Source organism: Dermacentor silvarum, chromosome 10, assembly GCF_013339745.2.
Source record: "Dermacentor silvarum isolate Dsil-2018 chromosome 10, BIME_Dsil_1.4, whole genome shotgun sequence".
Classification (NCBI taxonomy): Eukaryota; Metazoa; Arthropoda; class Arachnida; order Ixodida; family Ixodidae; genus Dermacentor; species Dermacentor silvarum.
Genome location: NC_051163.1, coordinates 96,530,665 through 96,674,843, shown reverse-complemented (window position 1 = coordinate 96,674,843; position 144,179 = coordinate 96,530,665). Strand labels below are relative to the sequence as shown.

The following is a 144,179-nucleotide window of genomic DNA, read 5'->3' as shown; positions in this document are numbered from 1 at the left end:
AACAAATCAGCGAAAGGCGGTGAGAATTAGCTCGGGCCCCCTTACACCGTGGAATTAACTCCTCGCAATCAGCTGTGGATCAGAGAGCAAATTGGGATAGCCGATATTCTAGTTGACATTAAAAGGAAAAAAATGGAGCTGGACAGGCCGTGTAATGCGTAGGACGGATAACCGGTGGATCATTAGAGTTACAGAATGGGTACCAAGAGAATGGAAGCGCAGTCGAGGACGGCAGAAAACTAGGTCGGGTGATAAAGTTAAGAAATTTGCAGGCCCCCTTTGTAATCAGATAGCGCGAAAGACAGGAGTAATCGGAGATCGCAGGGAGAGGCCTTCGTCCTGCAGTTGACATAAATTTAGGCTGACGAGGATTATGAATCAGTTGTATACGTTTACGGCGTGCAACCCTCTGACCTCTCGTTCCCATAATGAGGTTGAAAATCTCCGCATACGCTTTATGGGTCGAATGAGCCCAGAACGCGTCGCGTCGCCACATAAGGGCGATCCATTCACGTCCTGCGCACAATGAATTCACAAAAAAAACAAAGAAAAAGAAAGCAAATGTCATTCGGGCTGGTGTTGTAAAGCGCAACCCGTCACGCCGACAATGCGCTGCGCGCGCACACACACACACACACTTGCATGTGAGGGGCGGCTTCGGCGACGGCGGCAGCGGTGTACGCGTTGCACAATGTGCCGTCGGCTGCGTACGCGCGAAGCCGCCGACGCAGCAGCAGCTACTGCCTGCCGGTCTTTGTGGTTGCGCAAAAGGAACAGGGTGGAGGGGGGGGGGGGGGGGGGGCTTCTTTTTAAACGCCTTCCTCGACGACCATAGCTGTAGCGTACGGCGCGGCGCAAGGATAAGATACGCCGGGCACGAGCGACGGCTGTGCAATCCTGGGCGCGAACAGGAAGGCGAGCGGCAGCAATAGAAAATAGGCGGGTTGGTCCGTCGTTCAGTGTGCCGCTTTCAAACGGCGCTTTGGCTGTACGTGCGTTTAACTGTGCACGTGCAGCTGTGCTTGCATGTGCGTTCGTAATGTGTCCGGCAGCCGCTTTCCAACTTCTGTGTGTGTGCTTTTGTTTGTGTGTGTTTGCGCGTGTGTGTGCGCGCTCACACCTCCGCGTGTATACGTGTTTGTGCGCGCGCGCTCTGCTTCACGTGGCTTCATTTCAGCCGCACACCTGCCAGCACTCGCCCGGGACACTCTTAAGAAAGAAAAAAGCACTTCGGGCGGAGACACGTTACGCGGCGACGAGCAACTTGGCAAAAAGGGAAACGCCCATAACCGCCCATCGAACGTTATCGCCAGATGGTTCGCAAACGACCGCCGGAAGGAAACGGTATGTGCACGCAGAAGCACGTCACGCTCGCTAAATGAACCTATAGATTGTCGATGACGAAACGGCGGGAATCTTCTAAGAGAGAGAAAAGTGTCTCCTTATGACTCAAAGTGGTGGTTGTGAAAGGTGTGTGCGAAGCCGGCTGTGAAAGCCGCCACGCAATGTGGCGTGAAATGAGGCAGAGGCGCTGACGGCGATGTGTGTATGCTCGATTGTATCCGACTCGCATGGCTACGTAGTGTGCAACGTAACTGCATGCACTCGCTCTCGTCTCAGTAATTGGTTGCGGCGTTGTGAAAGCATGCCAGCACGTGACAGTGTTCGTTGACTCGTGTCCGAACCTTAAAGTATAGTGCCAAGGGTCGGCAGAATGGTGAACAGTGCCCGCTGGTGAATTGAGTGTCATTTTTTTTAAGGAGAAAGAAAAAGGCCACCTTCGATAGCCTATATGATCGAATCCCGGCCGCGGCGGCGGCATTTCGATGGGGACGAACTGCAAAGACGCCAGTGTCCCGTGTATTGGGGGTACGTTGAATATCACCAGCTGGTCAAAGTTAATCCGGAGTCCCTCACTACGGCGTGCCTCAAATTAAGATCGTGGTTTTGGCACCGAAAACCCCAGAAATTAGCGATAACCTCTCGAAAACAACAAGTACAATATATATGTATAACTCAGACTAGCGGACTTTCAGACATATTCCGCCGGGACGACATATTTCGTTAGTTAATACGCTGTTCCTATAGGACTATATTGCAAGATTGCTGTCTTCTTTACGCCCGAATCAATCTGGTAAACGTCGGAAGAGATTTGCAATTTACAGGTAATTTTTTTCCTGGTCGGTTTGTAAGCGCAATTTGTTTTCATAGCGATAGCAATTATTTGGACACTCCAGGCGCATTTCTGCCGTCTCCGTGAGGTTCCGTATAAAGTCCAAGGGCGATAAAATCGTCGCCGCGCGCCGTATGCTGTATGTGCGAGTGAAAGCGTGCGAGTTTTCCCTTTCATTGTGAGAATTACGTGTATAGGCACACTGACGCGAGTTGCCGTATTCAAATTTCGTGCCAACGTCTCGTGCTTCAAAGGCACCGAGCGTGCACGTTCTGCCAGACGCGGCCTCGCCATCGTGCAACACTCGTATTAGGACGGCGCGCGCGTCCGCGTGACTGGCCGTGCGTGGTGTGGCTAACTGTCCGTCGTTTTGCGCTGGGCGTGCACATAAGTGCGCGCTTTCGCGCTACTCGATCACCCCATAAAAATGACATTCGTGCCACTCGGGCTGTGGATGCAGTGGCAGTCAGGATATTCACAATAACTAACGACTAAAAGAAGGGTGTCTGCGCCGCATCTTGATCGTGCTGTACTGTGCTTCTTATAGCGAATATAATGGCCTCTTTCGGTCGTTTTTGCGGTTCATCGGTGATCGAACTTGAAGAGGAGAACGTTTGTTCTCTCGCTCTCGTTCACCTGTTCGTCTGCTCGCTCTCACTTTTTCGTCTGTTCGTTCGTCTGTTCGTTCGTTTGGGCTAATGGCTTACATTGACTCATCGTAAATGGTTTCTGCAGACTGTTTTTCTTCGGCTTTCTGTATTGCTATTTCGCGCATAATAAACGTTTCCCTCTGGCTTGTTTTGAGGATATCGCGTTTTACTTTCGTATATTGTACTTATATGAACTACGTTTTGTCGAACAGAATTTTATTTACCGGTAAGCGATCGTAGTTCTGTCAGCTTCGTCTGTCGCGTTTGTCGCGCTGCCCATTTCGTGATAAAGCTGACAAACGACGCGTTGCCATACCTTACAACCCCATATAAATAAGTTGTCTAATGCTGCCCCACTCACATACTCATTCAATCAAGGGGGAAAAATGATCCGCTGATCCCACAGATGCGTATGATGCTTACCAGAACGTCTTAATTTCTTCTTCATTGCTGTATGTTGGGCATGTTGGTACTTCAACCTGGATGACATATTTTAGCGCCAGCGGACGAAGACAGAAATGAAGACGTTGACAACACAAATGCGCGAACTTGAACAACTTCTCAGAAAAGCTCACCTTTATACGACATGCCCAGTAGCGCCACACCGATCAATACGTCAAAACTGAGCTTCCCCCCAAAAAAAAAAACAAAAAACAAAAAACAAGGGCCGTTTCTTTATCTAACACCCCGAGATGTTAGACCTGTCGACCTGTTAGATAAAGAAACGGCCTTTTTGGAAAGCTCAGTTTTGACGTATTGATCGGGTGTGGCGCTACTGGGCATGGCGCGTATAACGGTCAGCTTTTCTCAGAACAAATTGTTCAAGTTTGCGCATTGTGTTGTCGACGTCTCCCTTTATGTCCTCGTCTGCTGGCGCCCAAAAAGGTTATCATTCTTCACCTTTATTTCTATGTAGCTGGACGCTCGTCGCTCAATGCGCATTCTGGTCCCATTTTGTTCACTTGTAGCTTGTTTCTCCACACTCGGCTGCTCCTGTTTCCGACTTCTTCACCTCTTGCCCCTTGTTCTGGGTGTCTATTCCGTTACCTGCGCAGTGTCACGTGGCCAGCTTCACCTACCCAGTGTGCTAAGTTGTGTATTTGGCCACATACCGAGTGGTCAAGTCTTGTACGCATACTCGGCACGGTAGCAGCAAGCACCCTCAAAGTGGGAGGGAGTGGCAAATGAAGCTGCATTTTAAATTAAATCGACCAGTTAATCGGAATTGATCAATCTATCGCGCAGTGGGCATATTTGCAAGACCGTTAGCTCTAACAGGCACCAGCTTTTCTGCCTTGTCACGAAAATAAACTCTCCAGTGCTCCCGGTTTTGCTGGGGCCAGCTCCTGCGTTACCTGAGAGGCGCGGACTGAGAGGCGCATAGCACAATCTAGTTGCGTGTAGGAACATCGTCAACGCTTTGATATAGATTTAGGTACAATCGACCCCCGAGACCAGGGTGCCGTGCAAATTCGCTCTGTCTGAGGTGGATCGTCAAGTCGTCTTACGCCAGCACGGACAGTCGGAGCGTGGAAGGAACGACTACCATCGGCAATGACTAAATAAGCATTGACGAAGGCTATACGACAAGTCTCAAGCGACACGATAAAGTGTCTTCTCATCGCGAGAGCGCAGGTCGCGGCAGTGCTGCCCAGCGAGCCCCGAGCGGGAGTTGTTAGTCAGGTGAACTCCATCATTGCAAAGCGACGCGATTAGCGAGCGAGCGTAGTGGCCGTGAAGCGTCCCTCCTTGATAATAAGCTACAGGCATACACGACCAGTAAATAAGCGGCGACGTGCTGCAATACACCCGACCTTGACCCCGCCTCGGGACGGCCTCTCCACTGAGCACTTAAATGTCCGCGCCAAGCGCAGCGCCTTCCTATACAGTGGCCGAGTGTATACATCCGACGCGTCGTGGCTATATGGAGGCAGGAAACATGGGCAGTCAAGTCGAAGGTTTCGTTCGCACTTCGTCATACATTGCACCACATTATACGCCTGCAGTTGCGTGCCAACCCTGTGGCTGTAGGCTACGCTCTCCAGTTAACACTTAACCCCCCCCCTATCTCTCTCTGTTTTCTGCTCTGTCTCTCTCTCCCGAGAGGCGGATCGCGTGAGAAGTTACCTCTTTTTCCTGCCGCTGTTGAACCATGGCCTCTGAGATTTGCGCGCGCCGTCTGATCCGCCCGCGCGTGCAAATCTTGGAGGCCATGATTGAACGCTTGGCTTGTCATTCGAGCGGCGGTGGTACCGCGTTCCACACGGGACACTCACGAGAGAGAGGGAGCTGGATCATAGGCAACGATGTACAGCGGAGGTGTTTGTTTGATTTTCGCGCGCGCGCTGTGTTATCACACAGACCTCGGTAGCTCGGCTGAGCCGCAGCAGTTCTCGGTATTGCACGCCGTCCTGCGACTTTGGGGACCTTGACACCGCTGCGACTACAGAAGTGGCACATCCAATCCGTTGCACGCACTGAACGCTGCGCGTACGAGTGGTCTCGCCGCAACCGCCGCTTGCACGGTGTTCAGACAGATGGCTCCCTTCAACGTTAGCAGTACCTCCATCCTTCCAAGACAGTTATTAATGCGAAAGCATTGTGGTGTCCCATGAGTAGGGCTCCGTGTTTTCGGAGTTTATTTTACTTGAAGTTCCGAGGGTGTTTTTCGGGAGTTGATTTTCTGGCGGAAATTCGGAGTTTATCGGAGCTGATTTCTCGTAAATCCCCAATTCTCCGAAATTCAGAGTTAAATTTTGCATTATGCTGAATACTCCAAAATCTTAGATGTAATGATATCTGAACACGAAAACGCCAGAACACACGAAGCGTATTTTTGTTGTCTGGAAGGTTTGAACGCACAAACACATATACACACGAGCACAAATACTTGAGTACAAAACACCTACGTTTTTGCGCATTACAACCTTAAAGCTTGTTGTAATTGATGCAATCATACTTTATTACGAGGTTGCTGTCACTTATGGAAGCACGCTCCTTTCGAGTGATGATTCTCAGCTTTGAAAATTCCCTTTCAACGTTTGCGCTAGAAGACTCAGCGCGCATCGAAAAATCACTGGCCACTGGACAGTGTGAAGTCTCTAAAGCGACAGCAGTTCAACAATGTTACTAATTAATTAGTTCTGATAGTTCGCAAAATCACTCATGAATTGGCTCATGTCGTCAGTTTCAAGAAACACTAACTTAAATATCGGCGCATAGGTTTCGAACGCGCGGGGCAACTCTTGCTTCACATTTAGATTCACAGTTTGAACACTATACCAAAACGATTCGCTGCTGTACTGGAGTGCATCGAAAAGGTTCCTCTCAACTGTCTCCACTTTTCTGCGACAGCAGCGTAGTATCCATGAAGGTCTGCAACAGTCGTTGAGCGGTCATACGTCTCTCGCCCCGTGCGCGACAAGCCCATTGTTAAATGTGCGATGGGTGTAGTGTACGAGATATGTTGACGTGAAGTAAAGTTTATATCGGCCATACCGGCCGATGTATCAATGACTGCGTAGAACATGCCCTTTCGATACAGAACGAAACAGGGTCATATTGGCTGTTAAAATCGGAGTTTATCGCATAAATCCGAATTGTAAAAAATTTTACTGGCGAGTGCTTATCGGATTTTTTTTCGGATTTATCCGAAAACATGGCGCCATGAGTGAGAAAAGCCGGCGTTGTTGTCAGCAACGAGTGGTACCAAAATTCAATATGATGTCATCAGCGACTATTGTGATACAGAAGATAGTGAATCGTATAACAACGTTAATTAGCGGTAATTATGGGTAATTAATGTGAAATAAGTGAATTAGAATGAAGTAAAGTGAACTAAAGTTAGAACAAGTTACAGTAAGGAGACTTAAGGTGGAGTAAAGTGAATGAAGGTGAAATAAAGTGGATTAAGGTTCCTACAAATTAGCGCAACGTGGATTAAAGTGGATTGAGGTGAATTAAGGTTGGTACAAATTAGGGCAAAGTGGATTCAAGCAGATTGAGGTTGAGGTGTGAAGGACACGCGACAGTGTATGACGTCGCATATCATGGACGTAACCAGTGAATTAGAGAAGTCATAATGGTTTCGCGTTCAAATCAGGTAAGGATACTTAAGTGACTGTCAATTTTAGCTGAATGCTTTATTCGGCCGGGCCGCGCTCTGAAGAGGATGACGCTGGCGATGATGATGATGATGAGTATGTGATGAGGAAGAAGATAAATGTTGAGTGTAATGCTCGCAATAGCAATAACGTACGCGGGTTTACGTTCTAAACCTACGCGTTTTTGAGCACAGCTGCAAGTTGTGAGAGATGCCATAGTGGACACTGCAGTGATTTAATTACGGCCATTCGTGGTTTATTCCGTGTATACCAATGTCTTGGTGCATGAGCGCCTCTCTCTCTCTCTCTCTCTCTCTCTCTCTCTCTATATATATATATATATATATATATATATATATATAACCACATAAAGCCAACATATAATGAAGCGAAGGAAAGCATCGGGGAAATTAAGTGGGCTTTAAATTGGAATCACGTGTTACCTGGCGCCATCGGACTAAAAAGGATGTTCGACATCCGCCCACCATGGTTCTGAGTAGCGCTGGCTAACACACCTAGGACTAGATCTAGTAAACATAAATACACAAGATAGTGGACGAATTGATGGCCGTCGCCGTAGCACAATGGGTAGTGCAACGCATGCGTAATGCGGAGGTTGCGGGTTCGGCTCCCGCCGGCCACAAGTTATCTTTTCGTCCACTTTCGTTTTCTTTTTCTTCATTACTTTGTACATTCCAACTACAACCACACTTAATTTCCCCGATGCTTTCATCGCTTCATTGTCTGTTGCCTTTATGTGGTTGTGATTAACAAAAGCGAGCCCCGCGGTTCCCCTTCTTCCGTTTATATATATATATATATATATATATATATATATATATATTCACAGTCTGCCTTCGCCCTTAACGCAGCAATCGCATCCGCACACCGAACACGCTATTCCGTGTTGAGCAGTGCGGCGCCGTCTCAACAAATGAGACCCTCCGTAATATACTACATGACATTATACCGTACTACATGCCACACTATACCACCTTTCACCACTCCGTACCATAGCTTACTGTGAATGAATAACGGCCAAAACTGTGGCGAAAGATATGTTTTGATGTCCCAAGAGACAGAATGTGTCCACGTGATTGCTCCTTTTAAAGTTGTCGCTTTCTTGTTGTGTTGATATCCCACGCATTGATGCCACAGTTGGAAACAATAAATGACCACTTGAAAGTTAGCGTCTTCTTACCACTTTATTTTTCTAACTTTTTGTTGTTGTTGTTTGGTTTTGTGCGTTTCGTATTCCGAAAGATGAGCCGGTTCTGCTGTGTCGATATTGTTTTTTTTTTGTCAGGAGTCGAAGGAACGCCGATGAAAAGAAGTAGAAGAAGATAAATATATAAAAAAGGAAGACGAATAGTTAAAAAAACACTGCAGTACGAGAAGGGAAGGCTCGATCCCTCTGCCCTTCAGTCCTCGTTAACTGTAATTCTGACAGCAACACTCACGCGTTCTACAACGACAGATTCAGGCCAAACAACGCAGTTTTCGAAATTTTCAGACACATTGAGCGCGACTTTACCTATACTGTCGGGCGTAGTACCCCACTATACGGTACAAATGTCCATGCCCGAAAGCTCCGTAGGTTGAAACGGACAATTCTGACAACTTTACCGAATTTGGCGCTCAACTGGTATCCTCAAATTATATTCTGGCAACCAACTGCTGCAGCTCAGCCCTCCATGTTGAGGACAAGGCTATGGCACTTGTAATGTGGTCATCGTCTCTGCCCTTTCTGAAGCTACACGGCGTGTGTCTAGAAGGAGGAGGAATAAACTTTTATTGTGGAACCAGCACTTTAAGATGGCCGGGCTAAGCTTCCCATGAGGGGACGTCGAGGGCTTGCCTCACCGCTGCCTCACGGGCGTGGTGGGTCGCCCAGGTTTGGTCGTCGAGGGCGGAGCTCCGCAGAGCCTCACGCAACCTCGACGAGGGGGTCGTGGTGTTATTAGAGAGTTTTAGATTAGGGGGACGCAAGCGCTAGGGGGCCCCTACGCTTGCGTCCCCCTAATCTAAACCTCTCTAATGTGTGTGTACTGTGCTGGGCACTCCCACAGCATATGCGGAAGCGTAGCCGGGTGAGTGCCACAGCAGCGGCAGTTTGGGGTACTGTAAACTTCAGGGAATATAAGTTGGAGGCGGGCGGATGAAGGGTACGTATTTGTTTGTAGCAGACGCAGGGTGGTAGCCTGCGCCCGGCTGAACTTGGGGTGAGGTGGGGGGAATGTTCGGCGACTAAGGTAAAATGCCTTAACGAGATCGTTATAAGTAGCCAGATTGTCCCTGGTGTCCAACTCGTCTCCAGTGTCTCCGGCGCGGTTGACTAGGCCTCGCGAGAGGTGTCTAGAATGAATTACGTTTTATTTTATTCCGGCACTATAGACCAATCTTTCGTAACATTTTGTGCGCCATATCCACTTTTCCGTTCACATTTCCCATCACAGACTCATCAATATCATACGCCAAAGTTATCTCGGGCCGCGATTTCGTAGCGATGCCTTTTCCGATGCTATTCCTTCTTGCTTTTTGCGCTGCGTCAGTGGTCAGGAGACCGACGCTCGGCCCGCGTTATCAATGAGATCAACCGATCGTGAACTGCGGATGATAAGAGCGGGCATAGAATCGAGCGGAAGGCATCGCTACACAATCGCTGCCGTGATTTTGAGTTTTTAAACACCGCAACTGATTTTTATTCAGACATAGGACTGGTTTCGTGAACTCTAAAAGAAGCCTGCGCTCAGCTAATTCCAGAGCCTTGGCTCTTTATGACCACTTTTGTCTTTGCGCACATTAAAAACTCCTGACAGAACAATTACTGAGTATCTGAATGATATGCGCGTTGGAGTAGCATTGCAACACGTTTCGGCAACGTATCGCGCATACTTTTCACAAGCACTTTATAGGTCGAGGCCGCTGCGTCCCTATAACGGTGAGCTCTCACGTGCTTCCGTGTCTTTGACCATCGCGATACTCTCAGAGAACCGACGCGGTTCTTTTGTTCGCACGTGTTGCGATTACGGTTGTAATAGCTACTCTCGTGTCAGTGATATAGAATGAGATACTGGGCCAGCCCATGTGTGTTCCGGTTCTTAGACCCGCTCGTTTATCGAATGGGCTGAAACTCTCGAAAACTGGCCTGCGTCTCGCCGCACGTGTTTGCGAAGGGTTACGGCCCCGAGTTCATAAACCTGTTTGCTCACAAATTGAACAGTACTGAACGCAAATGGGAAATACCCCCTTAAGGCGCGCCACTTCGTTCTGTCTATTGAAGATCGAGTTTTAACCACATTTCTTGCATCACAATCAGCTGCAGAACGGATTGGGAATTTCGAATTATTCAGCGAGATTTATCAAGTTTGCACAATGCGGACTGCATACGAGGACTTTATGGTGAAGTGGAACACATGAAAATGTGAACTGTTTCATATCTAGCATACTTGTACAGCGCATATTCGGCCACTTAAAAAAAAAGCACGCCTGATTTAAAACAGTGACATATAAAGAAAGGAGTGAACCCGCTTGTATGACGACATATAGTGACACCCAGCGCAAACACCTAGCCGTCTGTACCTTCGAACTCGTTCAGTAAAACACTTTACGCGTATATTTATTCAAATTGGCAGCAGAGATCGAATCGGAAGAGATCATCAGTATCCGTGTTCAATTAGGTGTGATGAATGAAAGAGAACGGCTGACCAAGAACTGAAAAACATTTAGTGAAAAATTATAAGGATGTTTCGGCTCCCGGGCGGGAGAACGAAACAAATTTAATATTAAACATTCATAAATCTCATTTAGATATTAAATATTTAGCGTGAAATATTTAAATAATAAATCAATATTGAAGGTTAATATTTAAATATCAATATCTTCATCGGTGTTTCCTTTTTTTTTTTGCTTTCGATGCAGCATCCTGAGGTCCAGCATCTGGGCCGCAAACTAGCGCAACGCTAGAGCAGAATGCTAACCTAGTATCGGAAGTCTAAATGCGTCGCCTTCAAAAACGATAGAAGGTCTGTGTGAGCTTATTGTTCTGGCGCCCGACCAGCGGGGAAATAGAATATCGTACATCGTCGCACGGGGTGTCAGCCCACGTGAATGGCTATAATCACTGCATATTACAGTATAGGCTGCGTATACTGTACGAAGGACAGTCCTCGATTACACGACGAAGTGTTTCTGCTGCACCACAGGACGCACAGGATTCACCGAGTACCACGCGCTCTTCCGATGGCGAAAACTAAAGGAAAACAAGCAACATCGTCAATTGCCCACTCAAACAGGTGCGTGGCAATGATGACCCAGATGCAAACGTGATTGTACGTATGTATGATACCGAGGGAAAGATGACAGCGACGAATATCGAGCGGCTCTTCCTGGCGAAAACCTTCGTGGTATACTCTTGGAAACCAAGATTACCGGGATCACGCGAAGCTATGACACGACACGACGTGAGAAAAAAAAAAACATCGCGAAAAGACACACGAAGAGATGTATGCCGACATAATATTGTAACGTTATCAGACGTGCACCTCATAACGTGCGCTTCCTATAGGTGCCAAGCAGAAATCGGGCGCGTCTAATGCACATTGCGACTTTTTGGCCGTCGCATCGGAGCGCACCGGCGTGGTTAAAGCTTTTTATAATATCCTCTGTATATACTTGCGACGATATCTGTAGTTGCGCCCGCAGAACACCATTTCCCACTGCGCAATCATCGCGTTCTCAAAGTAGTCCGTGTACAAGGCCATCCACTTCTTGTGAAAACAACTCATTAATATACGAAAACATTGCAACTACAGCACGTCTTTTTTTCTTTCTCTTTTTCTGCGGTATGGCAAAACAGCATCGAGAAATACGCCGTGCCCCGACACGTATTATATAAACTCCTTTTTATAATTTACAACGAGGGACGTCATTTGTAGTTTGACAAGAACGCTTGTGTTTTATGGACCGCTCAAGAATATCTGTCTTTTGCGTACTTATGCGCTTGTGTGTACGTAAAATCTCAAATTGTCATAATACTATATTTCTCTATCCTCTGTGTAAATCATTTTTTTTTCATCGTTTGGCCGCACCTGCGATATATTAAGAGCGAATGAATAGCCAGCGCCGTCTAGAGCCACGATCTTCTCGAACAGACATAACAATTAAAGATACTCTGTTATTTAATTATTATTGAAATGGTTATTAGGAGCGGCTTTTATGGCGGCAACGGCTTGTCATTTAGCGAACGAAAGAAATATTCAAAAAAAAAGAGTGAGTAATGTCACAAAATATGGCACTCAATAGAACACCAGATGTATGGACACAATACAGTCCAACAGTACATGAATCACAAAGTTTTGTACATGAGTTCAGTACACATGGGCATGCATAAAGTCAAATGTTTTGGATGGCCAAAACACAGAACACAAGTAACTACACTGCAAAACACAGAACACAAGCAGTTACGCATAGCGTTAAAAAGCACGATCTCCACATAGCGTTTTGAATGGCCAAAACGCAAATCACAAGTAATCACACGTAAAAAAACGCGAGCATCAAATAAATCAATTTCGACATGTTTTCCGTTACGCGGAACTTCATTTACCCTAATAAAGATGTTTATTATCTTCTGGGCCTTACGGCCTGCGCTGGAATACTGACGAGACAATTCCCACGGCACGCCGAACTGATTCCGTCTATACGCTGGTGTGTGAACAATGCTCGCGAATGTCGACGTGCCACCATATACACGATGACTTCACTCCGTTTCGAACCTTTCACTCACGGACCGAACACACGTCGTCTGGACACCAACCTCGTGCGTGGCGGGCAAGTCACGCGCAAAACTGACAAGTCTGACACGCGCATTCAACGAACGCAGTTCAAAACAGCTCGACGCCATCTACAACCACTCGCGACTGTCACGTGAAACGGCGTGCCGCGTGTACCCGTTTTGCGAGGAACTTGCCTAACCGGCGGCAAAAAAAAAACGTGCCCGACACGCATGAAGAATTAAGCTCGCCACCGTTCATCACGAGGTGCTTTCGTGGTTCCTCGCAGAAACGTTTACATAGAACCGTTTCGTTGGCTCGTAGTTGGTGACAACGGCTGCTGAGAAGCGAGATATTGAGAGAGGTTAGTGGGTGGGCAAGGTGTTGGCCTAATTTGGATAGTTGGTTAGTGGTATGCAAAAATTCACCAAGCAGGTTTTTTTTCGGGCATCTAACTATAGCCCTATCCACGTTCTCGCAAGTATAGAGTTGTTGAAAGTGAGACACACGTTTTGAAAGCTTGGACGGTGGGGGTAAAGGATGGCGACAGGAATTATTCATGTCACCGGCTCGCATGTTGACACCTTCATTACAATTCTAGCCCGAGGTCCGCCATGTGGGTTAGGTCAGGCTAGGTGTGCCGAGAAGTGCACGTGCAGGTTTCTTCGAACCGTCCCGGTCGTAATATATGTGACACTAAGCAAACTTTGACGCGCCCGTTGTGCGAATGTCAATCATACGAAAGTCAAACACCTGCCCCCATCGGACTGTTTTATGGAAAATAGGTGGCAGGACGTTTTTTTTTCTTTTTTTTTTACAGTATATCCTGGGAACCATCTACAAACCCGTGTACAAACCCGTGTACACATCCGGTGCCGTGTACAACAGCCACGAAAGCGCTGCTGCGTTTTTTTTATATCCACCGGCTTGTATGACCGCTTGTAATTCACTGACTGATGAACGCTTGTGCGTGTGTGCGGCTGTCGACTCTCCTTTTCCCTTTCTGGTCATCATTTAGCCTCCTTCCCTTTTACCCGGTGCAGGGTAGCCAACCGCGTTAAACCTGCTTAGCCCCCCTGCTGCCTTTCACGTATCTCTCTCTCTCTTCACTAACCAGACTTGGCGAGCTTGTCGTACATATTTGGGGCGTGAAAAACGCTAACAAGGACCATACACAGAGCAGGACCAACAGCGTATAGAGTATAGTCTGTTTTCAATATCGTACTCAAACTGGCGCGACGACAAAGCAGACGATAGCAGCGCCTGCGTCGTCTGCTTGGTCGTCCCTGCCCCTCGCGCTATTTCCCGTAAGGAGTGAGTGCCGACGCGTGGCTAGAAAGATGTCCACAAACAAGTTACGCGCAATGAAGAAAGAAGGAGAGAGGGAGGGGGATATTGTATAAGATCAGGCGCACGTGTCCACGGCTGCCTGTGTCGCCAACTGGTTGAGCGACCTCGGCGGCGCGATCCACGGCCCCCGATCTCGAACGGCCTCCGTGCAATCCTTATAGCCTGCACGGTCGCCCATAGTTCGGCTAGGGGGGGGAGATGATAACTGCAGAGGGGGTCGAGAGGGGGAAGCAAGGAACGGCCGCGCGGCACGTGCATAGTCAGCGTGCTTACGTAACGAGGGTAATTGCAGGCGGCCCTGCAGTGCATGTCACGGCTAGCGATGCAAGGTATATATGTGATGCCTGCGGCAGACGATGCCGCCACCACGGGAAGGCGTGGTTTGGTGCGGTGAACGTGGTAGCGTGAATGTGAGCATATTCTCTTCTACACTTCCTTAATTTTTTTTTCTGTGACGCGACAGTGTTAAGGGTACCGTGTCGCAAAAAAAGTCCACTGCCGGCGCCGAACGTCAAGAGCATAAAATCGTTGCGAACCACAACCGCGCATGCCCTCCGTAGGCACTAAATTCTTATTTTACCACTAAAGTTGCTCACACTTAGTATTAAACTCTTTACCAAGTTATTCCTCGGAATTTCGAAAACGACAGGCCACAAACAAATGTCATGCAACAAAACACAGACAGCGCATGCCTTTTATGTTAAATCTTCTCAGAAAGATATATTAAAAGTGTGAAACAAGAACTGAAGATCGGCGCACGCAAGAGGCCGCGTTTCTATATACCAGAAAGCGTGCTCTCGTGCATAACGTTCACCGCCAGCGTTTTACGTAAGCTGCAGTTGCCGGGAAGCGTGAGAAGCAGTCAAGGATCTTTGAATGCTATCGCGTTCCACTCTTAAAGGTGAAGCTTAGGCGTCCTTCAACTTTTAACAGCGAAGCTGTCTTAGCCAGCCGTAATTTCTGGTGAGTATCAAGACACTACCAAGACAGAAAATAAAATCAAATAAGCACACGTACTCCCGGCTCCAAAGCGAGCGTCGTAACCACTAGGCTATACCGCCACGCCTGCAGCGCATGCCGATGATGATATGATGATGATATCCTCAGCACATGGCTCGTACCCACTCTGGGGGATTGGCCAAGAATTGGGCACATGCATTTATGCGAACCGTATGGTTGCGTTCGAGCGTCGTCGTCTTCGTCCACAGCTGGCGCGTACGTACGCTCGTGCTCTGCGAGGTGAAGAGATTCCGCGCGCTATGAGAGCGAGAGAGAGAGAGAGAGATACCCATTCACGGAGCGGGTCTCCTGAAACAGCATTGGAACGCGGTGTCGGTGTTGCAAGCTGCGCTATGCAACGCACAGTGACGGCCGTAAGTCCGAGACGTGCAAAAAGAAATTATCATCATCACGAGTAATAAGATGAAAAATTGGCGCGCACTTCCGGAAAATGCTGGGCTACGATCGCCCAGCTTCGCTGTTTCAAGCGTTGCGCGGCTGAGTGCAAGGTTAAGCGTTTTTTTTTCCTTTCTGTGAGCGTCGTGGCGGAATTAATATTTCCGGTTCTTATAATTCGTTTCATTCGTTAAAGCTTTGGTCTTAGCCCTTAGCTTTGATATTAGAGGTGTGTCGGAGTTCCTGTGACTTATTATGTTCTCATTCATTCTTTAGACGTCACCAGTTCAATAATGGACATCTTGTAAAAAGGGATTCAGAATAATTGAACACAGAAACGCGTACACAGAAAAAGAAATAAAAATAATTGTTATACAATATGTACTATTCACAATAGCCAACACGAGCACACAAACGCCAAAACAATCAGCCTGAAAGAAAGAGCGTATTTAATGAACGGATTCAAATAAAATTCGAGAGTCTTAAATAAAGTAAACAGCAGAACAATGCCACAGTGAAAACGTACCTCAGTTAAGTATAATACTTTCATCTGTTTTCGTGAAGTATACTACTTTGCTTCCTTTAGCTATGTCCCATAATGTATATGTAGTCTAGGTTCTTGATGGCTTTTCTTACACACTGCACAAACAGTCCACGGACGACCGATGCTTGGGTCTCTTCATGTGCTGCCACTCGACGCCCAATGTATAAGACAACCGAGCCAGCCGGATAGTATGTTAAGACGTCACTAGGTCCCGCTCTCACGTGACACACCTTCTGCGCTGTGACGTCCTGACAAAGGCTGCTCCTGGGAAAGGAAACCGAAACTGGCTGTAAAAAAGCTAATATATTAAATTATTCGGGGCGCGCTGAGGTTTGCCAGTACCTTTTTTTCTAGTGTCTTGAGGTCTAGGACCTTAATTTACTGCAACAAAAATGAAGAGTTGAATGTCACTACTCCTCTAAGATGTTTTTGGGGAAGGGTGTCAACGTTGCCGGTCAAGATTCGTTGCCATGCGTGTTAGCGTGAAGGAAAGAAATAAAAACTATAGGAGAGAGCATTATAGGTCACACAGCCAGCGTTGGCAAGCGAACTCTCCGTGAAGCCATTCCTTTCGTTTTTTTCCCTCGTTGTAACACGTGACCTTCGAGCGACAGCGTATTAGCCGGGAACGTTTGGTTCCCGGTATTGTTTAATCCACGCGCACTTGTTCGGCTGTACTGCCGTATCTCTGCCTGCAATGTGGGAGCACTAAATCCTACCGCGGCCGCTCTGACGTGGCGATCACGTGTTCGGCCAGTACGTTCGGCTTCAATGGTATCGCGCGATGCCTCTATCTTAATTATTTCCTTCCTGCGTGCATGCTAGCTTAGCTCCGCAGCTGACGACATGCCGGTGACGCGCTCGCAGCGACTGAAGCATTTTCAACGGAGTGTACCAAACTGAAACCGACATTTATTGTACCTGGACCCAGCACGTGCAGCAAGCACAAGAAATGGACGATTCGGCGCTGCCGTTTTATGACCCGCCTCGACCGTTTGCTGAATGCTAACTAACGTGGGTGCCGCGTCGGTAGCCAGGCCAACTGTATATTATAGCCCCTCCAAAATCGGAAATTAATCTGGACATGATTTACAAAGAGGAAAGCAATAACAAGGTCATAAAAAGAGAAAACGCGTACAGACATTCTGCGCTTGAAAAGCAAGTTCACATACACGCGAATGACTCGGTTACGACGGCTGCAGGCCCCAATGCCTGCACCCAGTAAGAAGGCAAGGCCAGCTTATCAAGGCAGCGAATAACTACGACTACAGAAAATTTGCGACGGCCGACGCAAACGGCGTACTTCAATGACTGCGTCCAATTTTAATACTTCTGTAAGCAGCAGCTCAGAGATGCATGCTTACAGCCGTTTATCGAAACAAAAGTTGCTTGACTCGGGCTAAAATTGAGTAGGGGGATTATTTGTTGGAGTGGAAGTTTGCTGGTAAGCACCACGGCGGTGGTACTTTTCCACTGCTGCAGGCACCGTATGCCGCTATACGTTACCATCCATATAATTCGTAGAAGGTTTGGCTAGGACGTGTATAGCCGTTCCCTGAAAACATCTCTTCGTATCAATGCGATAACGTATCAATGCAATGTGCTGCGGTAACGACAGCGTTTCGGATACATCAATGGGTGATGTTGCACGTCCTGCGTTGAAAAAGTCGCCCTCGCCTCACGCAAAAAATAACTGGCGCATCGTATCCACACCGTAAAATAATTTACACCCGCAAAGTGACAAAGGGTGTAAATGTGTCTATAAAGAACACCCCAACACCCTTTTGGGCGTTGGGGTGTTATAGACACATTTTAGACACACTTAAATGCACATTTACACCCTATTTCACTTTTAAGGGTGTAAATTATTTTACTTTGGGTGTCGGGGTACTATAGTTATAGACACATTTACACCCTTTTCCACGTTTGAGGGTGTAACTTATTTTACAGTGCACGGCCATTCACGAAGCCCGTTTAGATTTGTAGGCACAAGACAGATTCGGTCGTAGGAAGCCTTTGTCCCACAATGGACTCGATTCGATTGATAGTGACGGTATAGGGGGCGGTGATCCTCTAGGCCCGCGAGGATCACCGCCTCAAAAATTCCGCAGGGGTATCTGAAGAGGGTACTTCCGCTCCACGAGAATGGTCCTCCGCGTAACTCCTCGCATCCGCTCCGGGCCGGTGCCCTTGGCAGTGCGCGGCCGAGTGGCCGAGGGAACAGGTTTGCCGTAAACGGCGCTGCAGCAGATGCGTGCGTGGTATTCCTCGTGGTCGTCGTCGTCATCGCCTGGCAGATGTCCAGTCCTCACCCTCTTTACCCTCCGAGGAGTCGCTACATCTCTCTATAGAACGCTGCCTCTCGTAAGCCTGCTGTGTCTTGCATGCGAGCGAGTGGAGGTCAAGCGTTAAGCTTTACGTCGTCGAGGCGTTCGCTTATCACGTTATAGCCGCACTCTCCCACGCGATCGCTAGCCAGGGGCCTGCCGTCTTTTCACTCGACTTCTTGCATACACTATACACGCATGTGTGTACTATAGCGCCAACTTTCGGGGTCCGTAATTAGTCAGGGTCGTGTCCGCACTCCACCTTTCGTTGGTTAACCTTGCCGCCGGCTCTGAAGAAGGCTGCAGCCGCAAGGACTCCCACTCTTTTTATCCCCTCTAAATCCGTTCAGCATTGGGGAAGCTGCGGGGCGTATCCAGGGGGAGATATTCTGGAAGGGCCCACCTCGTGGACAAGTCCATTTCGTCTGCTGCTGAAGCGCTGATTGGCGGGGGGCGGCTGTCTCCTAATGCGTCCCCAGCCCAGCCAATCAGAACTTCAGCAGCAGACGAAATGGACATGTCCACTAGGTGGACACTTACAGAATACACACCCAGACCCAGGTTGTCGTCACTGCGCGAAAGAAAACAGTGCTACCACGTGTATTCGCATTCGATGGGAACATTCGTCCCCCCATCAGTACTGCACACGCCCACTGAAACGCTCGGAATACCACGCCGTGCGTCGCAAGTGCCTTCTGCTCGTCGTTTTCGGCAGCAGACGACGCGTCAGGTTAGGTCGCTTCGATTTGTGGTCCCGGACTGCCTATAGGAGGTACGGAGGCGCTGGACCAGGCATGACCTCCGAGATCGTGCGCGCTAATCTTGGAGGCTATGGCTGGACTTAGCCAATGGGTGTCGGTGCACGCAGTTTTGTGGACAATCCCGTGGGTACTCTAGACAGCTCGAAGAGATCGAGTGACGTACGGGTATTTGCACTTGACTGCGGCTAACGAGCTCCGCCGATATTCACAATACTGCACCGTATCACTGAAACGGGGTTACGCAGTGTTGCCTTCGGCACAGACCCGCGAAATTATTCGGCGTGCATTGCAGGTGCGGTAAACCACGACGTGCGTGTCCGCTACGAAGGTTCCATGCGAGGACGCGCGTGAGGTGCACGTTCCCTCCAGCGCCTCAGCCTCTACTCTTGCGATGAGCGAAGGGAAGCTGTGTGAAGGTAGCGGCAGGCCTGAGGGAGTTGGCTGGCGGAGACTGGCACCTTTATTATTTTTTTTGACGGTGAGCTGTCGGTTTGCACAAGCTGAAATGACACTGAAGAACAGTTCCCCGTTAAGCCAATGCCCCCAAGCTAGGATGCCATCATTACGTCGACTGGCGTTCGCCTAGGACGATCTCGTACATTGTGTTTCATTAATGCCGTCTTCATTTTCTTCTTCTTTTACAGCGAATTTGTTAATGTGATTAAAAGTGCGGTATATATTCCTGTTTGACAGCTACCAGAAAAAAAAGAAAGAAAAAAGAAAGCTACGTGACGAAAGAAGTTTATATTTCGAGGAAATGTGAGGAATTTAAGAGGCCATATGTAAAGGAAATTTGAAGTGTATACAGTGGAACCCGGATATATCGAATCTGAAGGGGATCACAAAATGTTCGATATATAGGTAATTCGATATATGAAATAAAAAAGCTAATACAAAAAATTTCAACGTTTTTTTTTTTCTGGTGTTCGTGATACGCAATCATTCGTTATATGTGGACTCGATATATATGGGTTTGACTGTATCCGAATTGTGGGTTTCACTATTGGATGTGTGTTCCACTGTTGGGTACCACTATCGAACGCACTATATGTGCGTTCGATATATCCGAATTAGGGGTTAAATTAGAATTGTTAAACCATCGTTTTCGTCCCGTTCAGAGGCGCTATACGAAACGCTTACAAAGTTTCCCCGCTTACCTAGGAGGACCAAACACCCGGCACCGATTTCATATTTTCAGCACACGGAGGTCACTGTATGGGTGACATTTACCGGAAGTTTGAGGCGTGTAGGCTAATTCCGGGCTTTGAAAAATAATTACTGAGTATTTGTTTTCCCCCAATTTCTACGCGTTACACGAGGCGTGTGGTTAGTTTTGCTGGTCTCCTCGGGGAACCAAGCGGGGCGCGCTGCTTATATTTGGTTGACGTAGGAAGCATCTTGTGAGTGACGACATATTTCTGCCCTCATGCCCCGTGTACGCTCATGACCGGTGCGCGCATGGAGTGGTAGAAGCAGCAGCTGTACGCAGAGCACACCGTAATTCCATATTTAAGCATTTTTGTCGGGGGGTTGAAGAACGCCACTGATTTCCATTCGGTCTGATCTAATCGTGTAACACCATCGAGATGCGCTGCGTGCAACTTTCTGAGACACGTTATAAGCACGACGCTGGAGCTAGCTACAGCGTTTTTAAAGCTTCGCCTTCGGGCGAATCTGGCAAGTTTCAACAGCGGAGCTGTTTAAGGCCGAGGTTGTTGAGCCGTGTCAACCATTTTTCAGTAATGAAAGCAGAGCGTAGGAGGAGAGGAGGTGCAGAGAGAGAAAGAAAGAGAGACAGAGAGAGAGAGAGAAATAAATGAAACCAAAGAAACTTTCTTGGCGAGGCGGGATTCGAATCCGGGTACCCACGCCACGGTCCGAAGGCGAGCGTCATAACCACTGCAAGGTCGATCCACATAGGTCGCGAAGCTTCGGGCGAAAAGCGGTTCAGAACCAATTGTCACCGACATCAACAAGGGTGGTTATGGGAGCAGCGATTGAAGCGCGACTATGTTTGGAGGGAATAAACACTGGGAAAGAAAAAAAAAGCGTTTTTAAATTAAAGCGAGACGCAGTTAGATTCATTCAACGAAAATAATATTCCTAATTCATTTTACATACGCATAGCGAGAAAGGATACAATTGTATTTTACTAGATCATTATCAATAAATACATTTTTTCAGGGCCCACCGTGAGAGCGCCCATCGATAGCGGCGGGCGTTGACGCCGCTATCACTTGCAATGCCATGCAACTCTTGGAGTGCGTGGAAAGGGGCACTCGTAAAGTTCACCTGTTACAATACGCCCCCGTCACATTTGTTGTGTGGCATGTCGACGTTTGTCTGAATTAGATGACGCGGGTTGTTTTATTGTTTTTTAACCTGTGCAGTCAAAAGTAGCCAGTTGCGACCATCAGATACTTGTTTACTTTAGTTGTTTTCGTGCAACAGCGCTGGGCGACGGGCTTGGCGTCCGACGAAAGGACGAGCACTCTACGCAATCTACGCCCAAAGCGTCCGTCGGCCTTCAAAGAAAGTATGTTCTGCGCAGAGATGCGATTTCGACACCCGTACGGCTTTTCCGGCGTCGCTTTTCGCGCTGAAAACTCGGAACGCCCATGAAGTCGAATGGCGGGGCATTTGAATATACAGCTGTAATGGCAGGCCTTCGAAAATAAATTTCGCGCCTATGAGAACAAAATGACGTCACTTCTTTTTTTAACGGATATGACGTCAAATTATTTTTTCTTCCGCCGGAAGTGTTCCCTCCTCACACAGATGGCGCTAAGCCCCATGAACCGCCGGTAAGCAACCATGTTTTGAATGTATGGGCTTCTATGGAAGCTTCGCTACCAGGTATATTTACCTTGACCACTGCGCCATACACCTACGCTTGCAGAACATGCATTTGTGGGAACCATAGGATTCCGTTGTCCCAACGATTGCAACACAACTTGCTATGGGCGAGAGAGAAAGAGAAAATGAGAGCGAGAGAGACAGATAGAGAGAGAGAGAGAAAAGAAAGCGAGAAAGAAAGAGATAGAAATAATAAAAAAAATGTGATTGATCCCTCTTATATAGGAATCGGTATAGAACACGAAAGTGAAACGTGTCTTCACAGAAGTAGTGTAATGTTTATTGCACATTGATATATAATGTCTATTGGTGTTTTGTGGCTAAAGCGCCCTTAGGCGTTGATGCACCCACGCTGACGCCTGGTGGCACGTCTCCTCCATCACGACTACCAACGTCGATGACCATGAGCAACCGTCGTGCATATGGAAGCTGCACTACGCTGCACACGCTAGCACAACGCGAAAGACGAAGCACGTAACTGACACACTAATACAACGCGCAAGACAAAGCACGTAACTGAATGAATCGTCATCCGAGGCAAATCAGCGCGTACAGCGCGTCGTAATTGCAGCCTCCGCGATCAACTTCAGAAACATTTTCAGAGCTAATTGCGGAGGCCACGCTCCGGCTGTGCTGCGTACGGTGAACGCCACTACCAACGCCACCTAGGTGGCGTTGGTAGTGCTTCTTGATGCCATCGTCCCTTTCGAATGCTGGCATCGAGGCGTCGTAGTGCTGAGACCACCGAAGCATTCACTGTCGGTGCGCGTTAGTGTCATAATGCAGTACTTCTCTTTTCTGCTCGTAGGCGGCGGCACCGCCCCGAGCAAGAGCGCGGGTACACGGAGGAGTGTTAGATATATTAGGCGCGTCTGTGTAGCTCTCTGCAAATGCGTTTGTGGCGCAATGGGTTAAACGCTCGGCGATCTATCGTCGCGGACCGAGAGGTCGTGGGTTCGATTCCCAAATTTTGCATGTTTGTGGAACTTTTTCTTCTGGTTTCTTTCTTTGTATTATGTTCTATGACGTATTTCCGTGACGGAAATACGTCAGTGAAGTCTTGGTGGACCCCGGCATAAAACACTTTCGTGTTAAAATATGATTTCTGAACACTTTACAGGCCTTCAGGAAGGCATTGGGTAAGCATCATCATCATCATCATCATCAGCCTACATTTATGTCCATAAACGCAGACAATAAAAGAAATCTCGCCCTGCGGCCAAGCCGTCACTAGTAATATTTTAGGACAAGCTTGAAGTATTAGCGAAACCACCATTGTTTTGTTTAACTCCCTCAGCAATTTGGCCACTACGGACGCCTTTCTTACTGTTTTAGTTTTTATTAGTTATCACAGTTAGCACGAGTTAAGTCGTAGGCTCGGTTTGAGCGGTGAATTAAATTTTATGCGTAAGTGTCAAATGGCGCATTGTGCGAAATGCAGCTGCACCAACGTGAAACCTGGGGAGGTGCGAAGCATGCCGCGATGCACCGCTAATGTGCTCATACTGCCTTAAACAATGGCCCATAACCCCGTAAACGCGGCCTCCCCATTACGATGACAGAAGAGAAGTGAAATTCTACGCTGGAATGATGAGCGGCAACGCAGCGAGCTGTGGAAGCAGACGACCGACGCGGGAGCAGTGGCACGAGCGCGTGCCGAGCGCGAGCACGAGCCGCTTGCTTTACCATGACGAAGACGACAGAAGACGCCGACAGCCCGAGCGCATAAGGTGCTTCGAAAACATAAACTTTCTTGGTGAGGCGGGATTTGAACCCGGTACATACACCCACGCTTGCAGAGATCCGCTGTTTCATCAAATTTCACAAGTGTGGAACTGGCGTAATGTTTTTTTTTTTCATTGCCTTCTGGATCTATCATAGACGCACGAGTGTGATGGACATGGTGCCCAGAGTGGGGCCACCTACGCAGAGTTAAAAGATTCTTGAATCGCCCGTATAGGCACATAAATATAGGCTCATGATGATGATGAAGATAATAGGCACACGGACAAATGTGGTACGCATACCTATACCGGTGCATATGCAATCGTTCAACGCATCGTGCATAAATTGGAAGACATAAACCGATCAGGTTGAATAAACCGAACGGGAAGCCGTGTTTTCAACTGCCACTTAAAGAACACTATACTACAGTGTACATTCAAAAACCTTGTTTCACGAATTCACGAATTACACCTGGGTCACCCACAAAGTCGTCGCTGAGACCGACAGAAGTTTTGGGTATCACATTGCCCCGAGAGACGGTTAGGTACTGCGTAGACCAGCGGCGAAGAAATTCGCTTTCACCTGCATTCTAAACAGCTGTTCTTCCAGATGGCCCAGTATACTATCACCCGCAGTTAGAGCGCTTAGGGGTACATCACTTTGACTTGCCCGCGATCACTCCGCGGTGTTGTGTAGGCGCCACAAAATACGTAGTCAGCCCTGTAGTACACGAGACTCGCAAACCGATTTCGGCAGCGCGGTGGGCGCCCGATGGATACTAAGAACGAACTACGGTGACGCTGAAGAACAAGACTGTTTCAAATGTCCTCGGTACCAATGCATTTTTGGCGGGCGCGTGCACTACAAATATTAGAGGCACCTTCGAAGATCTGGATATCAACGCTGCTTAACGAACGGTTTTATCAAGAATTACGGCAACACTGTTCCCGAAGCAGCAATTGAGAGCGCACTTTGAGCAGAGCATTCACTCTTTAGGCGAGCATACCTAACAAAGACAGATTTAGCGTAAATATTGGCATTTCTGCTCCTAATTGCGTACACCTGCCATTATAACCTGCGCTTTAAGACCGACTCTACGAAGCATGCGAGGCTAAGCATGGTGGAATGATATGTGGGTGGCCAAATGAGGTTTAAAAAAAACAAGAAAACAAACAAAAACGTTGTCGCAGTTTCACCTGAAAGGCGAAGCATCAATTGCGATAGCAAATTTGAAGAGAGCTATAGGGAGTAATGATAGCAGCTTTATCAGCTGTATAAACTGGACATGCAGCAGCACCGGCAACAACACGCAGAATTGTTGTCCGACGCCGCCGGCGTTTTGGCCCGCGTTCGCTCAAAATTGCGTGCGGCGTTGGTGACTGTTGCCGGAGCCTCTCATATAAATACGCACTTGGTGCAGGCAACTAAACGTCGCCCTCCTTCCCTTCCGGCCCCCCCTCCCCCACAGCCGTGTCGCGCGTCGGAACAGAAGGTACGTTACTCTACATTATGAGTGATGGGAAGGAGGGGAAAGAGACCTCCTACTTCTGCAGCCCTTAGGTAGCACAGGCAAGAGACGCTACTTCTGCAGCCCTTAAGGAGCACAGCGCAGAACGGGCGTTTGTTCTCCGCCGTGCGTTCACTCCCCGTGAAAGCGCGCGTCCTCGCGCCCTTTCACTCGCACATACAGCGTTCAGCGGCGCGCGGCGACGATTTCATCTCCATTGACGTCATACGGAACCTCACGGCGACGGCGACGCCGACGGCAGAAATCTGCCTTTGAGTGTCCATATAATTGCTATCGCAATAAAAAAGCTTGTGGTGGCCAAAGGAGGTTTAAAAAAAAGATTTTTTTTAACCTCCTTGGGGTGGCCCAACCTTTTTTAACGATCTCCTTGGGGTATCCAAGGGTCAGGAGAAAAAATAACTAATACAGAAACCATCACACATCATTATAAAACTGTAAGCGAATGACCGAAATCTTCCAGAAGCTAATCAATTTATCATGTAGAATTGACGCGCTTGCAGGCGTGCATTTGTCGCAGTGATGATATTTAGACCGTAGGGAACAGGGCTGGTAGCCAGCACATCTTTAGTGGTGCAATATGACATGTGGATATATATATATATATATATATATATATATATATATAGACAGGGTGTTTCAGCTAACCTTAGCCAAGTATTAAAAGTACAAAAGTTGTAGCGCTTGTTCAGAAACATCGGATTATTTCATCTTTACTAAGATAACTGCCCTGATTAATTTTCTCCAGCGTTTCTTTAGAGTGTGCGACATTAAAAAAAAATACCACGTTTCTGACGGCTATGTAAGTTGAACGAATTAGCAAAGGCTGCTCCGCGAACAGAGTTCGATTGCACACGCTGTCGGTGACTGCGATCATGGTTTCTATCTCGGTCGTTCATCACACTGTCACCTTCTCCCCCTCCATCGTGTTTCTTCGTTGGTCCGAAAAGAAAAAAAAAATGCCTGCGTTGCGTCAAATGCTGCCTCCGGTCCCGTATCGCATTCGAACCTGGCGGCCGCTTTTTTCGTTGAGTTTTTATTTTCTTAAAACGGTACGCCCCTTTTGTCACTTAACGTCCACCGCAGTCACCGACAGCCTGAGCAATCGGCCTCTGTGAGCGGAGCAGCCATTGCTAATTCGTTCAACTTACATTTGAGGGCACTAAAAGCGCGGCGCGTTTAGTTTTTTTTAGGGACTTTAGGCGCGTTAGCCGGCAGTCACGTGGTATTTTTTTTTAAATTTCGCGCACTTTAAAGAAAGGCTGGAAAAACATTAAACATTAAACAGATGAAATAATCCGATGATTGTGAACAAGCGCTACAACTTTTCTATTGAGGAGTTGTCGCTAGAGTTAATTTTTTTTATTTCGAAAGTTAATTAAGTAACCTTTGTTAATTACGCAGCTTGACGGATTGAAAAGAATATCACGACGTGCTCCACACGGCTCAGAACAATACTGCGCCAGGACAACACGCGTAGCCTATGTTTGTATTTTTAATACTTGGCTAAAGTTAGCTGAAACTCCCTGTATATACACACACATACATATAAGCCGATTCGTCAAATGTGTGTTGTGTCCAGTGGCGCCAGCAGGGCTGGCGTGGCAGGTGGCTGCAATCCATTATTAATTTATTCAGCTATCATAAATTGAAAATATTGGAAAGAAGCCCATCATCATCATCATAAAAACTTTATTATATAGACTGGGGAGTTTGGAGCACGCAGGCTCCAGGGCCCCCGCACGACCCCACGGCACTCAAGCGTTTATGTTAGTCCGGTCCATAACGCTGGCAGCCCGGTCAGTGGCAATGGTCTGCACGACCGGGTCTCCGGAGCGGAGCAGGGTCTCCCAGTCCTCCCAAGTCTTCAGGTGCTCTAGGCCCCGCGGGAGAGGATCCGCCGGGCAATGAGAAAGGAGATGGAGAGCAGAAGCGCGAGGTTCCGGACAGAGAGTACAGGCTGAAGTGAGGAAAAGTGGGTGATAGTGAGAAAGAATGAGAGGAGAGGGGAGAGTGTGTAATTGGCGCCAAAAGGTAGCTTGTCGATTGCTAAGGGATTCGTGTGGTGGAGGGTACAGCTGGCGCGCCGCCTTGGAGGCATGCGTCAGCTCGTTGAAAGCGTGCGCGCGCTCCTTCGTGAATCCCGGATTGGAGGCCGCAAGAGCCCGGTTTAAAGAACCTCGGGCTAAGAGGTCTGCGGCCTCGTTTCCAGGATTCCCGCAGTGCGCGGGCACCCAAATCAGCTCCACATGACGGGGCGGGGGCACGGCGGGCGAGTCCAGTATGCAAAAAGCAGGAACGTGGACTCGGCCTCGTGCGAAATTTAGGATTGCAGTTTTGGAATCTGATAAAACATACCGGGCTTCTGTGTTGACGATGGCCAGGGCAATGGCAGCTTCCTCTGCAGCTTCGGGAGAGGTGTCTGGGGGGAGTGTGTGTGTTCCGATGGGGAGAGAGTGTTATCCACCACCGCAGCGACCGCTTCATCGCCCGTGCAGGCTGTGTCCACCCATACGGCGTCCGGCTCCGAGCCGTAATATCGGTGGAGGGCTGCAGCGCGAGCTCTGCGGCGCTTATGGTGGTGGTCGGGGTGCATGTTACGGGGAAGTGGCTTAATGAGAAGTTCGCGGTTTAAGTGTCTTGATATGGGGCGTAATGTCGGATCGTTGGCCGGTATCCGGATTCCAAGGGAATGCAGGATTCACCGGCCAGTGTCGGTTTGTGTGAGGCGAAGGTATTGTGCTTGGCGGTGTGCGTCTACAAGTTCCCCGATTGTGTTGTGGAGGCCGAGTTGTAAGAGTCGGTCAGTAGGTGTATTTATGGGAAGGTGGAGGGCGACTTTGTATGCTCGACGAATGAGAGCACCCATGGCGTCAGTTTCACGGCGAGAGAGCTGGAGGTAGGGGGTGGAGTAGAGCACACGGCTGAGCCCAAAGGCGTCAACAAGGCGGCATAGGTCACGCTCCCTCATGCCCCTGTGGTGGCCCGAGGCCCGGCGGATGAGGTGCGAGATCGCCCCCACCACTTACTTGAGTCTGCGGAGTGTAGTAGTGTTCTTCCCGTCACTCTGGATAAGCATACCCAATATCCGGAGAGTTTTCACCTCTGGCACCGGTCTGCCCTCCAGTTCGATGACGATGGGGGAGCAGGGTGAGTTGCGGTTCTTGGGACGGATGCAGAGCATCTCGGACTTCTCTGGGGAACAAGAAAGTCCTACGCTAACTGCATAGTTTTGGGTCAGATTGGCGGCTGCTTGGATAGTGTCCTGTATGGTGCCATCACTGCCATGGGTAGTCCATAGCGTGATGTCGTCAGCGTATAGAGTATGTTTCAGGTGAGGAACGGTTGTCAATTGTCGTGCTAGGAGCCCCATATACTCGTATATCGTCGGCTCGTCACGTTTGTTATCGAGGATGAGTCGACACTTTGACGCCAAGAGCCACACAGCCCGTGATTGCATCGCCGATTGGCTGAGATCAGCTGTTTATTGCTTATAGCTACCTCAGAACTAAACTAATGAGGGAATCTGAGCTCGTTATGCAGATTTACAGGGAAACAGCGCTAAGGGACGAGAAAAGCGAAGAGCAATACAGCGCTCAGTGTGCTTGTGCTGCTTCTCGATTGTTGCGTCCTCTAGCGCCGTTTCCGGTAAACCCGATTCTACTTCTGAACCACATTCTTGTGTGACACAGAGTACAAACTGTGACATCAATGCCCAAAGAAAGACATGCAGGCACATGCTCTACGCGTATATATATATATATATATATATATATATATATATATATATAGACTGGATGTGAGCAGAGCTCTTCTTGTCCCAGTTTGATGTTCGGTTTGAAAATCGAGGTGAATGAAGCGAAGCCCCCCGAACTCCTACGTGGATGCCTACGTCATTTGTGTCGACATATCGACGTCACGTTGGCAACGAGGCATCCCCAACAGCTGCGGAATGTAGTTGATAGATGATCTCCACTTCAATGGCGGAAGCACTTCTGCCAGAGGAAAAAAAAAAAAAAAAGACTTCTATCGCCCCGGGCTTGCCGACGTTTCTTGTGCTCAAAGCGACTTTCGATGCGTTGCTGAACGTCTCCCTTGCTCTCCCCCCCCCCCCCTCCCTCCCCGCTTTTTTCCGTGTCGGAAGAAAAAGTAAGAGCTCTTCTTGAAGGTGGCTGCTATCTTACCGCCTGTATTGACAACAGTGCGATAGCGTGCGGCTCGGCTGCGACAGTATTGTCCGCACCGGTTATCTCTCGTGCTGTGTATATAGTTGCGTACTCGGTGGACACTGGCTTATACGAAGACAGCCTGGGTGTCTCTGGCGTAAAGCATTGCTCACTCACTCACTCACTCACTCACTCACTCACTCACTCACTCACTCACTCACTCACTCACTCACTCACTCACTCACTCACTCACTCACTCACTCACTCACTCACTCACTCACTCACTCACTCACTCACTCACTCACTCACTCACTCACTCACTCACACTACTCAGTCAATCAGTCAGTCAGTCGGTCAATCGGTCAATAAATAAATAAATAAATAAATAAATAAATAAATAAATAAATAAATAAATAAATAAATAAATAAATAAATAAATAAATAAATCAATCTGATGAGCTGAAGGAACCGAGTTCGAAACCAACTTGGGTCACTGGTGTTGTCACACTGAACCTATTTTTCAACTAGATTGGGGCACTGAGTATGTGCGACCCTTCATAATAACCAACATAACCTGTACAACGTATACATCACCAAATGCACACCCATCACAAGATTGATTGCTAATCGCATTAACGACGCCTATCATCTCCTATTTCTTTTCTTTTTCTTTACTGTCTGATGCGAACGCAACGTGTTTCTCGTAGTGAACGTGCGTCTATTACCAGTAGACACCCAGACTTCGAAATAATTAGGTTGGAAATGAACGGTTCCTGTTTACTCGTTCTAACCTCGGTCCACGCATTCAAATTAGCGCTCGATCTCCACTTCAGAGCACGAACCGACAAGTCCAACAACAAGTAATCTTTAGATATACAGTCCAACCCGGATGCATCGAACCCACATATAACGAATGATTGTGTATACCGAACAGCAGAAAAATCCCCATAAACATTAAAAAAATATATATATCGAATTACCCATACATCGAAATTTCTTGTGATCCCCTTCAGATTCGATATATTCGGGTTTGACTGCAGGTCTAAGATCACACGAGCCCCGTCGTACGTTCTCTCGCATTCTAACTGATATGCCGGACGCTTAAAATAAGACACCGTGAGCTTAACAAAGGTACATGTAACTGACGGCTGAGCGCGATATAAACCGCGCATTCCGCAACGGAGTTGCGCCAACCTTGGACAGAAAACTTGCATACGAGTCCGTGGAGAGCGGAGAGACGATTCGTCACTTCGCCGCGAATATCACCGACCACCGGAGGCTCGACGCAGCAGAGAGCCGAGAGCTATAGGCGGAAGTTCTCAGTTGCAAGCAGCCGAAGCAAGGTTGCGACTGGACTCTCGCAGATCTTGTGTCAACGGCAGCGTCGTGTTCCCCCCTGCTCGGAGTCTCGCTTCATGCCGACATCACGCGGTGCCCGACGTTCGCTCAAAATAAACCGATACCGGAGGCCTGTTCGAACGCGCGCGGATCATTGTATCATTGATCCGTTCCGCGTCGCTGACGCAGTGGCATCACTCGCGTGGTTCAAAGCCAGGAAGCGACGGCCGCGGTCGTTTGCACGGAGCATTTTATATTACCCGCCCGTGAGGGGATTTTCCTGGGCTTATCGATTGATCGATGATTTGATCGGTTGGTTGATTGATTAATTGAGAAACGGTTCAGAAGCAAAGCAAAATGCCATAGCCACCGGGTCACCACTGCGGGTTGCACCTGCAACGGCTTCGCTCGGGAAACAGTAAGTTGCCACGCAGTCAGCTGTCGAGCGACGCGTACTTACGTGATACCTCTTACAGATATCTATCTATCTATCTATCTATCTATCTATCTATCTATCTATCTATCTATCTATCTATCTATCTATCTATCTATCTATCTATCTATCTATCTATCTATCTATCTATCTATCTATCTATCTATCTATCTATCTATCTGTTTTATTGATGTGCTGTAGATTGTAGCCTGGCTTGCTACTCCAGGAGCTGGATGATAATTACGGCATACACAGTGATCGCGTAAACACGTAAGCAGCACATACATTCACACACACACATACACAATAGGGATATTTACACAGTCTCGTTAGGAGCACCAGCAGCGCTGTCGTGGCGCGCAGTGTATGGTGGTGTTGCTTTGCCACGAGCTGAGAACAGACTGCTTCAATGCGCACCTACGGGTAAGAGTAATGCGGTAACGATATTGTAATGCTCCCCCATATATAAATGCGGCCGACGCTGCTGAGGATCGAACATACAACCTCGTGGGCAGCAGCGGAACACCACAGCCACTGAGCCGGCCCTGTGGGTTTTGTATAGATTAACGGTATGTCGGCGTTTTTTTTTTTTCGCGTATCTGGTACCGTTTTCATGTTTACAAACAGAGTTACCGGGAGGCTTCTGAAACAACACAAGTTACAATAACTTATATATTGCGAGAACTCTCCAGCTGGCACCAGTTCTGCTGTAGAGTTGGAGTTTCCGACAAGTGAATTTTTATTGTTAGGTACATCATCAACAACAAGAAAAGCCCATACATGAGCTCGACGCATGGCGTACGTTCTTTATATGTGAACGCACCAAGAATACGTGCCTGCAGTATACTATGCGAAAAAATACATCTTCTTTCTTGACTAACTTGGGTGTCAAAAATGCAGGACAGGAAGGCTTCTAGGGTCCTCAACACACCGCGTCCACAGAGCGGTGAAAAAGGGTCTTAGTTCAAGTCGCGAGGCGTGCATTCCAAATACAGCCGCCGTGTATAGTTCTGCTTTTACTAATTAAAACCCCGTAGCTCTGTGCTCCTCCATTTGCGGTTTCTCGTTTATGTCGGGCCATGCACTCTGTTTAGTATGCGCACTGTTCGCGCTCCAATTCGGCGATCAGGCCCTTCCTGCGAGCCTGCTATAGAAGGGCCCCTGCGCGCATACATTAACGGCCCCATATACGAGGACGCGGATACGGGCCGCGCATGCGTCGGATATAGCGTCCACTCCTCCTCGTCACGTGACTTCCTCCTCGGAGAGCGTAGTATGTATGCTATTCGCTTCCTGCTCGCCCGAGGAAGTTGATGCGGAACACGATATAGAAATAACGTTCACGCGGTGCGGGTGAGAGTGAAAGTGCCGGAACGAGACTATTCGAGTGGACGGCTTTATAACGCTGTCGTGGGAGAGAGAGACAGTACGTTGTAGGTACTATACAGGCTGTAGCTCCTTAAGGCGCCGCTGCCTTTGGCTGTCGTTAATTCCCGATCACGAAGCCAGTCGAGCGTGTTTCCGCGTAGGCGCACTTGAACGTTCGAACGAAGCCTGCTGGCAGGCGGTCACGTTTATCTCGAGGAAGCGTGCTTTGTCGGTGAATCGGGGGCGGAAAGGCGTAAGCCCGCCGCATCGTGTCACCTTGGCATTCAGCACCGGTACGGGTCGCTTCGCGAAGGTTGCGGCAAGGAAAATAAAAAAATAAAAAGGACGATTGTTGAAACCGGGTTGATTAACCTTTTTCGATTTCACAGTGCGGTATATAAGGTGAGAGAGAGAGAAGAGTAGGTAGCAAACTTTATTGACGTCCTGAATTAGGCACCCCTCGTTTTCATGGAGGGAGGACCGCGGAGTTCAAAAAAAAAATGAAAGTGGAGAAAGAACGAAGCTATAGTCGGTGCCAACCTAAGAATTCAGTACAAGCTCTATACCCTCCCCCCCCCCCCCAAAAAAAAAAAAACACACAAGAAAAGCACTTGGTCCTCATTTATGAAAGATAGCCGAGCCGTCTGCTCACAGGTAAACGCCATATTGCTCTGTTACCCTTAATTCTAGCTTGACGGGAAAGTAAAAGCTCGTTGTTTCAAGCTGAAATACCACCTTTGTCTGAGCGCTGATATCAGGATCACCCCAAAAAATTTGCCAGGACGTTCACATTTGATTCCAATACCAGTGACACAAATACAAATCGGTACGGTAAAAACAGTCGCCTTAAACACGCAAGATTGCTTGACGTCACAGAAATAAGTGAACGTAAGTGACTGGCGTCATCTATCCAATTGTGTTTGTGTTCGACAGCGAGCTTATAACGTTTTAAAGACGATAGTCTTTCTTAGCCTACCTAAATGCGAAAAACTTATTCTTTCTGTCGTTCTGCCTGTAATTCGATTCAACCGCCCGGCCAAAACCGATTCAACCGCCCAGCCAAAACCAACCAAGCTACTACCACTCTTGACACAGGGTCATACACGTCAACATTATACAGCGCAAAGGAAACCTCAGGCCTATTTGAGGAAAATATATGTACATAACCGTGATCCCCAGCGTTCATTTAATTAAGAATACACATTGGACTGGTCTTCACATTAGTAAATGAAAAATGAACGCGCTAGAAATGGTGTCGAACGCGTTAGAAAGGGCGTGGAGGAGATGCAACGCGTTAAAAACAAGCCGAGTGAAGCCGCAGCTCTGTAGCCGGCTTTAAGCCAACAGTAATAAAAGGTCCCAACAGATGGCGCGAGAGCACGGCGAACGCGGCAAAACTCGAATTCAGCAACACCTCCATTGAATCCATCATGGGAGGAGCGAGACGGGAGGGGAAGAGCGTGAAGGGTGGAGGGGGGAGGCGAGAGGGTGTTACGTATCAGGGGCGGCACAAGACTATTGTCTTTCGACGTCATTTGCAGTGAAGCAATCAGACATGTGGCCATTTTTTTAATTCTGAGGTTGTCACCGACTGTATAGAGAACCGGAACGCCGCAGAGGCAGGAATTGGAGGGGAGTCGATATCCGGGCCAATTGGTACATAATGTACAGGGAAAACCAGCCAAAACGACGAAGTACAAGAGAAGTAAGGATTATAAACAGGGATAAGGTGCCTCAGAAAGGCTGGCCAACGTTTCGATAGGAGGACCTATCTTCGTCAAAGGCGGCCTCGTCATCCTCGGCGAGTTAGTTTTAAAGGGTTAGTGGAGTGACGTCACGTCGATGTCCGCTGTGGCTGTCTGTAAAGGGGGAGACTGAAAAGAGAATGAGCGCCGGCGCTTGACTGGCTAGGCGCGGTTTCTAAGACGAGGGGACAAGAGCGGGAGAGCGAGAAAGTGACAAAAAAAATTATATATATATATATTAAAAAAAAAGAAAAAAAAAAGAAAACCACCGTCAGAGGGGGTTGGGGGAGCGAGAGGCGAGTGAGCGTTCGGAGGAGTCGTGGTTGGCGTGCGTTTGGGGTCCCTGAAGAGCCGGTCAGTGTGCAGGTCACAATACGAGTTGAAAGCATGACTTGAGTAGCGTAGCATCAAGGCATCGGGTAATTTTGTGGTTGACAGGGAGCAGCTTGGTCCGTCAAGGGACGTTAGCCTCACTAGTTCGCCCTAGGCGTTGTCGCGGCGGTATACAGAATTGGCGAGACCTTGAGTGGTCAAGGCGCCGAAAAAGGTATCCTGGCGTCTGGGATTTTGGACTGTCTCGGTGTGGATCTCGTGTGGAGAGAAGAAAAAAAAGGAAAACGCGCGTTTGAGGAAAAAAAAAACGGCGCAGGAGGGTGACAGTGTAGAAAAAATATAATTAGAAATTTAAACCTGGGGGGGAGACAGGTGTACTTGGAAAAGCGCTCGTATGGTTGATCAATGCGTAAAAGCATGGAGGACGATAATCAATTGAGTGGTAGGGGAGATGCAGGGAAGAACTGGAAATGGAAGAATAGGTGAGGTTGAGGGGGAAAAAAAAATTTCCAGTTCTTCCCTGCATCTCCCCTACCACTCAATTGATTATCGTCCTCCATGCTTTTACGCATTGATCAACCATACGAGCGCTTTTCCAAGTACACCTGTCTCCCCCCCAGGTTTAAATTTCTAATTATATTTTTTCTACACTTTCACCCTCCTGCGCCGTTTTTTTTTTTTCCCTCAAACGCGCGTTTTCCTTTTTTTTTCTTCTCTCCACACGAGATCCACACCGAGACAGTCCAAAATCCCAGACGCCAGGATACCTTTTTCGGCGCCTTGACCACTCAAGGTCTCGCCAATTCTGTATACCGCCGCGACAACGCCTAGGGCGAACTAGTGAGGCTAACGTCCCTTGACGGACCAAGCTGCTCCCTGTCAACCACAAAATTACCCGATGCCTTGATGCTACGCTACTCAAGTCATGCTTTCAACTCGTATTGTGACCTGCACACTGACCGGCTCTTCAGGGACCCCAAACGCACGCCAACCACGACTCCTCCGAACGCTCACTCGCCTCTCGCTCCCCCAACCCCCTCTGACGGTGGTTTTCTTTTTTTTCTTTTTTTTTAATATATATATAATTTTTTTGTCACTTTCTCGCTCTCCCGCTCTTGTCCCCTCGTCTTAGAAACCGCGCCTAGCCAGTCAAGCGCCGGCGCTCATTCTCTTTTCAGTCTCCCCCTTTACAGACAGCCACAGCGGACATCGACGTGACGTCACTCCACTAACCCTTTAAAACTAACTCGCCGAGGATGACGAGGCCGCCTTTGACGAAGATAGGTCCTCCTATCGAAACGTTGGCCAGCCTTTCTGAGGCACCTTATCCCTGTTTATAATCCTTATTCCTCGTGTGCTACTCCATTAGTCAGCCATCTTTTTTTTGATTTTGGAAGTACAAGAGAAGGGAATTCACCTCACAACGACTGGACTAACACGCGCGCTTTGTTGAAAACAGCACATTCCTAGCAAGGCTGACGGAGCATCCGCAGCACAACCAGCACAAATCACAAGGCAATGACAAATGGGGGGGGGGGGGGGGGGAGGAATAGACACCAGACCTATTGCGACCGATCTGAAAAAATTACACCATCTTCCCGTAGGGGAACCCTGAGTAGTATGCGGAGCAGCCGTGGGGTCGACTCAAGGTAGTTTTATCAGCTGTATAAACTTGGACACGCAGCAGCACTAGCAACGCGCAGAACTGTTGTCGACGCCGTCGGCGTTTTGCCCGCGTTCGCACCGAACGCGCGCGGCGTTGGTGACTGTTGCCGGTGCCTCTGGGGTGCCTACCGTCGCGCCTCTAGCCTAAGCTGCTTCGCATTATCGCGCGCGGAGCCGCAGGTGTTGCCATTCGTTGCGCAATCCGCAGAGGATCGGAGGAATGCCGAGAGGAGAGGAAATGAGACAAGGAAAGGAGAGGAGTGGGAGGAGGGTGCGCATGCGCAGTAGGGGTGTGGACGCCGCACGGCGGATGGAGGGAGGGATGCAGGGAGGGAGGTAGGGGAGTGACATAGCCCCGAACATAAGACTCTTCGCATCTAAAAGAAAGTTCCTTTTCGAGTAGGTGCTCCGAAGTTGTGCTAATGCAATCATCACCATGCAAACAGATGCAGTAAGATTCTGGAATTACACGCCCTTCTTCGGTTCTGCCTCTGCCAAGAATAATAACATTGCCGGACAGCGGGCGGCAACCAAATTCGCGGAAATGGCGGAATTGGTTAAGCTGAAGAGCCACTTCAATGGCCGCTATGGACACGAAGAAGTATTTTGTAAAAAAGAAAATACGTAAAAATGAAGACTGTGCAACTGTAAGTATACTAAGCTCCGCAACTGCACTTGCGCGCATTCTAGGAAGTCAGAAAGAATGGTGGACCATCTATAAGGTGACCTTGCTGTTTCGTTTATCACATCATGACATCCTGGGAAGATAGGCTATATACCGATGGGGCGACAATTCCAATACTAATCAAAACAAACTAAGGTGAGCTAAGTTAAAAAAAATCCGAGAACACATAAGCACTTCTTATAAGTTGTAAATGCGAAAGCATTAATGTCGCATTGTACGCCGCTGAGCGGCCCTTCGAGTTATGAACTCTTCGCGTACAAGCGAGCGCGTTGAGACGCTTGGCGCGTTTGAATTTGGCCTTGCCAAGGCGCAGTTAGAAGCTTGCGTAGGCAGAGAGAGAGATTGTGGTTGCGAAGAGGAAGCGGCTGCGTAGGCAAGGAACGTGCGGATAAACAAACTTGCGAGCGCGAGGGTGATGTGTAATTATGGTGGATTAGAGTGGACTAAGGTGGATTAAAGTGGATTAAGGTTTGTACAGATTTGAGCAAGGTACATTAAGGTGGATTAAGGTAGAGCTTTAATTTAAGGTGGTAACTTAGAGAAGCCACAGCGCTTTCGCATTCAAATCACGTGAGCATGCTTAAGTGACTGTCAATATTTTTTTACTCCTTCATGGCTCTAGGGTACCCCGTACCACTCCAACATTCCAAGGCCGACTGAATGTACGAGGGCGAATTGGAAAGTCTTTGCCCCTATGTTTCATTAGCCAAAATAAGGTAAATACAGGTAATTAAAATATAGGTCCTATTGTAGGTACAGTACGTTGCACTGTTTTTCCACATAGTCGCCACACCGGTTCAGACATTTTTCTCATCGCAGCACTTAATTTGAGATGCCTCTGTGGTAGAATTCGTCCGGCTGAGAGTGGAACCACCGTCGGACTGCTCTCTTGTCTTCACGGCATTTTGCGAACTCGCAAAGCCACCACCTCACACTTCTCAAAGCGAGACACCTTTCTCCATACGTCGGCTCCATTTCCCTGTGGATTTCGATGGGCGTTCGTCCCTTGCTCCATAGAAAACGAATCACGCTTCGTTGCTCGTACGCCGTGAACCCGTGAAGCACAACCGCCATCTTCGACAACTGACAGCAGCGCCGTGCCGCGGAGCTACCGGCAGATAAGGCCGGGCTGGTCCAAGAAAGGTCCACCGCTGATAATGGATATGTTGACTTCGCATCCACAACCGTAATTTAGCAAAAAAATAGGGGCAACGACTTTCTCATTATCCCCTCGTATTATCCAGCGGCGTGGTAGTAATACTTAGCCACCCTAGTAGTACGCGTAGAGTCGGCCTTGAAATGGCGGTTATCACGACATAATTACATAATTCGCAGCAGAAATGCCAATATTTGCGGTAAATCTTCTTTTTATATGAGATGCTCGCCTAACACGTCTACGCTCTGCTCAGTGTTATTTGTCCAGTGCTGCTTCAGGAATAGTGTTTCTATAATTCTTATTGAATCAGTTGGTAAAACTGCACTGACTGCCAGGCCTTCTAAGGTGGCTGTAATATTCCTGGTGAATGCGATCGCCAAGGAGACGTCGGCTCCAGTGACGCTTGCAGTCATCGCGGTGTTGCCATACGGTTGTCGACGCACACGGACGTCGTACTTCAACGTCTTCCTAGAAGTCAATCAAACATTTCCGGCAACATCTAGCTCCCGATGAACATCCAACGTAGCGACAAAACGCATTCCCACCGCCTAAACGCAGCCGTCATGGAGGAAGAAAAAAGTTAGGAGGGAGCATCGCGCAACACAATTGAAGCCAAGCCTGTCGGCCCAACACGTGATAGCGACGTCAAAACGCGCAGTAAATTTTAGGACTCCCGCTCAGCATGCAGATCTGCGGCAGGGCCCTCGACCAAGTGCGCATTGATTAAACAATCACAGGGCACCAAACGTCTCGGAAAATCTCGATTCTTGCTCCGTGATGCCTACCCAAGAGGTCACGTGTTGGGCAGACACTGTGCAAAGGGCTGGCTTCACAGAGTATTCGCTTGCCGAGGCTGGCTGCGTGACGTAATGTTCGCTCCTAACTTTTTTCTTCCTCCCTGGCAGCCGGGCTCATCTCTCGCGCTTCTGATGAGGATTTATTGGCATCCCCTTTGAAACGGGGCGATGACAAGTAGTCACCTATAGCGTATTTTATGTATATTATGTATATTAATAAATGTACTTAATTCTCGCATTTTTTATACATCTCTGTAATCTTTTTTTTCTTCCTCAAAACCTTTCTGTCTACCTTAATAGTATCGCTACCTATGCCTGTAACGGATCCGGCCATATCGATCTCTTCCGTGCTTTTTTCTTCCATCAATACTAAAACGCCTCTGGCTTGTCTCGACTGCTGAATCGTTGACGTTTCCGTGCACATTAAATTTAAGTGCTTCTATACGTGCACGGTGTGCGTTACCTACGGGTTCCACTGGGTGACTTCCTTCGCATTCCATTAGGGTGTGCTAACTGGTCTCGGGATTTTTTCTGCAGCAAACACATGCCTCATCTTGTTTCGAATATTTGTTTTGATATGTTTTTGTCCTTAGGCAACCAACTCGAGTCTCAAATAGCAAGGCATGCTGCCCTCTGTGTTATCGTTATCGTTTGTGTTATCTTTGTGTTACCCTGTATTTGGATGCCAACTTCCTTGACCTCTTTCTCCATTCTGTGTTCACGCTTTTCATGTAGAGATACACTTGTGCACTTTAGCCGCCCATTTATTTTCATCCATGTGCCTGACCCTTTCTTCAAAACTAATTTTGCTCTGCGCTTCTCTGACTTCAAACGAGGGCCAACCCATGTCACCTCGTACTGCCTCATTTGTGGTTTTACCATCGGCTCCCGAAGCTAACCGGCCTACCGATATTGGGTTAACTTGCAACCCCGACAAGATATCCGATTTTAAGCACAGAATGCCATTTTGCCATTTTCGAACTTTAGCGCAGGCACCATTACTCCTTTTAAGATTCCACGCACCACCTCATACTTGTTGAGGCCCCACAGTGCTCTGTGTTTCATTATTGCTGCATTCTGCTTCCCCTTTATTTTTAGATTATCTTGGTGGGTGCTTGAGTAAGCCTTTCCTTCGTTTATGTATACCCTGAGGTACTTCTATTGCTTGACTATGGGGTATGACTTGCTGTTGAATTGACACCACGTCATAATTCCCGATTTATCCGAGCTAAAATTAAGGCCTAGATATTTCGCTGCGTTGCCACACACATTCGCAGGTATTTGAAGATCTCTTGCATTGTCCGCTAGTAGCACGTCTAGACACGCTTCGCCATCTAGCGGGGCGCCCACGAAATCTCCGCGAAGCCCTCGAGATGCGCGGCGTTTCCGGTGCGTGGTGACACTGATAACAGTTGCCTCGGCATTGGTGGAGCAGCGATAAAGCGTCACGCTGCTGTGATTGAGGAACCCGTGTGAGCGGGTTCAATTGCGCTCAAAACTGGATATATTTTACCTAATGTTTTTTTTTAAAACAATGGAGCTGTTTAAGGACGACGTTGATCCCTACGGAGTGATGGTCTTCGTAGTTTCGAGCGAAGTGGGGAGAGTGAAGGGTCAGAGAGAGAGAGAGACAAACACAGAGCGAGAGAAATAAATAAACTTTCTTGGCGAGGCGAGATTCGAGCCCGGGTACCCACGGTCCGAAGGCGAGCGTCGTGACCACTAGGCCACCCCCACGCTTGCAGAACATGTATTTATAATTAATTAATTAAATTGTGGGGTTTTACGTGCCAAAACCAGTTCTGATTATGAGGCACGCCGTAGTGGGGGACTCCGGAAATTTGGACCACCTGGGGTTCTTTAACGTGCACCTAAATCTAAGTACACGGGCGTTTTCGCATTTCGCCCCCATCGAAATGCGGTCGCCGTGGCCGGGATTCGATCCCGCGACCTCGTGCTCAGCAGCCCAAAACCATAGCCACTGAGCAACCACGGCGGGTCATGTATTTATAGGAAGCATATGATTGCGTTGTACTGACGATTGCAACACAACTTGCTATGGCCGAGAGAAAGAGAAAATAAGAGCGAGATAAAGAAAGAGAAACACACATAGAGAGAAAGAGAGAGTCAGAGAAAGAGGCGGGATTTGAACCCGGGTACTCACGGTCCAAAGGCGAGCGTCATGCCCACTACGCTATACATCCACGCTTGCAGGGCTCCGCTGTTTCATCAGATTTCACAAGCGTGGAACTGACCAAATGTTTTTTTTTTTCATTAGAGATAGCACGAGAGCAGCGACATACAAACACGCTCTTATACCTGAAAGTGGGTGAAGTTCCCAAACATGCTAATTGCATTTAGAGAATTGGCAGTTTGAACTCCTCCGATGGCTTTCTCTACAGCCAGTTTCATTTCCAAGGAAGTTGTGTCGTGACGTCACGGCGCAAAGAGAACGTGCTTTGTTTTAAAGCGATAGCGTTCAGGGCCCCGGGTCGCAGAAAATCCGGCGTCGGCAACCGGCGTGTGATCGTGGGTGGAGGAGAAAATCATCCAGCCACATCGACCGCGCAGGTCCTCTACGTGGTGCAAGGTTTTGGTGAACAAAAATTGAATTTATCACCGTGAAATCCGTCAGCAAAATGGTAAAGTACGACTTTACCATTGGGCGTCAGATTCTCCGTCGGATTGTTTACCAATCGGCGTCGGATTGTAATTTGAATGCACGAGAAAACCTAATTCTGCTACGAGGAAACTCAAACATTTCTACCAGATCTGCGCGCGTCGGGGCAATAGCAAGCAATTAATAAAATAATAATAAAATGTGCTAGAGCCTTCACATTTTAATATAATACCACTTATATTGCCCCTGGAAAACGTCTTTCCAGCAATGCATTTAAGTTTAAAAGTGAAGCCGACTTTAAGGGGATCGGTGTAAGCTTGGTCTTTGTAAGCTGGCTTTCCCACGTACAGTGTTGCAGTGAATGAAGTCTACTTGCCGTATGCGAACGATGCGATGCGAACGGTCCCGATAACGCTATCGCGTTCCACTCTTAAAGGCGAAGCTTAAGCGTCCTCCAAGTTTTTGTCATGATGCAGAGGAATGGCTGTGTTTAGAGGTTGATCACATGTCCTGACCCCCTAAAACTTTGTGCATGAGCAGCTAAACAGCAGTCAAGAGTCATAATAGCGTTTCAGCGCGTCTGGTATTTCAGTATACGCAATGGCGTTTGCTTGATAACGGGTTGCCGGACGCTGGTAGTGATATCTTGTGACGCTTCGTCTAACCGCAGTGTCTATTAACACATCTTCGTGTTCGCGAGTGTTAATAAAAACAAAAACAAAACTTTTAAAAAGGCAGCGTTTTCACGATTACGCCAATGCCCAAAGTTTACCGCAGCAGCAAAATAGAATACACGCGGTTACCGCAATAGGTGTGCGTTTGTACGGCTGAGCTCTGCGCCACCAGTTGACGCCGCGGACGCGACCGCTGCGGTAGGCCGGTAACCCGCAAACGCCGTTGCGTATACCGGAATACAGTACGCGCCAGAAATTCCCCAACTATAAAAACTGAGCGACTCCGCGGTGCCGCCGCAAAAAAACAGTTCGTTCTCGTGAGCCCTCCCGATCCTCAGATTCCCTTATCTTCCTCCTTGACGCATCCGCACGCCCTGTTTTCGCTATCGGAAAGCGCGAGGGCGAGGTCGGTACCAGTCCAACTGCGCGTGCAATATGTCCCCCCCCCCCCCCCCCCCCCCTTCTTAACGCTATTGACTCGCCTCGGACTGGGGATCAATGCGCATGCCTTGTAGCGCGACGGTTTCGTGCGCGTTCCGTGCGATAACTGTGACGGCCTCTTGACGAGGCCCGCTACACACGTCGCGATAAGACAGGCGCTTAGATCGGCGGCGTTGCGGTCCGAGCGTGGGGTTGAGGAGGTTTTCCGGGGATTATCTATGGACAGAGACGCGCTCACCTAGTCTTCCTGTCTCTTTTTGCGAAAAAGAAGGCATTCAGTTCCTGACCGGCGACCCGAGCGGACGCATCGAGACAAAACCCTCACCGCGCCTGCAAGCGCGCGCAACGAGAATCTCATTTCCCTTAGACGGCTCCAGGAAAGTGGGTTTGTCGGCACAATGAAGCAGGTATGTCTATACTCGTTTATATACCGCCCGCCTCTTTTGAACGTTCGTATTCTCGCCAAAATGACTAAGCTTCATCCAAATTCAGCGTATCATATTTATTACGCCGAGTTCAATCGCTTGAATTCTGATTTAGGCGGGGGAAAGTTCATGCAACTATCATAGCAGCGTTTCTGATATGCTCGAGCTAAATTTCGTTTGCGGACAGTTTGGAAAAGCAATTACTGATGATCTGCTATGTTAAATATTTCTTTTTACTAAAGAAACATTTCAATGTTTCTTTCCCTTTTTTTGAGGAGCGGGGTCGTTACGAATCCACTCTCAATGGACAGAAATATCAGTGGAAAAATTGTTAAAATTTTCCTTGTCGCAGAGTGGTGTTCGGGCTTTCTCGCAGTTAAGAGAAAAATTATACCTCGGGTCCAATTATCCCCCCCCCCCTCCTTCCCCTTTCGGTAGTCCAGCCTCGTTGCGCTTCTGAGCTCAAGGTCCAGCGTTCGACGTGCGTGATCTGCAAAACAGTCCTAGCACTTATATCTACGTGCAAGTGAAAAAAACCCCAGGAGGGCCAAGTTATTCCAGAGTCCCCCGCTACGGTGTTCCTCCTAATCAGATAGTTATTCCGGCACGTGAGACCCCAGAATTGATTCTAAATAATTATACTGTCCTCGCCGACAGCGTGGCATACTGCAGCGTGCTAACGCCTGGGCTCGTCTTTTGTGAAGCGTATACGGAGATGGCCGATGTTGTCATTAAAAGATGCGATTGTCTGCTTCAAACAAAAGTGCACTGTTCATTCTTCTGTGCACTGCAACCGATATCGCATTATTTCTGAAAGCTACTACGAAACTTCGGGAAATCTATGTTCCAAGCCCGCAAAACGGCGAAAACAAATCTACGGACGCTGGGCGCACTGGAGATTAATTTCGCAGAATATCAGTAATCTGGACATCGTACCGAAAAACGGTGCTGAAGCATAAACGTGACACCGCGTGCCCATAAATGCAGTGTAACAGGGAATGATAAAAAAATTGAGAGGCGATTTAACGGTTAATGGCAGACAAATGCGTTAGCATTACGGTTGCATCTCTTTTGAGGTCCCGGATCAATTATTTAAACTGCATTCACCACATTGCAAAGTGTTCAGGAGCTCACTCGGCACACGTCCTGGCTCTTCACGGAGCGAAGTATCCTCAATCCCTTGGTACCCAATTCCTTGCTCTCAATCCTTGCTCTCAATCCTTGCTCTCAATCCTTGCTCTCAGTCATTTTCAAGATTAATTCTGAAGCGATTGCGCAAAGTATTCATACCGTATATAAAGTCAGATGCATGGGGTACTGTATAGAAATGGTTTAAGTGCATTATTGCCGTCAGCTTTCGAGAAAGTTCCCAACAGTTTGGTCTAATCCGTTGTGTTGTCGCAGCCCACGAAAATCACCAGTGGTGTGCCTTTTGAATACTGTGAGTTGACACGAAAATGCAAGACGCGTCTGCAACATACGAACCTACCACGCGGTGTGACATCATTATTTTTGTGTATAGGCAAAAAAAAAACGGTTTTTATTACAAGGATAATGAGGAGGTGGCTACCTTTTTAACTTACGGGGAAATCTTGTCTTCAGAATCTATCCGGTATATTAGGAAAAAAAATGTTTTAGTCATTCGTAACATACCAATCTGTAATCAGAAATGACTTTAAAAGCAATTATGTCCCTTAGCGGTCCTCAGGTCTGAGGAGGTTATACCTCTACCACGCAGAAAACACCTGTGCGCTTAGATTTAGGGGTACGTTAAAGAACCCCAGGTGGTCCAAATTAATCCTGAGTCCCCACACTACGCCGTGCCTCATATCAGGTGGTTTTGACACATCAGCATCATCATCAGCCTATATTTATGTCCACTGCAGGACGAAGGCCTCTCCCTGCGATCTCCAATTACCCCTGTCTTGCGCTAGCTGATTCCAATTTGCGCCTGCAAATTTCCTAACTTCTTCACCCCGCCTAATTTTCTGCCGTCCTCGACTGTGCTTCCCATCTCTTGGTACCCATTCTGTAACTCTAATGGTTCACTGGTTATCCATCCCACGCATTACATGGCCTGCCTAGCTCCATTTTTTCCTCTTAATGTCAACTAGAATATCGGTTATCCCTGTTTGTTCTCTGATCCACGCCTCTCTCTTCCTGTCTCTTAACGTTAGGCCTAACATTTTTCGTTGCATCGCTCTTTGTGCGGTCCTTAACTTGTTCTCAAGCTTCTTTGTTAACCTCCAAGTTCCTGCCCCATTTGTTAGCACCGGTAGAATGCAATGACTGTACACTTTTTTCAACGACAGTGGTAAGCTCCCAGTCAGGATTTGGTTTTGGCAAGTAAAACCCCATGATTTAATTTAATTTAACCTCTACCACGTGACCGGCTTCCCTCAGTTCACGCAGATACACTTTTCTCCACTTTGACGCTCGTCAATGCTAACGCATTAAAAAAAGAAAAAAAAAAAACCGGAGGACTAGTATCCGTGATGCTTATTTAATTCGGTGACGAAAACTGCGCATTACTCCGCTCTGGAAAGCGACTTCTAGTCATTCCTTCTAGTGCCATGCGGCGGAGCTTGCAGCAATTGGAGGTGTAATGTGCTCGAAAGGACATTACTGCAAATACTGCCGCATCTACAATACTGCGGCTTGGTGCGCTGCACCTACGTTATGCGTCGTCAGCGCCAAAGGGCAGGTTGAGGCGCTAGCAACAGAGGCGCCAACACGTGATCAAGCACGCGGCGTCCACGGCCGCGCGGCGAAAAGCGTCTCTAGAAACGTTGGGTAGCCTGCTCATGATGGAAAGCATTATCTAAAGAAGAAGCTTTAGCTCGGCACCCAATCTGATTTTCCTATTCAAATAAATGTAAAACGTCTTGGAACGCCTTGACGAGATAACTACTGGGCCGATTCGAATGAAGTTTTGTTGCATTTCAGAGGTATCTGGTGCTTCTAGCGACTCTAGGAAGCATAATTGCGACTTGGCGCATGAAAGTACAAAAACAAAAGGGGGATTTCTCGAAAAATTGTACGTCAATGAAAATTGAACCTCAACGTTTTCAAATACGCAACGCCGCCCCCAAAACAGATATCGCATATCTGTAAATTACATCGTTTAGAGAACCGGAAGCGCACAATTTCGGTACATGAACATCGAGCTTTCGTGAAGCTGTGACAGTGTTTACGACGATTTTGCGAGAGTCCCATTCACGTATCAATGGTTTATTTCAGAGCGCTGCATATTGCTGCTTTATGCTTATTATTAGTTGCAGCTTACAAAATAGTGATATCGTTCTGCCTTTTTATTGCTGAGATACGGAGTTGTAAACTCGACAGTCGAGTTTCTTGAAGTTTTGAAATTTTCAAGAATGTTGCTAAAAACATTGACCGCCTAAATAAACAATTTTTTTGCCGCAGTCACGACATTATAACATTTCTTTCAAATGCAACAAATATAATCAAGACAGTGGTTGCTGCGGAAAACGATTGATGCGCTGCCACTTTAGGTACGAGCTACCGAGCCAAGCGATTCGTTTGAGAGCCCATAATGATCTGACCTGCAAAAATTGCAGTTCATTAATCGCGGTGCCTCGTATTACCTAAAAGTAGACTAAAACAATTGTGTCGACAGTGAAATGCACTGTAATCGTTCGGCGATTTCCATTTTTCGCCATACCGCAAAAAATATTTTGGTAAAAATACCTCAAGCGAATGTTGAGTGAGATACACGGTTGCACAAGACATCATCTATGCGGCTACACGATATTGAGTTGTTTCTCTATCTAAACGTGTCCAAAACCGAAAATGAAGCCACATTAGAAATTGAGTTCTCATTCTACAGTCCGCCAAAAATGTGGAATAAATCGTGTAATGTTCCTCAACAGGAGTTTCTCATCTAATCATGACATTTTTGCAATAATTATTTATTTGCGTGCACTTATGTGCTGGGGAATTTACAGGAATTTTTTATTACTATTTAGGATCATGCAGGGAAAAGGGCCAAAAAATTTGGAAGTTTTGTCTTTGGGAATGAGAATTCTTCTGTGAAGTACTGACCCTCACTGTATAATTAGACTGAGTTTCGACAAACGTGCAACCAAATGGTCTCCATTTAATTTTACCGTAGAGGCGGTTTTTCTTGAGGTCTTCTTCCACCGACTTCCGTTTCGCGGAAACTGCGTCATCACCGAGTTGAAGGGTGAAATAAGCTCAAATTGAAACTCAAATAACCGAATTAATTTCCTTGAGTCCTTGTGCCGTTTTAAGGCGAAAAGCATTTTTTTGGGGGGCCCTTTCGCTACTTTTCGTATCAGGACTTTCTCCGTTAAGGGCATTTGTTCTCGCAAAACCGAGTTGCGAGCTCTTGACGCTGTCGCCCGAGAGCGCTGCAGTCAGTTGTAACGCGGGGCGCGTTTGGGGCCGAAATCCGCTGTGTCTCGGTTGTCGACATACGCCGAAATGCGATCTTTTTTCTTCCGTTTAAGTATTGCATTAAATATCATAAATATATTATTATAGAGTACTATTTTATATATATAATTATGTATTATATAATGTATAAATATAATATTAAATTTAAATTTGCATACTCGCAAACACATTTGTCACTATATACAGTCGAACCAGGATATATCGAATCTGAAAGGGATCAGAACAAAGTGTTGATATGCAGGTAATTCGATAGATGAAATAAAAATTTTGTGCTTTAATTTTCAAGGAGGATTTTATTGCTGTTCGTTATACACAATAATTCGTTACGTGTTTGCAATACCTCCGGGTTCGACTATATATATATATATATATAAACTTTTACTGTTCCGATATGGCACTCAGCGGTCGCAGCTTCCGCGGTAACCAACTTTGGCTCAGGAATCGAATTGCACTTTCTTTCATCCCTCCAATGCAATCATGAAATCCACTCGTATTTAGGCCAACCTCCCTGATTGGTTAGGTATATCGGATAGCTAAGCCTTTGAAGTTATTTATTTATTTAAAAAGTCCTTACAGGCCTCGTGAGAGGCATTGGGTAAGGGGGGCATCAAAAAGAAAAGGAAAACAGCATGCATAATTGATACATAATATACATGCACAATTAATTGCGATAATAATGAATGATTTCCTGCGTACGCTGGATGATTACACAAATATAACAAAAGGTACAGTTCACATAATAGTCAATTCAATGTCGTATACATAATACAAAAAAAGCAACTAGAACAAAAAATAACAATGGGCAAATAAACTGAAGGGTTACATCAGTATTGCATAAAAATATATTGGACTGGTGACGTTCTAATCAGAGAAAAAAAAAGAAACATAGTAATACAAAAAAGAGCAAAGTGGTCCCATAAACAAAAAGTCTAACAGAAGACATATCATGAGGAAACATAAGAAGGGGACACGCATTTTTGTCGAGATTATGCAATGAAATGCGAAATGAGGAGCTGGCGAAATTTGTCAGGATTTTTTTCGGAGACTATGGACTCAGGAAGGGCATTCCATAATCGAATGGCACGGGGAAGGGCCGACCAATTGAATGCGTGAGTGTTTCCGTATATCCGAGTGAAGCTGAGGTGATTATGTAGCCTGCGTGATGTGCATGATGCAAATTCAAGCCGCAAGGAAGATTTCCTATCCGCATGAACGTACTCTTCATACGCATACTATAGACGATCATTATTATATAGACTAATATAAAGACTATTATATAGACTATAAGACGTCGTCAGAGTGTATGAATGCCGCATCCGCTCTGTCGACACGCCGAGCTGCGGAGCCGGCTGTCCGATTCGCTCCGGTTCCTCGGACGTCGCGGTGACCAACATGTTTAACCAACACCACTTAGATAGCACAAGGCCGGTATACTGCGATCCATGACGTCACGCTACCTGGCGCGAAATTTCCATTTCCGAGCCTGGCGTGAGGAAAGCGGTGACGCCGAAATCACCGCTGCTTACTCGGGAGGATCCCCATTAGATTATATGACAGTCGTGCCAGGTGGCGTGACGTCATGGATCGAAGTGAACACGCCTTGTGCTATTTAGGTGGCGGTGGTTTAACGTAGACTTTACGTACGACACTGCAGGCGAATTTTCGCCGTCGCCGCGTTCCGGATGCATGCATGTATATAAATATTTATTTATATAAATAGAAATGGCCCGCCAGCGGGATTAGATCACGGTACCGGCAGCACAGCTACAAGCCCGGTAAGCTAACTGTTACGCCACAAACCGCACGAATAGAACATCGTTAAGAACATTCTTAAGAACGCCCTTTAAGACGCTTGGAGCGTTTTCCGAACGCCGACGCTTTCCCTTGTGCGACCACTGCATGACCACTGCCGGCGCTCTTAATATCGCCCGCGTTGTCAGACGTTTCTTAGCTGACAGAGCGCAGTTATTTCTATCCGCAGCAGGAGTCGCCTTAAGTGCTGCTTTGCGTCAAGATGTTGCACCCGCGCGTACTTTGAGCACCGTCGGATGAGCCCGAGCACAACGCTGAGCATTGATGTCGGTGTGAATGCTTCGCCCTTTGGACGAAACTGCAAGCCCCCTTTTTAAAATTTTTAAATGAAAAGACGGGTGCATTAACAAACACATCAAGCGACAATGTGAGAAATAGAGCTAGTTCATATTCCATGACCCGACAGTTGTAACGCCCAGAAACCTCGAACTGACTTCCACATTTATTCGCTCCTCGACCGGCCCTGCGAAATATTTTTATCACTCAACACCACGGCTAAGACAATCGTAATTGCATTTCAGGCAAGAGATTCACAACAAGTCTGAGGCCGATTAATTGTTTTGGAACACTCCGTGAACTAAACTTTAACTCTATGAACTAAACGCTTGCATGGACTAACATTTACGAATTCAGCCCCTTTTCCGGAACACTTGAGCTCTGGAACTCCATGACCGGCGGTACCCGTCGTCTGCCGCTCGTTAAGTTTGTGTCCGCATTCGGTGGTATACGTTCCACACTCGCTTGAAATAATTGTCTCTAAAGGGCAGGAAGCACCTACACAAAAGGTATGGGACAGGCGCAAGGGTTCGACTCTCGTTTCTGTATTATCCATGTACATTGTTCTGTTCATCTCTTTAAATTCACTGTCATGTTATTTAAATTTCTTTGTGCTCCAGATTCTCAGTTACACAGGTCCCTTATCTGTCGTTGTTCAATATCTCTTTGGTAGATTAGACTGAGCCAGTCGGAAGGAACGCTTTACTGGTGAGAGATGAGAGATGAAAGTGATAGAAATCTCGCCGCCATGGCAGGATGGCTATGGCGTTCGGCTGCTCAACACGAGGTCGTGGGTTCGCTGTAATCGATATGCAAAAACGTTCGCGTACTTCGATTGAAGTGCCCATTAAAGAACCCCGGGTGGTCGACGTTATTACGGCGCCCTCCCGTGCGGCGTCCTTCATCATACTCTGCGATGTTTCGGACAGTTAAGCCCCCATATTAAAAGAAAAGAAAATAAGGCAAATACAGTGAGGCAAACCAGTGCATATTTCCGGTTAGTTACCCTGCACTGGAGAAAAGAAAACTGGCTTATCAGAGCTCGCTTTTTCTCGAGGACCGGAAAATACATCGTAGAAACCCTGTTTTACACTTGCAGAAATCATCAGTGACATTCAATTGTATTGTAACAGGCGTTCTATTGAAGGCATCGCAAAGTCAATAAAAACACAACATGTTGTATAGATTGCCTTTTTGTAAGGGGTAGCCACAAACCCCGACCACGGCTTCCAACGCGAATCTCGAGGACACGAAATGACACCGTGAAACCCGTTTTACACTTGCAGGAATAACTCAGTGACATTCAGTTGCATCTTAACAGACGTTCTGTTGAAGGCAACTGAAACTCAACAGAAACACAACATGTTCTATATATTGGTTTTTGTAACGAATAGCCTCAAACACCGACCGCATCTTCCAACGCGAAGGGGAAGCCGAAAGCCCAAGAAAGAGCCGCTACTTCGCGCTAACGTTCCGCCTTCCGCGGTCGTGCAAGAGGCTCGCAGGTTCTTTTTTTTTCCGCTTTCCTTGCTTGTCAACGCGTCCCCCGCTCAGCTCGCGGGCATCCATCACGAGCGCTGTCAGACCGGCAACGACGAAAGGTGCCACCGCTGTCAGGTCGCGCGTGTCTTTCAGCCTTTCAGCGGACAGACTGCGATCACTCCTCATATGCCCGCTTTCGGGAAGGAGTGCCACGGTAGAAGGTGGCGCTCCCCTCTCCTACAGGATGCAAAGTGGAATTCCTCATCTCTCGGCTGCCCGGTGAACACTGAACCGCGGTCTGGTTGGACGGCCCCTTAATAAACCACGCTGAGGGACCGCCGAGCGAGCGCTTAAAAAGCGGTTGCGTTTATTTATTTATTAGACACTTCGCGGAAAGTAGGTAGGTTCCCGTCTTGCATCTTTTCGAGCCTCTTCTATGAAACAACATTTCGAGTGCTCGACGGTGGGACCGAATCTCTCGGCCCCCTAGCTCACCAGCCCGATGCTCTCACCATTACGCCACGATCCTATACGTATCTGGTGCCTACGCGAGGTAGCTTTTATTGCGATTGCAGCTGTATGGACACTCCAGGCAAATTGTCGCCGTCGCCGTGATGTTCCGTATGAAGTCCAAGTGCAAAACATCCTATCGCGTCCCGGGCGCTGTATGCTAGCTGTGGGGGCGAGGGAAAGCGGGCGAGGGTGAGCCGGGAAAAAACGTTGGCTGGATGTGTAAAAACGGTGTGTGCGTGTGTATGCGCCCGCGCGCGCACACACACACACACCACACACACACACACACACACACACACACACACACACACACACACACACACACACACACACACACACACACACACACACACACACACACACACACACACACACACACACGTGTATGTGCGTGTTTCCGCGTTAGAGAACGTGATAAAGAGAACAAGTATGCGAAGAAAGAGCAAGAGAAACATTAAGAAGAAGCAAACGAGAAAGCCCCGTCGAAGAACACGGGAATGATGGTTGCACGACGCGCGTCGAAAGAAGCGACGACCACGAAACAAGAACCACAGAGACGACGAATATGTCCACGAGAGCGAGCACTTGTTGACGTCGGAGTGCCTCCGCTGAGTTATGACGAAAAACGCTCGCACCCTTCCTCGCACCTCTCCGCACGCATTCACACACACACACACTCTCTCTCTCTTTGTTTTATTTTCTCTCTCTCACACTGGTTTTCGCTTAAGTCGCGGTCGTAGATGTTGATGGTGGGAGTGACGAAGTCACCAAGGGAGGCGGGTTGCTGCCTCGTCACGCAAATTCTTCGTTTCCACGGCCGCTTTCTTCCAGGCGCAATGGCCTCTTACTGACGGTCTGAAACCGAGTCGACCCTCTCCATACCAGAACGAGAAGCAAAAAAAAAAAAAAAAAACTCGTTCGCCGAACGGTACTTCGGCGCGCCTGACGTTCTCGACATTTCGGCGTGCCTCGTCTGCGCTTACGTGGGCGTAGGTAGAGTCGATCTTTCTTAGCTGCGTTTTCTTTTCTTTCGCGGGCAATAGCACGCAATCTCGCCGACGATTTGTCAACACACTCTCTCCCTCTCTCGCGCCGTGCCTCACCGCAGGCCTCGTTCTTCATCTTGCACTCAGGTGGTTGCCGCCACGACGGTGCGGGCCGACCTTCTCACCGCATTCTCGAGCCGGAGTGATGAATTGAAGGACGTTTGTTGACATTGGGGAAAAAAAAAAAGAAACGGTGCCCGTCTACCTGGAAAGGTCGTGGGCACGCTTTCATTTAGCTTTGATTTAATTTTGTTTTTCACCCTCGTGAGTTATAAGTGCGTGCCTTGTATGCAGTCGCGTGAGTTGGCCATTGCCGCTTGCGTGTCTGTCGACGGCTCTCGCAAAAAAAAAAAAAAAAAAAAGAAAACGGGAATGCGGTGGTGGGTGGCGGTTTGTTTCCTTATTTCAGCGGCACGTATATACACTGTTGACTTTTTTCTTTAGCGCGTATTGTTGTTCTCCTTCTCGTGCGACGAGATGCAAAATGTCCTTCAAAGTGGCACAGGCAGAAGAAATTCGCGAACTCGGAGAATTTGGGGCACCCGAGGGAGGAGTCTCGCTCTAGCTCGGGAGGAAGAGAGAGGGAGGGGGGATGGGGAGGGTAGAAGAGGCAATTCCCATTCGCGGTATTTTATATATGCACGTTCATTTCGGGTGCACGGAATTCCATGACGTCGGTGGTTGCTGTTTAGAAGCCCGACGTTGGTGCTTTCATTTGAATAGTTTCATTTTAGCTGCGCCAAACTTTTTTATAAATTGCCTGTGGCGGACATCACAATTATAATCCTTGATCTAAACTACTCGATGAGGCGCCCACTACTTCCACGAGAAATCAAAACGCCTAATTTAATCAATAACCTAGTTATGATAATTAACTTTCAATTAATTATGTTACGGCACACCTTTCAATCTATGAATTATAGCCGCCGAGTTCGCAAGGCGTATCCCCTTGGAACGAATTCTCAGGACTGAACCAGCTTCGGGATATTAATTTTCAAAGTGTCCGACGAAATGCATGGGCGTTCCAGTTAAATTTGTGCTTCAAGGCATGAAACAGCGTTTTCCTCAAAAAAGTTAACTGGAACGCCCATGCATTTCGTCGGACACCTTGAAAATTAACATTTCGAAACTGGTTCGGTCCTGAGAATTCGTTCCAAGGGGATATGCCTTGCGAACTCAGTGGCTATAATTCGTAGATTAAAAGATGTGCCGTAAAATAAATAATTAAATAGTTCATATGAGTAAATATGTGAATTATTCAATTAGGCGTTCTGATTACTCGTGGAAGTAATGGCCGCCTCATCGAGTAGTTTAGATCAAGTGTTATAATTGTGATGTCCGCCACAGGCAATTTCTAAAAATTTTGGTGCAGGTAAAGTGAAACACCCTGTATTTACAATGCATGTGTCGAGCAAAAAAGTATTCAGGACACAGAGTTTCTTGCAGAAATTTCCTGTGAGAACTCTGGCGCTATACGTATATCGTCCACGAAAACTGCAAGTATGTCGATCACGTAGGGTTCTCGATACCACGTCATCGTTGTCACCATCGTCATCTTCGTCAGACTACTTTACATGCACAGCAAGACGAAAGCCTCTCTCATCGATGTCCGACACTACCCTCGTAGTTGCTTTTGTTGTTGCTCTATAGTTGTCTAGTGCCACCCGGCACCGCTGCCACCCCCCCCCCCCCCCCTCTTTTTCAACAGCCCTTGGGTGTCCATCTTGAAAACTTTCAAATGGGCACCACTCTATCGCAATGCAGTCAAAACTGTGCCATTCATTTCTCTCTCTCTCTCTCTCTCTGTTGTCTCTGAAGTCTGGTTGCGTGCCCGTAAATGCTATCGCCGAACGTGGCATCGATGTTCGACGTTCTCGACGGGGCACCCCTTTTGTTTCCTCCGCTCCTGTGAGAGTACCGACCGCGCGCGGCGAATTAATCGGTCCATTGAGCAACGCGGAGGCAGTGACCCCAATACTCGCCGTGCAACCACGGGCTCGACCTCGCTTAATTCCGTGCAGCACAGCTTATGCGGGAGGCCTAGCTCGCTGGGGGCGCGCGCCAGGTCGCACAGGAGACGACGGGACGGGTTCTGGCTCGCTCAAGCTCCCTTTACGCTAGCCTGCCGAAGCCTTGCCTTCTAGTGCGCTCATAATGCCATCTGTATTGCTTTGTTTTGTTATACTACCATTTACAGTGTACCGTATGATCTAATAACATAAGTATGCTGTAACTCTGTACACTTAACTTCTCTTAGACGTGTGGTTCATAAATAAGTAGTTATAGAGCTACTTACCACGTATTGTGGTGCAGTTTTTTGTGTTGTGCGTATGTCTACGTGTAAAGTATAAGCAAGTGTCCCTTATAAGCGCCAGCACATCTCTAGCAATGGCGTAAGTATAAGGTTTTTCATGAAAGCGAAGAATGCGAGCGCAGCAGATACCTGAAGATCCCAATATGTGGGATCTTCTTTGAAATTTTGCACCTCTCAAGTAAATACGCTAGAAAAAGCGTCATGATATACTAAATTTTTAGGAAGAGTAGAAAATCAAGGAAAGGCAACCTTAATTAACAACCGAGTCAATTTAGATTAATCGCAAAACGCCAGAAAACAACGTGTTGTTTTTAACGCCGAGAATCGAGAATGCGAAACAAAGCATAAAAGGAGTTATCAGTTCCACAGAGCGCCTGCGATTGGGAGCTTCCACACCTACTTTATTTCCGAGATAAACGTTGGTAGTTTTCCATCGAGACTGGCTATCCATAAATGGGCGACCCACTTTACGGTCAATATTGGTCGCGAACAAAGAGTTTCGATATTAACGAGGCACGACTCTATAACAAAACAGAGAGGCGAAAGCGAAACAGCAACGACAAAAAAAGTGGAAAATTATTGTCGCGCTTTCAATTGTTGTCTTGCAGGTTAAAGGGTTATCAGCGCGGCCTCTGCATGGAACTATACAGTCTGTGCACGCGAAATGCGAATGAGAGCGCGCAGGTCGCCGTCGCTAGCGCGCACGCAATGTTTGCATGCCCTCGTCCTGGCAAAGAAACAAGGCATAAAAAACGATGAAGAAGATGAAAAAAGAAGCGAGCATTAAAGGCCGGTCAGTGAGCGAGACCGTGCAGTCACCGCTCGGGAATCCTTATCGCGCGCTTTCTATCGCTTTCCCGCGCGCGGTGTACACGCCAAGCTTCGGGCAGGTAAACACTCGATCCATGCGTGGGCGCGCTGATATTTCGGCAGTACAGTAAACCACGGCGTGCACTAGACGTAGTTTATATGTGCAGCGGGCCTCATTGTACGGCCTCTCCCATGACTGTCAGTGCCAGGCGCTGCACATTTTAACTCGATAGCGTCAAGGAACCCGCGTCGCAGAAAATCTGGTGTCGGCGTCCGGCACCGGCGTCGCCGTGAGAGAACGAAAATTCCCGCATATATTTAGGCATATGTATATGCCACGGCTTGCTAGATGGCGTGCGGTATATGCAGGTTATATTGCCACACCATTCTACTTTCACTAAAGTTGCTCACACATTGTCTTACCTTCTTGACAAAGTTATTCCTCGGAATTTGGAAAAAGACAGGCCACGAACAAGTGTCGTGAAAACAAAACACCGACAGCGCATGCGTTTTGTGTTAAATCTTCTCAGACTGAAATATTGAAAGTGCGAAACAATAACGGAAGATCGGCCCGCTCGAGAAGAGGCCGCGTTTCTACCAGAAAGCGCGCCTTCGTGCTTGGCATTCGCCGCCAGCATTTCCCGGTAAACGTTGCGGACACGTTAGGGAGTCTACATGCAACGGCGTTGTATGTAGGCTCCCTAGGACACGTAAGCTGCAGCTGCCGCGAAGCGTGAGAAGCAGTCAGGGATCTCTGAATGCTTTCGCGTCCCACTCTTAAAGGCGAAGCTTAAGCGTCGTCCAAAATTTCCCCTCCACAGTCCGCCACGACGAGGCCCGCCGTCTACATGCAGTTCAGGTGCAGCCTCAGCGGGATACCAAGGCCTATACCCGGCATTATTTCGGCAGGTTATATAGGACAGCCTGCTACTGGGGCCGAGGCTAAAAAAAAAAACTGACGACGGCCTGAAACCCTTTAGGATTCTTGGCCCCGTTGTAGACATGCTTGAGCATAATCTCTTAAGCGTAACAGTGTTGCGCGTGTAAGGCAATAGCCGGGCCTGCCGGCCCGTTCTGTCAAAGCGAGGACTGTGAGGCGTCCGAAAGTTGCTCAGACTGGAATACTTCTGCAAAGAATTCTCTTTTTTTTTCGTCTAATAAATTTCGAAAATGTTATAATAGAAAAGAAGGTAAACGCTCCCACTGCCCTCTTTCGACGCTGCTAATTTTATAACGCGTATTTTTCAGGAAGTACATAAATGTATCCGTTAACGTGCGCACGTAACCTGAGGGAAAACGTATGTCGTGTAACACAGCACAAACGCACCTGTAGCCGTACTTGGCCTCAGCGATAGCGATGTATTAGTGGGGTGAAACAATGATATACGTGATTCTTCGCAGTGTGAAAGGAAAGTTCAGTCTGATGTCGTTTCGTCTTCATACACGTGATTTGTAATGCGCCGGCCAACTGCCCTTTGTCGAGCAAATAATAGTTATTGATTGTTTTCTAGGTTCGGCCGGAAGCATGCAGGCCTTTATAAATATTTTGTCCGGAGAAAGGCCGGGCTCTGGCGGAGAGAAACCCTCTTTACTAAAGTTCGAAACTTTCTCCACCTGCAGAAAGGCCGTTTAACGGAACAGCTCGTGATATTGAACGGCCTGTTTGATTTTCTTATATCTGGGCTTCCCCATTTTCGTACCCTTGAGTATGTGCCACCATAGCGTGCGCAAAGAAGCGACCAGATGTCCAGTGCCTCCTCCCCTTCGTGGTGGGCGCCATTTGGTAGGTGGGCGCAAATTTGGTACACAAACTTCAGTTTCTGCGATCGGAATATGAAACGGGAAGCAAGGGTGCGGCGAATGCGAACACGGGATATCATTTGTAGCATTGGGAATGGTAACCTCAGAGCAGCAGTACAGCCAGGCATTTAGAGACGGGGTAGAAACTAAACAAACGCCTCTAGCTCCCAAGCCGAGGTATTCTTTTTCATTGCAAGCTATACCTATGCGGATAACACTGCCATTAAGGTCTGAACAATAGATGACCCTCCGTTTTATTAACAACTGACGCTTTGCCGTCGGAGACATCCTTTCAGGCCAAGGTTGACGAAAATTGTAAAGCTCCGTTTTGATAGATGGGAGAGGGGAGGGAGGCGCAGTAAGAAAGCGCTGTAAGGAATGACATCAAATTAAGCTCTTGGAAACGCAGGGAGTTCACAAAAGAATGCTAACTAATGAGTAGGAATGAAAGGCGCGAGAGCTTATTCCCAGTGGACACAGGAGAAAAAAAAAAGATTGGAGGACGCTTAAGCTTCACTTTTAAGAGTGGAACGCGATAACATTTAAAGATCCCCGACAACTTGTCACGCTTCCGGGCAACTGTAGCTTTCTTTTTCTCCACCTTCGCCTCCGCGTGCCGCTGCCGAGGTGGCAAGCGCCATCTGGATGGTGTTTCTGCAAGGAACACCGACGGGGAGCACGCCCCTGTATGAATGGTAGAAATGCTGGAAAAGGGGTTTGTGTTTGAGTTTGCGCGCAACAGAATTAAGTTTTCTCGTATATTCAAGTTACAATCCGACGCTATCATGTCTGTAGGTTGTGGCAAAGTCATGCTTTGCGATTTTTCTGATGCATTTTACTTTGAGAAATTCAATTATTGGTTAAACTGAGGCGCGCAGCCGCACTTCTGACAGTGCTGGGGAAATGTGCGAAAAACCATCACAACGTATGGCCGCATGTTCCCTTAATCGCACGTTGACACATCGGCCCGTCTGGCCTATATCGGCAGACTGTAACCACATTCGTGGCACAACTGATTGCCGGATTCTTGTGCTTCACACCACAACCTCTTTCTTTTCCTTTTTGGCCTTGCCTGTCTCCCTACACGTTCGCAAATATCCCCTAATTTGTTTGGTACAGAAAAACCACTTCTACCCCATATCTACCTGCTACGTTTTTCAAGCCATGGGACAAGGCATGAACATACGTCTGTCGTCTTCCTTGTTGCGCCCTTCTAAAACCATGCATCCGTACCAACTCGCCCAATTGTCAGTGCTACTCAATTATTTCACTAACGTCTCGGCGCCACGCGGAGGTCTTGCGTGGTCGGGATGGTTCAGGATGATTTTTCTCGGCTGCGGGTGCCGGCGCCGACGCCGACACCGACGCCGGATTTTCTGCGACGCGGAGCCCCTTAACGTTATAGGGTTAAAACGTGGCGTCTACCCGCGTTTATCGGAGCGAAAGTGGAAAAAAACCGCTCCTTCCGTGAAGCGCTTGGAAGGTAAACAAGTTTCAATGGACCAAAAAGAGAATAAAAACAAGAAAGAAAGGCATAAGCTTTTTTTTTTTCAGGAATGCGTGATATCTCGTCCGCGCCTATGTTTGAGTGGTATGAGATAGTATTTCGCCGAAAAGGCACGTCGACGGCTCGCCAAAACAGCCGCATACCAGGACGTCGAAAGCGAAGTCAGCGCCGTAACTTCGATAACCATGCTTCGCGTCGACCCATTGTTCGAGTTGCAACACCACCCGCGGTCTCGGCGTCGGCGGACATGTGGGCGACGACGGCTGGCCATTCGGCAGACTGCGAATTATTCCTATACTTGCCGAATGTTTGTTCAGCGAGGGGTGTCCATCTCTATAAGCCCCTCTCTCTTCACCGTCAGCCACTCTCTCTATTTCCGATAGAGTAGTTCGCAGTACGCGAGTCTGTCCTCACTATGGAGGAAGGAAAAATACTATGAGGGAGCGTCACGTGACAGTGTTAGAGCCTGGTCCTACCGCGAATGCATTTCTTTCTTTCCTTTTTTGTTTCGTTCTTTTTTTTTCGTTGTTTCTTTCGGAGTCGGACCCGCGACCGCGAAATCAGCAGCGAAACTTTATAGCCAACGGGCCTATACCGAGGCGGGTACTGGGTCTTTCAGCGAATACTTTCAACTTTTTGTTTTTAGATTTCCTGTGGCAGATAGCAGAATTCTAGTCCATGAGCTGGTCTCCTCGAGGAGTTACTTGCACAAAAATTGAAATCCATATAGTCGACTTATAAACAAATAATCACTAATTAATCACTTTTCTAAATATCTTATATTGAATATTGCAATTAAATAGCCACAGATGGTCAATATACATCTATAGTTCTCCAATAACACGTCCCTCATAGCCCACGCTCTTAAAAAATGTCATATTACTGTTTAGTTGTCACACTATTTACTACCTTAGTGTAACTGTAGTTGGCAACGGTAAAGTTAGACAAAACAATGACTAAATAAGCTATTCACTGTTACTAATAGGTCGCAGCTGCCAATTCCAAACGCAGTTGGCACCACTGGATACATAGTTCCTAGCCTACAACCCATATCCTACAACGCATAGCCTACAACGCCTACAACCCTAAGGTAGCAAATAGTGTGACAACTATGTATAATAACTACAACGACCTTTTTTTTAAGAGTGCCTTATGCAATTTTGGCATGGCAAACCCCACGATTCGATTGATTGTATCGTTTCCTTAGATTAGAGCTTATCGCGTATTTTAGCTAACGTGCTAAAAAACGAAAAGACAAGAAAAACTTTGCGCTATGTCTTGCTTCAGATCAAGCTCGCGATTTCTACGAACGAGGAGCAACTTCACAGTGCTCTTTCTCCCATAATTGCGGCTCTTGAAACTTCATTGTAAGCGTCGACCATCGTTGCGTTATCTCGCTGTGGCGCACGGAGTTTGTCATCTCATCGAGCGCCACTCGAGTTTTTGGTCGATCGAGCTGTCATCACGACAGACATCTTCCGTAAGCATTTTGAAGAGCGAGCGCTAAAAGGCACTTGTGAGATAAGCTGCAACAATTCGATCCCAAATGATTGCAGCCACGTCTGCAGAGCTTATGCAACGCTCTGCGCAAGGCATGTGTTGACAGTCTAACGCTTAGACTCTCGCAGCAGCGTAGTTCGTTTTCGTGAGAAATGTTTCATTTTCGTAAGAAATATTTCATCTTCGTAAGAAGCATAGTGGGCGACTAATGCCAGCAAAACCAGTGCTGATTGGGTTACGCAAGTCGTGGCGCTCGTTTTCTTTCTTTTTTCTTGATTGAAACGTTTCTGCGATTTCTCTCGAGTTTTTTTTTTCATGCGGAAACCAACAGAATGCTGCGCAATTTAGATGACAGGTCGATTAAGGTCATAACGGAAGAGATCAACCGCATTTGGGAATCGGGTGTATTTCCAGATGAGTGGAAGGTTGCATCCGTGGTTCTCATTCCCAAGCCTGGGCGCAGCCCCGGAATTGAGAACCTCAGGCCCATCTCCCTCACGTCTTGTTTGGGCAAGGTGGTGTAGCATGTGATAAATGATCGGATCTCTAAACACATTGAGGAGGAGGGTCTCTTTCCCAACAACATGATAGGCTTCAGGCCTCACCTCTCCGCGCAGGACGTCATGCTACTCATCAAGCACGATATATTAGATAAAGACACCAGGGACACGAGGGCCATTCTCGGTCTCGATCTGGAAAAGGCCTTTGACAACGTGTCGCATAAACATATTCTAGACTCTATCTCCCGCTTTGACTTAGGGGAAAGATTTTACAGATTCGTGCACTCTTTTCTCGGAGATAGGAGGGCCACAATCAAATTGGGTGACCTGAAATCGGAGGCTTATGATCTAGGAAAAAGGGGTACTCCACAGGGGTCGGTTGTCTCGCCGCTCTTATTTAACATAGCGATGCAGGGCTTGGCGAACGAGCTTTACCAGATGGAGGGTATTGGCTCCGCAATCTATGCGGACGACATCGCCCTCTGGTGCTCTGGCGGGTCAGAAGGCCACGTTGAAGACGCACTGCAAGAGGCGGTGCATTGCGTAGAAAAACACGTCAATCGGATGGGTCTCCGGCTATCGCCTTCCAAATCGGAGTTACTTCTATATCGTCCCACTAGAAGAGGACCCAAGCCTAGAGGGTGGAGGCCTCCAGAGGAGATTGATATTGGCGTGCGAACGTCGTCCGGCAGCGATATCCCAAGGGTTCGTTCTCTCCGGGTGCTAGGCATGATCATTGAAGCTAACGGTCAGCACGGGCGTACTATAGATAAGCTTAGAGGACATGCTGAAGGAGTAATCAGACTCATTGCAAGGGTTTCTAACAGAAAAGGAGGCCTTAAGGAAGATAATCTCCTCAGGCTTTTCCACGCGTTTCTCATGAGCCATTTCTCATGAGCCATATGGAAGATGCTTGCCGCGAGGGCCTACCATCCGGGTTAGAGCAAACAATTAAAAGTACGATGCAAAATGCCACCCGCATGATGACGATCTCTTCCAAGCGAAACGACTTCGACATAGAATTAGAGCGACTACGAGCACTTCGTCGCCGGGCGGAACGTCGATATCGGCGTACGAAATCAATCCATGACCTTAGGGCGGCCAGGAGGATGCAAAAGAAGATCCAACGTCGCATGGATAGATTAGCATCGGAACGTTGGGCAACGTTTTGCCAGACACTAGACCCCCGCAAGCCACTGTCTCACATTTGGAAAACGGTGCAAGGTCTGCGTTGCCTTCCGGAACAGCGTTTTCCATTCAAGGCGCTCGCGCTCTTCCAAGGGCGGCAAGACATCGATGTCGCAGAGGACTTTTGTGCTATGATCGCCGACCAAGCGACTCGTCCAGATCCTCCAGCCCGAGGTGACGTCCCCCATTCCCGGGATTGCCGCATGGACCTTCCATTTACAATGGAGGAGCTCGAGGCGGCACTAGCTCTCTGCAGGCGCTCTTCATCTCCGGGTCCAGATGGTATATCATACCGAGCCTTGTGCTATCTTGGAGAATCTGCACGGCGATAATTGTTGAGCCTTTACAACTCCTCATGGCAGGAGGGAAACGTTCCTGACGAATGGAAAGCAAGCCGCCTGGTGCCACTCTTGAAGCAGGGCAAATCCCAACTCGAGCTCACCTCTTACCGCCCAATAGCGCTGGCCAGCTGTGTAGGCAAGGTAATGGAACGGATGCTCCTTGGCCGCCTAGAATGGTACCTTGAACACTACAAGATTTATCCGAATTCCATGGCTGGTTTCCGACGTGACCGCTCTTCCATCGACAATGTAGTTGATCTCGTTTCGTATGTTCAGCACGAAAGGTCCCGTAAGCGTTTATCTGCAGCTTTATTCTTAGATGTGAAAGGCGCATACGATAACGTATTACATGAGTCCATTCTCGATGCTCTTGCGACGGTTGGCCTAGGTGGTCGAGTCTTCTTGTGGATTGCAAGTTACCTATCTGCAAGATCATTCTTTGTGTTAACTGACGATGGCCCGACTACGCGACGCTATACGAGCAGAGGCGTTCCTCAAGGCGGTGCTCTCAGCCCGACGCTATTCAACCTCGCTCTTCTTGGACTTGCTGAATACTTACCAACTACCATCCAGATTTCAATATACGCAGACGACATCTGTGTCTGGACTTCGGCAGTCACACGTCCTCAGATACGTGCGCGGCTTCAAAGAGCAGCAACTTTGACAGCGAGCTACTTGTGTAAACAAGGTCTCAGCATATCACCAGAAAAATGCGCACTAGTGGCATTTACTCGCAAACCAATGACGCCTTATGTCATCTCAATCAGTGGGCGGACCATTTCCTATGTCAGAACCCACAGGTTTCTTGGCGTTATCATTGACCGAGACCTCTGTTGGAGCCCACACGTGGCCTACATGAAACGGCGCCTGACAGCAACTTCCCAGTTGTTTAAATACTTGACAGGAAAGACATGGGGGATGTCAGTAGACGCAATGCTGAAACTCTACAGAGCTCTCTTTCTCGGGTTTTTAAGATATAGTCTACCTGTACTGAACAACACTTGCAAGACAAATATTCGTGTTCTGCAGGCAGAACAAGCTCAAGCACTCAGAGTTTGCCTTGGTTTACCCAGATGCACGTCAACAGAGGCAACTATTGCGATTTCTCGGGACCATCCGATGCAAACTCACATTACGGTGGAAGCCCTGAGAACGCACATCAGACATTTTGCACGTGCCCCCTATCACCACCTTGCAACACTACCTTCGGACCGGCGCCAAGCATCGTTCTCTAAAACTATCATCAAGTACAACGACAAACTTCCCTCGGGCTTCATTGCTGCATCTAAACCATCGATACCCCCTTGGTGTCTTATTAGCCCCACAGTACATCTTAGTGTACCAGGAATCAAGAAAAAATCTGAGCTGTCGTCACTTGTGCTGAAACAACTGTCTCTGCTTCTTCTACACGAGAGGTATGCGGACAGTGTACATATTTATACTGATGGTTCCACAAACCTCCAGTGTTCGTCAGGTGCTGTGGTTGTCCCAGCAAGAGCTATTACCATTAGCTTCAGGACTGACCACCCAACGGCATCGACATCTGCGGAACTAGCTGCTCTTCGTGCGGCACTTCGTTTCGTCAATCGGGAGTCACCTCGACAATGGTCAATCTTCAGTGACTCAAAGGCAGCCCTACAATCTGTGCTATCAGCTCTGCGTCGCGGGCCATACGAACAGCTCGTATTCGATATTAGATACTTACTCCATACATCACAGGAGAAAGGACACCACGTGACGTTTCAGTGGCTTCCAAGTCACTGCGGCGTCATAGGGAATGAAAACGCCGATAATGCCGCTCGGGCAGCTCTTGACGACACACAGGAAGAGGCCATACCGCTCTCACGGTCCGACGCAGCCAGCAGACTTCGAGTGCTTGCACAGGAGATCACGCTCTCTCTATGGTGCACACCAAGCAGCCAGACCAACCGGAGCAATCGTCACTACCACCTGCCCTCTTTGATGCATCTCTGTATGCCAACTGGACTCCGCCGAAAAGAGGCCACTATGCTTTATCGCTTATGGCTAGGGGTGGCATTCACGAAATCATATTCATTCCTCATTGGAATGGCCGACAACCCTTTTTGCAATGCCTGTCTTCGCGAGGAGACGCTAGAACATATTCTATGCGACTGTCCTGAATATAATGTTCCGAGACAGTCCCTGGCGTCCGTTATAGCACATCTGGACAATCGACCACTGTCAATTGAAACCATTCTCGCGTGTCGTCGACAGAAGACATCGCAGCTGAAAGCAACGAAGGGACTGCTTAGATTTTTAAAGGAAACGGGCTTAGACAAGCGGCTATGACAGTGATGTCACGTACCACGCAAGAGTGACGGACTGCGACTGACGATGTGTGTGCTGTGTACGTTATGTGCTCTCTCTCTCTCTCCTCCCCATCTTTCATTCCCCCTCACCCCGCTCCCATGTGTAGGGTAGCAAACCGGTTGTCCTGAACTGGTTAACCTCCCTGCCTTTCCTTCTCCACTCTTTCCTTCCTTTCCTTCATGAGCCATGTGAATTATGTCACTCCGATGCACAGATGGCAGAAACACGAAATGAACAAGTTGAACACGCTCATCAGGAAAAGTATTAAGAGAGTCCTAGGACTCCCAATGCGCACAAGCACAGAAAACCTAGCAAGCCTAGGCGTCCACAACACATTAGAGGAAGTTATCGAAGCGCAGAAATCCGCACAAACTGCTAGACTCTTGTCTACAGAGGCGGGAAGAGGGATCCTGGCTAAGGTCGGGATCAATCCGAAGACGTTAAGGGATAGGAACGTTCAGCTTTCGGATAGTGTGAGGCAGGCTATTAAGGTCTCCCCAATTCCGAGGAACGTGCATCCGACTTTCAACACTGGCAGGAGGACGGCTCGCGCCTCTGCGCTTTTGCGGTACGCACATGCGCACGAGGCAGAGTCATGTTTTGTAGATGCTGCCCAATACGAAGGCGACTCCAGCCATTTTGTTGCTAACGTCGTGGACATGAAGGGTCGAGTGTTATCGGCCGCGTCAATCAGGACGTCATCGGCTTGCAAGGCGGAGCAGCTGGCCATTGCGCTGGCGCTCCTTCGGTCGGACAGGGAAGATATTTATACGGACTCGAGATCAGCCCTTCGAGCTTTCTCGACTGGGGCAGTTTGTGAAGAGGTTGGTAGGGCACTTGAGGGTAAGGTGTTTACTCATCACGTCATTACATGGTTCCCGGCGCACGAGGGCGCAGAACTAGGGGGGCTAGCCAACGTTAATGAGTTGGCCCATGCCCGGGCGCGAGGTCTTTCCGGCCGCGCCGGGCACTGGGAGGCCGGTGTGCCGGGTGGGACCGGCGACGGGCTTGGTCCGACCTTTTCGGAGGCAGAACCCCCCCGTTTCAGGGACATTCTCTCCACCTTCAACGAGATCACTAGCCACTATCAGATGAGTCGTAGGGCTTTCCCCCTGCCACATCGAAATCTCACGAGGCCTCAAGCCGTGACCCTCAGGCTAATACAAACGAACTCGTATCCCACACTCTCCATCATCAGTAGGTACACGGAGGTCTCCCCTCTTTGTCCCGACTGCGGCGGAGTTAGCGATTTCAAACACATGCTCTGGGAGTGCCCCTCTTTACAGCACCCCACGGACCACGTATTGATGGCGGACGCATTTTATTCATTGGTCAAGAGCCACGAATGGATTAATCAACTCCGGGCTGTCCAGAAGGCCCACGATGCGGCGGTGAGGCTTGGCCTTCCCGTCCCAACGTGGGAGCGGCCCGCAGTCTTGCCCCTATAAAAACGGGGTGAAGATTCTTCAGGACCTAAATAAATGTTACCACCACCACCATGCGGAAACAAAATCGGTGTGTCATAAAAGTAGCTTGACAAACGATTCTAATATATGCTCAGCCAAGTATAAGTATTTATCTATGTTTAGAGAATGCATGTGCCCCTTCAAACGAGTGTTAATAGCCAGTTTTAGATCAGGGTGTACACGCACTTGGGGGGGGGGGGGAGGGGTGGCACCGACCGCCGGGCGTACGAAAGAACGCAAGGCGAGCGCAAAAGACCGCAGAGGGCCCACAATGAAGCCTGGGCATGGTTTGAGTATCTTGTTCTAAACCTCTCTAATGCATATTCCCGTTTACCCACGGTAAACAAGACGACACGTAAACGGTGCTGAGCGTATCACACTGCCACACGAGTATGTAGGGAGGACAAGAAATCCGATGTAAAATTTGATACTGTATAGGTCATAGGAGACGTCGTATCCCTTAACGTACACCTAAATCTAAGTGTGAGATCGTTTTTGCTTTCCGCCTCCTATCGAAACGCGGTATCCTCCACCGAGCATTGAACCCGTGAACAACGCTGCAGCCATCGCTGAGGATACAAAGCGCACCGTCATCTCTCTGTCTGTACAGCATCACACGGCTATGCATGGTTCACGTTTGCCTCGCTGGAGGACTCACCAAGAGCGTGCAGGTCGGCAAAAGCTACAGGTCGAGTCCGCCAGTAGGGGATATGCGAAGCTCCGTAAGCAGGCTTTCCCACACAGCTAACTTGCCCCAACCAAGATGGCCGTGTTCCGGCTAGTAGCAGTGTTAAAGCCGAGACGCACGTTTTCAAACCTTGGGTGTTGCCGAGGGAGGGAAAGCAGTAGGAATGGCATCAGTAGCCCGCACGTTGACACCTTAGTTACGATTCTAACCCAAGGTCCACCATCGTGGTTAGGTCAAACTATGTGTGTGGTAAAGAGCAGTTGCGAAATTTAGCTTATCCTCTATTTAGGAGCGAGAAATGCTTGTGTGTCAGGGAGAGATGATGGCTTGTCCACTGTGCGTGCGCGATCCAGCTTAGCGCAGCGGAGGATCAGTTCTTGGGTTGCTGCTGCTGATGACCATGAGTGAATTCCTCATTGGAAGAGGGCGGTTTCATGTTCCACCAACCATTCCCCAGCACAGGGTATAGTAGTTCACATTTAACTTCATATTCATATGTAGTTCACATGTAACTTCACCATCGTTAGATATGCTACAATTTCAACTCCCTGGTGTCTTTAATAAATGCACGATTAGAACATTCTCAGACATTGCGCAATCATTTATTCGACTATACCCGGCAATTATCTGTCTATCCGCCACCAATATTGCAAACGTATCTCCCTTGCTTATCTTTACTGCGCCGACGCTTACCCATCCATTACCGCATTTATACCCCGGGGCTTCGTGCAGACTAAACTGTTTTATTTACTTTTTCTTGTATACTATGACATTCCAACAAGAAATGTCTCATTTGTCGCCGCAGTATGTTTGCATGCTACACACATTGCCGACGCGACCCAGTATGCTCTAGCGGCACTGCGCGCAGTTTGTAAAATGATGAGTAGACTGCACAGTATATACAGGCGTGCTTCCACGCTGTTCCTGGACGAGCCGCGTTATTTTGGGCCATAAAATCGGTGCGACCACGAGATAACTTTTTGCCTATAAGTGCGACGCTGCTTATTATATATATATCATCGCAGTGTCACGCCGCGGAAATCCGCCGCCTTGCCGAGCCTCACCGGTAATTTAGTCGGTCTCCAGAGCAGCGGCAGCAGACACGACGACGAGGCGTGCCTGCGGCCACAGAGTTTTCTACAAAAATCACTAGAGGGAGCTCTGGCGCTCTATAGCGTCGCCAGTGTGCGGCCGGAATAGTAAGCAAAATGACAACGAAGAACCCATCTCACCGCGACTGTCGACGGTAATGCGTTTAGCATTGAATCGCTATAGCGACACGACGTATTGCCACCGTGGAAACAAGTTATGTATGAGGCCTGCACTGGAGCGAGATTTCTCTTTCGCGCTTCTCTAAGAACACTTGGTGACATCTAGCGTCGCCGCTGAGAAGCCTGCACGTGGCCTCCGAAATGCACGGCGCGCCGGCGCTCGGCGAACGCTGAGAATAGTTCCCTCGCTTGCCGAACACTCAGTGGTAGATACTCCATGTTCCAAGTTTGCGAGAGGTTCATTGAGCTGCGGCACGTACCCAGTGCATTCATGGCGCAGCTCGCTAAAGCGTCGTGTTGCCGTCCTTGAGGAAGCTTTGTGACGTGGGTTCGGGTCCGCTCACCGTAGAACACAGCCAGCCCGATGCGCTCCCCATTCGACCATGGACTACCCAGTGACCCAGGTATATGCGGGTAAACGGTTAGATACGAACATACATAGATATAAACAAACGTCCGCGTTATACGTGCGCGCTGCAAGCGGGACGGTCCTGGGTCAACGAACCCCATGCACTCGGGCTGGCTCAGTCCGACTCGACGCTCGTTCAGCCCGTCCGGCTAGCGTTTTACACGAATTCGACAAGCCGACCTGACCCGTTTCTGTCGGATTAACGTAAATGCGCTGACCGACATTATGCGCTGTCAGAATTCCGGCGTATTTTAAAAATTCTCCATCTCGTCTTTTCCGATAGGAGGCTACGGCGTGGATCTCTGGGTCCGGTGACTTTCGCGTGTCTTCAAAGATGAGATCCTCCACGCATTGAACGGCACGAATACTCGCGTAATTAACCGTCGCAGCACTGGCTTGCGCAAGCAGCTCGCGTGAAAAGTAAATGGCATGATGTGTCGACATATGACAGAGGCGTGGCGAAGAAAATGTGCCAACGCGCTCACAGGGCCTGCCACCACCGCCTCTCTAGTTTGAAATATCATGGCACAATTTTGGTTATGATGATAACGAAGATTATCAGGATGATGTTAATTGGCGTCCCCCTTGAAACTTGGTGCTGACGAACAGTCAGCTAGCCTGTTTGATCTAATCAAGCTCTACGGCATCAACCGTAGTCTAGCAGGTTGCCTATCTCTCCCTGATCTCTTCTTTCTTCATTGAAACCCTTATCTCTTTATTGTGCAGTTACCTGAGCTTGACACCTTCCAAACTAGCGCTCCTTGTTGGCTCTGATTGGCTCTCGGGTGGCTGCGTTCTATCCGAACGGCTCACAACGCAAGAAGATATGGTGGAGTTCGACGATGTCACCGAATTTGACAGTGCCTTGAATAGAGCACCCATCTCGCCGCTTTCCTCTTGCGGCTTGCTAATCGGCTTCAAAGGTCTCGCACTCCGGATGCCGGTGACAGCTCCGACGGCGCCGGCGAGATGTGCCGCAGCGGCAGCCCTTCCGTGCCCGCAGTATACGACGACGGTGGCCGCGTTGCTGGCATCGCCGCATAATGATGTTACGCCGCCGCAAAACCGGATCCCAATAGCGCCGCTGAGCGATGCCAAGGACGCCTCGAGGCCGGACGACCCCCCCTGTCGCCGCGCACTCTCCCTCGCTTCTAAAAGCCCCGCGCTGGACGATTCGCACATGCCGCTCAAATTGCGTGCAGCAGTAACGAAAGATTGAAGACTCCGCCGAGCATCCTGCCGGGGCTCGTATTCTCGGACGATCACTTTCGGGGATATATATACTATCGTCTTCGCGTGACGTATAGTGCTCAACTATAGTGCTCAACGCGTGACGTATAGTGCTCAGCCAATCAGCGCGCGCCTGATGGCCGAAGCGAAAGGGTCGCGGAAAGTGATCGCCGCAGAATACGTCCCCCGTACATGGCGTTTTTCACCTTTCTGGTAGTTCGACAAGGCGGCACACCGAGCACGTTCCACCCCCTCTCTACCTCCGACAAAAAAAAATTTCCTCGGAACGCCACTGGACATGGAGAACCCCCAAAAATATTTCTATAATTTGTGCGTTTCGGATCTGCGTGAGACATATCGAGCAACAAGTGACGGGAAACACAGCCGAGGACGTTGACAGGTGCCGCGAAATGGTCGAGTTCGTACTGGTTCGTCTGCGGAAAAAGGCGCTTAGAACGAGCGAAGAAGGAGGTAGATGTGCCCTGTCTCTCTTCTTTCTTGTTCCTCGATCTTTTTTCTTTTCTACGCGGCTTTTCAACGATGACAAAATTCTCTTGCGCACGCTGCGTACAGTTCGCACAGCACCACGGCAGTTGGGCAGGAGAGGGGACCATGTACTCCACTGTATTGGTCAGAGCGATGATAATAATAGTAATAGTAATAATAAGGATGATGATGATAGTAATAATGACGATGATGATTGATTTTATGGCTAGATTGTGTCTTCGAAGCGACATTAAAATGTCCCCACGTTCACTTCTGAGCCATAAATCGAAGGCTTCTCTGATACCGGCGTTGAGTGGTAGGGAATATCGATAGCTTTGGCTATCACTGGGACGCAGGCTGTGCAATTTTTTCCGCAGCTTGTAGCAATTTCGTCTATGACTGCCTTTCGAGCTTGCAACTTGGCCTCCCGCTTACGTACCCTCGCGATTTTTTTTTAGCAACGGTGCATGGAATTACAGATTGACGACCACACAGTGGCGAGAGGACGACGTGTGTAGCGTCGACGAGAGCGACACAAACCTTTCGTCACGTGATGCGTACGCGTGACGCGGGGACAGACAGTGCGGCCACGACGGGCGGCCGCCAGCGTATCGGGGCCAACGTCACGAACCGTGGCGGCCAGGTGGTGAAAGCCAGTCTTACAAAAATCGCTGCGTTGAATTTTTATTGAGTTTTCATTGACCTCAATATACTTTCTATTGAAACGCGATTGAATGTCACGTGTGATTTTTTGTTAGGGCATGCAAGCGATCCATAGTGGTTCTACGTGTTTTCAGCAGTGCACTAGCGCGAGGATGCCCAGTTCGGCGCCAGTTTTTCGCAGCGACTGAAATATCTGAGCGGTTATAGTAATGCTGCGCGTACAGCGATACACGAACTGGTTAGGGCTAACGAGAACGAATTATTTCGCTTCCGCATTTACCAGTGCGTGTAATGTCGGCGTGATGCTGCCTTGCGTGCTCATTGTGAGAACTATAGCATCCTGCAACCGGATAAGCGGCGCGAGAATCTGTTATCGAGATAACATAAATACCTTGAGAAAGGTATATTGTTTCGTGTTTTCTTGGTCGAGTTTCAATTGTTCGTGACCCACTGTTTCACTATTACCTGGCGACAGTATTTCTCCTGATTATTTCTTTTACGAAGTTATCGTACGGCGCGAGGCGCAACTACACTCCGTCCTAAGTTTCTTTAATCTTGTCGTCTATTCTATATATAGAAAGAGACTTGTATAGTCAGATTGCGCCCGCGATCACTAATAGTGTTGTGCATTATCGAATGTAGGCTAGCACCAGCGACTACTATGGAATGTATGGGATGCATGTTTAAATAGCAGACGGCGGACTTGACCTCTGACTTCAGATTCTACGAGCGTGCTAGGTGCTGTCCTTGTGGTTCAAGTGTCGCTCGTCTTTTTAAGCACGAGTTCGAGCAGTAAAATGTGAGATTTAAAACTCACACTCTTGACAGTGTATGTTTGTTCACCGTTACCGCAATGTGAGACTAATATTAATGGGTTCACTCCGAGGCACCCGAGCAAGCGTCCTACCTCCACTTTATTTTCTTCTTATTTAAAATCAGGAACGGGCACGTTTGTATATTGTCAACAATATACATTCCAACGCCTCACTTGTGCACTGACGTTGAACAATAGTACATCCATTACCGGAGTTGCAGCTCTCGACGTGCCCCACCCCAAGGCCGAGTCACATGACTTGCTTTCAGCGCAATAACAGCGTTTGTTTCCGCGAACAGAGTGGATGTTGCCCCAATAACATTTCGGCAAGCCGAGCAGTAGCAAGGTAATAAAAAGTAGTGATAAAGAATACTAGTGCAAACGCATTTTATTTCCGTAAAATATCGCTGTATCGGCACAACTTGAATGTACACGTTCGATACCGTAACCAGTATTGCCGTAATAAGCGAGGTCCCTAAAGGGCTTCAGCGAGGGACTTAGCGATCGTAGACCACAATTGTTGTCGCAAGCGGTACACACACACATACAGAAAATTAATTAGCACGGCAAGAACACATACCAACTCGCCCTGCCAGCGAACCACCATTTCTGAAGCAGAACACAACATCGATTTTTAACAAATCCGAACGTATAAGGCAAGGCGACCATTCATACTAACTTGAAGGTCAGTTTAACTATACCACATATGTAGTTTCCAATCCGCAGATACTATGAACTTTTCTCCTTCTTTTCATTCCCCATTCCTGCTTCCTCAGTGCAGGGTAGCCAACCGGGCTCAACCTAGTTAACTTTCCTTCCTCATTTCCTTCATCACAAGTCTCTCTCTCTCTCCCAAACCATTCTTGACAACAAGTTGTGAGTGCTACTGAAGCAGAGGCCTCAGCGGCACCTTTAGCAGAGGAAGCTGCTTCCCCGCCTGTTTTTAAGCTTCACTGAACGTTACCACATAACAACAAGGACTACAGCACCAACTAGCAACGAGCCGTAAAAACAACGTTTCGTTGCGAATGCAAAAAAGCGGCCGCTGTTGACTGCGCCGCCGAAGTCCTGCTTCGGTGACCCTTTGTAGTTATTTTGTTTGCTTTGGCGGCATCGCTGAGGTAGCGAGTGTGACGAGAGATAGGAGCGAATGAAAAAATGAATTAGCTTCCTCCCGTGGTTTTGGCGGTAAACGACTTGAAATGGCGCAAGAATAGGCGGCGAGCGAAACGACAATCGCGAATGCTGATCAGCAACTTCCTGCGATGCGGGTCTCGTTCGACCAGTCGCTTAGCGTAGTTTCTTCACAGGCTGTCTGTCTGTCTAAACTGAATTCCCGCGTGGACGCCGGGTAAACGTTTCTGATGTGCGAGGCGGATGTTTAGCCGCAAACTTAATTAAATTAAAGTAAATTAAATTCTCGCGTTTCAATGCCCAAAACCGCGGTGCACTGATCACGAGGCACGCACGCCGTATTGGGTGGACTCGGAATCAGGTTTGACTACCAGGGGTTCCTTAATTATAACGTGCACCTAAATCTAAGTAGATTAGCGTTTTTTGCATTTCACCCCCATCGAAATGCGGCCGCCGCAGCCGGGTTCAAACCCGCGACATCGAGCTCACCAGCGCTATACGCCGTAGCCGCAGGGCTATCGCGCGCCGGGTCAAACACAAACTACGAAGATCCTGGCATAGAAGAAAGGTGAACGCTTTCGTAGACGATCTGATTGTAATTCATCGAGGAAAAATAAAAACTCACAAACAACACGCATGCAACGCACAATACACAAACCCACAATACACAATCACACAATACACAAACACGCAATAAACAAACACACATGCGACACACGATACACAAGCTCGCAAGCAACACACAAGCGCACGATTTATCGCGGCGACACGGCTGAGTGAACTGTATACTAAATCATGGCCGCCACAGCAGCTGCCCGCTTTCGTGACTTTGTTCCATTGATCCTTAGAATGCATCGCCGTCGCGACCACGTTACTCTCGCTGCATTTTTTTAGGTCGCTGCGTTCCGGGAAATCCGCGAGAATAAGACTCCCTATAGCTCGGCCGAAAGCTTGGGTGAGGTGCTCGTGGTAACAACTATAACGCGTAAGCAACAGAAAGCGACGATCATAATATATTCCGGTGGCAGTGGGTCGGGCACTCGGTCACCGGCGCGTACGGACGCTTTCCGGTGAATAACGAGGGAGGCGGCAACAAAGAGTCCATGGGTGGTGTGTTGGCTCAGCATTCGACCACGTGCGTCGTTCCGTTCCACGCGGACTGGGAATGAAAAACATCGGCGCAAAGGGCGGCCGGCCGGCAGGTGTTCCGGCGTCTGCGCTCGAAGGCCAGTCTTCCCCGATGCGCGCATTGCGTGATGCAGAGGGTGCCGGCCCGAACGAGTACGGCGCGTGTCGACATGCGGGCACGTCCGGCCCAATTCCGGCGTTGCACTCTTGCCCGTGCCTCTCCTGGAGTCGCGCCTAGAAAGTTTACTTAAGCGGTGACGTCAGTCGTGGTGCCAGAAGCAGTCACCGCAGAGGTGTGTCTTCAAACTGTATATACGCGGGCGAGATCAGTGCGGTTTCGAAGAAATCGCTCGCGTTTGGAATCGCAGCAAATCATCGATATGGGGAATTTCCGATGAAGAAATTCGAGTCCGGAAGTCGGGACGCGTAGTAAATTACTCGTAAATTCGTAAACTGGTAGTAAATTTAGCGAATAATGACATTACAAGTTGAAATAGCCTACAAGTATATAAGAACATCCCGCTGGCGCTGGTTCCTGTTAAAAAAAATAAAACTACATACTTTATTTATTCATTTACAGAATACCTGCGTCACCTCGAATTCATTATCGCAGGGGGGACAGTTAGAGGAAGATGTGTTAAATCACTCGCAGAAATAAAGAATAAATACAGAAAGCAAAGTAATATCACGATGGAACATACAGTGAGGTAACATTTTCAAGCGTAATAGAAAACTAAAACAAAATTAGGACAGTAATGGATTGTCACAAACACAGACTTAACAGACACTGAAACATACTCTTCCGGCAACAAATTCCAGTCTTTCACAGTTTGTTGAAAGAAGGATTCGGCAAAACGCTTCCTATAACAATTGTTATCGCGCACCTTCTTTCAGTGGTCGAGTCGATTCGAGACTTAAGTTGGCTCCGACAGGTAGTTGCGGCTATCAATGCCTGTTTGATTATAGAAGATATACGGTGGAAGAGTTTGAGTCTCAAATTTTTTCTTCTGGTGATTAACGTTTCCTAGCCCAGCAATCCTGATATTTCAGTGACACTTTCGAAAGGGTTGTATAATTGGAGACGAAGCTTGCAGCTTGATTTTGAAATGGTCCCAAATCATACAGGCGTAATCGAGGATAGGTCTGACATGCAAAAATAAAGCGTTTCTTTAGCATCTTAGGACGCCGATTTTAAATTTCTACGAATAAAAAATATTTTACTTGGCTTAGATATTGACTGCTGAATGTGTACGTTCCATTTAAGTTTCGGAGTGAAGTAAACACCAAGGTATATTTGCACTCTGAGACGCTTTATTGTTGTGTTTTCAACATGGTACTCTGTTCTAGGTTCGAATTTTTTATTTGAAAAAGAAAGGACATTACATTTATTAATATTCAGACTAATTTTCCAGCCTAGACACCAATTTGCTATTTTATCAAGGTCCCTTGGCAAGATTGCTACATTTGATGGTAAATTAATTTCTCCGTAAAAACACAGTTGTCTGCAAATAGTTTCATGGGGGACTGTATATCATCTACAATGTCAATAATATATATGACGAATAACAGTGGAGACCATCGAATACTTGTGGCTAATGCTCCAGTTGGGCTTTCAAGAAGCAAGTTTTCACAACGTCAAACGTAATGAGAGAAACTTGCCAACGTTATTACTACTGGGATGCGAGTGTCGTTTTATAGTAGTGGTGAAAGCAGCTGTTCGTGATTCCAAAACTACTTCAAATGTATTCGCTTCTGGCATTGTTCTATTCGTATTAGATTCAGTTTCAGAAATTACTGTTGGCATACCCTATAGCCTAATCACATGATCATACAGAGGCAGGAAACAGGTGCAATGTCAACCTTCGAGTCGCCGACGGCGGAAAAAGCGAGGTGTCCGGTTGCGCGTCGGCGGAGAGGAGAAGGGGTATGCAAAATTTGGGGGAGGGGTGCTGCTTGGCAACGAAGACGATCGAGATGTATTTTCTTCTCGTCGTCCATCACGTGTCGCGAACCCGTGTCGAACAGCTGAACGGTGACAAGGCTGCGATTTGATCGGCGCGTGTCGGTTCTCTTGCGTCGCCGATGTGTAACGAGACAATAAGGGGGCGACGCGGACTTCGGAAGGGCGCTCGTTATTCGATGCGAGACAGGTTATTGAAACCGAGAACCAAGGAAATACGAAGGGACAGCCAAGATTGGCACGCTCAACGATACAAAGAAATAGGCAAAAAAAAAAAAAAGAATCCTTCACGTTGCGATTAAGTGCTTCCTGGTGTTCCGGGGGCAGTTATTTTCCTTATAGGAGTGCCTGTAATAGCTGCGAGTATGCGACGCTGGCACGTGACACTGACAGTCACGACAGCTCGGCATCGGTTCCACTGAATTGGAGAGCCGCTCGCAGACAAAACCAGTTGGCGAATAAGCTTGCGCATTCTGTAAAGACGCTGACGCGTTCGTATACATTGCAATCTGCCGTGACGTCACGAAGGCAGCGCTGACGGCCGCAACTAAAACAGAATTTAGTTTGCGCAAGACCATCGAGCAGTACTTCCTAGATAAAAGGAGGCTTGGGCGCTTTTAATTGTGACGTCATAAGGTAAGGCCATGCACTTTAAGAGAGAGAGAGAGAGAACATAGCAGATGAACGGCCGGGAGGTTGATCGGAATAACTGTCTGGTCGCTTACTCTGCATTGTGGGAAAAGGGGAATGAGAGAAAAGATAAGGCGAAAGGACACGAAGATATCAAGCAGTTTGTCCGCACAATTGATCTGAAGCCCCCGGAAATAACGGTCACAGTCTTTCATGCAGTCCCAATTACACTCAACATGTGAATTCATTTGTGTGCACTTACCTCTGAGGCTCATAGCTCAGCGCGATTATCTCTTTTCCAAAGCATCGTTTTCACTGCGATCGCCTGCCTACCACGTGACGTCAAAATAAGAGTTTATTTGTTGTTTAGCAGGAGCTCCTTTGAGCTCTTAATTACAGAGGCGGGCGAATAGCAACTTTTTTAGAATACGAATCGTTTGGACATGTTTTGTATTCGTCCCCGATAATGTCTTTCATGTCTTTCATGTTTCATGTCTTTCATGTTTTTCTCTTTCATGTCTGATGACCTACATTAACTATGTTGCGTGGTTTGTGGAAAATTGTGCGCCTATGAGCTCAGGGCGGGTATTTTGTAGCGATGTCTTATGACTTATTCTATACTAGTCTTATCATCCACCGCTCTCGGCCGGCTGATCCCGTTGATAACGCGAGCGGACCGTCACTGTGACCACTGACAAAGCGCGATAAGTGCGAAAAGGCATTAGCACCGGAAAGGCATCGCTACAAAATACCGGCCCAGCTTGATCTTGCATGCACATTCCTGTGTGCGTGCCCCTCTCTGGTTTTCGGGGCTGTACAATTGTCTTCGACACCGGGAACACCGTGAGCGCCATGTCGAAGTGTCGGTGCACTCATTTTGCCGTCGCTTCGAGTCGGTCTAACCCTAAACCCTGCAACACATATAAACAACGGTCGTGTGAGGCATGCAAGATCGTAACGCTGTTATCATAAGAACTTCCGCACGAACACTACGCCAGAGCACTCGCTTAAGCAATGTCTTGCGAAGCAAGGCCGGCGTGAGACAGTCGTCTATCACATTGTTGTCCCAACGGCGGTATGTCGCACAGCACCCTCGTCGTCGCGGCACAAGAGCGTCGGCATGCGATCAGTACGTCGACCCCTCTCGTTTCCCCGTGCGTTCCAACAACGCGATTATGAATGTCGCGTGTTGCTTCGCCCGCGTCACAATGGAGCTCGGCTCGGTCGGCCGAGCGCTCGGACGAGATTGCGTTCCTGGGTGGAAACATTTTAGCATTGTTTGCGCTGAGCGATATTAGCGGGAGACGACCGCTATTGAAATATATTGAGCACGCGCTCGCTCGACGAACGTGTTGACTAGCACGGCGCTCGAAAGCGGTGCCTCTTAAAGTTACTGTATATGGCACCGCTCCCTGTGGGAGCCATATAGAGTAACTCTAGTGGCTCTCTATTCCCGCAATGCCTAGCACCCTACCACAAGGTACAAAATTCTTCTTCTTCTTTCTGGGGTTTTACGTGCCAAAATCGGTTTTGATTATGAGGCACGCCGTAGTGGAGTGCTCTGGATTAATTTTGACCACCTGGGGTTCTTTAACGTGCACTACAACGTAAGCACGCGGGCGTTTTTGCATTTCGCCTCCATCGAAATGCGGGATTGCCGGGAAATGCCGGGATTCGATTCCGCGACCTCGTGCTCAGCAGAGCAAATGGTAAAATATTAGAAATTATTGGTCTCTAGTTTTCGCCATGGAGAATACATTCATTAAAAAAGAAAGAAAGCTTGAACATCTTTAGAGTAAAAATTGATTATTATAGTAAGAAATTAATTGTTTATTCGTTTCTTGAACTACCAAGAACTGAAAGCTTGCTCCAGCATATAAATAGAAAAAGAAAAGCTATTGGGTGAGCTTTGCGCTGCATTTCCCGCGCATAAGTCAGTTTGGAGGTGCCAAATTGAGCGCATCAAAAGTGACACAGTGGGCTACGGGGAAGTAAAAAAAAAAGAAAATAAAAAGAAAGAGAGGCGTGAGGTGTTAACCATTACCAACGTCATGAAGCAAACTAGCGCGCGATGGTCATTTACCATCAGGGGAATCTGGTCCTTCAGGCATCACACACCCCTTCCCTGCCCCCTCCCCCCCCTTTTTTTTTAAAGTCTACTTTAGAGGGGGACAGCCCCAACCTACATGACACAAGATTTACAGACAACAAATGTGTGGCACAATAATTACAATGCCCAAAAGCTAACCTATAATATTTCGCTTATCTTTAAACTCATCAGTACCCCTTTGTAGCTGCCATAATCGAAGGGAGTGATTCGCGCGAACTTTTCAAAATAAAGGTAGGCATTCTTATTTTACCCCGTCAGCACCTACATAATACTTGCGTCATATTGCCTCCAATTTGATTGCTTTTTTTTTAATTCTTCTCCTAGTTATTTGGCATATAGTTGCAAAACACAATCTCGCGCTGTTATTTACTTACGTTATGTATACGTCGTCTTTTAGGTTCTGTTGCATACTGTGCTTACGTTTCGATATGATTATATTGTTCGGCGTAGTTTACGTACACAAGTGTTAGTGTACATATCATCATCATCATCATCATCATCATCATCATCTTATATCAATGTCCGCTGCAGGACGAAGGCCTCTCCCTGCGACCTCCAATTACCCCTGTCTTGTGCTAGCTGATTCCAACTTGCGCCTGCAAATTTCCTAACTTCATCACCCCACCTAGTTTTCTGCCGTCCTCGACTGCGCTTCCCCTCTCTTGGTATCCATTCTGTAGCTCTAATGATCCACCGGTTCTAATGATCTGTAGCTCTAATGATCCACCATCCTACGCATTACATGGTCTCCCCAGCTCCATTTTTCCCTCTTAATCTTCATTAGAATATCGGTTACCCTGTTTGTTCTCTGATCCACACCGCTCTCTTCCTGTCTCGTAACGTTGGGCTTAACATTTTCGTTCCATCGCTCTTTGTGCGGTCCTTAACTTGTTCTCGAGCTTCTTTGTTAACCTCCAAGTTTCTGCCCCATATGTTAGCACCGGTAGAATGCAATAGTCGTACCCTTTTCATTCTACTGGTGCTCGCCATTGTAGATATACGTATACTTCCTGTATTTGCAGCTGTACGTGTTCTACGAACCGCATGCACATCTCTATGTAACTGTTGAAACAGATTAAAACATGGAGCGCTATGGCATTTTACAGGTAACCAGATTTTTCTTTTTTTTTTTTGGGGGGGGGGGGGGGAAGCCAGAGGACAGGAAATTTTCTTTTTTTATCAATTTTGTTGTCTTTCGGCCGATTTCTGATGCAGCTGTACTTTTTCTTTATCATACATATTTCTTTTGGTCTGATTGTCTAAAGTAAACGCCAGCCTCAAAGCACGAGGGTTCCAACAGTGAAGCTTCCGGTAATTTTAAGGTAACCGGCATTAATTCTTCGCCTTACATGACATTACTGTCCGCCCGAGTACCATGTGAAAGTTTTTAGGAAGTGATACTTGCGACGTGCCTCTTATTGTGTACGAGACATACTGCATAGTTACCCGATGCAAGGGGCTTATTTTAGTGTCATAATTATGCACTCTATTTTTTAAAAAAAAGGTTCCAACCTTTTTATAACATCATTTGAACTCCACGAAGGCAAGCATGTTCTGCAATGCATGGAGGCTTTGCATCGTAAATACTACGTTCATGGAGACACAGCTGCGTGCAGCGGAACTATACCAATGGGGTGAGCACAGCGAAGAAAGATCACGACAAACACAGGTGAATGATTCTCGAGATTGAATATATATTCCTAGCGCAATAAATTTATTGAAAGGCGTGCATGCGACTTTCTTAAAAGGCAGCGCAGGTTATTGACAGTGAGAATGTTGCAAATCACAGATTACGCTCTATTTTCTTTATCTTTACTCTTCTGGATGAGCGGTAGGGGGTCACCTCGCTTCCTTAAATACACGCGTCAATACAAGCTTTCACGATTGCGTCAAATGTTGGCCCAGCTGTGAGATTTCGTGAGTGCTGGCTTCCCCGCAAGATTTGTAGTCGTGGAGAGTCTCGATGATTCGTGTTGCGTAACGCAGTACGTCGTGTACGCAAAATGCATTATCGTCAAGGCTTTCCCGCTAGGGAGTGCTTTTTGTTTCTCTAGGGAGTGCTTTCCCACTAGACAGTGCTTTTTCGAAGAAACAGCCGCACCTACATTCATCTCGTACATCTTTAGGTCCGGTATCCGAAACGTTTGCTCTAATTCGTGCCGCTTGAATGCTCTAGAAATTCACCGCCCATGCGCCCAGTACAGATGGTAAACCAGCGAAGCTTAAATGTGCGGCCCCGGTATGAGCCACACGTGATTTCTTTCTTTCTTTCTTTCTTTGCGGGTATGCGGGTATGCGCCACGCTTCACTTTGTTATCGTTAATCGTGACGTAACTGACGAGCATGTGATGTTATTGATGTCATGACCTATCGGTCATGTTAGTCATACATATGTACCCTTCCGTGCCAGTTTTGGTATGTACCAAGTGAACAAGACGCGAGTTTTCGATAAGTTTGCGATAGGTTTTCGACAGGTTTATTTCCGCCGGAGAGTTTCTGTGGTCGGACCACGAGTGGTTTCAGCCTAGGCATATACAGCGTCACTGTAAAATATTCAGAAGGGCTAACTGTTGGGCTATAGTTGGTCTGACATGTTCCATGTGTCATTGTGCAATTTATTGGCGCTTAGCTTTCCTGTCAGCAATACAAACGACTGTACACTACTGCCCGCTGTTAAATGGCCTACCTAACCAGTAATGAAGCCAGTATAACTGAAATGTTTCTTCGCCTTCATCTGAGAGAAATGACTGTCGTAATCAATTGGACGCACATTTAATAGAATGAAAAGCCGTCTCTAGGTACTTATGCCAACGGTCAGCGATAATCAATGGCGGAATGCTCTCCGCATGTTCCCCTCAACAGCATACCTTACTGTATGTGCGCGCGCAATCATAAACATCGCTATGGCACCCCCCCCCCCCCCTCCTCCCTCCCATATTTATCGCTATAAGCCAACACGAATACTTGTACGGCGCATCCACGGTATTCAGAACTGAACCCTCTTAATTCCGACACGAGCGCTCCCTTGACTCAAACCAGGGCGTCAGGTATCGTGGGTGTTTCAAAGGTGTGCAAAGCGGAAACCACACAGAACACATTACCGCCGTATACCTACGTCCCAGATTTGCTGCGCCTGCTTCTCGTCGCCTAATGGCCACGTTGCGATAACGGCTGAGTGGCGCTGTTTCTTTTCCTTCTTTTTTTTTTTTTTACTTCTAGCTCAGGAAAGGCAATCAAGGAGAAAGCATTTCTCTCGGTCTCCTTCGCAGCGCCGGATTGCGTGGGTGTCGTTTTGCCGCTCGCAGATATTTGTGACGCGCGACGCTTGGCATGTCCTCTGCCTATCTATCACCGCACTTCTTTGTCGATAACGTTAAGTCAAAGGTGTGTGTCGCCGATAACAGGGTGCCGATATCGTGGCCTCTCGCACAACGCTTGCGTCAGACCAACGACGACCAACGCATACGCGCAGTGAGAAACTGCGACTTAATCATGAAGTATAGCTTTGTTTGTGCCTTGTCACTTTATCCACGTTGAAAGATCAGAAAAGGGCCAATAGCTATGGCGTTGTGCTACTGAGGTCGCGGATTCGATCCCGGCCGCGGCGACCGCATGTTATTGGGGACCAAATGCAAAAAAATGTTCGTTTACTTAGATTAAGGCCTACGTCAAAGAACCCCAGGCAGTCAGAAATAATCCTGAGTCTTGAGTTTTCAAAGCAACCGGCTACACAACTTAGAATCCTCTCTACACCTATGCATCCCAGCTGGACTCTGCCGTCGAGAAGCTACCCTACTTTTTCGAATATGGCTAGGAGTGAACTTTACCAAGTCTTTTGCATTCAGAATCGGATGGGCCGACGACGCCTCGTGTGATGACTGTGGTAGCGAGGAGACTCTTCGGCACCTTCTCTGTGACTGTCCTCACTACAATTTAGAGACGATCGCTCGTACACGCGATAGCGCGTTTCGACCAAGGACCTCTAACAGAGGAACTTATTTTAGAATGCCGACATCACAAGCCATCGCAGCGGAGGGCGAAGAGGGCACTGTTGCAGGTTTTAAGTGCAACAGACTTGGACAAGCGGCTTTAGCCCGGACAGATGTTTATAGTGCTGCAAGTGCTACTGTGCTGTGCCACCTGTGACCGATTGCGATTGTGTATCTGTGCTACTTTTTTCTCTATCTCTACTTTCCTGTCACTTTACCTCCCCCTCCCCTCTCTCCCCAGCGCAGGGTAGCAAACTGGATGTTCTCATCTGGTTAACCTCCCTGCCTTTCCCCTTTCTTCTGTCTCTCTCTCTGAGTCCTCCGCTACGGCGTGCTTCATAATCAGATCGTGGTTTTGACTCGTAAAAGGCTAGAATTTTACCACATATATGTACACTCCAAGCACATTTCTGCAGTCGTGGCCGCCGTGATGTTCCGTATAAAGTCCAAAGACGATAACGTCGTCGCCGCGCGCCGTACGCTGTGTGTGCGAGTGAAAGCTTGCGACGGTCAGCCGACGATCGCGGCTCGATCTCGCAAGCGCGAGGGCGGTAGGCGAGGTGCGCGAGACACAGGAGAGAGGCGAGGGAGGTGGGCCGGGGTGGGCGTCCTACTCCGGCGAATGCTGCTTACGACGCGGCCGCGCCGCAGTATGTTGAAAGCGATCTGGGACGCGGACAAAGTGCTCGCCCGCGCGGGCCTCTTGAAAGCGATCTGCGATGTGGACGAAGTACGCCACGCCGAGTGCCGGTAGCTTCGTATGCGCTGTGCTTACGACGATTAAACTTTGGGTAACAGCGCAAAACAGACGACCACAAGAAGGGAGACACGTACACACAAGCGCCGACTAACAACTGGTTTTATTGGCAAGGATAGCACACCTTATATATGCCGAACTGAAGCAAGGGAAAGCGGAAAAACATACGTAACAAGGGTAAACTCGTGCCAACAACGCAGGCGCAATGCAGCCAACCAAGCGCAACAAGACGCAAACAATTATTTTTCTTTCCAATCTGAACCCCCGATAGCCGCATCCAGAAGATCAAATTCAGCATCAAGGAGAGCAAGGAAAGGGTTGCTGAAGCACTTGCTACCGAACTTCTTAATGTGGTAGGCTTCTAAACTGATGCGCGCGGTCTTGTCATTGCTCTTTCCTAGAATCGTTGTCTCTTTTAACCGGGCCTCACAATCAGTACACTTGCTAACGTCCGCAACTATATCTGCGTATTTATTATGTGGTTCTTTTTCAATATTGGAGCGTGTTCCCCTAAACGGTCAGTGACACAGCGACCAGTTTCGCCGACGTAAAACATCCACATGACATGGGAATGCAATACACCACTCCATTAGAACATTTGTCATGTGGGATGTTTTACGTCGGCGAAACTGGTCGCTGTGTCACTGACCGTTTAGGGAAACACGCTCTGAAATTGAAAAAACCAGATGATAAATACGCACATATAGCTGCGCACGTTAGCAAGTGTACTGATTGAGAGGTCCGGTTAAGAGAGACGACAATTCTAGGTGAGAGTATAGTGACAAGACCGCGCGCATCAGTTTAGAAGCCTACCACATTAGGAAGTTCGGTAGCAAGTGCTTCAGCACCCCTTTCCTTGCTCTCTTTGATGCTGAATTTGATCTTCTGGATGTGGCTATCGGGGGTTCAGATTAGATAGAAAAATAATTGTTTGCGTCTTGTTGCGCTTGGTTGGCTGCATTGCGCTTGCGTTGTTGGCACGAGTTTACCCTTGTTATGTTTTTCCCCTTTCCCTTGCTTCACTCTGGCCTATATATAGTGTGTTATCCTTTCCAATAAAACCAGATCTTAGTCAACGGTTGTGTGTACGTGTCTCCCTTCTTGTGGTCGTCTGTTATGCGCAGTTACCCAAAGTTTCAATATGTACCAACTCGCCCAAAAAGAAGTATTGATGGACTACGACGTTTAGTTCGGGTTGAAGCGATGGACAGCACGAAGGTCAATTCGCTCGCTGCTGCTGGAGCGCTTCCTCACTCCGCCGTTTTGACAGCGACTTTCCGCGTTCATCGAGCGAGATCTGTTCATGTTTACCCGTGTGCGCGTGACACTGTGCTTGTTAATTTAGTTCGTAAGGGATTGTTTGCAAGTTTATACAGCCGATAAAACTAATACCCTGACTTCGTAGAGCTGTCTACTAATTTGCCATCGCAATCGATGCTTCGCCTTTCGGGCGGAACTGCGACTCTTTCTTTCTTTTCAATAATTAGAGAACCGCATGCTTGTGATCAACTCAGGTCGAACAAGGAATGTCCACGGAGCCAGTATTCCGCCAAATGGACTTGTCTTCGTCAAGGCAACAAATGCCTGTATATCAAGTTTCTTCCTGGACGCAAAACAACTAAGCCGTCACTATCATCGGCAGCAGAAGCATTAATTACATTGACGTCCTCAGCAGAAGCACCATCGTTTTAAATAACATCAACAACAACTATCAGCAGCATCAAATGACATCCGTCGTCTCATCATCATCAACAACCTTAGCTGCAGCAGACTCCAAGAACATCGACAGCAGTAACAACTTATTTATCCAACAACGACAGTGAATTACCCTGTACACGACCAGACGGCAGGAGGGCTACCACAAATACTAACCCAGTTAAAACAACAACAAAAGCGAGGTAATTTAATTAAGCAAAGTAGTGTTAAACAAGTAATAAACTTGGCGCTTTTCCTTTCGTCCGGCTGGCGTATTTGCAGCCTGTGAGGCGTCATTTCTGCGCACTCTAGAGTACTGTATACAGTTCGCGCGGACAATACTAGACAAACAGATAGGGAGTTGCTGCGTTCACTTTTAGCCCTAAAGTGCATCTTACTCTAATGCGGGTCACATGGGCTGGAAGCGCTGTGTCCCCTTTCTGCGCTCTGTTTTTTCTGGCACTAGTGCGTATCCCACGAATGGTTGCAACGTTTTTATCATCGGACGGATACCTATGTCGCAAATGTAAACACGTGCACTCGGTCACACGACGCGCTGCGCTCCTTGACCGGTCGAGTTCCTTTCGTTTGTTCCCGAGTTGCGGAACAATTAGACTACCCCTCTTCGAGCGCCCAACCGTCCTCGAGATCTTGCTCTGGTTTCTGCCCGCCATTGATTGCGCCGTGATTGGGGTCTCACGAAGGTCGGCCGAGATAGCATTGTTCTTTGGTACCGAGTGTTAGTCTCCCATCCGCCACCCTGATAAATTGCAAAAGAAAAGAAGGGGAGAAAAAAAAAAGTAATGTTGCGGAGAAGCCGATAGTCCCGCTCGCGACTAGCGAATTAACAGCTGCTGATGGAAATTGTCATGTAGTCGAGAAGCAGATTCCCAATGAATAAAAACCTGATTGTGTAGCGTCCTTGTGCTAAATAATTGTTTTCGATCTTTCTTTTTTTGTTAATAATCAGCCGTTTGTTACGAAAAAGACGCGCGATAGTTGTTATTACTGCTTCTGTTGTTGTTGTTGTTGTTGTTGTTGTTGATGATGATGATGACGATGAGGATGACGATATTATTTTCGTGAAGCTTGTGCCACTCTTGGACGCAAACCAACCAACCAACCTACCACCTAGCTTGTCTTGCGGCATAGATGTTTGTTTGTTGAAGTACTGGCACAGCAGTTGCAATGGGAAGTTAGAATTGTATGCGAAAAGCTTGGATGCTTCATAAAAAAATAGTCGCAGTTTCGTCTTAAAAGCGAAGCATCGATTGCGATAGCAAATTAGTGTACATGTAACGAAGTAAGGATAATAGCTTTATCGGCCGTATAAACTTGTAAACATAGGCATACTAACTAAATTAACAAGCATGGTGTCACGCGCGCACAAGCGAACATGAACACATCTCAGTCGATGACCGCGCAAACTCGCTGTCAAAACGAAGGAGTGAGGAAGCGCGGCGGGAGAAGCGAGCGAATTGTCTTTCGGGCTGACTCACGCATCAACGCGAACTAAGCCGCAGAATCACAGCGCAAGGCGGACTCTCCCCGTCGCAAATGGCTTTCAAGATGCAGCGGCCCGGGCCGCCCGAAGTAGAACGCGCCACCCCCTCCTCCCTACATTCCCCCCGGAGCCTTACGCGCGACGGAAGACGGCGCGCTTCCTCCCCGCTTTCCTCCCTTGCGTGCGCGAGATTGAGCCGCGATCGCTGACTCACCCTCGCACAATTTGACTCGCGCATACAGCATATGGCGCGCGGCGACGATAATATCACCCGTGGACTTTATAGGAACCTTACGGTGACAGCGACACCAGCAGCAGAAATGCGCCGACATTGTCCGTATAATTGCTGTCGCAATAATAACACTGGTGCAGGTCTGTTTTTAATAGCGCACGCCGTGACGTATTGCGAAAGAAAACATGTGCCAAGTATACCGGCGAAGAAGGCGGTGAATCTCAGTATAGCATAAAGAACGCAACGAACGGTGCAGCAATTTTACGTGCAGATTTTTGTAGCCCGCAATAATCTCATGGACTACCCTATGAAGGACATTACCGTATTTACTCTATTGTAACGCGAGTTTTCTTTTTTTTTTCACGGTTTTAGTTGCTTGAACTCTACCCTCGCGTTGCATTCGAATAACGGCAAAATTTACGATTTTAAAGCGTGCATTCTAAATTCCGCGGTTTTTAACGTTACGTTGGCAACCTGTACCTTTACACGTCGATTCAATCCATAGACAAGTCGGCTGAAGTCGAAGCTTCTTTTTTGTTGGAATCGCCGCCATTTTAGCTGTAGCACAGCATTCGTTTCAATAAAGAACAAGCACAAAACAAGCATCCGAACCACATGAGTGATCCTAAGGTGCTCCTGCTAACAATGCGAAGCACTTAGCGCTCTCCGCATATGTTTTCCGGTAAAGATTACTGTTGCGCAAGCTGCCGCGGCAACGGCAGCTTGCGACGTGGGGAGTGCAGTCACTAGCCTTTCATATATATATATATATATATATATATATATAATGGAACCAGCCTAGCAACTGGTTTCATTGTTGTTGCAGCACCGCTATGGGTGGGCAACGCATAGTATAGGACTCTCGAGGAGCAGCGTGAATACGAGGAGTGGCGAAAGGGAAAAGAAACGGAAATACCAACAGCGGCGGCGTGCTGCCGCTGGTCGCATTGCCGTGGAATTCCAGCACACGGGAAGTCTGCACGTCTACATTCTCCTGTGGCGCCGGATGAGGAATTGCGCAATAACGCATTGCATGCCCTCCCTCAGCAATTGGAGCGGTGGATTTCAACAGATTCGCTGGACATCATCCCCTTTCGCATAGCTGGCACGGCTAGTCAATTTGATTTTTATGAACGTGTTGATGTCGAGGCCTTTCTGCGGCCAAATTTATGCGCAAATATGCATGCTACACGTGAAAGTCTTTGGGTGGAACACGGCTCACTGGAGCTTGCTGCCAATACTGCATTGTGACACCTATTTATTATCTAATTATAGGCGAAGAAACATGAGACGGTAAGGTCTTTTTAGAACCAGCTATCCCCAAAGACCCAAGCACTACTCAGAAAAGAAAGGGGGGAAAAACAGATGGAAATAACAAATAGCAAGAAATTAACACAATCATTGCGCGTTCGACGAATCACATGCATGTAAGTATATAGGCAAATCAGCAATTGAGGCATGGCCTAGTCCTTTGGTGCAGTCACCAAATTGCGCAGGGAGAATCCGCATCAAAACTTGCGCATAAACTCAATTGTAGTGGCGTTCACAACACTGAAGTGGCATTCAAACCACACGGAATGGTCACTCGGAGGCAGCCCAGGAGACACCGCTAAGAAGTTACGAAGGGCAGTGACGGCACGCCTCTGCTCACCAGGGCAGCGCCACGGTTGAAGCTTCACTTGACTCACTGATGCAGGGCGTCTGCCAACAAAGTTACTTATATAACTGCCACGCAGGCGATCCCATTGCTGGTCATATCGTGGCCATTATATAAGTAAAAATTAAATTAAATTGTAATGTTTCACGTGCTGAAACCACGATCTGATTATGAGACACGCCGTAGTGGGGGACTCCGGAGTAACTTTGACAACATGCGGTTCTTTAACGGGCACCTATATATCTAAGTACACGGCTGTTTTCGCATTTCGCCCCCATCGAAATGCGGCCGCCGTAGCCGGGATTCGATCCGACGACATCGTGCTTAGCAGCCTAACACCATAGCCAATAAGAAACCACGGCGGCTAATTCTATGAGTAACATTTGTGTGCTTGTGACATGTGTGTTCGTGCAACGTGCAATGCTTATTAATATCTTCTTCCCGCTTTCTTTTTCTTATTTATTCTTGCCTGAGTAGTGCTATTTAGGATTTTGCGATGACCAGCCCAAAAAGGGTACCTTCTCTTATATATATATATATATATATATATATATATAAGGACAGTGAAGAAACGCCTCTGGTTCAGACCAGAGGAAACTAAGGCGGCATACCGGCCTCTTAATTTTCTTCAGGTTCAAACACACCCCCCTTTCACGCTCGGGCGTTCACGTCCGCCGAACTCGACACGTGTCGGCGCAATTTGCGTCAATCTTCCTCTCGACGTGCGGTTTGACATCTGCGCTTGCCATCTCGAAGCCACTCGGGGAATGTCGAGTACTCTGCCCAACAATAGACCCTCGAGGCAGGGAGGAAAACAGAATAGATACGACTGTACCTTACGAGCTCAATATCGTTCCTTGAATGTTAGTATCAGGCAGCGGCATCTGAAGAACGCGTGGCGTGGACGCTATAATCTGGCCTATACAGCAAATCGCAGCTCGTTATCGTTAATACACGCAGGAATGCGCATGTTTTTGCACGTGCTTCTTCCCATCGCTTCGACTAAGCCATGTGGCTTAATCACGAAGGCATTTTTGAAATTCGATCTCCCAAGAGGTCGCTCTAGAAAGAGAGAGAGAGAGAAACAGTGTCTGAAGAGTTGTACTTCATATCAGTATCACAAGGTGTCGCCGGCAGTATTGATGTTCCCGGATACATCGAGTATTCCATCCACGGTTTATCTGTACTGTTTTTAATGTCCATATTAATATCCCGCGGTGCATTGCCAACCTATTATATATTAAGAAATATTAGGTACGTGTTAGTACTCAGCTGTACACACTTCGGAGCGCTATCCTTATCTTGGTTCAAACAATTGTGGCATAGCACTGCACAGTGTCTGAATAATATATCTCTCCGGAGGGAGCCATTCATTGTTCAAGCATAGTTACCCACGTTGGAAATAGCCGCTATCTGATAGTAGTGGCACTTTAAGTAAGCGGCCAAGTACAAGTGCCTGTCGTATACAGACAAATCAAACTAACTATACGCACACAGATGTTGTATTCCTGCTCTCCGTTCACACGCCAACCCTTATTTTTCTCTTGCATATCTAGGGATCTCGCAGACACTAGATCGAGCTTCTGTTGCTAATATTAGCAAAACACCCGCGTGATCGGAATTGTAAGCATTTTTACGCGACAGCGTTAAGGGGTCCGTGTCGCAAAAAATCTGGTGTGGGCGCCGACCTAAGTGTCGATACTAAGTTTGCACATGTGGCGGAGGAAGCGGCGATCGCTCTGGCTTTTCACAGCGCAAAAGTTCCCCTTATCATCTTCTCGGACTCACGCACAGCAGTTAGATCCTTCTCGGCCGCACTAGTGTCTGAACAGGCGAACCATATTGTGATTAAAGCACTTCAAAGAACTCCGGAGAGCAGCGAAGGAGGATACCACATCTCGTGGTTCCCAGCCCATATAGATGCCTCAGTTAACCCGCTCGGATGTAATCCTAACGTGCAGGCCCACCGGATAGCGCGCGATTTCACGTACCGCGCTGTCAGGGGTAGCCAGGCTCGGAACGAGGTCAGCATCCACAAAGATCCATTATGTACCTTCCACGAAATTGTTTCCCATTATCGTCTCGGCAGGAGGAAATTTCCACCCCCCCCCCACCCCAAATTGAACAAACCTCAGGCTAGCACACTCAGACTTCTGCAAACCCGTTCGTATCCCACTCCCCGGTCCCTTAACAGGATAGACCCTGACCATTCACAGTCGTGCTCCAAATGTGGTCATGACTCATGCTCTTTTGATCACATGCTCTGGTTGTGCCCAGCCCTTAACGCCTCTCCACCCATCACGAAAGAGCAATGGGAGGAATCCCTCAAGAGCAGCAATCTTCAAATCCAACACCAGGCTGTCCAGAGGGCCCACGACATCGCGACGGGACTTGGTCTCCCGGTCCCATCGTGGGCGGAGCCACCGACTTAATCTGGGGGAGCCTTCGGCTCGCCTAGATCTTAGTTCCTCAGGACTGAAATAAAGTTCTTGTCATGTCATGTCATGGGCGCCGACCGTCATTTGGCAAAACCTCATTCCGAACCACAACAACGTAGGCCCTCCGTAGACACTATATACGTCATTTACCACCAAAGTTACTGACACTTTGTCTTACATTCTTTGCAAAAGTTATTCCATCAGAATTTTTGAGAATGACAGCCCACAAAGAAAATGTCATGAAACAAAGCGCCAACAGCGCATGCATTTTATGTTAAAACTTCTCAGACTGAAATATTAAAAGTACGAAACGATAACAGGAGATCGGCTCACGCGAGAGACCGCGTTTCTATCAGAAAGCGCGCCTTCGTGCATATATTCACCGCCAGCGTCTCCCGGTAAACATTACCGTTATATAAGCTGCAGTTGCAGGGAACCGTGAGGAGCAGTCAACAATCTTTGAATGCTGTTGCGTTCCACTCTTAAACGCGAAGCTTAGGCCTCCTCCAAATTTTTTACGAGGTCGTTTAACCAGTTCTTTCAACACGCGCACTGGTGTGATCAGATTTGCGAGGTCCTTTATCGACTGCTAAACCGCCCATATCAATCTCTAAAGGCGCTGAGATAATGCCGGCGCGTTTTACAGGAAATATGCCTAGTTCAGTGTTATACGATATCCGGTCACTTTGAACTCAATCCGTGATCGCCTGTCTTCGAGGAAATCAATACAAATCTACTGGGAATTCGCCGCTCACTCGGCGTGCTGCACAAGACGAGTTCCAACTGTTGCGATGTATGAGCAGGGGGATTAGTATAGCTTCGATGGATGACGCAAGTCCACACATGTCGCCGAGTGAAGTGGCCTATAGCGATTGTGGTACAGCCCAGCCAAGGGTTCGCGAGCATGCACTGACTGCGAAAAATTTCGCCACTCACTGTGGCCTTCGGCGTATATATTAATTTGCCTCCGCATACGGGAAACTTTTCCTCGTATTGCAGCACTTCCGCGAAAGTGTGGACACCAGGAGTGCTACGCGCACTTGGCATTCGTAATTGGGTGCGCTGTTCAACGACACTGAGCTACACAGCTGCGTGCGGTACTGTGTAAAAAACGTGTATATAATTGCGAATAGTCTATAAAAGGTAAAAAAAAAGTCATCCAGCCAACTTGTGACACGACGCTACAAAAGAAACCCTTACGGGTTCCTCAGAAACAGAGGTTCGCAATGAAGAAGAATTCGTCCTGGCCCGAGATGAATTTTTATTAACTTCTCCCCACATTGCACGACTCTGCAGAAATGATTTGCCAGTAGCGAATGGTATGCGCAGAAGAGCAAGCTAATGTATGGGATAACTTACAGGAAATAAGCTATCAAAAAGCGAATCCAGAGGAAATCCAGTCGGAGCATGTAATAATGTTTTTCACAACCTCCGAGGAATACGACGCTACGATCTAGGGTGCCTAGATGCGCTTCGCATAGGTCAATTGTACACACGCATTTTGTGTCCGTTCAAACCGAAGCGTCGGGACCTACACAGTATCCGTTGTACGCTGCGTAGGCGATGCGTAAACGTCTTAGAGGGGCAGTTCCTGACTCATGCATCCGACTGGAATTTTTCCACCATGTCAACGACCAACGGAAACGCCACTTGGTGGATTAATTTAATGAGCCACTGGAGATGTGGGGTGAAGGGGAAGCAGTTAGTGAGAGCAGTGCACAGTTGTATTCAGGCTAAGACCAACTTGGAGCGTGCTTCTGTAAACATTCGTTCGGTCATGTGACCGAGAATGGTGGGTCATGCGAAGAGGTGCATAGCATTGTAACGGCTTAGTGCGGTCATTGAGGCGTTCACGCGGGGTTTCCGCGAATTAGCTTTACGTCGATAAGCTTTGTTGCAGATTCCAACACTTTCAGCGTAGTCGTTGGGCGTTGCAGCTTCCAGCTTCGATCATCATCGCAATGATACAATAAAAAAAAGAAAAGGTAAATCATTACCGTTAATAAGCAACAGCAACGTACCTCAAATTAGTTTTTAATTGTAAATGAGTGAATGCATGAATCAATCAATCAATCAATGAACTATTGTCAGAACACGTTTATGTGTGCTCAAATATATAACGCGTGAGAAGATACGTATGTGCAATATGAAAAAAAAAACACCAAACACACACAAAAAAAGAAAAACGTCGTTATCTACAATCGTACTGCAGCTGTGGTCCTTAAGGAGGGCTTACGGTTACAATTTAGTTCTGCAAAAAACCTATTTGTTGATCTTCGTCGACGCGGGGACGCCGATCTTTGTTTTATGCGAACAAACATGCATTTCGCAGTCGTCCATTGTTAAGAAAGGAATGGAATTATTTCTACAACGATGCGTGTTTTTTAACAGCCTACGTTATTTTAAAGAACTCGCAGTATACCTAAACGAAACTTAGAAATACAAGACCTGATGACCGATGGCTAAGTTAGACAACGGCAGTCAGGTTACCACGCAGCGCCTATGCTTTGCTGTTCCTCAAGGAAACGTGTTTCCAGGGAGCCGACATAGATATTGAACTAGTTGATTCAGCGTTAGGAATGGTAAAGCATGGCGAAAAGCATGAACAAAAAAGACGTCTTCCTTATCTTTCATTTCCGTTCAAGCAAATATTTTCACTCAGCGCCCCTGTGTATCTCACGCCTTCTTTTCATCCATGTATTTAGGCTGCTTTACCATTCCTCATTCAAAAAAAAAAAAGTCGGAAGACGGGGGCCGACAGGTGTGAACATACCGTGTGATAGAAGTTGTATGAATAGGGGTAGAGTGCCTCAGACAGGCTGCCCGACGTTTCGATAAAGGAACCTATCTTTGTCAAAGGTATCCTCGTCATCATTAGCTTGTGCAAGGAAACGTGCACATCATTCTATTCTTATCAGTTCGGGTACTTTGTGTTCTGTTCTGTTCTTTTCCTCCACGTAATTCTAACTTTGAGCTTCGTATCCTCTGCATTCACGCAGAGTTCGGGATCTCTGACGTTGACTCCGGTGCACCTGAATGGCTACGACACGGCGGCCCAGCACCAGCCTCCCACGGTGACGGCGAACAAGGGCCAAGATGGCGACGACGACCAGTTCGCGCCACCAGCGGCCCCCAGGGAGCGCGCGGAGTCGGTGACGTCACGAGGCAACTGGGGCAGCCGCTGGGAGTTCCTGCTCTCCTGCGTGGGCCTCTCCGTGGGCATCGGCAACGTCGTGGCGCTTCCCCTACCTCGCCTATCAGAATGGAGGAGGTTAGTGCCGGCAATGCGGAACGATGTGAATCGGTAGCGAAAAAGTCGGCCTACATTTACACCCTGTGAAAGTGGATGCACATCGAAGCTGGTGCGGACGCTAGACAAGTACCCCCAACTGACGTCAGACGACGTCACACAAGCACCACCACTACAAGCGACGTACGTGACGTCACGCGCGCACGCACGTGTGCGGAAGTGCAGCATACATCCTCATTCTTCTAGGCCGTCCGCCAAGCGCCTTAACTAAATAATGTTTAAAAAAAGGAATTGCGTCAGAAAATGCGTAAACTACGGCTTACGCTCTTTCTGCAGACATGATAGCTTCGGATTGTAATACGAATATATGAGAAAAAAATAATTCCGTTACCCGGAACTGAAAAAGAAGGCCATTTTTCAACTGCCGTTTGAGGTCCATCCTTATTCGTCCTTATTCTTGTAGGCCCTCCGCTTGGCGCAAGTGCGTTATTGAAGTAATTGATAGTTGGTCGTCGAGGTTGGAGCTACGCAGGGCAGCGTGCCATCTCGACGAGAGGGTCGTGGGATTAGTGTCGAGGTATTGTTGTGTACAGTCCCAAAGCATGTGTGTAAGTGTGGCTGGCTGTGTCTTGCAGATATGGCACGTGGGATTGGGGTAAATGTCTGGGTAAATCTTGTTGTAAAGGTGTAACGAGGGGTAAGTGTTGGTTTGTAGCAGGCGGAAAGTTGTAACCTGCGCTCGGGATAGCTTGCTGTGCGGGCCGGGGAAAGTCCTACGCTCTAAGTAGAAGGATTTAACTACATCATTGTAGCGTGTCAGGCGATCCCTACCGGTGAGGGCAGCCTCCCCGTCTCCCGCGCGGTAAACGAGCCCTCGCGCTAGGGAGTGGGCAACCTCGTTGAGGTTGGGGAGGTGCGGGTGGACGGTGCCTACATGAGCTGGGAACCAGACGAGTGTAACCTGATGGTCGGTTGAGCGGGGTGCTTGTTGCAAGATGCGCAAGGCTTGGTGGGAGATACGGCCGTTGATGTAGTTGATAACGGCGGAGCGGGAATCAGAGACGATGGTATGGCATGTTGGGTCTAGCGCGATGGCCACTTCTTCAGCTTCCTCAGCGTGTGGGGTTACTAGGCTGATAGCATGGTGGAGAGAGCCTTCACGTGTGGTGACGGCTGCAAAGCGGTTACCGTGGGGATATTCGGCGGCGTCGACAAAACTCACACCGTCGTTGCGAGCAAGGGCTTTGGTGAGAGCCGTACGTGCTGTGCGGCGTGCCGGTTGTATTCGGGGTGCGTTTCTGGGGATAGGGTCGGCGGAATCCGCAGGGGATCTGGTGTGCGTTATGAAGTAGTGTGAGTCTCTCCAGCTGAAGCGGCGTTGGCCTTGAGCTCTCACGCCAGTAAAATTGTCACCGCGAAAATTCGTACCAATTAGAAACGCAGCAACGGCGTACACACAGATTCTCCTCTTTCTACCCCCACGGCGGTTGGAGACCCGCTTCAAAACATGGTGTTGATAGCATCGTATTGCATGCCGAGCACACGGAATGGTCGAATTGCAGGAGAAGCGCGATGTCTTCGTACATAATTCTGTTTCGGACGGCGGCCACGGAGAGTCTGTAGAGGAGGAGTTGCTCGGAAACTCAAACACAAACCTTTCCACGAGATTAAAGAGCTGCCGGCTTCTGCCCAGAGTCCGGGCGTCGGAGCGGAGATCCCCCACCGAGAGGAAGGCCGTGCGATTAGACAGAAAGTCTTATTTTGTAGGCCCTCCGCTTGGCGCAAGTGCGTTATTGAAGTAATTGAATTTATCAAACTAAAATGCGCCAGAAAATTCGTAAAGTCAGACGTACACACAGCCTGCAGACACGATAGCATCGGGTTGTAATTCCAATTACAGGAGAAAACATAATTCTGTTGCTCGTGAAGTCAAACACAAACCCCTTTTCCAGCTACCGTTTTTTTGTGTGAACACGCCACGAAAAATCCCGACCAGCTAGAGGCTAACAGCTCCGCTGTAAAACGAATGAAGGCGAGCGTAAAACTCACGGACGGCGTGGGACTTACAACGTTGCTTTCAGATCTATCGCCATTAGAGCGAGAGCGTCAGACCTTGCAGTCGAACGCATTGCGAAGTGTGGCCGAAACGTTGACAGTACCAAGCACGTGGTGGTCACCTTTGCTTCTTTGTTTCATACGCCGGTCACGCTGGTCACTTTTGATCGCGATCGAGCACAGAGAGATCGATCGAAAGAGCCCACTGTTACAAAAAAAAGGGCAGGCATTGGAAAGCATTCTCATTAGAGAAGAGCAGGCTCTCGCAAAGTCCCTTATTTGTTACTCAGGCGTCAATAAGAAACGGAAAATCAAGAAGAAAGTACCGCAGATTCAATGCACTTGTCAAATTATGTGTTTAGCGAAGCTTTATTTAAACGAGTAATTAAATGCTTTACAACTAACAGCCCCGCGTACACTTGCATTTGCTTTCATCGTATGCAGCGCGACGTGCAACCTCATGCAATGTCCATGTTTTTTTGTTTTTTTCTGTTTTCAACTCGATCGGCGTCGCATCGGGCACGACTGCCTATGTGTAGTACACATTATAACGATGGTGCTCGTGGAACGCTCTTGTCATGCTGGTGCCGTGTTCGTGGTTGCATATCGCTCTTGTCGATATTAAAGCGAAGCTTTCTTTGGCTAGCCTCCCGGATTCGGCGTGGCTGCTTTCTGCTGGCTGTTGTCGGGGGTTGCTCGGTATCTAGGAAGAATATGCTTGAGGATATGTATGGGAAGGTTATACGAATGAAAGTATCAGCAAGCGGGCTTACAAAGCCCTCGCTGCTGCCCATTCTTGGCCAATAGCCCAGAACCGAGTAGGTGCCACTGTGAGACAAATTGTATAGAGAAGCCTTGAATGTAACTACGCATCTCTCGTGCTTCTCTGGGCCCCCATACACCTACGGACAGCTAGAGGCAACGATGAGGTTGTGCACGTGCCATCGTTCGCTAACTCGAACAAACTTTGCGTTATTTAGATTGGAACACCGCGTTCAATCCGCGTTCTTTTTTTCTTTATTTCTTTTTGTCACCAATGTGCCGTACATTTCGATCGATGTCCGGCTTTCCAACTTGTCGATGCGCCACCGATACGCATGGTACCGGAATACATAGGCGACAATGGGGTGTGGTCTGCTGTGTGTGGCCGCCCCGAGGGAGGGTGAGGAGGGGAGGGGGGGGGCACAAAATGAGGGCTACCTTCGGGACCAGGCACGCGTAGGTGGCCGGGATTTCCCCGCTTTCTCGGAGTTCCTGCATATTCACATTAACGATAGCGTCAGCACGGTTGAGTAACGACAGGCTAATTCATGGAAGTGTTTCGTTATTCAGTCTGCCTGCCTCCGAGCCTTACTCACATTAGTTTTCGAAACGTACGACAGAGATTAGATGGGGCGATGATCTATTTATGGACAGAAAGAGCGCTTTGGTTGTCATTTCGCTTTTGATTGTTTTATTATCTTATTTTCATGCATGCCCTAAGGTGTAAAACCGCAGGCGGCAGGTTCAAAGATGCAAAAGGTTTCAGCCTGTGTTCTAACATCTGCGAGGCCGCGATTATGCGGTGTCTGTCATGTCGTTCATAATAACGTGTTCTAAACTGCATATAGTTCCCCCGATTTGGTTCCTTTTCTGTGTAGTTACACGTGTACCACGCTGCTAAGATCTTGTATTAAAAAGCTAGTATCTATAATTAAAAAAAATTTCCGCAGCTTGCACTGGAGGCGCAATGCTAACGAGACAGCGGCAGCTGATGGGAACCTAGCTATACAGTCCTAGCTTTCGAGCTAGGCTAAGTACGACCAAGTCATCCCCAGCATTTCCGGAATTTATTGATTATTGATCGATTATCGATTAGCTATCGATTGGCTATCGCAAGGTATTGGCCACGTACTTAGGCTAGGCGAAGCGCTACCAAGTCATCCCCAGCATTTTCCGGAATTTATTGATTATTGATCGATTATCAATTAGCTATTCATTGGCTATCGATTGGCTATCGCAAGGTCACGTATTTGGGCTAGGCTAAGCACTACCAAGTCATCCCCAGCATTTTCCAGGAATTTATTAATTATGGATCGATTATCGATTAGCTATTGATTGGCTATCAATTGTCTATCGATGACTGACTAAGCTTAAGTAGTCCCAATCATGCTTAGCTTGAGTTAGACAGGCTCAGCTTCGCTAGTTCACAGGGGTATGCGCCATTGCGCTTGGACCCTTTCTGCTCTACCGCCAGGATCGGCCCACATTTTCTGTTAACGCGCCACGGACTTACGGCCGGCATAAACAGCTCCGCTGAAATAAATCTACGGATTACGACTCGGTAGCGTCAGGAGGATTTATGTAGAAGAGGGAGGGGGAGAAAGGGTGTGATTCGCACAAGTATTACGCATAGTATGCGAACACAGAATTGCACGCACGACACAAGTCCGTTTCAAGATGGAGGCCACAATGTGCGTGTTTAGTGTCAGTCCCCCTGAGTCGCGGTAACCACGCGAAACACATTACAGCCAGCATCGCGGCATACCCTTTTAAAGGCAGTTTAAGATAAACGCTGCGACGATGCTCACGAAAAATACACCGGAAATACGCTCCTTCCTTTCGCTCCTTCAGATTGCTAGCAAGCATGTTTTCTTGGTTGCAGGCTATAATCAGGTTCCACCTTATTCGCCACCCCACACCTTTGGAGGGGGAAGCACAGGAAAAAGTGAACTTGTAAGAATTGACGCGCGCGCACACACAACAGTGTTCAATATGAATTTAAAGGCTGTCGCGTAGCCCAGTCGTCCTCAGGAAAGCGCTGCATGTGCTCCAATGGCTTTGTATTTTAATGACGGTCGAGTACAGAGTGCCAATACTTTTTCTTCTATGAGAGGTTTGTCGTCCAGTTGGCTTACTGCTAGCAAGCAGATACTGCAGCGAGAGAGAGAGAGAGAGAGAGAGAGAAATAAAATATGAAAGGCAGAGAGGCTGGCCAGATTAACTGTCCGGCTGGCTACTCTGCACTGAAGGAAAGAGGATAGGGTAAGAAAAAAAAAAGACCAGGAGAATAGAAGAGAAGATGCGACAAGATTCTGTCCGCACAAACACGCGGTGAAGGCATCGACAATGACTACACTCATTCATATGTTGCCGATTCTTCTAAGAGCAGAGAGCGCATGTAGTCGCCTAGAGAAGGGCCGCAGCGGAGGATGCGTTCTCTGGTGTCGCAACCACAAACTAGACGACACGAGCCGAGGCATTCTATAAGAGCAGACAGCGTATTTGGTCGCCAAAACAAGGGCCGTAGTTGAGGATGCGTCTCGTCGCATCCACGAAACATTAGCACGAGGCATTGTCTACGGCGTCGACAGGAAAACAGTGGGGACTCTCATAAATATGGCATTACGCATACGTTGTCACTGATTACAGGCGTGCAGCTAGCTCTCAACCCTTCCCTGCGCGCCGACGACGCGACGGCGCAGTTACGATCGAGCGGGCGGAGGGGTTCAGTCACCCGCTGGGGTGGGGGTTGGTTTCCCGCGGGTCGCCGAAGTGGGTCGGCGAAAGTGGCGCGGTCTGGCTCGCCGGTTCGCAGTGGAGTCCTCGCGGGAAACCCCGACGTCGCCTCCTCGCCGGGTCCTCCGCTCTCGCATTGACTTTCACCTCCGAACGCGTTTTTGCATTCGCATTCCAGCGTCGCCTAGAAATGCCGATTCAAATCGGTGCAGCACTGAGACCAAGGAGGAGCCGAATTCTCGAAGCTCAAGGCTCCGCGATGAATTCCGTGTTTCACGCATTTGCAGCGCTTTAAAGAAACAGGACAAATGAAGAGATGAGGAAAAACGAAAGCACAGGTAGCCGAATCTACCGTCACTATATACAGGATGTTCTTGCTATAGCTTTAGCGAACCTATTAAAAAATACTCGTACAGTGTATGATTATCCAGCGTCCTATCTGTCCTACCTCCGTCCTATCTGTCCTTCCGTCTTTCCTCTTAATTTTTCCTATCGAAAGCGCTGGAAATGCATGAAACATCGATTTTACAAATAGCCCAGCTGTCCGCTTTAAGTACTGAATTCCGGGACTTGCCGGCGCCTTGGCCGTAAGGGCGGTGCGATTAGGTGGGTTCACGGGCACGAACCAATCAGGCGTGAATTACACGGGCGAAATTCGCTCGACAATTAACTGCGAGACGGCTCCATTCTGCCTCTACGCAGCTATTATGGTGTCGAAACGAGAATGATAGCCAGAAAAAAAAAGGAGAAAGATATCGAAAAGAACTTAAAAGCAAACTAACGGAGTACAAATGCCTTTATTGATAGCAAATAAAGAGAGAGAGAGAGAGAGAGAGAGAGAGAGAAAATATGACGAATTAAAGAAAGATTGTACAGCGATAGGTGGGATGCAGAACAGTTACAGCCATATGACGCAGAATGCGAGCAGTACGCATTAGACATGGAACGCGAGTAGATGATACCTTCGTTGAGATTGAGATAAAATAGTACCGACTGTCCTACATTCTTAGTGGAGCAGCTAAACATACTAATGGCATGGCAAAGTCCCCTACACCTTCCGAGTGGAAGTGGAAGGTAGAGTTTGTCGGGGATGCAGAATTATGCATACCGCGCACGAACATGGCCCGGCGTTTGTCTGTTCCTGTCCATTCCGGGTTCCTGCCCTGCGCGCTTAATTACGAACTCCGGTAGCTTTCGAAAGGCTGCACCTAATTAGCGAGGGTACGGACTGTGCTGTCTTGCCAGGGTTGCTTGCCATGCGTGAACGAAGCACCGAGGAAGGCGGAGAAGGTTGCGGTATGATAAGAAGATTACGCGACAGTGTAGCGACGGCACAGCAAGAAAGGAGCGCGCAGCGCGCTTGCATACAAGCATGAGTGTCTCTGCGACGCGAAAGGAATTTGGCACGGCATTAGCATAGCAGCCGGATTCTTTTACCGGTTTGCTTGGGCCTCTCTCTAATCTGAAATCTTCACCTGGGTCCTGGCGATGGTTCGAGTCAGTTACGGTGGGGGGGGGGGGGGGGGACTGACAAGAGGGCAGGTCGGCTCAGCTCGTGCTTTGGACCTGGCACTGTAATCAGGAGCATTCCTTCATTGATTCATGTGCTTGTTTGTAGCTTGTTTGTTAGCTTTTTGCCTTCTAGGCTGATTCACGGTGGATGCGACCGTGTACGCAAACAGAACCTCACGACCAGACACCTCGCAATAAGCTTGCAAAACGCAATACAATTTAACGTCAAGTTTACGAACCTAGAAATCCACTTGATTCAACACAGGTGACTGCTGCGAGTTTGTGCATGTTAGGCTTGTTGTGCCTAATTCAGTTCGGATAACATTTACGCAGGCTCTTGTGAAAGCAAGTACAACAAATTGAACAGTCGCGTAGCACGGAGTGCACATACGTGATGAGCGCCACATGCATAATAAAAATTGTAGAGTGTGTACTACCAAGCTGTTAAGATGCACTACATATGGTCGCACGTTCCATCACAGACGGACGTAAAAACATTGATGTCTCTTTATTGATCATGCTGCACTAGTCACGCCGTTTAGCTTCGATATTGCTGGGTCTGGCGCTCGTTTCTTTTTTTCAGGGGGCGCTGATGCGAGGCAGTGGCATCGATGAGGCGAAATAGTAGCACACAACGTGGATCGCAGACGACATTACCCGCTCCTGACCTGCTCTCTGTACCCTTGTCTTCTTGCGCTCTGCTTTTTACGTGATCGTCGCACTCGCCCAAAGATACGCTTTGCTAATTAAACGTTCGCCTTTGGACAGCAGCTGCACCACGTATTTTTATGCAGGTTTTGAATCGATTTGGTATAGTTCAGCACATCAATACACAACGAAATGCACCCTAGTGGTGAGAATAACGGGGCAGGAGGAGGGGGTATCTGCGTTTCGGCAGCTTGACTAGTCCCGCCATCTTTAGGTGACAAAGGCAGCGATGAAGCTTAAGATGGGGGATTATTGTTGCGTTGGATTACAGTGAATACGCAGAAAATCGGACTCTTAAAGAAAACGGAAAGCACGAAATGAACATCAGAAACATGCAAATGACGTCACCTCTGACATAGCTTTCCTCGATGAGAGACGCAGGCGGTCATTCGTTGGTTTCAACTCATTCAGTAAGATCGTGCTACCAACCAAGTATGAAGTGTTTATGACATAAGCGCAGTGCCAGATGAAGCTTAAGCGGTAAGAATGATGAACTGATGCCGTCGACACACTGCGAAATTTGTAATTTACGTCTGTATTCATTGCTGGACAAAATTCACTGCAATGCAGGGGTTCTTGCAGTGAAGACACATTTACGGGCACTGAACGACGTAATTGTGATCGTGAGAAGAAGCGGATATATATATATATATATATATATATATATATATATATATATATATTCAGTGTCATTCTCCCAGTAGATGACATTTAATGATTGCCATGGCGGCGGAGCTAAAAGTAATGAAATAGGTGACATATTTAAGAACCCCTCCACAGGCACCAATGACAAGCGCTGGTTATCTATCCCCGGCTAATCATAGCAAGATAGTTCGACATGGAAGCACTCGCATATGCAACGTGAAACGACATCGAACGACTTCAGGTCGGGCTTCAAGTGCAAAAGTATCTAAGTTGAATTTAGCCTGCCATTGAATTGCGTTGCATGCGATTATCTTTAAACCTAGCGGTGAAAAGCTCGAAGTGATGTCTTTCGTTTCATTTTCATTGTTCCGTCTATACCCGCCGGGGTGGCTCAGTCAGCTAAGGCGTTCCGCTGCTGAGCACGAGGTCGCGGGATCGAATCCCGGTCCCGGCGGCCGCATTTCGATGGAGGCGAAATGGACAAACGCCCGTGTGCTTGCGTTGTAGTGCACGTTAAAGAACCCCAGGTGGTCAAAATTAATCCGGAGCCCTCCACTACGGCGTGCCTCATAATCAGGAGTGGTTTCGGCACGTAAAACCCCAGAAAGAAAGAAGTTCCGTCTATTTGTGTGTATGTTGCATTGTCCAATTTTCCATGCCGCCTTACTGGGACCTCCTTCTATTCTTATGGTTGGCATTACTGGTTAAATTAGTAAATAAAGAGGAGCGGCATGTTTTCCCACACTGCGTCCACATCGGAGTGGGCAGCACAAATATGGACGCTCTTGAGAATCCAGATAAGATAGATGTGCCCCACGCGTGCCCGCGAGGGAACTTGGTGTCTTCTACTTGCATTTCTAAGAAAGACTGGTTTGCAGGACATGTAATGACCCAGTGACGTTACAAGAAATGCTCAGGTTCATCACTTGCCTGCCTTGATGGCGAGGCTAAGGCACCTGTAGCGACAATTCACTAACACCAGGTGATTTAAGCTTTTTGTGGCACGCTGTAGGTGTGATCTATGAAAATCAGCATCACTACAAACGGCTTAGCTCCGGGAAAACTTTGAGTGTTTTTTGACATTTATGTTGCATCGTGCCGACGACTTGCTCCGCGCGTCTCCCAATTCTGTGCCGCTTTGTTCGCAGGCGCCTTCCTCATCCCGTATCTCATCATGCTTGCGTTGGCCGGCAAGCCCATGTATTTCCTGGAACTCGCCTTCGGACAGTTCTCCGGCCAGAGCCCGCTCACAATCTGGGCCTGCGCGCCCATTTGCAAAGGTACGTCAAGTGCGCAATTAACAGATGCCCACGTGGTGTACTGCGACATTTACGGGCGACGGCTGTGAAAAGAATTCGCTGGAGGCTTATTGGGTTCTCAACGTGAAAGCTGACGGTATATGACAATGCTCAATAAGAAATCTCGGCTTGAGTTCATTCATGCCTAAGCGTTAAACTCAGGCATAGCTGTGGAAGGCATCTGGATACCTAGCAACATGTCAATAGGTATCCATTATACGTATAAAAAAATTCAAGCCAAACTACAACGATATAGCTTTGGGGTTTACAGAGAACAGAGAGAGAGAGAGAGAGAGAGAGAAGGCATTAATGTTAACCAGAAAACGTCCGGTGGGCTGGCCTGTGCAGGGGAAGGGGAGCGGGGAAATGGGAAGAGGAGGGAGAGGAAGGGGTCGATCGTACGCACGTAGCCATAGGTGCTCGAACAAGCCGGTCGCTTAAAAAAGAAAAAAAAAAAGAAAAGAAGAACGAATGCACCTCTACTGCCTTCTGGGCCGGCGAATGGTGGGGGCAGTGTTCCAGTGGCGTATGCGCGCTCTGTGGACGATCGTCTTCACCTCATTTCTTTAGATATTGGTTGTATTTGTGTATCGAATAGAAAACGGCGGCACAATAAGGGGCCGATGTCACCTTCGCAGGCGTGGAGCTCATTCCGCTCGTCCACAGTGTGAAATACAGCGCATGTCGGGCGCAACGGACTGCCTAAACGTGGCTGCAACTCAGGCCTCCACCCAAACTGCACGGACGTGGTGCATTTAGGATGCGATTAGGAATTGCCTTTACGAGAGCTTATTCAGCGCAATTTGGAATCGCTGACAGCGCTGAATTGTCCGCCTTAACGGCCCAGAGCAACACATAGCCTGGGAGACACGCTCTGAGGGGCACCGGTACAGGGTCGTTCCTGCATTCCGCCGTCGTGGGAACGCGGCCACCGGGGCAGCGAATCGGATTCGCGATCAACGCCAGAATGTCATAGCCACTAAGCCTACGTGCATATTGCTGCGTCGTTCGATTATGGCTTCCGCCATTCACCGGGTACCCGGTCATGCATGCTTACAAATCTACGAAATTCAAACTAACTTAAAGAAGCACCCGCATAATTACACCACCTGTAGGGCGTTCGATGCAGTATTGTACTTGTTTCACCGAATCGCTAACTAATCTGTATATCGGCGCGATTCTTTTTTTTTTCCTACGTGAATAGTTACGATGAGCTGGGCTTCTTTTTTTTTTTAATCTCAAAGGGGGAAACTGTTTTCGACGCCACTGTAAATGAGTAGACGAAAGATTACCTAAGCGGTTTATCGTGCGTGGTGTAGCGCATTTATATTACTGTGCTTGCGTCACGCTACGGAGCTCAAGGTCGCGGGTTCAATCTAGACTGCGACCGCCGCATTCCGATGAATACAGAATGCAGAAACGGTCGTGTACCGTGCAGTGGCCGCGCGTCGAAGAACCTCAGGCGGCCAAAATTATTCCGCAATCTTCTAATCGCCACAATTGTCGCGCAGCAAAAGACGAAAGAAGAAACATAAATAGGCGTCACTCGTCTTCCGCGGTGCTACGATTCTGGTAATTAATCATGCATCAAATAGCCCAGAAACGTGTTTTATTTAATCCCCATACCCCATACTACGGTGCGCCCCGCAATCAGATCGTGGTTTTGGCGCGTAAAACTCCGTAATTGGTTGGTTGGTAAGAACTTTATTGAACTCCGTCCGTAATTAAGGCAATTTATATCGATGACGGTCCACACTGGCAACGCCCTCGAAGTGGAGTAGACAGGCATCGCCTTAGCCATCACATCTAGTCAAACCACAGAACACGCCACAATTATTACCGACTCCCAAGCAGCTTGCCGTAGCTACACCAGAGCCAGGATATCTTCCATCGCCGACAGGCTCCTCAAACAAGTCTCCCAATTCCCCGACGTTGAAAAATTAACCGCCGTTGAAAAACGGCGGTTAAAGAAGTTCTGTGCCGACGCATGGTGATTTCTCTATTATCTAGAAGTATGTGATAGTATGTAAAATATTAAATTTTTGTATAACCGGTACAGAGGCCTCTCTCAGGTACTGCCATGCCTTTAGCTTCTGTTCCCTTCTTAGAAAAATTCAAGAAAACTAAACCCTCCGATTGTGATTCTGACGCTCCATTCCTCCCCTGTGCGCAGGCGTCGGCTTCGCCATGGTGTGCGTTTCCATGGTGGTGGCGGTGTACTACAACGTCATCATGGCCTACACAATCTACTACACCGCCTCCACGTTCCAGGCGCAGGTGCCGTGGGCGCGCTGCGATCCGCTGTGGGCCAACGACACGCCCTGCTTCGTGCGATCGGAGAACGTGAGAATCTTGTCTGCTATGCGTTGTATCCATTTGGCAGTCGCTGCTTTCATCTTTGACCCAGGAATACCGAGTATTCGTGCATGCTCTTAACAGCGAGACCTGTTATTGGGGTCCACCGAGACATGTACGCGGCCGGCGTCGCCGTAGGTAGTACTTCCCTCGTAACGATCATCATTAGGTCGTCAGTCGAAAGGTAAAAATACAGAGTACAACTGCGGAGGCGCCCGGAAAGTTGGTAATGCACTGCAGAAGTCAAAGGCTGGAGAAAAACGCCGATTTAGCGTTTCCTCCTGTCTAATCATATTCTTCCGCGTTATGCTCATTTCTTGCTAAAATTAAGGAGTTTAAGAGGAAGCTCGGGAGCTCTTATCTGAATACATATATGTGAATTGGTGGAACGTAACTGGTCCTGTCATTGGCTTTAAGAACTGGGAAAAATGATACCTACACTGTAGCCACCCAGCAGTCATGAAAGCATAAGAAAACCTAGGGTGCAGAGGCCCGCATAGGGAAGATTACACGTCTGCAGAGAGATTGCGCGCGTGTGTCAATTCTTCTCAAACAGAGCGATAAACGGATTAACGTTAAATGTAGGTTGAATTGGGATGAACTGCAGGATACAAAAATGGAGGATGTCTTCGCTTGAATTAAATGTCATTTTTTAATTATTCAACTTTTTTGCAGACTTCGGATGTTAACCTGAACGTGACAAAGCCTTCCAGCCAGGTCTACTGGGAGTAAGTACAGCACTATAACACCGCATTTGCAACAAGAATATTATGGCATGACGAAAGTGTGCGTGACAGAATTGGGGTGGAGGAATGAGAGACCTGCGAGCAACATATTCGAGCCAGTGAACGACAGAGTAGCAGAGTGAGGTGTTAAGCAGGCACCGAAAAAAAAGGGCTCGTAACCATGAATGTAAAATAAGTAGGATTTGCATGAGCCATCTCGATATCACCTTTTTGATGTTCAGTTAAAGTCTTCAAATTTAGTATGGCCCACTTACGTAAACGCAAAACAACGCCCCAACACGCAATATTTTGACTTTTGCACGCAGGGCATTCTCAAACTAAATTAAATTGTGGGGTTTTACGTGCCGAAACCACGATCTGATTATGAGGTACCCCGTAGTGGGGGACACTCCGGAATACTTTGGACCACCCGTGATTCTTTGCCGTGCACCTAACTCTAAGTACACGGGTGTTTTCGCATTTCGCCCCCTCCTAAATGCGGCCGCCACGGCCGGGATTTGATCCCGCGACCTCGTGCTCAGCAACCCACCACCATAACCACTACGCAAACACGGCGGGTGCAGGGAATTTTCGCATGATTACTTTTACCGAGCTGTGCCCGTCAGAAATATATACATTGTATATTGATTCCTGATCGGAGCTTATCATCGAAAGGTGCTAATTAGACAAGCTGGACTATCCTAACCTGCGCGCCAAGTTATAACGCACGAATCAATCAATCAATCAATCAATCAATCAACAATTGATAAACGAATCACTAAGTACCGAAATTCACGTTTTTCAGTCAGCCATTCAATAAGTCAGTTAAAAGTTGTTTTTTTCTTTCCCCTTACCCCTCGTTCTGTGCACCCCACAGGCGTTACGTGCTGGAGTTGACCGACGGCCTCGAAGACCTGGGCGGCGTCAAGTGGGACCTGGCGCTGTGCCTGCTGCTCAGCTGGATCATCGTGGTCGCCTGCCTCGTGAAGGGCATCAAGACCTCGGGCAAGGTGGTCTACTTCGCGGCCACCTTTCCCTACGTGATACTCATCACGCTCATGATAACCGGCCTGTGCCAGCCGGGCGCCATCAACGGCGTGCTCTACTTCATCACTCCTTCCTTCGAACGGCTGCTGGACATTAAAGTATGGCAGGCCGCAGCGGGACAGATGTTCTTCTCGCTCAGCCTGTCCATGGGTGGTCTCATCATGTACAGCAGCTACAATAAGTTCTCGAACAACGTATTCAGGTGCGTCGTCCAGCGGTCGCTGCGTGGCTTAAACCTGCTCACACCCCGTGGTTTCACCAGACAATTGACGAAAGAACTGTGGTGCTGGAGAGCATTTGTCGGCGTTGCTGTCCCCGGGTGGTAGTTTTCGAACAGCCACCTAAATTCTAAAGAGTGACAATATTAGGGACGATTTGGCGGTAAATGCGAGAGAAATGCGTCAGCAATTCGTCATACCTCTTTGGAATCCGGACCCGTCATTTAATCTTTGTTCACCACATTGCAAAGTGCTGTTCAGGAGCTCACTCGACATACGTCCTACTAAGCGCAAATAACGGTGGTCTGCTATTGAAATATACATGCAGCATCATATATATATTGAAAGGGGGAATGATTGAAGATCGTCCAAGGGATCGCAAGTCGCTTTGTATGCACAGTCCTAACTCTTGTCATCAGCAGCTCGAGCTCGGGTCTCGCGCCGAAGCAATGGCAGTGCCCACAGCGCTACATGTATATTCCCCACTACAATTGCCCCCACGGCAAAGATGAGCCGTCCTGGCGACCTAAGGTGATGACACAACGAGTGGGTCGTGGTACGGCTTCAGGCGGCCGATGTGAACCGTCTCGCGGCCTCGGCAGTGCTTGTCTGAAGATGACGTCACCGGTTCCATCACATAGTTCACAGGAGATGTACATTCGACGGTCCGGTACGGACCGTGATATTTTGGAGCATGCTTTGGGCTAAGGCCTGGCGATTCGAATGGAAGCCGAAGCCAATCCACGGCGAAGGACTGTGTGGGATGATCATGGTTGCGCCGCTCTTATCGTATGCCTTGGGTATCCGACGTGAATGAGCGAGCCTGTTGACGGCACACTTCAGCATGTAGAGTAACTCCTGAATGAGGGGTGAATTCAGAGGCGTCCGGGTGGTACGGAAGTACGGTGTCGAGGGTAGCGGATGGTAAAAAAATGATGAGAAGCTTGTAGTAGCCCGAGTGGCGGTATTGCACGCGTAAATCACAAAACGGAGGACGTCGTCCCAATTGGAATGATCAGACGCAACGTACATTGTGAGCATGTCACCAACAGTGCGGTTGAACCGTTCCGTTAACCCGTTAGTCTGTGAGTGATACGCTGTAACGGTGCGACGAATAGTGCAGGACGCTGCGAGTAGCTCATTAATAACGTCCGACAAGAAGACAGGGCCTCGGTCGCTGAGCAGCTCTCGCGGTGCGCCGTGCCATAAGATGAAATGCCGTAAGATGAACGCGGCGACGTCGCGAGCAGCAGCGGAAGCAAGTGCAGCATGTAGTTTCGGCGTGTCTCGCAACATGATATACTGCGGCAATTATCCAACGATTTCCGTTAGCAGTGCATGGAAGGGGCCCATACAGGTCGGTCCCAACTCGGTCAAAGCTCTTGGCAACAGTCCTAGCTCTTGACATCAGCATCTCTAGCTCTGGTCTCGGGCCGAAGCGATGGCAGTGCCCACAGCGCTACATCCATATTCACCACTACAATATTATACATATATTTTTTCCCCGCTTTGACAGTCCGAATGGAAACGCAGTAAGGTCAAATTCAGATGCTACGTGCTGTGGGAATGGGCGTAAGGGGAGCTTTTATTTGGTGCTTGCCAAGAACGCTGTTCTTGTTTACGCAGCATTTTCAAGTATTGCGCGCACATCACAGGGAAACACCTTGCTCAACATAAAGTTGTGGCGGTCGAACTGCGGCATTGCCGAGCTGGGTCATTTGCCTGTGTTGCAGAAACACCTAAGCATTTATTTCGGGGCATCATACTCTGGTGTCTCGCTCGTAATGCTCAACTGACTGTTACCATATTCGCAATTGACCCAGTGTTTTGCTTGCTGCACTAACGCTAAATTACTGATGGGTTTTGGAAATGCACTTCGCTGCGCCTTTTATTAGCCCTGAATACAAATTTCTCTATCTGTGCCTTGCAGGGATGCCATGATAGTCAGCGTGCTCGACACGTTCACCAGCATCATATCGGGAATGGTCATTTTCTCGGTCCTCGGAGCCATGGCGCACGATCTGGGGAACGTCGATGTGAAGGATGTCGCGCAAGGAGGTATGTGCGCGTTGTTGTCTTGTCATTACAAGCAGACGGTATGCAATGTTTCGATGCGCGTTTCAATGCACACTTTTTGCCAAAGTTTTAGAATTCATCGTGGGCGTGACCGGAGGTGGTCCCAAACATCGCGTACAGGTGGCACCCTGGAAACTATGAGCGTATAAGATCTATAAAACCTGAAAACAGTCATACTCGGTTCATTCAGCTTTCTGTATAATGCATGTGATTTTTTTAGTGCTCCATCTGTATGCGACATTGCCTTTATTGAATTTTTTTGTACTAGACACTTAGTGCCCGATAGTACACTTAGTATCGACCTTATGTACCCTTTTATTTTGATTACTGTAATAAAACGTTACCGACTACTCAAACGTTCTGTGTGCATTTCATGTAAGTTTTTATTTTAATTTACGGGAGATAGTGGAAAACAATTTGTGTCGTCCCGGTAGAACATCGCTGATCTGCCTGGTCCACCCACAAGCTCTTCGTGTCTAAGTGTGGCAGCGAATGATATTGTAAATAAATTATGGGCAATCAAGGGATAATTATTAGTTGTAGCATCAAGAGTGTACAACTATTCTCACCCCTGAGCTCGGGCTCTGGCATCGCGATGTGACATCGAACACTTTTCGCAGGTCCAGGCTTGGCGTTCGTTGCATATCCAGAGGCACTGACACGGTTACCGGTTCCTCAGCTGTGGTCCGTTCTCTTCTTCCTCATGCTGTTCATACTCGGTCTTGACTCGGAGGTAAGTGGGAATAACTCACGCTGAAAAGTTACCTAACCGCGATAGATCAATCGCAGGGCTCAGTTCTTTATCGCAAGAAAATAGTCGTTTCAGCAGGTATGAGACAAGAACAAATGCATAAACATAGTGCTCAGTCTTGTGCCTTCTACCTAGTCATCTGAATAACCCCTATCTCCTTTTTGGTCATTAGCCCTCTAGCAGGAGAGTTTGTCCATGTAGCTTGTTCCACTTCCTGTGCGGGTTCGGTGACTGTGACCTTGGTGTTGTCCAGAGTTTGGCGAAAACTCGTCAGGCGAGGGTGATACATTGACGGCATAAAACAAGCACTCACCTACGTTTAAAAGAAAGGAAACTTGTGAACGGTGAACCCGTAGCAGGCTCCGGAACGTCAATATACGCTTGCTTTCAACCTTACGTGAATGCTTGTTTTATGTGGGCCAACCTTGGGTGTCTTGTTCGATCAGACATGATGGTGCGGACTTTGTGTTGCGCAGTTCGCCATCCTGGAGACATTCGTGACCAGCCTTTGCGACCAGGCGCCGTTTCTGCGAAAGCACAAGTGGGCATTCACCATCGTCATGGGCATCGTTTGCTTCTTACTTGGCCTCCCGATGGTTACTAGGGTGAGCGAGTCAATTCTTCATTATATACGTGCTGGAAACTAGCGTCAGTGACTATGTACACAGCCGCATATCACTGACTGGTCCTTCATCAGAGACTGTATACTGTTTAAGGCGTATATGCTGTCGATTGTGATGTGCAAGAAATGCTACGTTTTCATAGAGATACAGTGTGGCATGACACGCATAAGAAAATTTATGAGCTCTAGAAATCATAGTTTCATTTTTATGCATTATGATGCATCCATGTCCTCCGCCATCTTAGCAGAAAAGACGCGAGTACGTTACGTTTGTCGTGACGTCAAAGCGACGTTGGCAAACAATTATCGGGATGTCAACCCTAATCTTAGTTTAACTGTCATCTTTACTCTCTATAACGCGCTAAGCTATGTGATTTCATCGTTTTAACGTTTTTTTTTTGCTGTTGTTTTTCACAGGGCGGCCAGTACATATTTGAGATCGTGGACAGGTTTGGAGGCAGCACGACACTAACTTTCATCGGTCTTGTTGAAGTCATCTCACTCGTATACATATATGGTAAGTTATGCCTGCACAGTTTTCAATACACAATTCTGGACACTTGCACGTCAAGCCGCGGTTCATAGTGTTGTAGTGTCGGCACTTAAGAAGTACATTAATGTTTGTGGATCAGGCCACAGTGGGAGATTTTTAAACAGTTGACACAGCTGGATAAGAAGAAAATGAAACGTTACGGAAACCGCAGAAAGCTTGTGTACAGCCTTCAAACAGTGTCTGTTAAAACCCTAAAACCAGTAGTTAAATGACCAAAGTTGCGATGCACTTTAGATGCACGGATATATAAGTGCCGTGATAGCCAAAGGACTGCCTCCACAATGTGTCTAACGGTCTTTATGCACAATTGAATGGTCTCTGTGAAAGCTCTAGCATGAGTTATCAACTGAGTTTGGCAGTCCTTGCGGGCGTTTAGGGGCTCGCTCTGAGCTAACTGTTTTTCATCCTGGCATACAAAACGTTTGCACAAACAAGCCAATACAAAGTTTATTGGAGTACAGCTGCTGGCAAACACACTTATCTTGTCACGTGTCTCTCTGACAATAGTATCGACTTATATTACTATACGATTTTAGGAGTTGTACACTTATATACATCTGTTTCTCATTCGTTTCTAGAGCTCTACTTTCTCATTGCTGTTCTTTATAATGACTTGCCCAACTACGCTGTCAGGTGTGGCGCACGACGCAGTTACCGGTCTAATCGCCGAGCTTTAATTTTCATAGAAACGTGTGATCTATGACGCCTCGTGTTTTCCTCGGCAATAGTTTGATTAAGTCGAACTCTAGCTAGCTACCCTGACAGCGACATGGTATATGAGGCATACTAATAAGGCATATTAATACTGACGGTATAACGGCAGTGTCATTTTGTTATACCGCGAAGCAATTGAGAGCGGTATTGAATGCTTTACACAGTGTCTGACGAAAGACGTCAATATTCACGCTGCAGCGGGCGTTCAACATTTAGTCAATTTGTAGGTGCAAAATACTTCCCCTTCTAGATGAGTCTGCGATTCCTTTGGAGTTTACACACCCGCGGGCTGTTATTTCGCAGGATACTCCAGGTTCTCGGATGACGTCTACTTTATGCTGAACAGACGCCTGGGATGGTACTGGAAGGTGACGTGGACTGTCACTTCTCCACTTGTGCTGCTGGTAAGACGCAGTCACTAATCGCGCGGAGATGACTACTGTTACTGTTACCACTAGAAGGGTGAACTGCCGGCTGTCCCTAGTAATCGTATCCCATTGGCGGGATCTGTTGGCGCGTAAAGGTGAAGGCGGTACTATTGAATCTCTTACGCCAATATGTGCGCGCAGGCGGAGTTTCGGTGACTGACCGAACACACAGTGAAATTGTTGAGAGTAAGTTTCTTGCTAAACATACTAAACGTTCGCAAACAGGCTTTTTACGAATATTAGATTCGGGGACGCGCATTGCGCGTCTCTTCTCAATGTTGTCGCGCTTAGCGCCTAGCAAACTGGCGATGACCAGCGGTGACTTTGTACATGAAGCTTCGACATGTGGAATTGTAAGCACAAGGGGGATCACAGAAAGATGGACAGTTGCATTGATTAACAGTGAGTAAATAATCCCGGTGTTTCTGTTTCGATATATATACCTATATTTAAGTTTCTTACATATATATATATATATATATATATATATATATATATATATATTTCATAGAGTGATGACTGGTTGGCTTCGTCAGGGCGAGAAAAAAATAAATAAGATGAATCGCACTGAACTTTGGTTCTCGATCACACAGGTCATCTTCATCTTCTCTATGGTGGATCAGAACGAACCCGTAAAGTACGGCGACTACGAGTACCCGCCCTGGGCCATCGGCATCGGCTGGACCATCACGTTGTTCGTCATGTTACAAATACCTTTCTGGGCCATCGTCGCCGTCTACAGGGCGCCTGGAAACACCCTGATGGAGGTACACTCGATGTCGCCTTTCCCTCTCTTCTGCATGGGCCCACAATATTGTCTCCTCTGCCTATGGCCCAAACACGCCCTCTGAGATAGGTCGCGGTGCACGCGCGCGCCACTCGATCTTGAAGGCCATCTCGGAGCGGTATAGCTTTAAAGTAAGGTTACTGGAAGGAAATCTGGAGCTCCAGTAGTTCATCTACCTTAAATGTCACGGAAGTATGTGCATATCTCTGTGACATGGCAGAGCTTAGTTGTCGGAGTAGCACGCTCCAGCTTTTCGTATTGTTGTTTTTTTGTCCTATTCTGTAGCGAGCTCAATCTCACAGGGTTTACTTACAGTGAATAAGTGCTTTCCATACATAAATAATTTACTTGATTGCTGAACTTCCGGTACCTGAATATATCACCACAGCTTTCATTAGGGGTCTGTCTAAATATAGGTGATGCCTTCTTTCTTGATTAAATTATTTAAACATTATTACAGATTGTCTTAGGGTACGCGGCTAAAGGGCAACACTTGCCTGACTGCGCCGTGCCACCCTTACAATGTGAATACATAATCATTGTAAATGCTTTTGTTTGCAACGTTATAAATCATCGAACAATAACAGAAACTTGAGGTAAACGAGACCAACCGTTGCCATATAAATATATCGCAATAAATCCTAGCTTCGGCAGCGTTAGTATGGTTAGTTGTTCTAACTTGGTGATATGGTCATTGTGGTCATTTGAAGCCAGAAGAATAAAGCTTACATACAGTCCAGTCAAGCCATGCTATAGCAACGCGGCAGACGTGAGTGCTACCTTCCTTCAAGGATGTTTAGTATTAAGCCTAATGGCTACACAGACAAGAACGAAAGTTACGTGTTAGGCATGAATGCATTTCAAGTAAAAAAATGCAGATGTTGATGTAGACTCAATGGGGAACGAAAATTTAGAAAACACGTCATTCATGATATCTTCGACGATGAACGGCTCAAAGAAACCTCTGTCGCACGGCGTGAGCTGACTTCCTACACAAATTATTAAAACAAAAAAGCAAGAAGAAAAAAAGTTGTAAGGAAGGTGGCTTTAGAAAATTGTAAAAGTCGGCGACCGCCGATGGTTGCATAGCAACGCTACTCAAACGAATGCAGACAGCAAAGACAGACAGGCCCTGGGCTGACTCTAACGAATCATTTGATTGCAAACATCGGAACAGCTTAGAGACAAATAAAAAAAGAAAAGCGAAAGGAATCTGGAGGAACAGATAAAAAAATTATATCCTGGGGTTTTACGTGCCATATCCGCAATCTGATTATGAGGCACGCCGTAGGGGAGGACTCCGTCACAATTTTAACAACCTGGGATTTTTTAACGGGCACCTAAACGTAACTACACGATCGTTATTGCATTTTCGCGCTGTTTAAAGGAATGATAGTAGTTTAACGGCCGTATAAACTTGTAGACATTCGCTTACCAACTAAATTAGCAAGCATGGTGTCACGCGCGCACAAACATGAGCACATCTAACTCGATGACCGCGGAAGCTCGCTGTCAAAACGCTGGTGTGAGGAAGCGCGGCGGCAGCAGCGACCGAATTGACCTTCGCGCTGCCCTAGCTTCAACGCGAACTAAGCGGCGAAAACACAGCGCAGATCGCTTCCCCCCCCACCCCCCCCCCCCCGTTGCCTTGCGCGCGACGGAAGATGGCGCCCTTCCTCGCCGCTTTCCTCCTTTGCGCGAGCGAGATTGAGTGGCCATCGTCGGCTCACCCTCGGACGCTTTCATTCGCACATACAGCATACGGCGCGTTTTCGACGATTTTATCGCCCTTGGACTTTATACGGAACATCACCGCGACGACGACGGCATGAAGGTGCCTAGAGTGTCCATATTATTGCTCTCGCATTAAAGAAAAGCACTGTTTGCCAAGATGTACAAACCAGCTCAAATTAAAATGGTGCATGCTAGAATGTTTTGCTAGGGGTTTCGATGACCAGGGACCTTCACTCTACGAACAAAATAATAAGTCAAAGGTCATCCGCCAGCACTCCTTTAAAGTTGTAATGTCTCGATTCTCCCACTCCCAATAAGATTAAGAAAGAAAAAAAAGAAGAAAAAAAAAAAAAAAAAACCATGCGGCCAGCTGGACACTAGCGGTGCCAAGTCTGAAGAAACAGCGGAGCTGGGCGACGTTCCTTAGCAACTAGTTGATGTAGGCTTAACGTGGCTTAACGTGGCTTAACTTGGCTTTTTCTAGGCGAGGTTGGGCTATCAGGGCAAGGTTGGGCTATCAGGGCAAGGCTAGACTACCAGGACAAGGCTAGGCTATCATGGCAAGGCTGGGCGTTGTCACTTGGCTTGATTCTCACGTTCTCGGTATTCCGGACCGGCTCGGCGACGTCGCATATCGGCGGCTTTGTTGGCGAGGTTAGGCTGGATGGGCACGAAACGGCGATCCCTTTCCCGCGTGGCTTGAAGGCGCATCTCTCGTCGGGCAGCCTCTGCTTCCGGTGTCAAGTTGTGCTGAGGTCGAGCCGTATCTCGGTAGAGCGGAGAAATGCGCGGGCACCGCCGCGGGCATGCTTTCATTAGCGCGGTCACATGACTCTGCAGAACACGTGCTCGACGAAGCTACGATGTCAATGTCCAGGCTTCTCTCTCACGAGAATAGCGCACGGCGCGCGCTATGCTTGCGAGAGAGGAGCCTGGGCTCGTCAATGAGCGCGCGCTCCTCTTTGCTCAACCAGTCGTATACCGTTGCACACCGGAATTTCGCCAAAGATTAAATAGCTCCGCTGTTAAAAAAAAAGCGTTATTCATTCACCCTCTGTGTCTCGCTGCAGAAAATGCGTCACGCCTGCCGACCGTCCAAGCACTGGGGCCCGTCCGACGCGTCCCTCAAGGAGCAGTGGAAGGCCGCGACGGGACAGACGCAGCCGGACGTCAAGGTGGAACTCAGGAAGTTCTCCCAGGCCGACGCGTGCTACACCGTCAACGGCGTCGAGAACAAGGCTTACGTCGTCACGGAACGGGACGCTCGCTGACCACACTTTGTGGGCAGCAGCGCAGCGCCAGTCGTGAGGCCCTGCAGAGTGACTGCCTCGCCTTTCCGGGTGATACGTCGATGTCCAGAGTGTGTGCGGTGCGTTTGTGTGTGAGTGCGTACTTGCGTGTGTGCTGTGGGACTCGAAGGCGACAGCAATCACTGGAACCTCGCTGCCCCGCAACTGACCATCTCGTCGTGTCATCGATGCCATAAGTGCCTCGGGCGTGTACATTTTTGTTTTCTAACTGTACGTGACTCGTGTACCAGAGCTTTGTGTCGCTACGTCGCTATCCGTTCACGTAGACCCTTTGACCGGTTATCAACAAAGGCCGCACAGGAGTCTTGCGGCGGCCGTGTCCGCAATTCAGCGATCGCAGTTCAGCGGGGAGGCGCAATTAAATGTGCTGAATTTGCTACTGAAATTATCGACCGAGATACAAAACCCTGTATGGCAGGCAACCAGAGTAGGAGGGGAAATAACCACAGGAACGCGCAAAGAAGCATAGACATAGGGCACGGCCGCTGGATAAAAGAAAGGAGACCCTTTTTTTTTATCCAGCGGCCGTGCATAGGGCTTTCTCTATCAGTGTTCTTGTTGGAGCAGCTTTTGCGCTGCTTGCGCGCCACGAATTCGTTATCCCAACTCAACTCTTCAAGATCAATATCACGTGAACTTCTGCGAAGCGTGGGGCAGTCTCGGCCTCCACAACTGACACGGTGAAATTATTCGCACTTTTGTTTATGTTGGCTTTTCCGTAAAAAAAAAAATATGCAAGGAATGGTGATAAACACGAAATAAGCAACGACACGCGCTGCGAGCGTGTGAATGCGTCAAAAGGCACGTTCCTTATAATCGAGCACTACATCAAGCACATCTTGAGGAATGCGAGAATTACACATATCACTATGCGTATACTACACTTCTACACTTCGAAATAGGTGCTTCGAAAGATGCGAACGGGCAAGAACATATGGCGTTATATTTAATTTTCCCGTTTTTTGCTGCTTTAGTTCAACCGTTCCGACTCCCGAAATAAGCTACTATTCAAGCACTTGTAGCTAGCACCAGTGAAGTCGAAAGCTCGAAGAGTTTCGGAAAAGGCTTATGATATAAACGATGTGATGTTTCATCGTGTGGCGTTTCCGTGCGGCCCAGAGAAGTCTCATTTTGCGTATTCCGTACAAAATGAAAACATGGTGCTTGCGTCGGAGCATCCTTTGTTCTATGCGTTACCATTGTCACCAGCTCGAAGCAGGACAGTAGCGCGAATTAAGCGTAAACGTCACTTTTATGCCTCGGGTGCAGTAAGCAAAACAATGCAAGATATTGGGCATTCAAGGCACATTCACTTTGAAGTTTGAATCATTTTTCACGTAGAGGTACTGGGTCCTTTTCTGTTACGACGTACGCTAGTGACAAAAGATTTGCTGTGCGCAGAAGATTGCCGTCTGCACCGCACACGTTGTTACAACATTACATATTTTCGCAGCAAACGATTTAATGCTGCTATAGAGAGAAAAATGTAATTGTTAAACGTACGTGTTCAGGAATATGTGCCCTCTCAGATCAAAGCAAAGCAGGAGCGGAATGTGTCTTGGTGGCACCCATAGAAGGCCATGTTTGCTAGCGTTCTCAGTTGACAGAAGTACGGGATGTGGATCCGTGAGCGCTGCCAACTGACATATGCAAATTGTGGCTCACGGGTGTCAGCACAGTTACCATTCTCGCTCAGCTGAATTCGCCAAAGCTTCTTACAGCTAAGCTGTTAGTCTCGCGGTGGTCGGCATTTTTACGCGCCTGGCGTCCGGGAGCAAAAATGCGAGCCGTTCCCGGTGTCATTGTAGGGCAGGAGCAGTGGCTCGTAGCCCTGTATGGCAGAGTCTTCAAGCACTCAGCCAAGTGAAGCGAAAAGGGCATACATTCTTTGGCATCACGCATACAACATACAGCACAGCATTCGTTTCAATAAAGAACAAGCACAAAATAAGCATCGGAACCACATATTTGGTGATACGGCGCTCCTGATAACAATGCGAAGCACGTAGCGCTCCCCGCATACGTTTCCCGGTAAAGATAACTGTTGCGCAAGCTGCCGCGGCGACGGCAGCTTGCGACGTGTGGAGTGAGGTCACTAGCCTTTCATATATAGAAGAACCAGCCTAGTACCGGACTTCATTGTTGTTGCAGCACTGCTATGGGTACGCAGCGCATAGTTAGGACTCCTGAGGAGCAGCGTGAATATGTGGAGCGGCAAAGAAAACGAGAGACGGCAATTCTACTAGCGGTGCCGTGCTTCCAAAATTACCATTACTCCCATTACTACCATTATCCTAAATTACCATTAATACCATTACTCTGAAGCAATAATGCATTGCATACCCCCCTCAGCAGTTGTAGTGGTGGTTTTCAACAGCTTTGCTGGACATCCACTTTAGCAGAGCCGGGATTACGAGTGAATTTTTTCTCACGAGGAATTCTCGTACGCGTTTAATTCGCAAAGCATTTTGTTCGTTTGTCGTTGTCCGGCTTCCTTACCTAATAACATACCAATTGGCTCGCACCTGCTCTTGCGATTAGTTCCAGCCGAAGAGATATTTTGCAAATACGGCCGGCGGGCGATTTCGTTGCTCGCCGAGTGCCGCAGAAAAGTACACGGGTATTTGTAGGAAACGTGGAACTTTCATCAAGTTCTCAAACGCGGCAATTTCTGAAATTGCTTCTATTACGAAGACGCAGCAAAGGCGAAGCGTAGTTGCAGGTGCTCTAGCAATATTTCATTTGTGCAATGAATGTGGTTTGGTTTAATAATTGTTTTAATATTAAGGCGGAAGCCTTAATGGCTCACTGTCAAGGTCATCTGCCGTTAGCAGAAACTGTCACAGCTTTCCGGCTTCCTGATTGGTCTCCTCTGTGTCGTGACGTCACTGTCGCTAGGCGCAGGTGTGCGCCTTCTGATTGACTCGCGTGCGTGATGTCACTGTCGTCTCAAGTGCGGGTGTCGGGGTGGTTCGGCGCCGCGCGGGTCTGTCATTTCTTGGTCGTTGCTACAGTTGCTATAGCAACGGCGCCTGCTTGTCTATCCGTTTTGTCGTCTGCTCCACTCATGCCCTGACGCCTGTAGCACGCATAGCTGGTATTGCACCGCCATGGAAGACGCTTCTCCTGATCCACAAGCGGCGCTGCAACATTTCCAGGCGGCCACGAACTACTTTAACAGACACTTTAACAGCAATGGTGTCACCCTTCCGCCATTTCACACTTTAGTCTCGACAAAGTGTCTTCCAACTTTTTTGAGACTCCCGGAATTTACGTTTTCTGCGTGTGCGTAAGCTATGGAACTGCTTATTAAGTAACCAGAGCAATGCTACATGGCAGCGGAAGCGACTTGAGCGTGTGTTTCCTGTTTGATATATGTAATAGTTGAGCCGGATACCAATAACGAAGATGTCACCTAGAAAAAGGATGTCCAAATCGTGTTACAGATTCCCTTTCGCACTTTCATAACACATTTCTATTAGAATAGCGGATACGGAGCGAAGGTCAGCATCACGTTGCTCTGTCTGGAGTCTCTTACGGTTCGAGTGCTTTGAGTCATGTGTGCTGACTTCCTGCATGTTTTGCTTTTGACTGCTTTCACTGTTCACATTTTCATGACTGCATCACTGCGGTCAAATTACAATGACTGCGCAAACTCTTTTCCTCAGTGCTTTCGCTCATCGCGTTATCAGCGTCTTACATTTTGCATTCGACCTCAAGTGCACGCAACCTTCACTTACTCGCTTCTACAGCTCAGGGTTTTCATAGTCTTTGATTCGGCGTATCAGTGCTGGCAGTATAGTGTGATTCGCAAAACTCGAGTTTCATGGCTGGCAGCCTTTTTTTTATAAGTACTGGGGATTTTCGCCACTTGGTTTAGTGCAAGAGTGCACATGGCTACATCACCGGCGGATTGCACAATTAGGTGAATTGAGGTCAATGCAAATATAGCTTTTCAAGTACTTTTCTAAGTACAATATGCTAGGGGTGTGCGAATATTCCAAGTTTGGTAAAAGAATCGACTACATATGTAAAAAATCTAACGTAAATTCAATTGGGCAGTTTGATGTGTATGATTTCATGTAGATAGAATCATGAGAGTACAAAAACGGGATTACTACGAATTATTGTATCCCGAATTTGATGGAAAAATGTCCATGTACATGGTGCATCTGACGCTTCAGGTGTCTGTTTTCGGCAGCCAGAAAATGTCACAAACTTTACATTTTTCGCTAATTTGCGAGTTGCCTGTTTAAGACTACCGAATAGCGTTACATGCTTTGAAGGGAATAAAAACGACTAGTTTATCCCCAGCAATTTATTTCACGATGTTTTTTCTACTTTATTAGGCAAAGAAGTATTTGATGTAAGGTATATATATTCATATGCTTTTTTTTTAGTCTCGCATACACGCATTCGGTTCGATTCGCACTTTTTTTGAATTCGAACACCTCTAGTATAGGTCTAGAGAGCGTGAAGTTAAGGCTGCGTGCATTTGAGATTGCGCTATGGATGAATGGCGAGCTGAAATTTACTAGTGATAATGGAAAGCAGTTGATTCATTTTTTCCCCTGTATGATTGAAAATGTGAGCACATTTCGGTTTTGTTTTTTACTTGTGGTGTCTTGAGGTGCCTGAAAATGTTGACAAGAAAGGACAGTATCTTTAGATCGTATGGAAGTGGCACTCTTTTGTATCACTCACACAGGAAGAGCTCGTGAAAACATCACAAACACGAAAAGTAATTATCGCACGTGTGTAACGTAAAAAGTAGGTTACCTGTGAACACGTGATGTGTAACGCAGAAACAGGGTCCGGTCAGTACAAACACCATGGGGTTCTTGTACATAACAATTATTAAAGAGGCACTAAAAAGAAATAATAGATCAAAATTCCCGGGACTTTAAACAAACGTTTGATATGAGCTGAATAAAGTAGGCCGAAGTTCGCATTTTTAATTTCGCGCCTAGACTATGACGTCGATGACGTCACAGGAGGCATGGAGGATTTTGATGTGGTATGGCACAATTCGGCAGTCCTTGCGGAAAAAAAAATTCTTAAAAAACAGCACGTTTATTCTTTACGTACATTCGAATATAGTGCAGCGTCCTCGCAAAATTTTTTACGCATCGTGAGCGGCCGAGAAACTGCACCAAAATTTACGACGTCAGGAGATTTTTTTTCTTGCCGCATGGTGCAGAAATTGAACCCTAGCTTCTCCTCTCGCGTTCAGTTTTGGAATTCCCTTTAGATTTATTAAGCCTACATTTACGGTGGCTGATCTACATGATATTCCAGACAGCGAATCTACCAATTTAGCTTAACTTAATATTTCTTATTGGTGTCTCTTTCGTATGCAACCTAACAGCTCCCACATAGTTGCTTTGAAGCATGATGATGTAAGTGAAAATTTTAATTCTGCTGTCTGCGTTATGTATGAGTATTTGAATGCAACATGCTGATAGTCGGATAAGTGTGATTTCTTGAGCAATCACTGAATGCAGCTTGTGAGAGTGTGCTAAACAAAAGCCACAATGGTCGCAGTCCAAGCTTCATTGGAATCCAGGAATGCATGCTGAGCGCTGTTGGTGTTCCATTAATGTTCTTAGTGTGCAATCATCGTCGGTTGATGACCCGTGCCTTGTATATCTTTTCTCGCGCTTGCACTACATAATCGAGAAGGCGAAGTCCTCAGTGTTGAATGTAGCATATTTCGCGTAATAGCGGCGCTTGCATTAAATATTTAACAGTGAAGCTTGGACTGTCACCGTTCCCTTACGAGACCACGTGACTCAAGTTCACCTGTGATATCTTGTACAGAAGTATCGGCAGACAGGTGCAATGTTCTCTTTTGTTGGGATTCAGCCATTTGTTGATATCTTTGAAATGCTTAAATGCTAGAAACTTACTATAGAAAGAAAAATAGTTGAATTCAAAATGATGCTATTATTTGAAGCCGATTTTTGTTTATCTCCGGGATCCCACAGATTCGTCGATATCTACCTTGCACTGCGTAGAGCCAAACACCTTAGTGGCAGTGAATCAAACTGTGACGTATGCAAGTGTTGCACATGTACTTATGTGGAGATTAACATGAATGTTTATGCGTAGCGTTCTATTGTGTGCCCCTAATGTGCACACTTGCTTCTATTGCAAGGTAGAAATAAAACAAAAAAGATGTCCACACTAAGCTGGTGATCCCAAGTCGTGTGTTTGTTGTATTGCTATTGTTTTGAAGGCTTGGCATGGTAAGTGGAAGCATGCTTTTCCCCTTCATTTTATAGTGGTTGCGCAAGTCCCCATTTTCTTAGTTCTCAAATGATGAACAACCTCACATCAAGCCATCAATACACTTACACAACCCTGGGGTTCTCAGTAACCATACTTCTCATACTGTCGCAATTAATAAACAACATATACACAAGTGGTGCTTGTGTGTGTGTGTATGTATGAAAAATTGTTGCTGATGACCAGGCGTTACACAGGAGTACATCAGAATTTGTGCAGTAATCGGCAATATGATCAATGAACAGATATTTAGCAACTGTATTTCGGGAGTGACTCTAGGAGGCATTTTATTAAGTGCAGAAACAATCATCCAATGTTCAGAGCGTGAGTAGTTGTTACAAACTGACCCAAACAACACAAAACGTCCCTCGGATGTCCCGGAAAGAGCCGAACGTCCTAGGTTTTTATGGGACGTACCGAGGACATTCGCAGCACCACGCCCACGATGAATTTTAAACACATCTACTGCTGGACTTACCATGAACCTAACTTGACATATATCCGACCAACATCCTTACCAGGATATTCTCAGGACGTTGCTTCCAGATATGCTTATTTGGGAGCTTCATGCTTGTTCGAAGGCAATTGGGTATAACCAAAAACAAAATACAAATGGCATACAGTCTACAAAAATTTATTTGTACACTATTTTGTTTTAAACATTATTATTACCTTATTATTATTGGTCGTGGTGTCCAAAGCGCACCTTCCACCGACGGTTCTCTTGACGTAACAAAAGAATATCTCGAAGGCAAGTGCATATGCGGTGCATGAGATCTACTTTTTAATTGTGGCAAAAAAGAAAGACGCAATATTTCTAAAATTTCAAAGCACATGAAGGTGCACAAACATCAAAACGGAGACATACAATACGGATTCTCATATCCAAGCTACGTCAAGCATATATTAACACAATTTGTAAATAATGAATTGCCCTCTCACTACAGTGTCAAACAGTAGTGCCTTGGAACACGTCCTGACATCATCTCAAAATGGTCCTCCAATTATGTACCTGGTATCTTAGTAGTACCTACTTGGGACGGACAAATTGACTTAATCGGCAGCCTTTTAGGATTATTGCAGGACGTCCTTAGGATGTACGAATGTCCTGATGCCGACATCCCAGAGACTTACAGAGGATGCCTTTGCGTTGTCTGGGGAGTTGTAGTAGTTTCGAAAAAACGCGCTAGAAATTCTCTGGGAGACACCATCACTGTACAACTTAACATGTTTTTGCACCGCGGTAAAGGTTCCCAGGATAAAGAAAAAAGTAATTGGCCTGCGTGGCCCACGCAGCCGAGTCACAGCGTATGCTCTCCATTTTCGGCAGCACGCACTAGAGGGTCTTCGCGGCGAAGTCCTGCTTCTTTTTCACAATAAAGAAACGTCCACGCCGTCCGGCGTGGACGTCTTGTTATCGCAGCCGCAGCTCACCGTCCGGCGTGGGCGGTGAGCTGTGGCTTGTGCTGCTCTCTGCACCGCGGTCTGCTGAGCCCGACATTGTCTGGTTGCCGGCGCTCGCGTAGCTCTACGATTCGCTTCTTCAGCAGCGGTTCTTACCTTGCGAGGAGGCGCCATAACGTGTACCGAGATATATATAAGGAAGGCATGGATGTTAAACAGTCAAGAGTCCGGTTGGCTACCCTACGCTGGGCGAAGGGAGAAGGGGAAGAGAAAGAAGGGAGAGAGAGATAGAGAGGGTGGGGGTTATGGAGACGGGCACGGACCGTACTACAGAGTCAAAGGCGCTGGTACAAACCAGGCGCTCTCAGAAAGCACAAAAGTGCCTTCGCTGCCTTCTGAGCCGATGATCGGTGGGGACGGTGTTCTAGTATAGTCTGTTCACTCAGAGGACGATCGTCTAGTTTCCTGAATGCGTTGATCATAGATTGTCTTTCTGCTTCAAATTGAGGATAGCGGCACAATAAGTGGTCAATGTTTTCCCGGCATCCGCAGACATCACATGCAGGACTGTCAGCCATTCCAATTAGTGCTGAATAAGCTTTCCTAAAGGCAACTCCCAACCACAACCGACACATAAGAGACGCTTCGAGTCGGTGCAGTCCGGCTGGAGATCCGAGTTGCAGTGAATGGTTTAATATGTGCAGTCTGGTGCGCTCTGTATGTGAAGTATTGTACCCAACTAAGAGAGTGTGTGTTCTAGAATGCGAAGCTGCCTCGCAGCGTCGGTCCTTGAGAGAGGAATGGGGACGCGGCGGTCGTCTTGGTTTGACGTCCAAGCTGCCTTATCTGCGTCATCATCTCCTAGGATACCGCAATGGCCTGGTATCCACTCAAAAGAGATATCGTGGCCTTTTTCCCTCAAGTGATGGATAAGTTCCACGATTTCGCACGTCAGCCGATCGTGAGTTCCATGTAAGAGAAAAGACTGTACACATTGTAAGGCCGGCCTGAACCGCAAAAAACTGCCCATTTTCCAGGACTCTCTGTATTTATCACATGAAGCACACCACAGAGAGCCGCGAGCTCTGCACCTGTAGACGTAGTGATATGGGAAGTCTTGAACCGTTGAGTTATTTCCATTGTTGGTATAACTACAGCACCACCGGAACTGGTTGGTGTAGTTGAGCCGCCAGTATTGTGGGGTCTCACACGGGCTCTTGGGACAAAGGAACGACCACACAGTAGTACAAACAATCAAAAGGGCATTTATTGCACCTTTCATACACTAATGCACGCTAGCCGAATTACTACCCATAGAATATTCACATGGGCGCGCGACAAATCGAGGAAGTCCGACTCACCGCGACGAGATAGCGAGCGAATACGTTCTCCCTATGCTAGACACCACCGCCTAGTCGTTCACGTGTGACGTCCACGCGAACGGTGGCGAGTTCGAATGACCCGTGTTCGTCCATTCCGGTGTCGTGCTCCTAAGCCTTCTCGAGACGGTCCCGCTAAGCGGGTCTGCGCACGCTCGAAGAGTCCATGCGTGCTGCTCGCCGACCACACGCCGAAGAGGAAGCGCCTTCTCCCTTTTGCGCCCATGTAACCCCGCCGTTAGGGGGCGTTAGCCGCGCAACACTAGCGCCATCTCTCGCAATACGCCGCCGCCGTAAAGCCACGCGGCGAAGCCGGATTATAGGAGACGGGAGCCATGCGGGGAAAACCACATCAGGGGACGCGTGAGAGTCACGCATCCCCACAGTACAGACGTTTGTGCAGGCGCTGCATTTCTCATACAAGAGGGGTAAACAAAGTTGATTTAGTGCAGATGGCGGTAAGTCAGACTTTTTGTGAAGTCCTCGAGTGGTGATGTTCACTTGTGTACGGCTCACACGCCATGGAGGAATCGAAGGTCTTGCCGCCGGTGCGTACCCTGACGTAAAAGAGGCACGGCGCGCGAAGAAAGTTGCACTGAATGTCGTGTGGGGCCTTTCTATAGGCAGGCTTGCGAGTTGGTGGGTAGGTGTCTGGACGAAGTGTCGTATGTGCACACGTATTGTTTAAATGGCAATGTGCGTTCTAATAGTGCAATCTTGAGCGACTGCAATAAATTCTGTCGTTGAAGCGCTCCATGGGAGACCAAGGCATTTCGTAAGGGCTTGGGCTTGGATACCTTGGATTATATTCAGGTTAGTTCTGCAGGTGTCGAAGATGACCGGTAGGCTGTACCACAGAAATCCAGACAAGAGGACCCTGTAAAGTTGCAGAATAGATTCTACTGACGCTCCCCAGTTATTTCCTGCTAGGAACTTCAACATATGTCAAATTCCCGTCAGAAGTTTTCTCACATAATTCACATGAGATGTCCAGGAGACATTTCTGTCAATAACCACTCCCAAACATCTGTGAATTGTGCTGTACGAGATGAGCTGTCCGTCTATGGATATAAAGTATGGAGACATTGGTTTCCTGGTAAATGCCAACACTACACACTTATCACGTGATATTTGAAGTCCTTGTTCTCGAAGGTAGGATGATGTTACAGTGCTTCTGAAGCCGCACGCGTAGTGGAAGTCGTGTCACACCCGACGTCCAAATACAAGTGTTGTCGGCATAGGTGGAGAGCCTAACGGTGCATGGAAGGATGTCGGCGACTCCAATGAGCGTTAGATTGAACAACGTCGGGCTCAGTACTCCGCCCTGAGGGACCCCAGGGTTGCTGTAATGCTGGGACGTTGGACCATCCTCGGTAAGCATGAAAAAGGATCTATTTTGTAGGTAGCTACAAATCCAGAAATAGATCTTGCCTCCAAGTCCTACTGTCTCTAACTGAATATACTGGAGCGTACTGGAGCGTTAAAGGAGCGTATAACGTTGTCATACGCTCCTTTAACAGCCAGACACAGGGCAGCGGATAAGCGTTTGAAGGACTTCTAGTGCTCGACGTAGGTCACCCAGTCAATAACGTTGTCTATGGAAGAACGACCACGCCTGAAACCGGCCATTGCGTCTGAATATACCTGGTAATGTTCGAGGCACCATTCTAAACGTGTTAGAACCATCCTCTCCATTAGTTTTCCAATGCATCTGGCAAGCGCAATAGGTCGGTATGATGCAATGCCTACAGATGACTTGCCAGGCTTGAGCAGTGGAATTAGGTGACGTGTCTTCCATCCTGGGCAACCATACCTGTCTTCCAGGAGCTGTTGAACAAGAGCAGGAGCACTTTCCGAGCCTCTTCGCCAAGATTACATAGGGCACGGTAGGTTATATCGTTGGGTCCTGGAAATGATGAACGCGTGCACAAGGCAAGTGCAGCTTCGAATTCATCCATAGTGAAAGGGCTGTCCATGCGGGGGTCGCGTGAAATCGGTGAGTGGTCGAGTGTCGATGTTCCGGCGGATCTTGTTTCGCCAGCAATCCTCATGCAGAAATCGTCAGCGACGTCAATCTCTCTACTTTATTGGTGAAGGGCCAAAGACTTGAAAGGGTGGCGTTGCTGAGGGGTTCCACGGAGACCACGAACAGTTCTCGATCTGAGACATAGGTTTTCTTGAGTCTAAGGACTCGCCGAATGACATCCATCTTTGCGATGCGAGATTGTCCATGCAATGCTGAATTTTCGCTTGAGTTCTTCTGGCCAACCTCAAGCCATGTACAGGCTTTGTACGCCTGTATCTTCGCTCTGCATGGCGACCAATTGCACAAAGCTTCTCCAGCTCAATGTCGTATTCGGTACGTGTAGACGTTCACAAAAACGAACGCGTGGAGCCTCTAGCGCACCCTTTATAGTGTCCTCGAGGCTAGAGGAGAAGCCTTCACAACAGCCGTCGTCCACAATTGATTTGAGCATCGGCCAGTCGATACATTGGTTGACACTGGGTAACTTGGAGTCCGTCAGCCCTTCAATCCTAAGATATGTGGGGAGGTGGTCACTTCTCCAGTTTCAATATCTGAAAACCACCTAACCTTTCTAGTGAAGGAGCGTGAAACAAAGGTGAGGTGCAGGCAGCTACTGTAGACAGTTCCACGTAGAAAGGTGGGGCTTCCCTCGTTTAGCAAACACAGTTCTTGTTCGGAGGCAAATGACGCCAATATTCTGCACCTCGAGCTTATCTTAGAGCTTCCCCAGGGATAGTGGTGGGCCTTAAAATCTCCAGTCATCACCCAAGGCTGCGGAGTCGCTGTCGTGATTCGCCGTAACCGCTCGCAGTCCAGCGGACTTGAAGGCGACATGTAAAATGGAAATTGAATTATGGAGTTTTACGTGCCAAAAGCACGATCTGATTATGAGGCACGCCGTAGTGGGGGACTCCGGAAAATTTCGACCACCTGGGGTTCTTTAACGTGCACCTAAATCTAAGTACACGGGTGTTTTCGCATTTCGCCCCCATCGAAATGCGGCCACCTTGGCCGGGATTCGATCCCGCGACCTCGTGCTTAGCAGCCCAATACCATAGCCACTAAGCGACCACGCCGGTAGGGCGACATGTAGGCTGTGAAAGTGAGCTTGTCTTTCTTCACTGTCACACATACGTATTGGCTTTCATGGTCCGGCGGCACTGCATGGTGGACATACGTAAGATCACGTCGTGTGAAAACGATAATCTTGCTGCATTCTCCGTGTGTGGCGGACATGAAGCACTCATACCCGGACACTCTGATGGGAGCTGATTGGGGCTCGCAGATGATGATAATGGGGAACTGATTCATGACCACAAACTGTCGAAAGTCCGACATTCGCGACTTAAGTCCTCTGGCGTTAAACTGAAATATCGAAGCGTTCCGGACCTCGTCACGAAACGACGGCTTCTGGCGAACCATGATTTCAAGCAAGGGCTGCAAGCACTGGACTCAAAGTGTCCAGCACCTGTAGCGCGCTTGGCGCAGACGAAGATTTCATTTTGTTCAGTATAACGCGAATGACATTCATCAGAGACTGCAAAATGTTGATTACCTGGAGATCATCAGCCAAGGTTGCTTCAACAGTTGCCGAAGTCGTCGGGGTCGGTGCATTTTGAGGTAATTCAGCAACACGTTGAGCCCTCGGTAGCTCAGGCCATTCTTCAGGACAGCCGAGTCTTTCCGCTTTGTTCGTTTCCTAGTATCCGTCTTGGTGGCGTTACTTGTTGATGCGGCATCCCTTCTAATAGTAGATGGCGTGTTACTATCTGCAGCTGCGGTTTTTCGTGAACGTCTTTGGTGTCGATACCGACGTCGCCGAGGAGTGGCAGCAGCCTCCCGATGCGTTGAATTGTCCCGCACCACTCGCTTGCGGATAGCAAATTCCTTCCTCACCCGCGGGCAATCCTTTGATGAGACGTAGTGAGCACCACTGCAGTTAGGACACTTTAGAACATCTGTGTGGCAGGCGTCTTCTCACTGGGACTCAGAGCATCGCGGGCACACGAGGTTGTTCACACAAAGACCTTTACGTGGCCAATCTTGCAAAACTTGAAGCAGTGGAGGGGCTTCGACACGAATGGACGTACTAGATGGCGGACATGTCCTGCTTTGGCGTGGGAAGGAAGACTGTCTCCCACAACGTGTGTTTCCCCGTCTGGAAATCTTCGTAATTAAAGTGCCTTCCGTCGTTGGTTTGATCAGCATTGGCAAGTCGTGATTCGGGATGGCAACTTCGACGTCGTAAATGACGCCTGTGGTACCATCACCGCCTGTAGGGGTCGTTGATCACTCCTTAACGTTTTCTAACTCAGTACAGTAGGTAGGCCTTGTAGGGCGTTACGGCAGAACACGTCAACTGCTAGGACATTTTTGCATGAGTTTATTGCCACGTCTTTAAACTCATTTCGGTGCGATTTTCTCGAGCAGCGAAGAGAGGACCTGCCTGTTTAGGAGCCGCATATTGGTCGTCGGGTCCACGGGCATGAAGACCACAGCGTGCGGCCAGCGCTGCGGTGCACCCGTCATGGTAGAAGCACTTGCCGATGAAGATGCCTGTAGTAGTCTTCTTTTTGGTGTTCTACTCATCACAACTTTGAAGCCGTCGTCCGAGTAGTCTTAGCTGTCCGAGTCAGTGGTCAGTCGCCATGTATGACTCAATGCAGTCACCATGTATGACTGAAGATTAACACGTGACAGAATGATGAGCAGTGGAATTCATCTCACTAGTGTACAATGTAGTGTAGTTACGTTCAGTATTTCAATGCTGGTATGGTAAGCACAACTCTTCGAGTTGTTTATATGGCATAATCAACAATACTACTGCAATAAGCAATGGAAAAGTTCAAATAAAAAGCTGCTGCATCAGGTACTGTCGCTGGTCTAAGTATGCATTCTCACATGCAGCGGATACAGTCCATGAATTGGTTTACATACAGGTATGAAATGTAATTATACCGCGTGATAAACTTTAAATAAGACCAGCTGAATACTGCATAGAGCATCTTTGATGTGATCTACTTGGTGCGATAAGCCTTGATAAGTGGGTATTGTTCTAAATTTTATGGTTTTCGAATATTTTATCTGGCTGGCTAGCGAACTTATGTCAAAAACTATAGCACACTGACCAAAACAGTGCGGCTAATACAATGCAGGGAGCAGATATTCTGCCGGCAGAATCAACTGAAAAGTTTGCCAATAGTTCATCCTCATTGCTGGCTTCGATCACGTAACTAATGCTGACATATATGTGAGAATGGTGTTCAGAATATTTTCACGACAGCCAATGGACACCCTTTATATAGTTACAGCAGCTGAATTCTCAGGTGCAATACACCGTGGCCATGAACATACTAAAGAATGACAAGAGGCGAGGCGCCTCTTTCCATAACGTGGCAGCGCAGCAGAAAAAGGTTCGGTGAATGAGTGGAACCTTGGCCTGTGCAAAATAAAGATCGACGGGATGGTCCCCTAAATCATCCAATATCCTACTCCCCCGAATGATTGGTAGTCGCAGTCTTACAACTAGATGAAAGAGAACCGAAAAAAACACATTAATGCCATACTTTATGGGCACAAGTCAATTTAAGGCATATTTGCCGGCACTGATTGTCATAAGAATTAAGAAGAGGATAGAACCTAAAGCTTATCCCAGGCAGATTACGCTGGCAGTAGTAATAAATTTTGTTCGCTATAAACTGAAAGCACGTGACGATGGCAAGTCAGTTAGGAAGAACTGTCGGCAAAATTTCATACATGTTATTTATTTATTTATTTATTTATTTATTTATTTATTTATTTATTTATTTATATACCCTAAAGGCCCATTCGGGCATACATGGGGGGTGGGGGGGGGCATTTGCAATTACAGAAGTGCAAAAAGGAACATCGGTAAGATACAGTGATATAATTATACACAGAAAGAATAACATAAACAAGTAAGCACTCAACACAGAAATAATCACACATTTAGGAAAAACTTCCACTCGTTAACATAAACATCATGGTTACTGGCAGATAGAATGTCCCTCGGTAGTTTATTCCAGTGATATATTTCCGACAGTAATGGTGAAAGACGACTGCTGGCTGGTAGGATAATATCATATATCACCATACCTTTGTTCAGTCTTACAGTTTATTTATACGTGCATATTCTTTCCATTGGCATAATGCAAATGCCAATTTGTACAGAGTCAAAAGAAGCATCCAGTTCTTACCTATACCATGTATTTTTCTACCATGACACTGGTGTCTTCGCAAACAACATCTGTGCTTTGTCACCAGCTAAAAATAAGCAGTTAGGATTATTGGATATGCAAGCCGCTTGCATCACTAAATATAAAACCATTTACTTCGTGCGATCTAGAAATTCCTGCTATTCACACCAATGTACACATGATAAAAATCAAAGCTGCCGGAAATTTGCATCTATGACATTAGTGCTCTCAGGCGTGTCCACATTTCACGACAGCGCTGTTTCTCTTGAAGTACGTAACTGTTAAGATGCTCCCTAAATTCCCCTCACCGATAGAAGCATCTTCAAAAGTGTAGTAACGTAACAACGTTTGAAGGAAACGATACTTGTACGAAGCAGAAAAGGCTGGTGTCACAGGGCTTTTCAATGGGGCTACTGCATAAGAAAAATGTTCGGCAGCATGCTATACTCCTGTAACACGTGCAGGCGAAAGCCAGCTGTACACTTGGTAATGCGCCGTCTGGCATCGTCGCGTTGCTGCTTTCGCAGTTCGGCTTCTTCGGCTCGTTTTCGACGCTTAGCTGCGGCTTCGCGCGCGCGTATAGCGGAGTCAGACTCGCTCCAACGACGTTTGTGTTCGACATTAAGCTGCATCGTCTCAGCATAGGATTGAAACGCATGCGGTTCTGCGTGTTGTGTGGGTGATTTCAATGACAGTATATGTAATGTTTGCTACACTTTGCTGGGCGCTTGTAGCCAAGCCTTGCGGGCTTATGAGCTATTTCATTTTATTGCGATAGCAATTATATGGACACTTCAACCGGATTTCTGCCGTCGCCGTCGCCGTTGGCGTCGCCGTCGCCGTGAGGTTCCGTATAGATAAAATCTTCGCCGCGCGCCGTATGCCCCAGAGGCAGCGTGCGGGGACGCGCGCTATCACGGAGAGCGAACGCACTCAATCTCCCACGCGCAAGCAAGGAAGCGGAAAGCCAGCGCCGGAGGGAGCAGGGGGGGGGGGGGGGGGCACTTCTCTGCCAACAACCGCGCTCGTCGCTCGTCCGCACAGTCTCTTATCTCTCCCACGCGCAAGCAAGGAAGCGGGAAGCCAGCGCCGGAAGGAGCGGGGGGGGGGGGGGGGGGGGGGCGCACTTCTACGCTGCCAACAACCGCGCTCGTCGACCGCACCGTCTCTTATCTCCACACGGCTCTGACCTTTCTGCGCATTCGCCGCTCAGTTTCCGTTGAAGCGATAGACCGCACGTACCTTCGCCCGCTGCTGCGGCGTATATATCCGCTCGCTGCCAGCGTTTTGACGGTCGTTGTCGTTGTCTGCAGTCATTCAGTGTGATCTATTCATGTTTGTTTGTGCGCGCTCACACCACGCTTCTTCAATCGGCAATCGATTGAAGAAGTGTGGTGTGCATGTTTCCGCGCTTGTTCCTTGCGCGCCGGCAATATCCGAGTGTAGCCGCGAGGTGCACCTTTCGTGATTGGCTCTGTGGTGACTTCGACAGCCCGCACCGCTGCGGCCGCTTTTTGTCAGAACACGAGCACAGATATATCTCGCCCGGTCGCAAACGCAACAAGTCATTTCTTTTTTTTTCTACGATGCGCCTTTACGTGGCCAATCTTAGTTCTTTTTTTTTTAAGAACGGGACGTTCTCCCGCAGAACAGCGTGGCAGAGTAATGAACCTAGTATACGGACTGGCAAAGAATGCCTTTAGATGACAGGCGACAAAAAAAGAAGAAAAATATCACATTTTCGCCCTAAGGGCGAAGCAATGAATGCGATAGCAACACAGCAATGTCATACGAAGTAAGGTGAGCGGCTTTGGTAGCAATATGAATTGTAGTAAACATGAGCTGATTAAGTAAGCAGGTGTGCTGCGGCGTAAGTAGACCGACATGAAGAGAGACTCGACGACCACGAGAAGGCGCGTGTGAAACGGTAGTGTTGATGAGAAGCGCTTCCCGTGGGCAGCGCGTGCGAAGGGACACACCTGTAGCGCTGCACTGCCGATCCGGGCAGCATTGCGTGTGTAGCGTGCGTTGGAAAATGTGGCCCGACTATTACGAACTGAATGAACAAGCGTGGTGTGAGCGCGCACAAACACGAAGAGATCACACTGAATGACAGCAGACAACGACTGTCAAAACGCTGGTAGCAAGCATACGCCGCAGCGGGCGAAGGTACGTGCGGTCTATCGCTTCAACGGAAACTGAGCGGCGAATGCCGTGTGGAGATAAGAGACGGTGCGAGCGAGCGACGAGCGCGGTTGTTGGCAGAGAAGTGCGCCCCCCCCCCCCCCCCCCTTGCTCCCTCCGGCGCTGGCTTCCTGCTTCCTTGCTTGCGCGTGGGAGATTGAGTGCGTTTGCTCTCCGTGATAGCGCGCGTCCCCGCACGCTTCCTCTCGGGCATACGGCGCGCGGCGAAGATTTTATCTATAGGGAACCTCACGGCGACGACGACGGCGACGACGACGGCGACGCTGACGGCAGAAATCCGGTTCAAGTGTCCATATAATTGCTATCGCAATAAAATGGTGATCCCTGTCGTGTTTCGACAAAAAGCGGCCGCACCCGCGCGGGCTGTCGAAGTCGCCACAGCGCACCTCGCGGCTACACTCGGATATCGCCGGCGCGCAAGGAACAAGCGCGGAAACATGCACGGTTGCAGTCACGGAAGGACGCCCATGCGCGCAAGCGTCGGTCTCGACACCAGGGGTGCACCGCTAGAAGGAGAGGAGGACCGCTTCGCCACGCGCTCGCGCCCCCCCGCAATATTTTGTGGCCGAGTGTACTTCTCTTTTGCAATGCACACGCGAAGCACGGCACAAAAAATCACGAAGTCGAAGGCTTCAAATATTTCTTCCGACGCTCGCGTCAACACAACACCCTTCCTGTCTGCTTCTGTGGGCGATCGCACGCACCGATAAAGCCTGAAAGGGTACAACGGCTTGCTGCTTCCGATGACTATCTCCGTGGGGGCTGGATAACTTGTAAAAATCACAAGACCGAGAAGAATAGACTTTCTGACCCGGCTGTAGCTTAGGCCTCGCGTCCCAGCTTTGCTTCGAGCAAGCGCCAGGTTTCCCGTGAAGGCGTATTAAAGGACTCTGGTGTTATGTATACAATCAGTAGCAAAGCTCATGGCGGTTGAGTATACTGGGTGGCGTTATAGCATTCAATGTTATTTTGGAGTTGGCTCGTCAGCACTGCACCATGCAACTCTTCTGCACTCGCGAACATGTAAATGGCTATGAGTGAAAACAATTTGCACCGAAGTTCGATGAAAGGCAACGAAATCAAATTCCACAGATACCGATTTATATGTATATCATTACTGTAATTACCATTCTGTGCAAGAAAACATCGCCCTTTTCACGAATTCACATGCATTGCTATGCCTGAAGAATCTCCACGTTAAGTCGACTTTGAACTGGTCGCTGCAATAACGACGGTTTAGCCCCTCCACTATATCATCATCATCATCATCATCATCATCATCATCATCATCAGCCTACATTTATCTCCAGCGAGCGTTCTTTATTCAACAAAGTCGTGTACATATTCTCTTGAACAAGAGCTTCAGGTATCATCGATTACAAATGTTAATAAATACGAAATCTGCAAGTTTCGGTTCTCGAGAACGTTGTTGAATACATGCGCATAACGAGTCAGAGACACAAAGAATGTGAACGAAAAAGAATTGTCGTTCGTCATGGCCTCCAATAAAACACATTAAATATCAGAGCGGCACGTCCGGTGTTCCCGCTTTCCGATGTCTACCAAATTTGGAGCGTATACACCGCCGCACCACTGAGCAGTCCCTGCAACCATGCCTTCCTCGCTTATAAGGCGCTTCGAAATGGTGGCGAACAGTGATTCTCACTGATGACGAGTTCTTTGCACAGGCCCCTAATGTCGGAACAACTTAGAACACAAGTAATAAGAGAAAGCACATACTATGTAGTTTTAAATGGACAAATCAGATAGAGTTTACCTACCAAACGAGGCATCACTGCAGTTTGTGCTTATACCTTGGCGCCGTGTAGGAGTAGGGTGCTGAGGACAGAAAGGGATAAGGCTGGGATGTTAACAAGAAAAGCGTCAGGTTGGCTACCCTACGCTGGAGGACGGGAAAGCGGGAATAGAAATATGAGAGAGAAGAAGGAGAGGTACAATAGGATTGGCGCCAATAAGTCAAAGGCGTTCACACAGGTCGGTCGCCTTCAAGTAACATAAAAGTACCTTCACAGTCTTGTGGGCCGACGAGCGATTGGGAACGGCGTCCGTTCGACTAACGCCTGCATGGACACCGGTTGATGTACAGCCGTCGCAATGCGCTGGAGACTTATAACACAGGGAAACTACAAGGGAAGCAAGGAATAAAAACGTCGTTCTTTTAAAGGAAAGCTTTCTCCGCGGCTCTGACGTGTATAGGGCCGTGTTAGGTTGTAGTGGTGGTTGCACTGTGGAGAGGAGGGCGGCGGACGGACACGAGGAATAAAGTTCACCATCGAGACAGCCCAATGTGCATCGTTATACACAGCGCTGTGTCTGGCCAATTTTTTTCTTCTTCGCGACGTAATTGCGCTACGAACATCTTTTAGTTTAGTAGGTGCTCAGGTGCGCTGCCGATAGGGGGAAGGCGGGCGGAGAGGAGATGACGCGCGCCCATTGGCTGGTGCAAGCAGTGATGTCATATGGTGAAGGAGGGTCGAGACTATGATTGGGTGATGGAAGTGATGGCGTCGTGAGGTCGCGGCAGTAAAGTGGAGACATAACGCTCAGCGGGATGGGCATGATGAACCAGCGCTTGGTCGGCCGCAGCGGCGGAGTAAATGCGAAAGATTCGGTTAGTGCATGAGATCTGCGTATTTTTAATTACCTTTTGGGTGAATAACTGGTCGATAAGAGCGCTTTGAGCGTGTTTAATGTGTCTGTTCTGAGTTTGTGGTCTAAAATTAGTGAGCTGGTATAGCTTAGTGGTAGCGTTTGTTTTGCAAACCGTAGCGGCAAGTTCTTTTCTTTCTTTCCTTATTTTCTTTCCTACGAGGCATAACGCCCTTTTATATATATAAAGCTGTCGCCATGGAGTTCTGCCGCTGGACCAAATGGCCCTCTTCTCGTTGCTGGCGGCCGTATTTTCATGAAGGCGCACGGAATGCAAAACCCCTCCCGTGCCAAAATTTGGTTTTAGAATAACAGCATTCGAGGAGGTGAAATTGATGACCGACCCTTCCGCTACAGCATCGCATACAACCCACTGTGCAGCAGCAGGGCGTAAAATTCCACCGTCGGTAGGGATTGCTTTTAATGCTTTTGGGAGAGCTGGCCCTTTGTTGTGTCCTATTTTCCCAAGCCCGCACCATTTATTGAAAGCAACAAGAAATGCAATTCTCCTAATCGGAATGGTCATTTGTAGCCGGGGTTTCGAAGCAACCCATTCGTACTTTTTTCTTAAGAGAGAGGGGAAGTGGGGAGGGGGAGGTTGTGCAGGCTTATTTCATTTCAAGAAAGCATGAAATACGAAGTGGACAGTAAATACAACAAGAAAAAGTGAAAGTAGCTCACCGAGGAGTCGTATAGTGTGCTCAAGTTCCTCTCTCAATATGTGCAACACTCTGTCGACACCTTGCTTGCCCTGGGAAGCGGAAAATTGCACTGGAGAGGAAACTCCGCGATAAAATTCATGCTTTCCGAGCAGATGGATGAGTGCAGGCTGAGCACGCACGTGACAAACGTTCAAGCATTCGTCCCTCAATGCACTTTCATACCATAGACATGTCCAATCGAAACTGGAGCCTATCACTACACACGGACCCCAACTCGTCCTATAAGAAGAGCTTCTTATTCTTGCACCCGAAAGAATGACGCGTGCGGTCCCCTTCCACTGCTGCTTCATCGCAGCGTACCGAGACTACCCGGATTCACCGAACAAGTGAGCAGTCAACTTTTAAGCCGCCTTTCTGATGCATACGTATATACGCTTCACATTTCTTCACTTCACATTTCTTCACGTGTGCGAGCCCGCAGGCACTCGCGTTCTAAAGCAGGCTTAGCTATGCATCGAAGAGGTTCCTGCTCCGCTCAACGCTGCTTCTGAGTCTCTGTCTCTCTCTGAGCTCAATACATGCTTCGGCCCATTTTGTATGTATTAAAGATCACGTATGCGTTCGGTGCATTAAACCCTGGTTTTCCCATGTCACCTCAGTTTGCACTTGTTTGGGAACTAGTTTTCAGTATCTCCTACAACGGTCCATCTTGCAATAATGCAGACGGAAAATGGTATGATGAAGCCAAGAAATCGTCACATCTATAGTAGAACTGGGCTGAACCAAGCCCAGTATCCAGTCAGGAGGCTAAATATGGACAGTGCCTTAAGTACCCTTACGTGATTTGAATGCGAAAGCATTATGAGTTGTCTAATTGATTACGTCCTTGATACGTCACGTCATACATTGTCACGTGTCCTTCACAACTCTACCTTAATTCAGCTTGTTCTAATTTGTACCAACCTTAATCCACCTTAGTTTAATACGTACAGAGACCTTAATAGCAGCTGCGTTCGAGAAAGAAGGGTGCAGGAGATTGTGCGTACTCAAGCAAATTACCGCGAAAGCAGCTGTGGTGTTTGAAGCACCTTGGTACAACTACAGCGGCAAATTTCCCACGCGGCTACTTGACTGCAAAGCAAGCTCCTAAATTTGGCGCAGTAGATGCGTGCTATCCGTTTATTATTCACGCGTCTTTTATTCTGTTCTTCACGATTCCTGTGTATGTAGCATAGTATGAGATACAGGATCTTGCAAGACGCTAAATTAGTGCTTACGTTTTTACGTAATACACGGATAATAAGAAACTATCCCTAGTCCTCGCGTAATACGGGAAACGACAGACCGCCAGGGATTTGCAATTTAGTATTGCATGACATATTTATGAGGAATTAAAGACAGATCAACTCCATGGACCTAACGAGAAGACGATGATCAAAGAACGTAGCAGGCTATTGTGAGAGCTTTCACACTTTTAATATTTTACACGAACAAGAGCTTGAGCGGTAGCGTTGAAACCGGTTCTGCACGCGTCAGTGAGCGACAGTTTATAAACAAAGTCAATTAAAAGAAGCGCGTAGAATCAGTTGCCAAGAGTGGTGAAGGAAAGAGCTGGTACACCTACACCCCGCATGTCATCCTGCTGGGTTTTCCCCTCCTAAAACCACTCGTTCACCCGCGCAATACAATCGACGATCACCACGTGCGACCAAGTACGTCACTTAGTCCGACGAGTGGTCAAGCGGCGCGGCTGCCTCGACGTATGAAGAGCCAATCAACTTGTAATAGCCTTTGCCTTGAACAAATTCCTTTATTCTCTATCCTACTGCACACTTACGCAGACACAAATGCATCGCATTCAACCGGCTTTAAACAGTAGGCCATAAAGCTGCCCTACATCTTCCGACATACGAATCCGCAGCCAAACTATACGCAACAGGCCTATTTCTTCCCCTCCACAGGGATCGACAACTTGGCCGCCTATTCAGCTCTGCGCAGGGACATTGGCTACTGCAGCGGGCTGGCATCCGGCCTATTGATTTTCCACTGTACACCCCTCAACGACTCCTTCCCAGCAAGCCTCCACTGTGCCCCTATTCCCTCTAATATGACCACAAATCTTCGTGAGAGACGACGACAAGGGCTCGCACACTTCCACGACCCTTTCCCAGCGGACACTGTTACGTGCTACGTTGAGGCAGCGTATTACCAAACTCATGGCGCCACTGCTAGTGCCACACTCCCGGCGCCCCTTGGCATTCCCATCCCTTGTACCGCTGGCCCCTTCTCACTTCCTACTTCTTCTCTATCCCTTGAATTGGCCGCGATCGGTTCATGCGACGCACGAACTAACCCTTCTTCCTCCCGCTCCTCGGTATCGCATTTGCTCGGACTCCATAGCGCAATCCGGCCTCTTCGCGACAACAGACTTCCGAGAATCTTCATGACGACCTTTACGACTCTTTCTCCCTTCTCTCCCCTTCTTTGGTCACTGTGGTGTGGGTGCCCGGTCATGCGAGGATTATGGCCAATCAGGTCGCTCATGAGCTAGCCCGCGAGATTATAGCCGGGCGTCGATGATGCCCTGGCCTTACCCGCCCACAGTGGATGAGGCACACTTATTTGAGAAAACTCTAAAGCAGCGCTACAAACACCTCCGGCATTCATTGCAGACTCTTCCGCCACCACACCCTTGTCTCCGTACTCCTCAAGTACGCATCCTCAGGGCCGTCCAGCTCAACACTTTGATCACTCCAGCACGCCTTTATCGTTACAGCTCAGAGCACTCACGTCCAAACTGCCCCTCTAAGTACGCAAATGTAGAGCACATCCCTTTCTCTCCCCGCAGCCCTTCAATCACCTCACTACCCCCCACCTCCCCACTGGCGGGTGTGGTTGGCGTCGGCGGCCTTCGCCGACCAGCTGGCCGTGGTCCTCATGGCGGAAGAATATCTAGAAGTCTTAGTCTGACCCGGAATAAAGTATTCTCTCTCTCTCTCTCTCCGAAGGAAAGATTCACGGCGCGGACACCGTAATTGTCTCATTGCACAAGGCTGAAACATGCATTCCGCCCATACCTGAATGCGGTCGTCATTACCCGCGACACATTGGCCTCGCGTTCAACCGCATATTGCCATAGTCAATAAACAATTGGGACTGGCGTTTCCCTGAACGTGCATTTCAGGGAAAAAAAGACTTCACTCAATCACCGAAAGAAAAAAAAATGTCGAGGACACGTAGTTCAAACACGTTCGCAAGTCTCAACCTTTTCCTTCGACCGGCTCTTGTCAAAGAAGCGAAAAACGAAGGAAAGCACAACAGGCCACCTTTCCTCGTGACTTGGCGCGTATGGGTGCGATCACGTCGCATTCTCACTCGTAGCGGAAAAGAAGGCGATCGTTACGTGGTTTTACGGATTCCGCATACAAAATGCCGCCTCGCCTCCTCACAGGTCACCGCCAGCAGTGAGCGGGCACGACGGGTTCATACTCTCGCTATCTGCGAGACGAAAGAAGTTCGGTCGCGAGACGTAGCAATTAGGAGGCTCGTGAGAAGAATGTCACAACTCGGATAGGCCTAATGAGGGACCATTACTGCGCTTTGCGGACTCTCTGCTGCATCTAGATTGCCTTTCAGCCCTGTGAGAAACTGGCGGAGTAACGTGGTGGTAGTATCTTACGCTGTGATGCGTCGCCATGTTACTCGAACAAGCTTGAACAATCTCATACCCTTGTCAGGTATACGTGATTCGTGCCGCGAAATACCACTGCATCTTCGTGTCATGGTCAAGCTGCTTGAACACCTGTTAGCTTGGGGTCATCAAGCTTCGACGGGCTCCTCTAATTTTCTGATGATGTAAGTTTGTTCATTTCTAAACACGACCGAGTTTTACTGGACGCAGGCCGGCCTGATAGCTATGGCTCTTACATTTCTTGAATTCCTTAACCCTACCTTTTGGTAATATTGGGATGAATTTTGCGTATATTCCGAATTACGCACAGTCTCGGAGTTGTCACGACTGCTATCCTCAAAGTTTCCCAGGAATGAAGAGAGAAAATCGCACGTTTGCCAAGGTATTTAAAAAGATCTGCCCGTATTAGGCGCGAACAATTTTGCACTATTTATTTAGGTAACGTCGGCTTCGAAACCAGACGTTCTGCATGAGAACCTACACTGTGAAGAAGCACGTAGAATATGTATTTATTAAATGTGCTCTGATACGTAAAAGCATGGCCGCATACATAGTTTTTCTGAAGCCAGTCGATTTCTCAAATTTTGTGGATACTAACATATTAAAATTTCTGCACAAAGAAAAATTCCATATTTTTACGTGTTATACCACGGTATACATGGACAACGCGTCGTGCAGTGGTAGTGGTTTGTCTGCCGAGGATTGCCTCCCACACTGCTTGCTGTGGTACCAACTGAGCGTGGTGTGTTTTGCCCGTTGGCCGTGAGGTGGTGTGCCGTCGTCGTTTTCCATCGGTGACGAACAAGAAGCGTGTCGTTGTTGAAACCAACGTTACTAGACTAGCTTCAGTTGTAAAATTCGGCGTCTTTGCGCGGAACCGCCCACCCGCCCGCGCCTTCATGGCGCTGCCGTTTCACCCAGCTTCACTTCCCCACTAGCCGGTTACGCGAACTGGCCAGACGAAACACGTGGTAGCGTTGGTGTATTCTGTGGTTTGTTGCTGACGGCGGATTTCAGGAAGCATGTCATCCGCGAAGTTGTGGCCTTCACCGCGTTGGTTAAGGATATTAGCAGACGATGCCGACGTGCTGCGTGCCTGACTGCAACAGCGGCTATCGAACGATGTCGACAATTCAGCGCGCCACTTTATTTGTGCTCCGAGCAATGCGAAACTTCGCTCGGTGTTCAACAGAGCGATCCTTCGTTCCGACCGGGAACTCTCTGCGAAATCCATGGTATGTGATTTACACTTTCATGAGCGGTACATCTTAAAGTGTTTGTGCATATTATCATTGGACAGACGGTTGAGGTGCCACGAGACAAGTGGACACTTGCAGAGGGTGTGGTGCCGAAAGTGTTCCCGAACCTTCCCTCGTATCTGTTGAAACAACCGGGGAAAAAAACGCGAACGAAGAGAGATGTTTGGTGACCTGTTCTGGGCCATCTTAGAAGAGCTGTCAGAGAATACGCCAAGTCGTGTTCGGTGCCCCTTGCGCTTTCAGGAACTGAGTGCACGCATCATTAAATTTTTATCAGCGGGGCTGTTTAAGCTTTTTGCTTCCCCGCGTAGTGTTCGCAAAAACTCGCCTAGCGATGACGTCACTGCGCACAGCTGTGCCTCGCATCACCTTGCGATAGCGAAACAATAGCTAATCAATTATCGATCAATAAACAATAAATTCCGGAAAATTCTGGGGATGACATGGTAGTGCTTATTCAAGCTCAAATACGTGGTCAATACCTTGTAATAGCCAATCAATAGCTAAACGATAATCGATAATCGATCAACAAATTCCAGAAAAGCATAATCCGTAAGGCCAGGACCAGCTTGGTGCCGGAGCTCCGCTGTTTCCTTAGCCTTGTGCCACTTGTGCAAGCTACGCTAATTTTTATTCAGTCACACGCATGCATTCACGCATACCTTGCAGGAACCCTTGAATAATAATGCATTCTTAGCAAGGTTACTGTAGCAGAGGCGGGGATCCAGTCTAGAAGTAAAGGCAGCGAGGAAACGTGCCAAGCTGCTGTAGGTGGAGTTGGTTGCCACGTAGGCCTGAATCATTTGCCTAGATTATGTCCCTTCTGACAGTTTAAGCTTTAGCTATATATAGGGGCACACAGTTGTTTTTTACTCCGTTTTCTTTATTAAAGCATTCATTGCTTTACAAGAAAGTTCTGCTGTTATTTTTGTGGATAACAAATTT

The 144,179-nt window shown here is 48.0% G+C and overlaps 1 protein-coding gene across 1 annotated transcript; it reads left to right on the top strand.

Annotated features, from left to right (window-relative positions):
* The first annotated feature begins 42,722 nt into the window (after positions 1 to 42,722).
* On the top strand, positions 42,723 to 123,623 carry LOC119466327 (sodium- and chloride-dependent glycine transporter 2-like). Its single transcript, XM_037726828.2, is given in 14 exon segments — positions 42,723 to 43,008; positions 94,147 to 94,380; positions 94,382 to 94,418; positions 103,964 to 104,095; positions 106,287 to 106,456; positions 107,144 to 107,196; positions 108,071 to 108,442; positions 110,389 to 110,516; positions 111,155 to 111,267; positions 111,762 to 111,890; positions 112,325 to 112,424; positions 113,478 to 113,578; positions 114,196 to 114,369; positions 117,194 to 123,623. Coding segments are annotated over 14 exon segments (1,953 nt in total). The 5' UTR covers positions 42,723 to 42,999; the 3' UTR covers positions 117,395 to 123,623.
* The last annotated feature ends 20,556 nt before the right edge of the window (positions 123,624 to 144,179 follow it).